The following is a 126,878-nucleotide window of genomic DNA, read 5'->3' as shown; positions in this document are numbered from 1 at the left end:
TATCCGAATCCTCATGCATAAATGACCACGCCTCGGTCTGCTTTGTGGTTTTCTGCTGAGTCACAGTGACTGAAGAGCTGACTTCACCTTGTCGGTTTTCATTCTTGAACTTCTGCAGAGAGGTTTTAGTGTTGGAGTCTTCCTGGGTTTCAAACTTGCAGAGCCTAGTTACTTTAATCTGCCATGGACTGAAGACTGATTGGTCAAACATACCACTCGTTGGGCTGTACTTGGTTTCTGTCTCTGGTTTTCCCACATATCTTTTTCAAAAAGATTTTATACATGACAACACAAAAAGACAAATCTAACAATTATGAATTGTCCATAAGTAATATATTAATATACTTGCAGTGCAAAGTTATCCAGCTAACCTGCCCCCCTCCCCTTCAGACATCTAGACAGTAGAGACATGGAGGTGCTTGGTAGGATAAGTCTAATATAACAGATGTCAAAGAAATAGATATGAGAAAATGTGTTTTTGTGAGATAAGTAAAGTTAAAGACTTTGTCTGTACAATGTCAATAAAAGGTTGCCAAGTCTTGAGAAATGTATCAGTAGAGCCATGAAGAGTGAGCCTAAGCTTTTCTATTTTAAGGTGTTGCATAACATTGTCAATCAACATATTGTATGTAGGGGCCTGTGGTTGCTTCCAGTGTAAAGGAACAAATCTTCGCGCAAAGAGGGTTACAAACCTTATCGCCGTGGAGGCTGCTCCAGTGAATGGTCGGTAATTTCCAATTACCCTGAATAGAGCTGTAATTGGGTCTGGTTCAATAGTCAGAAATATAGATTTCCGGAAATTAGATAAATTAGGACACAACAATCTTGTAAAAAAGGCCAATGTTTTCATTTCACTCTCTCTCTCTCTCTCTCCCTGTCTCTGGCCTTCTGTCCCTCGACCCACCCTTAATTGCGGACAATTAAGGTGTGACCAATCAGTGCTCAGTATTGGTGTATTGTGCACTGGCACTGTGCGTGCTTTGGAACGCAAGTTATAGTTGTAACTAATAGTTGTAAGTAATAACTTAACTAAGTCTGACTGCTTTGCTATTTATGGTAAATCCTATGGCTTGAGTTCACTTTTCTCTGTGGCGTGAGGAATAGGCTATGCTACTATGTGTAGGCAATTTAAGTTGGTTAGAATGTTACATTCATTTCACTCTGACAAGTACCTCTTGCTTGGGTATAATGTTGCAGTGGCGGTGTTCAGTGTGATATTGACTGATGAGTAATTAGTTTGTAGTTATTCAGTCGTAGGTTGATATTTAGACTGTAGACATAGATCCTATGTATAAGCGATCTGTAGACAGCCTGGCGCCAGTCGCGATTGAAGCATGAAGCATGTGGCTAGCTTCAAAGGTGCAGTTCACCAATTTTTCTCCCTAACAGTGAATAGTGGTAACTTTGCAGTTATAAGGGAAATGTACAACTAATATTTAACCCTCTATATCCCATTCATGTTATGTTATGCATATATTACATCCAATTTACGTTAATGATGCCTGTCTTCATCATATAGAGTAATGTAAATATTACGGATAGAAATACTATTGCCCGTAATTGTGTAATTATAATGACATTTAATGTACACTTCTTGTCAATTTGCTTATATTCAGAACCAGACACATAAACATTCAACTTCACCATCAACTGGTCTCTCAATAAATATTCTTAGACTCGAATTGACATCTGATTCAAGTTCTTACTGGACTCCCTGCAGCAGGGAGGAGAGACAGGAGAGAGACAACCCTTCCGGCACATCTCCATGACTATGACCTCAGTGGCCCAGGCAACTGGAGATCGGCGTCATTATAAGCAGAATGTGCTTCACATAAGGAGCAGCACACCTGAAGTTGAAACTGCTCTCAGCTTACTGAGAAACAGTAAAAACTGCATAATCACACATTACAGGTGAGAGAGATTACCAAACCTCATGAGATGGAGGTCGCGCACTATCGCACACACAAACCTTGCGCGGCCACGGTGGCTTTGCAAGGTTTGGTAATGCGGAAGTACATGCAATGGCGATCGACTCGGATTTTCATGAAATAATGGATCAAATTACGTTTTTTTCGACTCATAGAGCGATCGTCAGGCGTCAGAAGACTTTGATTATACTACACAAGCTTTATGGAATAATTTTATGGACATTTATTGCCCTTTTTGAAGCAGAAGATCCGGCTCCCCATTCACTTCCCATTCACTGGAAGAAGCTCCTCCAGCAGCGAGCCTGGAGGCTAGTGACAATGTGCTGAAAAGTGCTGGTCTATAATGTTGATATATATATGATACATTTCATATATGGAAACAAAGATACAGTTGAATCAGGTTGAAATTGAAATAGAACACCTTTATTGAAATATTTACATCCACTTTAGTTTCTTTTTGGCCAAATCATTACTACAGAATGGAAAATAATAGTGTTGTCACTTTTCAGTTTGAGTATGAATAAGACTACCTTCTATTTTTGTAAATATTGGCTATGGTGAGAAGTCTCACTGGATTAGATTTTAATTTTATTTGAGAACTAAGCTCATCCAATGAAAATAAATGTTATGGAGTTGATTATGTTAAAATCTGGATGAAGGAATTTTTTTATTTTCAGGTAAATCAATCTGCCCACCACTGACTCAAATCATAGGGTAGCAGCAAACTTAGAAATGCTGCTTCACTACCTCCCAATTTCCCTGCTTCAAATTGTTTTTTATAAATTAGAATAGAATAAAATAGAATAGAATACTACTTTATTAATCCCCATGGGGAAATTAATCTTCTGCATTTAACCCATCCAAACAGCCCATACACACAACACACAGCCATAAGCTGGAGAGGCCTGAGGGCACAATGGCAGGAGCTTGCTAATTGGGTCCAGAACCTCAATTCCGTGACCATTCTCTGGCTAAGATGTTTTGATGATTGATTTGACTTCTATGGACCTTTTATAAAAAATGTAGCCCCCAGGTCCCTCCCAAAAATCCCGGGAGGGCCAAATCCAAGATGACCGCTGGCGCCATCTTGAAAAATTAACTTTTGAACCAGAGCACCTAGAATCTTGTATGAAGACACTTTTTCGTGTAAGTCGACCACGAGGATTCCAATTCTGACATCAGTTTGACGTTATGACATAATTTTGACCCAGAAATCCAAGATGGCCACCATCCAGTAGAGTGAAAACATAACTTTTGAACGGGAAGGTAAGATGTGGTGTTTGGGGTTTGCCATTTTTACAGTATGTAAGGAAGGAGAATAACAATGGTAAACTATAGCTATTATAATTACGAATCCATGCCTCCAAACATGTATGGTTTAGTAATGGCAATTTATGTTTTTGGGGTCATTTCATAATTATGTTCACTGAAAAGATGTTAATGTCAAAACCCATTTTACCTTGGTACTGCTGTACTTTAAACAAACTACCTCCATAAGGATCTCTTGCAGTAAAATAATTGATGCATGTATGACAAGAGAACTAATTATACTTCAAAATAAGCTCTTTTTAATAGCTGTAACTTGAATAGTTGAATAATGAAACCACTTAAAACATGTCAGATGATCAGTCCGAATCAGAGCATTCTGCCTCACTAGATTATGAATCATCAGATTCTGATGAATCCCCCCTCCTCCTCTGTACATCATCATCTCCCTCCTCCTCATCATCCTCCTCACTCTCATCTTCCTCGCTCTCTTCAGCTGGCCCTGGTGCAGGTAGATGCGTCGGGAGAACAGGTTGCGTGTGGTGGACAGGGCGACAGCGACCACCCACCAGCTCCCAGCCATGTCCGAGTGGCGAGGGGTGGCGCTTCAGGGAGGGGTGCTGCACTAGATACGCCAAGTAGTTGGCGCGGAGGCAGTGTTGGCGTAGGCTATCTGCATCTGGAGGGAGATGGATGAATGATTTGTTCTTCATTCTCTTCCACTTCGCGGCACGGGCCTCAGCCATGGTGCTATTCTTCTTGTAGCCATAGATCACATGTCATGTGAACTCGAAGAGCTCCTCTACCACCTCCTCCTCAAGGTCAAGGCTATCTCCGAGAGAGCTGCCGTCGCGAGAGCTGCCGTCGTGCCACAGGGCTCTTCGCCACCTCGTCATACACCGACGACTTACCCTTGCCATAGAAGCCTGAGTTGGCATCACAGCCTGTAATACAGTGTAGCTGCACAATACAGTCTGCCATCTCCTCAGTCACCAGGCCACGGCAGAAGACTGTCTCCTGCTTTCTCTTGATACAGAGCATACCGGGCAGCTGCTGCGAGATGACCGCTGCCGCGACATAGGCATCGGTATCAGCTGTATCAATGACAACAGGGCCACTGTAGCCTGACTCGCGCAGAACTGCGTAAGCAGAGAAGAGGATGGTGTCAGCCTCAGACTGGTCAAAGCTGTAGTTCTGCATCGGTTGCTGGGTTGACAAGTTGGTGCAGTGGGAGCCAACAGAGTAGACAATTTCTGCATCTACATTCTGTGCAAGGTCGGTCAGGTAGCTGCATATTAGTTTTTGCAGCCGCCCCTTGTTGCTGACGCTACACAGCAGCGTTTTGAACGCTCTGGCAGAGGGGAAGGGGTCGCCCAATTTCATGTAGGTGTTGGGGACATGTGCCTTACCCTGTACCCGCAGGTCTCGCTCATCATCTTTAGTCGAGTATGCTGCGTCGTACGGGTCGTTCACACAGATGATACGGTCAGCATCACCATGGCGGGCAAGGATAATGGATGACACCTTGTGGACGTAGTCCGACCACTTGTATGGGGTGCCATCTTGTGTCTGCCGATCTTCTGCTGATGGAGTTGCCATCCTCCAGATCATGCCCATGCCGACAAGAGCGATGTAGTGTTCTTGCAGATCTACAGATTGGAGAGAGAGCTTCTGGATGAGCTTGCTCTTCTGCGTCTTCCTGTATGTGCCGTTGGAGTTGAATAAGGCCACACACTCCTCGACAACACGATGTTCCAGCAACTCGGGGAGGTTCACAAGTTGACTGACCTCAACCAGGTCGATCACTGCCTTGAGAGCGCTCCGCTCCATCTCAGCAGCTCTTGCCTTGAGTTCCTCCCCGGGCTTCTCCGTGCATGGCCCCTTGGCAAACGTCAAGCGTTTGCTCAGAGGGACGCGTGCATGGAGGGAGGCATTCTTACTGAACACCCGGTCTCGCAAGAAGTAATTTATAGTTTAACTTATAGTGACTATAAGTATTGTTTAATTGACTTGGTGCTTATTTCAACAGAGGCAACTCCCAAAAAGTCTAATTAAATCGTGTACTTTATGTTGATAATGTCATACAATTTGTATATACTATACACAAATGTTTTCTAAAATTAGGTGATTCATGATTAAAGTCATGTTGTGCATTTGTGGCAACCAACCCCGTGATGGGGCTGGTTGAAAATCTTTGGTCGGGGGCAGCCCTAGTAGTATCCATAACTTCCTTTCATATTTATTTAATCATATCCACTATCTAGCCATATCCATATTCTATCTCCAAATAGTACTTATCTTAGGTCTATATCCTCTGGCCTATAGCCATACAATTGACCTTTGACCTCTTATATAACTTAGACCCATGGAACAGTCTAATGCTCTTAATGAATTCAATGTTGATAAAATGTATAATCGACAAATTATCTATTGGTGTGTGTGTTTCTTTCTTTGACCCTCCTTTCTCCCAATCGCTCTGTATTTGTGTATTGAATTGCTTAATTAACATATAGTTCAGCTAATAATTTACACCGCTCCCTATTTCTATAGGTAGAGTGGTGTCTGATTTCTCAGGTCAAATCGAGTGCTTTATTTAACGTTTTCATCTTAATTTAACATTTCCACTTGATTTGTGAGGACTGTTACCTTTTGGTTGATCCCAAGGGGCTTTCTCCTGTGTCTGGTTCTATTACATTCACTTTCTCGGTCTGCCTGTGCGCCTCCATGAATATAGGTTGTCTTCTATTACTATACTGATCATAACCCAATGATTATGATTATTACTATAGACATTGATATACTATAATACACATATATGTGTATATATACAGTATATATAGTTGGGTGCATATATATGTGCTTAGTTCTGTGTATATTTATATACATCGTATTTCACCCATGTTGTTTGTTTTGTTTAAATATCTTTAAGCCATAATTGATGGTATGGCAGTTTAGAGGGAAGCTCCTGTAGGAATTGATCCTCATAGATGTGCATTGTATGGGGGGCACTACCAAATTTGTGTTCTCAGTACTGCTTTTTATGTCAGGGTTGCCTTTTTCTGTATTAGCCATGGAGTCAAAACATGGTAACCCCATGGTTTCTGAGGTTCTTGCACAACCTTCACACAGTACTTTAGTCAAGTCAAGTTTATTTGTATAGCAGAATTCGTACACAGGGCAACTCAAAGTGCTTTACATGATTAAAAGAGAGAGATAAAAACAGAGATGAATAAGATAAAAGGAAATAAATAAAAGTAAGAGAATTAAAAGTAAAAGTTTCTGAACACTGAAAGTTAGATTAAGGGCAACATTATAAAATCAGTAAGAGTGTTACTCATACATGCATGAAGGGAGAAGCGTCACTCCTCCCTTTCTCTGACTCTCCTCCCTTCCTTTCACTGACTCCTCCCTCCCTTTCTCTGACACTCATCCCTTTCTCTGACTCTCCTCCCTTCCTTTCACTGACTCCTCCCTCCCTTTCTCTGACACTCCTCCCTTTCTCTGACTCTCCTCCCTTCCTTTCTCTGACTCCTCCCTCCCTTTCTCTGACACTCCTCCCTTTCTCTGACTCTCCTCCCTTCCTTTCTCTCACTCCTTCCTCCCTTTCTCTGACACTCCTCCCTTTCTCTGACTCTCATCCCTCCCTTTCTCCACTCTCCTCCCTGTGCCTCTCACCTGCTTCACCTGCTCAGGTGTGAAACTGAACACGTCCAGCGGGACTATTTATGCTGCAGACTGCTCCGGCCTATGACGTCAACATTCTAATTCCATTGTGATGTGTTGTAGCTGCAACAGGCTCCCATTGGTGGAGCTGATACAGAGTCCTGGTCCATTATGAGGTCATAATCAGAAGAAACATAGTGTCGAGCTGCGATTCCCCCACTTGAGAGAAAGGGAGGAGAGTCAGAGAAAGGGAGGGAGGAGCGACAAGAAAGGGAGGAGTCAGAGAGTGATTTCTCTGACTCCCCTCCCTTTCTCTGACTCCCCTCCCTTTCTCTGACTCTCCTCCCTTTCTCTGACACTCCACCCTTTCTCTCAAGTGGGGGAATCGTAGCTTGACACTATGTTTCTTCTGATTATGGCCTCATGATGGACCAGGACTCTGTAAAGAAGTTTGGTTAAGGTTTGGTTGTGGTTAAGGTCAGGCAACTAAAACAGCTGGGTTAAGGTTAGAGAAATGGTTTGGCGGTGGTTAAATGAGAAAAGCCTTCATTAAAAGCTCAAACGTCACTGTTGTTACGGTTGAAACGTCCTTTGCAAACGCTGGGAATCGAACCCCGGCCGCCGGCGGGGAAGGCAAAGGCATACACCCTTCCGCCACCCCCGACTGCGATGCCCTCGCTGGCCACATCGTGCTGCCTCAGTGTGACACTAATTCCCGTTTACGGTCGCGTGCCCTTCACGGAACCGCTTCATGCTGGGAAAACGTCAATTCTACACTTTACGTTCCACCAACACATCATTTGCTGTTAACAAGTTGTGTTCATTTCACCTTTTTCTGTGAGCTCAGTCTGCTCTCCTCCCTTTCTCTGACACCTCCCTCCCTTTCTCTGACACTCCTCCCTTTCTCTGACTCTCCAGTCCTCCCTTTCTCTGACACCTCCCTCCCTTTCTCTGACTCTCCTCCCTTCCTTTCTCTGACTCCTCCCTCCCTTTTTCTGACACTCTTCCCTTTCTCTGACTCTCCTCCCTTCCTTTCTCTCATTCCTCCCTCCTGTTCTCTGACACTCCTCCCCTTCTCTGACTCTCATCCCTCCCTTTCTCCACTTTCCTCCCTGTGCCTCTCACCTGCTTCACCTGGTCAGGTGTGAAGCTGAACACGTCCAGCGGTGCTATTTATGCTGCAGACTGCTCCGGCCTATGACGTCAACATTTTAATTCCATTGTGATGTGTTGTAGCTGCAACAGGCTCTGATTGGTGGAGCTCATACAGATTCCTGGTCCATTGTGAGGTCATAATCAGAAGAAACATAGTGTCAAGCTGTGATTCCCCCAGTTGAGAGATAAGGGAGGAGAGTCAGAGAAAGGGAGGGAGGAGCCTCCAGAAAGGGAGGAGTCAGTTCCCGATTATAGGTGTGCAGTTTCTCTTTATGGAACTCGTAGTGAATCTGAAGCCCTGTTTTCCGCCATCTGCGCTCTGTTTTACGGCACTCCCTTTTTTGGGCTGCAGTGACATCAATAACGCTTAAAATTTTTGAATTAAAATTAGCCAGAGGATCATCAGTAGAGGCAGAGGTAAGTGTTGGTTTTAAAGATATAGGTTCCATGAACATTGCACTAGAATTCTCTTTGAAACAACGATTTGATCAAAAAATGAACGAAATGATCAAATAAGGCAACATCAGTTACAGTTACATTTGAAATGTTAAGACCCTTGGTGATAATAAGATCCAGGCACTTTAACATGTCGTGACAGCCCAAAAATGTCTAATATGACAGAAAGTTCTTTGGCATTGTTCTCACTTGAATTATGGATATTAAAATCTCCAGTTATGAGTAGGCAGTCAAATTCTAAAGAAACAATGGAGAGTAGTTCAGCAAGTCATCAAGGAAATTTGCAGGATGTTTTGGTGGCCTGTATATTACTAACTGTAGAATTTGGGGAGAACATTTGAAAATAACAGATAGATATTCGAAGGATGCAAAATCTCCAAATGTTGTCTGTTTTGTTGACCAGTTCTAACAGTATCCAAGAAATTGAAGTTAGGGGTGGCTGATTCAATGAGATTTGTTGCACCAATTGCGTTGTCTAACCATGTTTCAGTCAAAAACATAAAATCAAGTTTATGAGTATCAATAAGATCATTTATTAAAAACGATTTATTGGAAAGGGATCTAACATTGAGTAAGACTAGTTTTAGGTTTGTGGTGACAGTCTTTGGGGCAGTGTGTGGTTGATGTGAGACAGGTATCAGATTTGATAGCTTAGCAGACTGGAATGCGTATTTCTTGTTTGTTCTTGCACGATTGATCAATACAGGAATGCTGAGGCCCAAAGAACCAGGTGCTTTGGTTTCAATGGGAGAGGTTGCAGGTAAACAAACAGACGGTATTGGGATGGGAAGGGCTATAGACAGATTGACAGGAGGAGCAGCTGATTTGTGCAGACCACTGGTATGAGCAGGGGGGGTATTTAGGATGGGGGCCTGTTACATGTCAATCAGACAGATGAAGCGATTCTGAAACATTAGAAACAAATAGTTTCACCCCATTACCAGAGAGATGAATACCATCCATTCTAAAAAAAAAGTGCTAATTTTTCCAAAAGGAATCAAAGTGATCAATAAAACCATAGCCTGTTGCAGTGCAGAAGGTTTGTAGCCAGTGGTGTAGAAGGCGGCTGAAGCGTTCACAGCCCTTCCTCAGGGTCAGGATGGGGCCAGACAGAGTACAACTCTTACCAAGGCTCTTGATGGTTGTGGCTAGCAACTCAAACTCAGACTCAGTCTCATCATGATGCCATTCGCTCCCACGTGCACAATCACCATGTGCACAGAGGGATGTAGATCTAAAATAGTTGGGGCTTGTTCAATAATGTCCACAGCTTTAAAACCAGAAAAGCAATATGTGATACATTTGGGAAGTTTGGCATATCTGACGATGGAGTCCCCTATTAATAAAAACTTGGGCTTGTCATCTGGGCATTCACCATTATAGATGGCAAGTTTGTGCTGATTAGCCAGATGAGGTAAGCTTATTGACAAGGTTGTAAGAACAGTGCAGAAAATTATTGGAACAGATTTGCCATCTGTGAGAGATATTTATGTTAAGAGGTGCCGTGATAGGGCCCAGAAAATAGTTAGGGACCCCAGCCACCCAGGCAGTGGCCTTATCACTCAGCTACCATCACTTTGCTGACAATGCATGTACTGCTGCATATGTTTTATGTTTTATCATCATGCTTTTATTTTGTTTCTTATGTGTCTCTGTCCTTTTTCTATCATGTTTCTCATGTGTTCTTATGTGTTTTGCTGAATGATGCGAGGCTCGTGATCAAGAATTCCAATGCATTTTTATGTAAATGGCAAATAAACTTGAAACTGAGAAATGCTAGCGCGGGGCTATTGGCAGGGCTAACAGAGCTAGTAGCAGCATTGCCGACATTAGCCCTGCTGGCACGCCTTGTTGTAGGCGGAGGACAAGTGGATGGATCAACTGGAGTTGACCGCGAGGAGTTGGACAGTGGGATGCCATCATTCAGAGAAGCCGGAGGAGCATAGGAATTTGACAGCTGAAGGGGATCATCCACCACTGGGTCCACTTAGGCCAATTTACTAAGGCAGATTTGGTCATATTGGCAGAGCATTTGGGCTGGTCAAGGTGTGGGGAAGTACCTAGAAAGGCTGAGTTGAGGGACATTGTTGAGGAGCTAACAATGTGTAGCGAGACACAGGACACAATTTGCAGAAACCCCACAGCCTTTCTGTGGCCCTTTGTGCCAGCACAAATGGCCTCTCACCTGTAGGCTGTAAAGGTGTCGAATTGACACAGTCCACGGCTCAAGGAGTTGAGTCTAGGCCAGCCAGAGATGACTCCACAAGACAACAACAGGATGCGACCACAGCAAAAGAGATTTGGTACTGTCTCACACATTCCAAAGGTAAATTAACAACCGTTATCTACCAGCCCATCAGAGTGAGACGGAATACTCAATGAACCACACACATACACACATGGAAATGGAGAATCTTCCTCCTTTCTTTATCTGGATTGCAAGACTGTTCTAAGGAATTAAAAGGGACAGTCACAACATTAAGAGACTGGAATATACATTGTATCATCACTAGAATCAAGAACTGTTTCTTTACCCTCTCCAGGGCTCTACCTACTTTCCCCCTCTACAACAGGACAGCCATAAAATTTCCCATTCTCCACATTCTTCTTTAACCCTACTTTCAACCTTATACTTCCTAAAATGTCTTTAATGAGTTTATTATGTAGGTTAAGTATATGCTGTATGTATAAGTATAAGTTTGTTAACTATATATGTTGAAGTTGTTTAATCAGTATTAAGTTGTATGTATACACAATGCTGTCTACTGTATCTGAGGAAATAATTGTAATTCTCTCAGTGATTCCCAAGGGAGCACTCTCTCATTTGCATGATACCACACTGCCACCTTGTGGTCATTTATAGCTACAATCTGCCAATATAATATCGACCATGTTTGATTGTATTAAATTGTTTTCTTACATTAGTCACGCAGTTAGGAACATAAGTTAGATATCTGAGCTAAGAATGTAGCTCATAGCCAAAGAGTAGACCATGAAGGTTTTATTTGATGTCCTTATGTTTAATGTTTTATACAATCGATAAATGTATGTTCACAGATTTTATTATATCTATCGATTGACAACAGTAATTGGTGGAATATGTAAAATACTGGTGTACTATCTTAAAAGAAATCCTTATTAGACCACATAGTAACGGACATAAAATAAATAGAGAAATACAATTTCTCCTGCATCTCCCCCCCTCCTTGATTCGGGGCGGAACCCTTTTAAACAAAGAAATTAGTTAGTAAACAAGGCGTAATTGCAAAAAACGTGCAAAGTATCTTTTTACATGGCAAACCACGCCTGAAGATTCAAAGAGCTATAAAACTTATAAAACTTCATGTTCCTGTTTTATTAGTTCAGCGTTCGCTCTCGCCAAGAATCATGGCAAGAAATCCATGCTGAAACCAAGACCAACAATTTTAGCTGCAATTCGACTTTAGCTGAAAACTTAGAGTTTGAACTTGTAGCTGGAGACATCGTTCTCCAAATTGCCTGAACTAAAAATCGCGTGCAAGAAGTTTGAACCTCGCTTCTAATAGTTAAGAAGTTATCAACGCCCGACCAGCGAAGATTATTTTCAAAGCTATTTAAGAACGAGATCATTTAGTTTTAAGTTAGAGAAGTCAGAAGATTCAACTCCTTCCTCGACCAACTGCAGCCGAAACACTCTTGCGCAACATCGCCAAAGTGTTCTACATCCTGAGGCCGTTGTCGCGCTGCCCTACCGTGGAAGAATCATCGGAGACCCAGTTCTGCTCCATCGCCTGCAGTTGCTAGGCAACCCGACCACGCCGAGTTCGTCTCTCCGATCTCGGTGGGATCAGGAAAGCCAGCCCCAACCCGTTAAATAAATATTTCCACTTATTGCAAAGTCGTTGTACTGTGTTTCCTTCTCTGCAGAGAAAAGTAATCCCTGACTGAAAAGACCTCACAATTTTCAGATTGACTGTTTAGAATAGCCAAGTAAAGGTCTGGTTTTCCTTCGTCTATGAAGGTGGTGCCCCACGAGTATAAATTGATATCTTGATCAAAACTTTATATTTCCATACCTTTACTAAATTCTAAATTTGATATTTTCGACTCTACACGCTACAAATGTGACACCTCTCTCTGAATTGGAGAAAGAGAAAGCGAAGATTGAGTGGGAGCAATTCCAGTTTCAATTGGAGCAAGAGAAGATAAGGGCGGATAGGGAGATAGCTCTAGAAAGGGAAAGACCTAAAGAAGGTGCAGTACCATAGTCTGTCACCACAGCATGGAGAGTATCTGTACCTCTACTCCCCAAGGTGAAGGAGGAGCTGAAGAGAATGGGCAAATGCAACGTCATCGAGGAGACCACAGAACCAACAAAAAAAGGTGCTGCTGCTACTGTGGCAGTAGGTGGTAGTGGTTCCAGGTAGTTCTCCTGATCTTGCTACTACTACTACTGCTGCTGTAGTTGCAGTAGTGGCACAAAAAAACAGAAAAAGGTGCTGGAATTGGCAGGAAGCTCCCAATTTGATATGAGCACGATTCCTGGGTGCCAATTCATTGTATTGCAAGTCTCAAGGTATTGTGATTCAGTATTATGTTTTTTTGTTATTTTTGTTAACTTAACACTGGACCCTTAGAAACCATTGAAGTACATTGAAACAAATGAAACCGTTGAGTCATAAATCTAAAAACAGTGCATAAGAGATTAAATAAAGATATTATTATTAAAGATATTATTAAATAAAGATATTAGATATATTATTATAAAGAGTTAGGCTCACTGCTCTACTTAGATTTGCATGCATCCAACACCTGCACTACACACTGATCTACTGACTGTCACTTCTCGTAAGGTTTAGCCTTGGTTCTTTGGGATTATTTAAAATAAATACATTGATTAATTGGCTCTTCTGCTGTCTAGTCTCCCTCATTTGTTGTGACTTGAACGAGTGGTCATAACAGTTTGCATCAACAGCAATGGAAAACATTAAGAGGCAATAGAAATTAGATTAGACATTTTTATTTATTCTTATGTTTTAAATGCCAGCCACATTGATTTTGTCCCAATTCCAAAGCCTCATCCCTGCTGCAAGCAACGTTGCCCATCGGTGTTGTCTCATAATGTGTCATGGCCCTTACAGCAGTGAGACAAGCAAAGCAAGCTACTGTGCATTACTGTGAGATGAGTCCTAAAGCAGTCAGCAGGACAAGAAGCTCACTGAGATGTGTCCTAAAGTGGAATGACTATGTGTACGTGCAGATTGGATTATCATCCCAATCTGACTACAAATTCTAAATTTTGATCCGTTTGGATCCATTCTGGTATTTATTTTAAGTCAGTTCCTTTAGTATGAGGTCTTCATGTGAGTTTAGAAGATGAAAATGTGTACACTGTAGTAAATTACTCCTATTTACCTTATTATTGGGCTGCATACATAGTCAGGGATGTGGAGAACCAATGTGACAACAGCAGTCAGTTTATACAGACTGTACACTGCATATAGACGTGTTACTGTTAACACAGCCTTTATGTCGGATCTGGAGCTCATAGCCATATTACTGAAAATGTATGTCATGACAGGCCTTTGAACAGCATTTACAACACAACACTAGAACTATCCAGAACTCTCCATTGAAACCAATACAAATTCCTTTAGACAAGATGGCAAGGTGCTCCACCCCACCAATTTAAAGTTAGAAACACTGGCGAACAGCAGTGAGCAGTGACATTTTATGGATGAGAGCTTCTTTGGATCATCTCAATGAAAGATCACTTGTATTATGTCATATCTATCCATCTGTATTTTAGGTGATGCTCTTATTCGGAGTGATTTACAATGACAAACTACTACACCAAACCAACAGCCTGGTCACTGTTATGGTCACTTTTCTTTAATGTTTAAAGGTGCTCCGTGTATCATTTTCACCATCAGTATATCATTGTCAAATTAATAAATGATGATATGGTTTGACAATAGCCTCTATCTCACACCAGTGGTGTTATTAGTGCTAGTGTTTCTCCAACTGAAGACTGCATTTCCCATAAGCCCTCCCCAGCCCCCCCTCCTCCCTGAAGAGGACAAAACATGTTGGGAGTGATTTTTCCATCAGCCTTTCTCTCGTTCCACCATCTGCCATTGCCAGAAACTCTGAAAGCTTCAGCTTTATTTATGTTAAAATGATACACATAGCACCTTTATGTGTGTTTTTCCAAATGTGCAATTTTACACCTGCCATGAAAATCACCCTGCAGGGAAAAAACTTACTGAATGACTGATTTTGCAGTGGTTTCAAGAATAGTTTGATAAATGACGCCCACTGTGTGTACTGTTAGTGTTAAGAGGGACATAATGACTAGAAAACTACCGAGTACACTCACTGTACAGTGTCTACCCATACACACAAACACACCAACGCCTGCAGTGGATGAATATGCACACTTACATTTATACACACACGCATACGTACATGCAAAATACACGCGCACGCACGAAAAAATGTGTAAGAATGTGTAAACTGTAAAATGTAATATAGATCGTCGTAACACAGTGTGTGAGACGGATGAGGTGTGTTGGGTGTAGCTGTATGAACCTGAGATCATCTGCTCATTTAAATCCCCAATCCGGAATTTCTTTTTTATATGCATTTTAGTTATATTCAGAGAGATTCTCGAAGGGACGTAGATGGAACATTAGCACTTTATATCTTTCACAGTTTTCCCTCAATGTCTGTCATATACTGCAAAACACAAAGCAAGCAGTAGGGTAACTATGTTTCCATACAGGGAGAATTAATGGTAGGCCATATGCACATCCCGCTAATCAGGTGCTTGGCTGAAGTGCATATCAGAGAGAGAGAGACAAAAATCCCAGGAGAGCAGGGGATGGTGAGGGAAACTTTCTGGATACACATAATTATTACACAAATTACTTTGGATTTCTATATAGCATGTTCTGTCTTATAGGGTTTGACTGAATCCCTATAGTCTGATATCTTTTTATTGGGTTCATTGCGATTTACTGACTGTTGTGTATATAGTCTGACATCCATATGTATACTTTTGTATATGTCTATAAGTATTTGTTCATCTACATGCATTTTCACATTCACAGATGTACTGTAAATATAAATTTTTTTATGTGATAACCAGTTCCCCCTCCCCTTTCCCTGTTTCTGTATCAGGATCTGATAATTACGTTTCCCACCTTGGAGTACGAGGAGGATCCGGGGATCAGGTGTTTCCTAGAAGGTTACATATACTGTAAATAGGTGTGTGCGCTTGGTCTGTTTGACCTGACGAAGATCCACTGGGATTGAAACATTGTCTTTTTTTGCACAATAAAAGTGTGTATGGAGCAATAGAGTGTGCAGGCTTTTTTCTCTCTCTCTGATTAATGCATGTAAACATGATAACTGGGTTAGAATCATCTGGTTAAGCTCATACTCTGATTATGAGAAACCTGGTTAAGATTACTTTAATATGGCTTATTGCCATATTAAACTGGTTACTGTGGCATGGAAACATATTACTGCTTTCACTTTTGGTTTTCACTGTCTGTCTCAGACTCACACAGCATTATGGGTATGTGTCGATGTCAACAAAAACATGGCGGTCAGCAGTACTTACTGTTGCTATTACCATTGGGATCATTTCTGTCTGCTGTATTACTGTAAGTAAACTGCTATAGGGAGCCGAAGCAGAATTCAACCAAGACTGCCTCACTGGTTTACTAGCAACTAGGCTAAAGTGATTTTCCATTGACACGGGGGGCTGGGGGGGTGGGGAGTGGCTAAAATTAACTATGGCTAAAATTTCCACAGTGCAAAATTAGCTACTGGGTTCATGAGCACGTTTTTTTTTTATTATTGCCAAAGGAGTTCTGATGAGCGATTGTCACCGACATGTTAGCTTTGCATGGAAAGTTCCCCACTACTTATTTGGAACATTCCAAACTGGGAAGTTGGGTCGTGTGGAATGGATGCTGGTTAGTGTAGTGTGATAAATGTACATACGTTTAATCATAACTTCTAACGATTGAATTTCAGTGAAATCAGGCCGAGTTATAAATGTTATTTTGGTCTGTAACATATTTCGGTCTGTAACATATTTCAGAATAGGAACTGTACAGTTCGCAGTTTGCGTATATCAAGTAATCTGCAATGTAGTGGAATAGACAGTGAGTGAACCATGATGATGCTGACTTCGGCTCCCTATTGCTCAGTCAAAGAGGGAGTGGTAATATTATGTTAACTGGTTTATTCATGGCAACAGAGACAGAGGTCCAGATTCACTAAGATTGCGTTGTTATGGCAATTTGTGCATTTCTTTTGCACCTTAGTTGCTTGAACTAGGAGTGCTGAGTTTTGTCTTAATTACTGAGAGATTTATGCAAATCAAGTTGTGGCACAAACAGCTCTGAAAAGCAAATAGCCCCTTCATCACCAATTGCAAACACAAATAGCTTCAATTGTAAGACTAATCCACCAAGGCTGGCACCCTGGCTCCCTTTTATAACTGGAGCATTCTCTGATCTGATCAGAGATTCTAGGATGACAACCCTCTCTCATTTGCTTCCTGACTTGCTGGTGACGATGGCAGTCTTTCTGATTGGACAAACTCTTTGTCAAAGAGGCTGACAGGAGCAGAATTAATCAAAATGAAAAACAACACACTCATAGCTCTGATGCAACCAAATTTTTGGACAATAAAGTCTTTATGCCACAATAATTATTTGGCGGGTTGGTATTGTGAAGTGTTAGAGAACTGAGCACAGTCTTGATTTGAATGGCCTTTAGTGCACAAAGCTGTGCAAACCCTAAGTGAATCTGGGCTTCAATCACAGGGTTTCAGAGGTTCATGTAAACACATAAACTGAATAAGACCTTAACCAGAGTATGGACAATGCCCACGTTGCACTGGCATGGAAGCATAACCAGTGTGCAACAGAGATGCCATACTGCAATTATGGATTGGGGCTTTAGGGAACACATGCAGGATTATCTCATTAATGTACCACCTGTAAAATTAGTAACCAGGACAGATTCCAGTGCCGGTGAAAACAAAGAGTATTGCTATGACAATGACCTGTTTCTTGTTCTCATCTGGGTCAACTCAGGGTTTGGAGTCGGCTGGCCTGCAAAATATTAATTTCCAGTTCAACGGCAAATGATAATGCAAATGATGTGCAGACGGGGTGACAGGGTCTGCAGGACCTGATGTTCATTTAGCTGTGTTACACTTAGTGAAAATCCTATATCTAGCATCTGTAACAAGAAAAGCAGGGTGGTGGAGAGGAAACAACATCAAATCCCCACGCGGTTCACATATAGATCACATTAAAAGTTTTGTTTTAACAAGGGAGATTCCACTCCTTTCCCCTGAATAAATCATCAAAATAAAAAAAATCAGCTCGACTGCAGGTACCTCCCATGAAAAAAACAGCAGAACTTCCATTCAAATTCTATTCACATTTACATGTTAGCTAACAATTAATAGCGACGTTGTATTTGTCCATCTGAAACACAGTCTAAGTCTTTGCTGCATCCAAGTGGACACACAATGTATTAAAACAACACTTTCTCAGTTGCCCACAGACACTGACTTGAGGTCAGTGTTGTAAATTACCCACTTAGAGTGAATGTTTGTAAAGGGGTCAGGCAAGCTGATTCCAGGTCTGCTCTCAAAGACGTCACAAAACAACACATTAATATCAACATATTTCTGAGAGTCATATGTCCTAGTCATATGTCCATCGCCATGCCGAGCTGTGATTGGATGTTGGGATGGCATGATTAAGTTCTCTCAGTGTTTCTGATTGGCTGTCAGGTTCTCTTCATTTAGGTACTAAGAATCAACAAAAGTGAGTGAAAAGAAGAAGCGAGACAGTTCCTTGGAGTTTTGACACATTTGATTTTCAGTATTTTCCTTTTGCTCTAGTCTACGAGATAAAAGACGATGAATCAGGGTCCTCTTCTCTTTCTGTTGACACTTTTCTTTCCATCCTCAGTCAGTTTTCATAGTCCAGTGTTTTCTTTATTCAGCTCCTCTCTCTCATTTTCTCTCATTTTCTTTCCTTATATTACCCATCCTCCTACCTACCTCTTTCTCTTCCTCTCTGTTCTCTTTCGCTTCCTCTCTCCTCATTCCTCCCTCTCTCTCTCTCTCTCAGGTCAGAGGTTAGGCTGCAGCCCCATGCCCTCTTCTTGTGGTCCTCAGGTCTTTATAGATGAGAGGAGGTGGAGAAACACAGTTTCAGGGTGTACGGGTTGGACCCGTCTGAAAAAAATCACACACACAAACACACACACACACACACACACACACACACACACACACACACACATACACACATTGAGACAGTGTATTATGGACAATAATTTTGAGATATTACAATAGTTTGCTTGTACTTGCTTGCTATGGTAGTTCTATAAAATATACAACATTTATCATCAAAAACAACTGTAACTATTAAATTACAACGATTCATCATAAAATGCATTGAACATCACAGATTGGTGATATCTAACAGTATAAGAGTTTTCCTTTAACAACAAAGTGTAAATGCAATGTGTCTCCAATTGTAAATGGAAACTCTGGTTTAATATTTAATAAAAATATTATGAGAAGAAGTGATGTACGTGACAATCTGCGTTTTGGCAAGAGAAAGAGACAAAGGTGTGACCAAGTCAACTTTGCTCTCAAGTCTTGAGGCACAAGTCTCAAGTCAAGTCCCAAATCTAAATGTAGATTACCAAGTCAAGTCCCAAGTCAAGTCTATGTCATTAATGTCAAGTCTCAAGTCTAAATGTAGAACAGCAAGTCAAGTCAGAACAATCAAGAGTCCAGTATCAATTTAATATCTTAAAGAAAACTAAATATCTAGGACTTTTCAATGCAATATATATATATATATCTCAAGTCTTCTCTTCATGCATCAAGTCAAGTCTCAAGCAATTACAATTGTGACTTGAGTCTGACTCGAGCCCAAGTCATGTGACTCGAGTCCCCACCTCTGGAAAGAGAAGTCAGATCTAGACACTTCAGATCTGCCTGGAGGAAAGGAGACTTCTTTCAGACAGACTTACTGGGTATCCTGATCTGGTAGTGGTTGAGAACAGTGAGGACCTCCACAGCCTGAGTCTTACTGTCAAACTCTAACAAGCCAGAGATGGTCTTAGAAGAGGCTGGGAGAGAGAGATATAGGATGTTAGAGAAAAACAGAGGAGAGAAGGCAAAAGAAGAGGAAAGAAAGAGAAGGGAGGGAGTGGTATAGAGAGTATAAGAGTAGGTTGCATTATATCACTTTCAAATTCATCAGTTCATACAGTGAAGTGAAAAATCCCTAACCCAACCCTTACAACCTGTAATACATATCATCATATATCATATAAATCCGGATGAATGAGTCAAACACGTATGTTCAACTTACGCTTGGCATCAAACATCTTGAACTTGACGAAGCCGGGCACGTCGTGCTCCGTGCACAGCTGCCAAAAACACACACACATAGCACATAATTAAATGATTAAAGGTGCACTGGGTGAGATTTTTATGGAAAACTCCAACCGTCTTATCAGCCTTAATCAGGAAGTGGGGCTGCAACGGAGAAGAGCGTATTTGATTTTGACATGAATAGATGCTGATAGGACAGCTGCACCGACGCTGAGAACCTGTGGAAATATAGAAAAATGAAAGTTGAGATGTCCCTAGTCGTCCACAGCTGCTACCTGCATTGTTTTGTGAAATCAGGACCTAAATATCTTTCTGATATCAGTTCAAGACATTTTCCAAACTTATTATAAACATATTTGTGGGCCTTTGGGTTGATGTTGAATTTGGCCACCTTCTGCACATCGCAGTCTGTCAAATGCTTGCTGGGCCCTAAATTGAGACGCTGTAGATTCACCAAAATTAAATTGTGGTTAAAAGTTAAAAGTGTCTCGGCAAGTGAGTGCTCTGTCCAGAGAAAGCTGGACTCACCAATGCTGGCTTAACCTCTTCACTACCTCCACCCCACCATACACTAAGAAGAAGAGTTTAATGATGTCATCTTACAGTCAGTCTTACAGTCTTGGCCTAGAACCCAGCAGGGGGGGTTGACATGAAATCTACGCTTCTGCTTCAAAGTAATGAGGTGATGATTCGTTGATGGTAAAATTACACGCATAGCACTTTTGAACTTATTTTAAAATAAATTTAGCAGAAGGAACGTACCCTCAGTAAATGGTCCTGTGAGATGCATGGTGGTACGTTGTAGTAGTGCAGCACCGCAGACGGAGGCTGGATGATGTTCTTGGAGGCCTGTCCAGCGCTGCTGAACCGGTTATTCCTAGTCATGGCGAAGTCCTTATAGCTGCTGCTGCCGTCCTCTAACTCAAACACCTGGCTGGGGATCACTGCATGCTGCTTAGACACACTGGAGGAACACGACACACCATGTGTCATTCAATTGAATTAAAATGCTATTAAAAACCTCAAAATCCCAAATAAGGGAAATTTTGTTCGCAAAATCGGCATAAACACATTAAAAATACATTACAAATTACCACAACGTACTACATGGACAAACATCAGTTAATACAACTATAAAACCGCCAGTCCATAGCTCAGTATAGTGCAATAACAATTCACTCATCAGTACAAAACACAAAGTTTTTATACAGTCATAATATGCAACATCATTCCATGTGCAAATTATGCAGTATAACTGCAGTAGAGATCAATGGCTCTTCAATGGTTCTTTTACTGTTGAGATTTGGAACTCTACAGCGCCACCCAGAGGACATCAGCGCAAACTACCCTCCATGGGGTGACCAGGCCTCTCAAGGATTCCAGTTAGCCATGCCTGATTTGAGATCAGCCAGAGTCTGTGGTAGTCCAGGGTAGTTGCGCTGTTCTAGTTGCAGCTAATGTGCGTCAGAAGAGACTGAAAATCTGCAAATTTCAGTTGTTAAATGCGCGCTGCTCAATCTTTTCATTGTCGCTTATGATTGGAAACATCTTTGAATGTGTCCCCGCCTTAACTGGAACCAGTAATCTTCATCAAGCTCCTCAGTCTGGTTTTATTGCTTCGGCTTAAGCTGTCAAACCAGGCTACAATACAAAAGGTTCAAATAAATTCAGTAAAATTCTGATAAAACAAGGTCATCATTTTACCCAGCACATTAAAATAGAGAAAAACAAACACTGCTGTACCATCTTACAGACTGCATCTGAATTAGACTCAAAGCATAGTTTGTTATCAATTCCCAGATATTTATAGTTGTCCACCAATTCCTTTCCTTTTATTACATTGGGTTTGGGAACAGGTTGTGTAAAATACTCTTCTTATCTCAGGTTAGGAGCTGGTTCTGATTGGTCAAGTATTACAGTGGTTTGAAAACACAGGAGGGATGGAATCCATTTTGCAATTTATTGAAGAAGATTATTCCACATGAAATCACTGCAGATGGCTTTAAGATGTTGTTGTTGTAGTAATTGTTCAATTCAGAGTCCACCTTGGCATCGGTACTCCCCTCTCCTGGTTTAGATCATACCTTTCTGACAGACACCAGTACATAAACATCACCATTTATCTAAGTGGACATAAATAAATGATTCAAATGTGTGTGTGTATTCATGTACTCCTCACCAGACATTGAGTCTCTTGCCAAACACCTTGATGCTGTTGAGGTGTGTGATGGCTCGGTCCACAGCATACTCATCTCCCATCTCAACCAATGCTGTACCGGGAACACTCTTCATAAACTTCACCTAGGACAACACACACACACACACACACACACACACAAAGTCAATAGCTATAACAAACTCCATACTTCAATCCTACATTTAGTGTTGTAGAAGTGTTATCATAAGATAACACTTCAACAATAGTTATTGTTATACATTCTCTAATTACACTAATTTCTACTGACTTCAATTATAGTGAAATTATACTACTCCACATTTGGGTGGAACCCCCTCAAGGACCCCTGGAACCCCAGGATCCCCACTTTGAGAACCACTCACACACTCACACACACATACACACACCTTTTCAATGTTGCCATAGAGGCAGAAGAGGTTGAAGATGCGGGTGCAGTTCATCTTGGATGGGTGGAGGCCGCTCACCATGGCGACAGAGCTGGGGGCATGACCGGAGTAGGAGGAGGATGACTGGGGCAGAGGGTAGGACACCATGTCTGGGACGTCCAATGAGCTGAGTTTGTACCTGCTGTTGCCGGGCAGAGGCAGCAGGGGGCAGGGTGGACCTGGGGAGAAACAGACAGGACGAGTTGAGATGCTCAGATTAGATTTTTATGCTAGCTGAACTGAAATTGCATGCTAGACAAAAATGTTTGTATATGCCCCCAAGCGCAGGATAAGTCATCAAGAGAAATGTACTGTTGACCAGAAAGAGACGGTCTGTTAATTTTTATATAAAATTTCTAGAAAAAATCAACATTTTTTGTTATTTATTTGGCCTGTATTGGTGCATAGGTGTATATTAAGTCCAGCAACATTGGCAAAAAGTTAAAAAAAAAGTTATTTTTCATTTCATGGGGTCTTTAAAATGTTCTCCATTTTGTAAGGTATACATTTTAATATGGTGGCCAGTAGGTGTCACACTTCTGTTTCTCTTGTACTGTAACTGTTTTAGAAGTTTTTTTTAGGGGTCCAAGCACATAGTGCTGGAACTTGGAATTTGTTAGGATTCTTCTTCATCTTCTTCTTTTTCTCAGCCAAAAGTGTCAAAAACCAGAAGTCCAAGAGAAACCATATTTGGCAGGTTGGTTCCTAATATGTCGGCCAGATTGTACATAATTGGTCAACCTATTCCACTCTATTACCCATTTATTTTATTTATTGATTTACTTATTCACTCATTTCTTAATTTATTACCTATTTTCCTATACAAGTCAGCATTTACATCATGAAATATACATCTGTTTGTGTCTTTTGTCATTTCATCACACACTTCTTCTGTGTACCCGGACCTAGACTGGTCCATTTCCTATATAAGTGTCTTACATTAGTATTACAATATGATGTCTGAAATCCTCATACCTTCATTATTAAAGATATGGGCATACAGTAGATCAAAATGTCCAGTTGTAAATGGTCCAGTGCCAAATGACTGTGTCAAATGTTCAACATAGTTTGATCAATTAAGCAATATCACACAAGAGGGAGTGCTGTTGTACTGTACATCAGCACTCATGGAATGCCTCTTGTCCAATCAGATTACTCGACCAGAACTAACTGTTGTATAATCTTCATTAAAGTATAAGAAGAATACATATAAGTATAATAGTACAATAATAAGTACAAGAATAGTATTGTTAGTAGTCTAAAAACGATGCTTGTAAAGCCATGATGAAATGAATTAATGGGGAGCTCTATTAGAAGTGGTATGAGACTGCCTGTAATGAATTTGCTAAAACTTTTATTTTGAATCCAGACTGGACCAGACTTCCCACACCACTGGTTGCTATATGTGTTTGTTTCTGTTTCCTCTTTGTGCCTGGACCCCTACAATCACCACTTGCGGCTATATATATTAAAATGAACAGGGTAAAATGGTAATGTTTTTTGTAATGGTTGTTTAACTATATCCTGTATATATAGAGCACAGTCGTCACATTGCTGTATCTCTTATTTGGTACTGTAAAGCACTTTTTAACCCTGCCTTGTACTGTATTTCTATTATTCTGTATTGTAAAACACTTTGTAACCTTGTTTCGAAAAGCGCTATACAAATAAATTGTATTATTATTATTATTAAACAGAGTAATGTCTCAATGTATCCATTTCCAGTTGAAGCAGAACGTTTTGGCGACAGAACGTGAGGAGTCACTATATGACTAAATATGTGATGGTCTTATTGGTTATAATTTTTATGTACCCCTACTGGCACAATTTCAGCAACCACAAAAAATATGCCATCGTACAGGAAGTAGAAGGAAGTAATAGGGTTTCAATATAAAAATACAAGAGAATAACAATTTTGTATTTTTTTTGGCAGCTCTTGTTAAATAGGTGTACATTATCATATGGAGAATGAGCTAACAAGGTGAAAAAGTCATTTTTCACTTGTCTTTACAGTAATAGAGATGATCTGTGTTTCATATGTTCCTCCACAAGGTGCTGCTATAGACTGAAGAGTCAGAATGCTTTAAACTCCATCCTATAGAAGTGGTTGGGTTTATGCACAGAACTTGAATGGACAAAAAGGACCCTACCTAGTGTATCATGGTAATTTCCTTTGGTACACAACATGGCTTCCATTTTGATAATGTTGTCATATAAGTGAACACTGTTACGTGTTGGCAGAAAGTTGGAATGTTCACCACAACTGCCACTGGAATGTTCATCCAAATGAACAGTTTCATGCGCCAAATTAACACTGATTTCCATGACAACATTATCAAACGTTCTATAGCAGCCATTGTAAGTGTACCAGCCAACTGACCATTCGAGAGTGTAGATTTCAATACTAGATAGATTTCAGGACTACAGCTATTCTGATTCTATTGCCATAACAACCACAGTCATTGGATAATGGGGAGAGATTATGAGTTTTCAATACGTTAATTTTTGAGCAATAATTTAATTTTCCAGCACCAGTGCTGCTGGAAACACTGATGTCTAAAGTACAGAGAAGCAACTAATTCAGTAAATATTCAGTAGGGTACAGTTCCTTGATTCTTTTCGAGGAGTCAGAAAGTGCTCAGCAGGGTATTTGGCCTGACTCCTTACTACCTTCAAAAATGAAAAGCTAATGTTTAGTGTCCTAGTGACATTTCCATGCTTTATAGACTCTAAAATAGTTGAAATAGCTAATATAGACAATAAAACAATATTAAAGAAAAGGCAGTAAGATAAACACAATCAGACATGAATTAATTAGGTTTTAAAAACAAAAGAATAAACAGGCTAATGAAGCAGGAATAAATAGGTCCAGAAACAACCACCAAGAGGCTGTCAGGTTTGTGAAATCTGAGCCCTTCAGAGTGTTGTTCCTATTCATACTGGCTAGAGAGAAGACCGCCATTTCTCCTTCATGGCAGTAATAGAGAGGTCTGTAATTCTATGTTGTGAAGAAAAGTCTAACCCTATGTTCAGAAACAACGCCAAAAAAAACTGTAGGTGTGGTGTGAACACAGGCAAAGTCAATGGAGGGAGATAAAGAGGGCGAGATGGATGCAACTTCCCTCTAGGCAGCACAAAATAGAGTGGATAAATCTTCATAAATTGTCCTGATGCAGTAAAGCGAAAGCCAATCAGCTCTAGTATTCACAGCAGGAAAAATGGCCATTGGGTATCTGTGACCAGTAACACTGAGTAATAACATCTGACCAAAAAGTTTATAAAAGCTAGATTTAAAGAAGATATCAATGGTGCTGCCAAGCCTGGAAAAAAAAGGATTAAAATGTAGCATGATGGAATAAAAATACAATGCTGAAGCACAGAAGCATAACACTACACTCTCATCTAGAAATATGTCAACCAAAACCACTAATCATAATGGCTGGACTATAGAAAGATGTCAACCAAAACCATTAATCATAATGGGACTATAGAAAGATGCCAACCAAAACCGAAATCATAATGACTGGGTCTGTTGTCCTGTGCTTATTTTTAAGGCTCAAATTCATGTAAGACGAGGTGAAATTTCACATCACTTCTTGTCTGATCGTCTGAACATACGGTAAGGACTGTGGTTACAACCTGCTGACAAGTTTCACTGTCAGGAATATGACCACCTGTTGACTGACACACAGCCTCACACTAAGGAGAAGAAAGGAAAGGCATACCTATATCTGTTGGGAATCTGTGTATTTATTTATGTTTGTGTGTGTGTGTGTGTGTGTGTGTGTGTGTTGAGAGACAGCTTACAAACAGAGTGTAGAAAGCAGGGATCAATTTCCAACCATGGGTGAAGGTATACCTACATCTACACCTCTCACCATTACACATGATTGGCAATCTACACCAACCACACACAGGTGCGTGTATGTGTGTGTGTGTGTGTAAAAAAGGTTCAAGTTTCAGCTGTGAAGTATAGGGACTGTAGATTAAGTAGCAGCCTTGTGTTACCAGCTGCAGAACCGTGTGTGTGTGTGTGTCTTACCATAGCCGTTATCACTGTAGGATGATGGGTGTTCTCCCAATATGGCCTGCCTCTGCCTACCCTTTCCACGGTCTGAAACACACACACACACACACACACACACACACACACACACACACACACACACACACACACATTTTGATTGTGTACAGGGTCCAGAGTCACTTCTTCAAAAACACTGGGCTTGTTTCAGACATATGAATTATGCATTTACTACATCAAAATACTGCGATTCCACACTAAAATAGGAAAAAGTTTTTAATCTAGGGTAAGGCTACATCAAAATCTGTGAAACTGCTATTCCCAGACTAGGCAAAGATTAGTTATTTGAGTACACTGGTTTCAGTTTTATACATTGTCCAACAGAGAAGAGGCTTTTGGTACTGAATCTGAATCTGGATTGTTTTGTGTCAAAATTAAATGGAAATCACATTTAACCCTTATAGTTTATTGTTTAGGGACAGCGGAAATTTGTTTTGGAATAAAGTTACCACTGGACCTTGTTATGTTCTTTGTACAACTACTGTAAACATGGACTTATACAACAATATGTTGTACCAGGCAAGTGTTCTCCAAGTACCTTGACGTTAAAGGATAAGTTTGTTGATATTGGACCTACATATAATTTGTCTCTTACATACCTGAACACTTGGACCCGCAGAGAATATTGGCTCCCGAGTCAGCTGTCAGTTGAAAGGGGCAAGCTCCCATTGCTAGCCTCTTGCCACAAGCAAGCAGTCCAAATGGGGCATGTCAAAATATCTCCAAAAAAGCCATCTGTTGGCTTTACAGGGGAGTTATGAGTAAATGGAAAAGTGCACACACTTTCACCAATCAGGAAATCACAAAACTATTTTTCTCTGCTGCAGCACAGACTGGTTTTTTTGGAGTTATTTTGACATAGTCCGTTTGGACTGTTCGTTGGCAGCAAGAGACTAGCAATGGGAGCAACACTTCAACCGACAGCTGACTCGGGAGTCAATATTGTCTGGGGGTCCAAGAATTACAGGTATATGAGAGATACATTATATACAGGTTAAAAATTGCAGAACTTATCCATGAAGTCCATGTTTATGGTAGTTGTACAAAGGACATAACAAGGTCCAGTGGTAACTTTATTCGTCCTCAAACCCAGCACTGTACAGAATAAATCAACATTTTATCAGCGCTCATAAGCACACGATTGCAGAGTGCTGCTGTGTGTACATATGTCAGTAGTGGTGGTAATACAACACAAAGAATCACTAATTTCTATGACAGTGAAAAGGCTCTTAAAAAGAGTAAAGTCTACTTCTTAGAACTTCATTCAGACAAAGGATGAACATCTCACCTTGTAAAGTATTTGTTAATATATCTGTGTCAGATATGTTTTGAACATGTCAATCATTTGCCTCATTTTACATTTTAGGCATGTAGCCAATGCTCTTTTCCAGAGTGATGTACAATGAGTGCAACTATAGAACAAGCTTCAATCCTACTTCATCACCATTAAAAACATAAGGAGTGCAAAGGTGTAAAGTCTCCATTAAATTTTAGGTTTAAACTAGTTAGTTAGACACTAAAGCTGTGTCTTTGTTTTGTTGACACCCCAGAGACTTAAGGTACATCTTAACTACTAAGTGTGAGTGAGTGTAAAGTGAGTGTAAAGGGACCACTAACCAAAACATTGTTACAGTCAGTGGTTCTTCGTCAGTTAAGTGATCTAATTTCATGTTGCTGATGTAAATCAAGCTGTCTTTGTTCCTCCAGCAAGTTTTCCATCTACAAACTGATGTGCCTTGCCAATAGGTATTTTATGATCCATCAATCACTTCCTCAATTGACTGACTCTCCACCTCAAATAACCTGGATGGTCTTACTTTAGCCCCTCTCAGCACAAAGAGCTCCCCCTGTCGGCCTAGTGTGTCTGAGCCTAATGACCCGCTGAGTTTTAATTCGATTTTATATTCAATTCCAGTCAGAATCACTAGTAGGCCTAGTTGCAAGGAAAGAATAACTGATGGCGTCAATTTTAATAACCTTAGGCCTATATCATTACACACACCCCCCCTTGATAATCAGCCCCTAAAGAAGACTTCACCTAGGACCTTGAATATGGCTCTTTTGAATGTCCGATCTCTCTCTAATAAAACATTCCTCATAAACGATCTGATTTCGGACAACAACATTGACTGTATGTTTTTAACTGAAACATGGCTCAATACTGATGGATCAGCTGCCCTTATTGAAGCCTCACCTCCTAATTTTAGTTTCTCACACTCTTTTAGAAGAGGTAAGAGAGGTGGGGGTACAGCAGCCATCTTCTCAGACACACTTGGTTTTAAAGACATTACATTTGAGGAATACACATCTTTTGAATATCATTCTTTCATTTTTAACAGTCTGCACCCTACACTGTATATGACAGTTTATAGGCCAACCAAACGATGCTCTTCTTTTATCACTGATTTCTCAGAAATACTGTCAATTATTCACACTGACAGAATTATTATATTTGGTGATTTAATTTACATGTGGACAATCAATCAGACTCTCTAGCCATGGAATTTTTAAACCTGCTGAACTGTATGAACTTCACCCATCATGTTATTGAATCCATAGTAAAGGCCATACCCTAGAGTAGACCTTGTAATAACATATGGTCTCACTGCCAATATTTCCTCAATTGTTGATGTAGGCATCTCTGATCACTTATGTGTCTTTTTTACTGTCAATAGCTATGTACAGCAGGATATTCCTGAGCGCACTGTGAAGAAACCCTATCTTACCGCTGAAGTGGCTGCAAATTTTATTGAACATTTACCTGACACTCCTGCAAGCATTTTACCTTCCTCTTGTGATTTTATGGTCGATAGTTTTAACAATAATCTAAGGACTGCCCTGGATACAGTGGCCCCACTTAAACTAAAAAAGATATCCATTAACCAGAAACCTCCCAGGAAAAATTTGGAAATTAAACAATTAAAGAGAAAGTCGAGTAGCTGAAAGAAGGTGGAAGAAAAACTAAGTTACTTGTCCACAATCAAATTCTCCGTGAGCAGCTGATTATTTATAATAAGGCAATTAAGCATTCAAGACAATCACATTTTTCTAAACTGATAACCGCAATAATCCAAAAGTGCTCTTTTACACTATTGATCGTTTAATTAACCCTGTTTTTACTATGCCTAGAGATTTATGCTCCACATCAAAATGTGAAGAGTTTGCAGCCCACTTCAGAGATAAAATAGACACCTTTAGATCAGGTTTATACCAAGACAACACTGTCAATTTTAATACCCCAGAGCCATTGATTTTATATGAGGAAACATTGGAGGCATTTGTCCTGGTTGATGCTGAGATGCTGGCTAAACTGAAACTGTCAACCTGCTCTTTAGATGCAATTCCTACATCCTTTTTTAAATCAGTTTTTAGTTCTATGGATGAAGAATTACTTAATATTGTGAACTACTCTCTTCAGATGGGTGTATTCCCCACCGCTCTATAGTTAAACCCCTTCTGAAGAAAAGTAATTTAGACACTTGAGCTCTCAACAGTTACAGACCAGTATCAAGTATTCCATTTATAAGTAAAATTTTAGAGAAACTTGTTTTTAATCAGCTAAATGATTTTATGAATTCACATAACATTCTTGAAAAATACCAATCTGGTTTTCGGGCCAACCATAGTACTGAGACGGCCCTAGTCAAGGTTGTAAATAACCTAAGGTCCAACCTGGACGCTAAAAAACTCTCTGTACTAGTTCTTCTTGATTTAAGCGCAGGCTTTGACACAGTCGATCACCCAATTCTTTTAGAAAGACTTTGCAGCTTGGTTGGCCTCTCTGGTACTGTTTTTAACTGGTTTAGACGTTACCTCACCGACAGAGAATTTCTTGTGACTATCATCATCCAAGAGGTACAAAATGACATGCAGTGTCCCTCAAGGTTCAATTTTATGTCCTTTACTTTTTAATCTTTACATGCTTCCGCTTGGGAGCGTCATCAGAAAACACGGCATACATTTTAACAGCTATGCTGATGACACACAGCTCTACATTGCCGTGTCTCCTGATGACACAGAGCCAATCGATGCTCTTTTTAACTGTATTTTAGATATCAAATTATGGATGGCCCAGAATTTTCTACAGCTCAACCAGGACAAAACTGAATTTTTGGTTATTGGCCACAAAGCTGCAGTCACTGGCATTAAACCCCTGTCATCAGGTAAAAAACTTAGGAGTTATTTTTTGATTCAGACCTAAATTTTGAGCCGCATATTAGAAATGTTTCCAAGACTGCATTTTATCATCTTAAGAACATTGCCTTTTATCACCTCCAGGATCGACTACTGCAGTGCTCTCCTCTCTGGTCTGCCCAAAAAGAAAATTGGTCAGTTACAATTAATACAAAACTCAGCTGCTCGTGTATTGACCAGGACCAGAAGGAGAGCACACATTACACCAGTTTTAAAGTCTCTGCATGGCTGCCTGTTAGTTTCAGAATTGATTTTAAGATCCTTTTACTGGTTTTTAAAGCTCTTAATGGCCTTGCACCCAGCTATCTATCAGACCTTCTCTTAGCTTATGAACCAACCAGAACCCTCAGGTCTTCCGGCAGTGGCCTTTTAATCATTCCGAAAGTCAAAACAAAAACCCACAGTGAGGCATCTTTTAGTTTCTATGGTCCTCGCCTCTGGAACAGCCTCCCAGAAGACTGGGCTGCAGAGGGTGTTGACATTTTTAAAAGCAAACTCAAGACTTACCTTTTTAGTCTAGCTTTTACATCTTAATCAGAACATTTTTTTTTTTTTTAAATGTTTTTACCCGTATCTTGTTTTATTTGTTTTAATCTTGTCTCTGGTGTTTCCTTAGTTTTACTGTGTCCAAGTTCTCATCTGTGAAGTTTCCTTTTTTTATTGTGTCTTATCAAGTTTTAGTCTGTGAAGCACTTTGTGTTACATTTGTTTGTATGAAAAGTGCTATACAAATAAAGTCTGATTGATTGATTGATTGATTATGAGGACTTAGTAGGTAGGTGCAAGTTTTAAGTTGTAACTTGTGTCTACGTTGGAACTATTTCAGTTGGTGCAACCATTACAATTTTAGTAATGCATACTCAAACTTTGTGAAAATTTACATTCAGGCTAGCCTGAATGGTCATCTATAGTGATGTGCTGGGAAAAGAAACATAATAAGAGCTATAGAGATATAGAAGGGAGATGTGAAGAGTCAGTACAAGAGAGGGGAAATCAGTCAGTGGGGAGAAGGTGACCAGAGGTTCTTCTTGAAGAGATGAGTTTTTAGTCTATGGCAAAAGATGTAACAGAGCTGGTCTGACTGGAGTAGGAAAGTAAAATGTCATTCCACCATTGGGAAGGGAGAAGAGTGGAGACCAGGTAGAGAGATGACCAGGCCTGGACCATGATCTGGAGGTATGGCGGTGTAGGACTGGGCCATGGTCTGGAGGTATGGAGGTGTAGGACTGGACCATGGTCTGGAGGCATGGGGGTGTAGGACTGGACCATGGTCTGGAGGTATGGGGGTGTAGGACTGGACCATGGTCTGGAGGTATGGGGGTGTAGGACTGGACCATGGCCTGGAGGTTTGGGGGTGTAGGACTGGACCATGATCTGGAGGTATGGGGTGTAGGACTGGACCACGGTCTGGAGTTATGGGGGTGTAGTACTGGACCATGGCCTGGCCTGGAGGTATGGGGGTGTAGGACTGGACCATGGCCTGGAGGTATGAGGGTATAGGACTGGACCATGGTCTGGAGGTATGGATAATTAAGACTGGAACATGGTCTGGAGGTATGGGGGTGTAGTACTGGATCATGGCCTATCATGTGTCCTTCATCGGGGTGCCATTTATGGGGGTGGGAGCACCATGTTTTGACCTTTTTGACCAAGTAATAATACTACAATCAAAGAAATACAAATTCTATACACCTTATAGTAAATATAGAAGTCAGTAAAAATTTAGTAGTAAGAAATAAACACTTTTAATGTGGTTATATTTAAAAAGAGACAATGGATACAGAGGGAAAGGCATTATAACTGGGAAATGAAAGAGACGGTACCTGTAAAGCGTCAGACAGCAACCTCTCTTTCTTTCTCTCTTTTTTCTCCCTCAGCACGAAAGAACATCAACCTGCATTACATTATCATCATAATCATAAAAATCCAATCCATCACCATTATCACTGTAGTTGCCATTTAAATACAGTCAATGAATATGTGTTTCATCCATAGTACATACAGTTCAAGCATTATATATAGCATGTATATGTATATACTATGTACAGTATACACTAAGGCACAGTGGACAGAGAGAGAGGGCTTTGGAGTAAAACCATTACCATCTATTTTGCATTCAAAGTGGTACATTCCTATTGGTATTGGTATTTCTGTTTTATGATATAGTATTTGTGTAGACACATAAGAAAGATGGAAAAGAGAGGGCCACTAACATGAGAACAATCATGAGGCTTGAGAACAGTTGACTGCTGCGGACTGGCCATATGGTGCTGGTGAGTGAAGGGTTTAGGGTTTTGAACCAGGCTGAAGACTGAACAAACTGGTGCCAGATCAATACTGATATTGCTGGTATTCTGCTGTTTTTCAGTTGTGTTTCAGTTGGAGTTACAGGATCTCTTTTATAAGTGACTGAGTCAGCTGGCAGCAAGAGAGAGGTACGCACACGCACACACACACACAAACACGCACTAGTAAGCAGTTACATGCAGGGAGTGCTGATGCCTTGCTGTGTTGTGTCCTGAACAAACCCATGGCAAGACATGACACACACACACACACACACACACACATACACACACACTCAGAGGCAGGTGGTGAGATGCTACAGCAGTGAAAAATTATAAGGCCTGGAGATAATCCAGAGAGCATGATGGTCATCCACACTGACCTTCACACCACAGATTGGTTGCGCGCACGGTCGACGTGCATGTTTCACTTGCATGTGCTGTGAACGTGCTTGGTCACCAAGGCAACCGTTTTTTTTTCCAGCTGAGCTGCTGGGCATGTTGGCTGCTGTCTCACCAAGAGAAAGCTTCTTCAACTGCTTCTTCTACTGTGACCAACCATTTTCCATTTTTCATTCGTTCAATATACATCGAAAAATGGCCAAGTTATTAACCTATCAATTTTTGTACAAATTTAACACAAAATTTGCAAAAAAAGCCAGTCATCCATGGTGGTATCAACAAAGCAAACAGTCTCAGTTTGTAAACAGTAAACAGTTTGCCTACCAATACAGGTGCACTCACATGGCCATCTTCACTTGATGAAGACCAGACTGTGAATTGTGTTGGATCCCTTACTCAACTATCTGCTTGTATTAACAGCAAGATACAGTGTATTCAGTTGTCTATGAAATAATGACAAGCATGCCATTTTGTCATCAATTTCTAATGCGTGTATCCATGTGATCACTTTTATTTGATTAAGACTGTACATGGCTGTCTTGTCTGGATTAACTTGTATCGATCGTTAAATTTAACATTGCGCATCTAAAGACACTTGATTGTATCCTATATTTTATTTAATTATCTAATTATGCGACAATCACCTTTACCTGACGAAGACCAGTCTTGATCAAAGTGTGGTCATGCCCAAAGCATGTAAGAATAAACAAGTCCAGATCCTGTACAGGCCCACGGTTGAATTCCACTAGCTGCGGCCACACTGATCCGTCGGAAAACGGACAGAATTATTAACGGATAGATTTCTGTCCATTGGGCTGTTTTGGAATGTCAACATTGTGGGAGAGACATAAATACAGTAGCCTAGCTTCGCTCATAACAGTGCTACTTCATAGAAACAAGTTAAATTCACTTGATCAGGGTTCAAAAATCACTCACATTGGGTTGAAAATAGGAAAGAATGTCTAGTTTCTTCTTTCTCAACATTTTCTCAACAAAACCTCTCAGCTCCGCGGCTCAGATTAAACTGTGTGCCTGTCATTTGATTGTGCGCTTGTTTAACGTGGCCTGGCTTCCTGGTTGAGTGGAGTTTTCCGAGCCAGTAGTTTAAGCTCCTAAAACAGGTACAACCACGGGTACTGCTCTGTATTTATTTTTTCTGAACCGGAACGCATATACATCGTCAAATTCACTCCCGGAACGGCGTACCAGTGCCGCCCAATGACCACCTGTTATAGCCGAAACTTGTGACCTCTGTCAAGAGACTCGGGGCTAGTCAAAAAACATTCCTGGCTAAAGCCCCGGAAGCCCGATGCTGATGACGGGAGCAACGCTCGGCTAGCGTGACATGTTTATTGGTTAAATGACTTTATTGGTTAAATGATGAATTTCACCAATGTCACATACCACAGGTAATGACGTGACCTACCGTTAAGGTTTGCAGGACAGAAGAAGATGTAGATGTCAGCGAAGAGTGTGGCTCTGTGTGATATCCAATATGGCATTATCAGTATGGGACTGAATGAGGCGTTTAGCCCATAGGCGAAAGGCCATCTCTTACGTCACGAAGCGACATCTCACTAAGCATTACCTGACTGACTGACTGACTGAGTGACTGACTGAATGCATGACCTGAATTTGCTGCTTGATGCCCTCGGCTGCGTTGTGAGAAAAAGAAATCACGCTTGGGAACACAAAAGCAGTGTGCACTTATTCTCTTCTTTTTTGGAATCAACAAGGTAGCAATGAGTTTGCTGTAGGTAAAATATCAAGGTGAGTCAAAGATGAGTGAAAATTTCTCAGAGATTAGTTATTGTCTGGCTTTTATCATCTGCCCCTTTATATCCATGGAACGGTTACACTGAGTCTCGAATAGACAAACATTTCAATATGATACCTAAAAGTTTTAACATAAAACAATTAACAGAAACTTACAGGTACATCACATCTATGAAAAACACCTACTCTACATGCAGAATTAAATAATCCATTTTCTGGTGAGTTACTCTGGGCTAATAAAGGGTACCGCCTCAAATCTCAGAGCTCACAGGACACCCAGTAGTCTCAGTACTCCTACTACAACAGGAATGACAGGTGGTTAGCTGGCCTCAGTGAGGTCCTCTGTCGTCTCCAAATCATGTTGCCTTTATCAATAAAGTGGGGTGGGCCAAACTCAGCAGGACCTGCTCCTCTCCTCTCCACACACACAGACACATGCACACACAGACTCACAGACCACACAGTCATGGCTTTAACCTGCCTCTATTTTTATCCCTTAAATCCCTCTGAAAAAACAAGAACAAAAAAAAAACCCTGAACCTTTGTGAAAACTCTTAAGCGTTCCACATACCTCACAACACCCTGCTTTGTACAAATGGCTGTGTGTGTGTGACCTTCTCCTTCCCCTAAACAGCCTCTGCATAGAGGACAGAGATATGCGGTCATTTTTGATAAATTACCAACTATTCAGTTACTTAATAACAACATAGTTATTAACAAATATTTAGTTATTCATCAGTATGACACAGGACATTGCACTTTGACTTCATCCACTGAAATAGTAATGTAGTGTTCTAAATCAGGCAGGGATGCAAATGCAATGTCGCAGGGCTGTTAGACTCTTAGTCTTGTTCATAAAATATTAGCTGATTTAAATATTTTAACAATATAAGTAAAAGTCATAATACAAAAAGTGTTTGTATTTATGTCCATATTCAACATGTATTTGTGCTTGAATCTATTAATATTGAATCTATTAGGATTATTAAAGCTGCAATAAGCGTCATTTTCTGACCCCTAGAGGGCGACGGAAACAGCAACACATTTGTAAATGACACACAGCAAAGCCACTGCACTACGGAGTCTTACTAAGCTAACCGTGCCTACGGAGAAGTGTTGCCGGTTACCAGTCTCACTTTGACAGATCTTCCTCCCACTGAAGGTTACATGTCCCACAATGACAAGTGAAGAGGTATGTAGCAAGTTTACGAGTTAAACTTTTTTTACTAAAATTTCACTCGCTTGCTTCATCGATTCCACCATTATGAGATTTTTTTTTAGGAATGGGAGGGTGTGAGGGCCAGTGGCAGGTGCCAAGCAAGTTTTAAAAAAATGAAAACCTACTCAATGGCCCGGGAGAAGCTTCGCTCCGGAGCAGGATTTGACAACAAGCTTTAGAAAGGAGGTGAAAACAGCAGCACAGCTGGATATTGGTTTATATCATTATGTCTCAATGAAATCTCCACATAGCACACATTAGTTTCAGGACTGGTTATAAGGTCTGATATCGCTTATTGCAGGTTTAATGCCACTAGTAAGCCTTACAAGATGTGTACGATATTTGTATGATCAACGGTATACTCAACCGTATACTTGTGTGTGTGTGTGTGTGTTATAAGTATATACATTTTATATACTTTTATTTTTAATCTATTAAGACTTCTCTTGCTGAGAAACAGCACTTTTGTAGCCCAAGACAAATTTCCCCACGGGGACAAAAAAGTATGGGCCGGATCTACTAACATATCGCAATTCCAGGCGCAGCATAAAAGCAATTGCGGGTCCAATTGGTACCGCCAATGGCACACAAATGAGCAGAGGCGCAGATAATTAGAATTGCGACTGTGCAAATATACGGGCCAAACAATGCGCACAATAGCCCATTTTTCTTTAGTAGAATGTAAAACGCATCACTTCCAGTTCACCAGAGGATTTTTCCCAGGAAAGATCCAGAGACCGGGTGTTTAAAACAGCAAATGTAAAAGCTTTCATGAACTGGTTATACAGTAGGTTGAATGACTATTGAGGTATATCAGTGTTAGAGAGTATTATTTATATGAAAATGTTGCCGAATATCACTTTAAGCGCGATCTCAGAGGAGTGCCACCAGCTGGTCCATAAAGCTTACTATCGCAGGCATTTAAGACAAGGACCTAATGAAAATCCTACAGTCAATTAGCAACTCCAATGGACCCAAAGGGATCTAGACTTAGATGTTTTCCCTGCTGGAAGCATGAAACAGTACAGTGTATCTGACTGTGAGAGGATGGTTGGGTTCCTCTCTGTCCTTGGCTGTAACCTCTGGTAAGGCAAGCTAATCTGCAGCAACATGAGCCCTGCCATGCCTGAGAACACACCCACACACACACACACACACACACCCACACACCCACACACACACTCACTCTCGCTCTCTCTTTCTCTTGAAAAGACACACTTACACAGGGTGGATAATGTTGGCTTAATAGCTGATGTCAGTGACATTGGTCAGTGACATTAACATTGGCAGAGGAGAAGGAGAACAGAGGAGAGGAGAGAATTAGAGGAGAGGAGACAAGAGGATGAGGAGGATGACAAGAAATAGAAGAAGAGGAGGGTGAGAAAGAACAGGAAAAGGAGGTAATTTAAGAAGAAAAAGGTACACTGCAAAAAGCGAAATCTAAGTAAGATGAAATATCTTAAATCAAGGCAATATATGCTTGTTTTTTGTCTGACAAGATATTTCTTCTTACCAGGCAGTTTTTATGTTAGAGCATTTCACTTGTTTCAAGCTTTTTTGTCCTTAATTATCTTATTAAGACATTATAACTTGTTACTAGGTGTGTCACGATTCTCCAAATCCACGATTCGATTTGACTTTCGATTTTAGGGTCACGATTCGATTTGATTTTAGATTTAAACATTGGTTTTATGCCCTGACAACTGTCATTTACATTTTTAAAATCTTCTTTAAAATGATGGTATCAAGTGTGATATAACTGCCATATTTTTTTTGTTGTTGAAATGTACCACACTAAGGCCATGTGGTCACATTTTTTCAAAGTTTTTCCATTTAAAAAAACACAACTTTCCCTTTAATTTGGTACCAAATACATGGCGATTCAGGGCGTCTCCTTACTGAAGTGTCATTCACAGTATGACAACAAAACAGATCCTTCCTATCTTGGCTAACGATAAGCTTTCAAAATACATACAAAACCTCCAGCGCTTCAGCCCACACAGTAATAACATCAGACAATAATAGTCGCCAAACAAATATGGAAAAAGTCACCAAACTTATATGGATAAAAGTCGCTGCAACCCGGCCAGTCCTCCTACCGACTCTTCGGCGCACTGCCTCCCGGAAAACAGCATCCGTCTCCGGCGGTGAGAGCAGGTAGGTCCCGCTGTTTAGTGAAGGTGATCTTGTGTCTTGTTTTATCGAGCAAGAACAAGCGATTTCGATCAAAAGACTTCAACTCACAATGTCTTCGTAACTTTCCACTACATACGGCGAGTCAGGTTCTGTCTCACAGCACAATCTGACAACTTCCAGAAGGTTTTAACAGCGTGACGCTTAGCCGGCGAAGCCATTTTTACCGGTGGAGGACGACTAAACCCGGGGAAAATCAAACGTCTCAGTGTCACCAGATATACAGTATTTTCCGGTTCCGGTTCATCGATGACAACATGAAGTATATATAAACAAAGCTGATAACTTGATTTTCAGTTTTTGGTACATTTTCAACGATTTGAAAATGACGGGCGCTCTTGGGCGCTATAGTGAAATATTGAACGGACGCTCTGTAGCAGCTACGTTGTGTCGTCATTGAAATGTTGTTGTTTTTTCTTCAGACGAGTGCAAGTAGGCAGGGGTGGAGAGAAAAAAAATACTGGGAGAATCGCAAACCTGCTTGTGATTTCGAAGGTCAAAATCGAACGCTCATTTCGATCTATTTTCGATTTAGAATCGAAATCGTGACACCCCTACTTGTTACTGAGATTTTATTACTGGTTCTGAGTAACTTAATGCTTGAAACTAGAATTACCAGAATTATAAAGCACTGACAAGTACAAAACTGCTTTGTCGAAGTCAGAATTTCTTATTTCAAGCATCTTATCCTTTTCATCTCTTCACATATTAAGAACAGATATGACCAAATGGAATTCACTGTTTTATTATCAATCTCACACCACAGCACAGCAATTTGTGACTTAAGAAGCGTTTGTAATGTAGACGTCCAGTGGTGGTTTATTGTTGTTAGCTCCACTTAAAATTCTTAACAAGATGGTCTCCACAAATCAACACACTTTTTACTGTAATTGAACCACAAACACCAATAATATAAACAGAAAACTAAACCCATACAGCTTTAAAATGTACAGTTGAGGTACTAACAGACATAACTTCTGTTGCAGAACAAAATATGAAACATTTTTAGGCACAAATACCTAGTTTTATGCCTTCAAACTGTTTCCCTGTTGTTGTTTTTTTGTGTTTGATGTCTTTTCTGTGGAACTTAGAAAGAGCAGCCTCTAACGGGCTGCTGGTAACAGGTTCCAAATAAAGAAATAAAGTTAAACACATAATTTGTCAAAAGAAAGTGCCAGAGGTGGGAGTAAGTCACACATGTGCAAGTCACAAGCAAGTCTCAAGTCACTGTGTTTAGACTCAAGCAAGTCAAGTCGAGTCACTGCTAAACGTCAAGCAAGACAAGTCAAGTCATTGCTCAGGTCAAGCAAGTCACAAGTCAAGTCACCATGAAAGAAGTGCTTAAAACAAGAGAGAAAGGGGTACAATGGCGAGCCATGTCATGAGAAAACTGCACCTTACGTTAGTTAGTTAGTCTCTACAACTAGGTTATATAGATATTTATACAGATATTTTAGCCAAAACAGGAGTCGAACGCGCCAAGTCCGCCTGCAATGCCCTTCCGTGAGCCACGTCATCCAATGTGTTTGTGTGTCGACTCCTGTTTTGGCTAAAATATCTGAAATAAACCAACATCTTTACTTTTTCTTAACATAGATCATCTAGATGCAGTGTAATTACTAGTTCGGCTGTACTAGATATTTGATATATTCAGTAGATATATCTTTTTACAACCCTAGATTTACAACCCTAATTTGCAAACTGGAAGAACTACAACTGTGGGCTGATTTGTATCAAGCTGCATGGCGTGGCTCTAGGGAATTGTAGTTTTTAAAAAATATTAGTGTTTTTCCTAGAATTGGAAGTTGTAAATACTGAATTGAGAGTACACTGAGGAGTTTAAGGGGATGGTAAACACATTTGGGTAATCAGATTTTAAATATCTAATTGTTAAATGGGTGAAAATTAATTTTAACCATATTTTACTCATATTTGACAGCGCCCCCAGTTGTTGACTATACTCACATGATAGCTGAGGTCAAGAGCTCTCTATAACAGTTGGTCCCATGTCTGTAACCCCTTTTGTTGCTGAATTATAAGCCTTCATACATGCACCGAGGTCAAGGTTCAAAGGTCAGTATTTCAAAGCAGGAGCCATGTAGAATCTTCATACTGACATATGTTAATCTCCAGGTCGAGACCTTTCCAACGATGTATTTGGTTTAGCTCTATGACAAAGAAACAAAAAGCTTCATTTTATATATTGGGCCTTCAAAGTGCTCTGTGAAACTAGGCCTGGGACCGCTTGCGTCCCTGAAATGAGAAAATTAAAACTTTGTCGTAACATTTGTAACATTTTCAATATGGCGACAATTTAGCTTTAACGTTGGTTTCATTAGCTTGCACTATCTTTTGGTTTAAAGTAATTAACGTCAATGTTAATGATATACTGGTAGTCTCATTTTGTTAGCTAACGTTAGCTAGCTTGGTAAATCATTCCTGCATTAACTGGAAAGGGCAGACAGTATGCTAATGTCTCATAACCTGTATCAACCTGACAATTTGCGTCTATAAACTATGTATTAGTTGCTAATTATTTAACTATTTACCATGTGGTTAAATGTGTTTTTCAGCTACTGATATAAGCACGGAAATGCTGCCCAGCCTCTCTAAGCAGGATTTACGTGATCTTTTTCCCGGGCCAGAGCACTTCTTCAGAAGGAGAACCATTTGGAGACTTACTCATGGTGAAAATTAGGTAATGTTAGACTTTGACATTTGGGAGACATTTAATCTAACCATGCAGTGTTTCCTGTTATCAAAGAAGCATTTCCTGGCCATCATTACATTTATCTAAAGATGTAGTTTTTGTTGGTGTTTGCTGTTTGGTTGTTGTTACAATGTGGTGTTCTTTGCCTTATAATTACCATTGAATAAATGTATGTCTTATACAGGGTCAAGAATCAGACCTGTGCAGACCAGGCACCTCCTCTGGGACCTGTGATTTCAGCCCCACCCCCACCCCCACCCCCTTTCCCTCCTCCTCCTCCTCCTCCTCCACCCCCCCCCCCCCCCCCTTCAAACCAACATGGTGCCACCAGAACCGTACAGCTTATCAGCCCACAGTATGTCTTATACACTGACACAGAGTTGGAGCAACCAAGAAGCACCTTTTTTGAAAAACAGCGTGATGGACAAGAAGGAGACTATATCCTTTCCAAAGAGCTTCGCTGTCGATTAATCAGGAATACAGTAACAAGCATGATTTCCATATTGAGCGGCAGGGGATGACTTCCAGTATCCATGCAGCCGTGAACTCACTGTAATGGCGAAGCGTCTCATACAGTACTACCCAATGCTGCGGGACAGATCTGCAACCAGTGGAGCTGTGTGGGTAAGTCACTACTCAGGTATTCAACGCGTTTCCAAACGCAGCACTGTTCGATACCTGGCAGCCAAAGTGCAAACATCCAACACTCAAAATAGGAGGGATGTGCTTCATCCAGATCAATCAGGGCAACATGTGTCTGCTTGTATGGCTTCGTTTCTAGATTCGATTTTGTTTAATGTGATTTATAACAAACAATTTGTTGTGTGTCTGTTTCTTGTTAGGAATCTGTGAAGAAGCAGCTTTTGAAAAGGATGCAGAATGTGACAACCCCCAAAAAGAAGCAGGGAGCGACCCCTTCAAGAAAGAGGCCACGAAGCCTTAGCTTTCAGAGCAGCTAGGAGACGTCCACTGATGAGACTGACGAGTCCACCTCCTCAACTTTGATCTTGGAGATATCACCACAATCTAGATGCAGCACCCCAGAGGTTGAACAGTTGGATGGTAAGTACACAAATTGAAATACTGGATAGTGTTTCAGTATAAATGCAACTTCTAATACTACTCTAAACAAGGGACTAGTAACAAAGTGACTATTTAGTCTAACTAAAGCGTCCAACTAAGCATAATGTACATTTCCATCTCTTTAATTTAATAAATTCAACAATATCATCATGCTATTTTCAACACTTTGTTGTTCTGGATTACTCATCTAAAGTGTTATTGTCCTATTTCAGTCACTGTGGGTGTTTGTGTGTTAATGTCCCAGCCAAACTGTACTGTTTTGCAGTAAGGTAAAAGTGCCACAAGATGGCAATACCTACATTTGAAGTACCGTACGGAACTGTGCAAGTAACTTAAAGATTTCACAACATGTTCCTGGGTTCGCGGGTAGAGTAACAACTAGGGATGCACCGATACCGATATCGGTATCGGTGCCGATATCGACAATCGGGACATGACTTCATATAAAAAGGCTATGGCCGAGCGGAAAAAGATCATTACTGACTAGGGTGGCACGATACCATTTATTAATTTCCGGTCCCGATAACAGAACTGTGTGTATCGGCCAATCCGAGAACCTTTAATAAATAGGCAGGGCGTTTGTTGTTTATTATAAGAAGGTTTAAAGCACTGTTACGTTTGTTATCTTGCCATATGTCTTACATTTTCATTTTAACCTTGACCACCAATGGCCTTTATGTTGTTTTTGCATCCTTTGTTCTGCCCATATGTCTTGTTGTTGTCATTATCTTCATTCACATTCTTATTTCTGTTAGTTCAGGGAAAGGGCAGTTACTTCTTTCCCACACTGCAGCCTGAGTCCTCAATAAAGTGAAAAGAAATGTATATTTGCCTGAGATTGATTTCTTTCTTTAAGCAAGCCAATCTCATTTCTAGTAGTAGTACAATTTATCTTAGTCAGGATTACTTATTTTAAGCACAATATGCTATTTTTCTCTGTAAATTCCAGGGTATATAGCCTTATTTCAAGATGATTGCAATAGCATTGGATGCTAAATTTAAGCACATTTTCCTACATATTGAGAAAAAAATTCTTAAATATTTTCTTTGTATCTAGACAAATGTACTTGTTTTTAGTGTAGCTGTACTGGTTTTAAGATATATTTCCTAAACATATAGCCTTATTTCAAGACAATAGCACTAGCATTTGCTAAATTTAAGCACATTTTCCTACATATTGAGAAAAAAAAATCTTAAATCTTTTCTTTGTATCTAGACAAATGTACTTGTTTTTAGTCTGCCCGCACTAGTTTTAAGATATCTGTGGGTTCTTTGAGACTAGATATTTTTACTTGTTTTAAAAAATCTTGTTAAGGGAAATTTTCCTGTTCTGTTGGCAGATAATTTTGCTTATTTTAAGTAATATTTCCCCCATTTTATTGCTTTTTTTTCTTGTTTTTGAGAGCTGAGTTTTTGCAGTGTAGAGAAGCTGTGGAGGGAGAAAGGAGAACAAAAATGAACTGGATGGAGAAAAGAAGTGGAAGGAGGAGGAGGGAAAGGTGGAGGGATGGATACGGTGAGGGAAAAATGAGAAGGAAGAGGCAAGGGGGAAAAAGGAGAGCAAGAGGATTAGGAGGAAAGATGAGGAGGGAACGGGAGAAGACGAGAGGATGAGAAGAGAGGAGTGGCAGGAGGATGAGGGAGGGAAATGGAGAAAAAAGAAAAGAAAAGAAATAATAAATAAATAAAAGAACTAGAAGATGTAAGTAATGTATAATGCATCAAGTTGTGGCTTTAAATTAACCATTATAAGACATGATGTATTCTGCTATTGGACCCCATGTTTCAGTAAAATCTTGTTTACAGAAGCAATTTTTTCCATGTTAATCATATCAATAGCTTCATTAATCCTTTCTTTATAAGTTGGTATTTTTGAGTCAATCCATTTATTCATAATTATCGTTTTTTCTTTTTTTGTAACCATGCATATTGAAAGAACATGTTTTTAGTTTTACATGGCACTTTATTATAATTATGCAAGTCTCCAAGAATGCATGTTTGAGGGTTTAAAAGTATATCTATTTTATTGAATGTCAGGACCTGTTTGGTTACGCCTAACCATAATTCTTTAATTTTCGTACATTCCCATAACAGATGTAATAATGATCCTGTCCTAATGCAGAATTTTATACAATCACCGTTTTCTCGTAATCATCATGGAGAACAGTATAAACGGTTCAAGATTTTAAAGTAAATTTTTTGCTGAATAAATTAGATACTTTGCCTTTTTCCAAATATCAGCTCATGAGATTTCATCTTCTTGCTTATTAAGATCTCTAGTTCATTTCACGGCACAATTTGTAAATAGTTTATCGGCCATTTCATTAAACAGTGCATACACTCTTAGAAATCAGAGTTCTTTACGGAGGCGTAAGGATCTACCTAGAACCATTTGCCTCTAAAGAACCCTTTTTTGTTTAAAAGAATTCTCAAGGGTTCTTTGTTAGACAAATAGTTATATCAAGAACCATTTTCATTTTAAGAATCCTTTTTGGAAGAAATAGTTCTTCTGGGATCCTTTAGAGCATTCGGCACTCAGCAGTCCATGTGCCATGGAGGCCGAGAGTCTGCAGGTTTTCACTCCAACCAAAGACTACACCAGTTGATTTCACTGATTTGTTTTTCCTCCCAAGTAGGAGTTGTGCTAATCAGTGAAATTAACTGGTGTCAGTATTTTAAATGCCCCATATACAGTAGGTTAACTAATTATTATTAATTATTGTTAAGTATTTAATATTGTTATTAACATATTGACCTTTAGCAGGTTTTGAACTCTGACCCTTAATGATGGGAATGCTGTGCTCTTGCCAACTGAGCCACACTGACCAGCTGAAGGTAACATAGTGTGTGCAGTGTTTTAGACATTTTAACTTCAGCAGGGCTAGGGGCAGCACATAAACCAACCAAAGGTTCCCTAAATTGGAAATCACTCACTTTATTTACTCACTATATTTGTCTTAGACATAATTAGCAGCATTACATGTTTCCTTTTAAAGTAACAAACACATATTTATTTAAATTTCATCCAGGATTCAACTCTAAATAGCTATAAGAGAAGCCCTAATAGGATTCATCACGCCAGAGGGATCAGGAACAGTGTAGCTCACGTGGAGTTTGAACCTGCATCTCAAAACACACAGCGCATGACAGTTTGGGAAACATGTGGTTTAACCACTACACTATCAGCCTGCCTGATGTTCTCACGCATGTAGCAACACATTTCCTCTTTCACCAAGGAGGTGTGAGATGTAACCAATCAGAGGCAGATTTTCATCAGCTGTGTTTGTGCACCATGTGGCCAGAAACTATTTTCAAAAGGACGAAGTCAAAGAAACAAGGTGACCTCCATCTAACATCCCAATTCAAACTTGAGTCTAGCAAAAGTGTTGTGTGTTGAAAGAGAACTATTCATTTATATAAACTGTAATTTTTTGCTTCTTGTGTTTTTTTTGTTGGAGACTTTAATGTGCAGCCATTAACCATCTTTTTCTCTCCCTTTTCTGCACTGCAGGCGACTATATGAAGTCCCCAGATGAGGAGAGCTTGTGTGGACAGTTATCTTGCTGCTCCTGAGCTTATTCACAATATAATGAAGAGTGTCAGAAGTTTCCAAAATATCTACAGAGCCACTCTCATCCAGTTGGCTCATTTTCAGAGTCTCCACCTTCTTTGTCATTACTTAAGAGTTCATAATAAACAGATGTCTCAATAAAAGTGATTTTGACTGTATAATTGCTAATTGCTGTGTACATTATTTAAAAACTATAAAATATGAAAGGGATCTTGAGAGAACCCAATATAAAGGTTCAGAGAGGAACCTGTAAAAAAATAAAAGGATTTAGGTAGAACCCCCTGGAAGGGTACCAAGTGGAACCCTAGTAGAATGAACAGAGGTTCTGTGCAGAACCACCTGGATAGATTGTAAGTATAACCCCACCCAGGGTTCTGTAATGAACCCTGAGGAATGGTTCTTGTTAAAACCTCAGGGTTCTTTACTGAACACTTCTTAGCGGGTTCCAGATGTAACTACTTACTGTGAGTTCTAAGTAGAACCATTTAGTAAGGGTTCTAGATGAATCCCACTGAGAGGGTTCTAAGTCTAACCTGCAAAAAGGGTTCCACCTAGAGCCAAAAAGGGTTCTCCTATGAGGACAAGTCAAAGAACCCTATATGGTTCTAGTTAGCCCTTCTATTTCTAAGAGTGTAGAACGATGTTCCTGATTTGTTTGTGCTTGAATTAGAACCAGAGAATACACATTCTAATTTATGGACATTGACATTCACTTTGTGCATAGGTACATTTTTGTTAATAGCATAATTTAGTTTAATATACCAGAGAGAGGGGATGACATGCAGCAAAGGGCATGGGCTGGATTCGAACCCGTGCTGCTGCTAAGGACTTAACCTTAACGGTGTGTTCTCTACCGGTTGAGCCACCGGGGTGTCCCTGTGTAGTGTAATTTAAATATTCAGATTGTGGTATACCCTTCTCTGTAATAAGATCATTAAAAGTCTTAAAACAGCTATTGGTTAGGAGGTGATGGACTTGTGCGATCCCTTTTTCTTTCCATTTACTCCAGTTTATTATTTTTATTTTTATTTACTGTTATATTAGGATAATTCCATAATTGTTGGTTTCCTGAAGAATTTGGGTTAATGTCCAAAGTTTTTTTAAATTTTTTTTTTACATAACTTCAACATTTCAAAAGATGTTTCTATAAGACTATGCACAATTTCTTTCGGACATAATTACACAATATATACGTTTTTTAATCCTATATTCAAGTTCTCCATGATAGTCCTTTCTATTTGTACCCAATCTTTATTTGTACCGATGGATTAAACCAATAGTGTATTAGTTTGTTTATCATTACTACTTGGCAACCAAATGCCAAGTAGTAATGATAAAAGCTGGGTAATTGGACTCCACCTTTTCGAGTGGAGCTAGACAGTCTTGAGTATGAACATCTTGCTTTCTTTCCATGCCATATAAACCTAGAAATAAGTACTGTCATTATAAACTGAAAATGAAATATAGACAGGTTACAACTGATAATGCCAGATAATATTCTAACTTAACAAAATGCAATAAAATAGCCCTCTAAATGGGTTGAACATGCAATAAAACCTGTTAATGTACAAAATTCCTGGATAATGTAATAGCGTCACATTATTACATGAACTGGTGATTGTTGCTTCATAAGAGGTGTAACATTTTTAACTCATGTATGAAGTAATAATAATATTACTATAACTTGTAAGAATAAAAATAATGTAATATCTCAAGTTATTATATTATTAGTCAAGGTTATTTTTATTTTATTTTTTTCATTATTAGGTTAATGCAATAATGTTTTTACTGTGCATTATTTAGCAACTTATTACATTCAAAGGTTATATTACATTTTTGCCCCCCCATTTAAAGGGATATTTTATTACATTTTTACAAGTTATTACATTATGTGGCAGTTAGTAAATTATACTATTAGTTAGTACCTTACACTGCGGGAACTTGGGAAGTCTTTGACAACATAATACACCCAAATCAGAGGTGTCTTGTCAAAAACCATAAGCTCTTGAAGCCACAAATTTCACAAAAATAAATTTGGGGACACATTGGAATACTATTGCAGCTGGTCTTTGAAAAAGACTTAAGGCTGAAGAAGTCTTACTGGGACATCCCGGTGGCTCAGCTGGCTCCGTATACCTGTAATGCCCTGGGTTCAAATCTGTGTGAGGACCTTTGTTGCATGTAATCCCCCTCTCTCTCTTCCATCCTTCCTGTCTCTGTCTATAGTCAACTAAAGGCAAAAATGCTTCAAAATATATATATATATATATATATATATATATATATATATATATATATATATATATATATATATTTTTTTTTTTTTTTTTTTTTTTTAAATTGACTGGAACCCCCCCTGTAATTCCCAATGCATTTTTGAGAGAAGAAGAATGTTCAGTTAGATGGTGAGTGGGACTAGACTTGTCCTTCTCTCTGTGTCCTTGCAATGTGCCTCAATTGAAAACATGTAAACACATTCAATAAACATATTTATTTAGCAAATATTGCATCTATAACAGTGTTGGGTTCAGTTCACTTTGCAAACATTCATGAAGAATTGCAAAATAGAAAAACAAACAGGACCTTCGTTATTAATCAGGTTTCAACAGATTGACTTTAAGTCAGATGTCAGAAGTTTAGCAATTTATTAAATTAAATATAATTTCCTGAATTGGTTGAATTAAGAATGAACTGACTCCAACCCTGATCTCATCACATAACAGCTGAAGATTTTTCACATAAAATAACAATAATGTGACATTTCAGTAGTCTGGTGTACAAAGGAGCGTGCACAGATATTTAGGCATTTCCACATCTACATTAATTTGAGGTGAGTGACTTTTTTGATTGATCTGCCTTATTTTAAGTGAAGGTAATGAGAAACTTCAACAAATCTTTGTGCCAAAAATGTACCAATCAACACATTCTAAGAGGGCATTATGTGAAATGCAGATCTGTGCATGTGCCTAATTGTACAGCCATCGTTATCAGGTAAAATCAGATGGAGAGAAGTGTAGAATAGGCCAAAGAGTCAGAGAGCAGAGAGCAGGCCAGTCTCTAGCACTGTGGTCCTCCAGACAGAGGTGGATATTTAAAAAGATAGGACAAGATGGAATAGACCTATAGGTAGAAGGTAGAGTTACTGAGGTCCTCCAGACAGAGGTGGCGCTGTGGCCTCCTGGGCATGTTGAAGCAGCGGCTGCATGGTGGTCAGGAGGAGTGCGATCCCTTTCTCTTTCTCCATCTCTTTTTCTCCCTTTCTCTCTCTGGGTTGGAGAAGGTGAAGATGGAAGAAAGTTGCCGTGCAGAGTCAGCCTGACGTCCATCCCTCTTTCTCTTTCTCTCTTTTCTTTCTCTCTCCCTCTATTTTCTCTCTCTCTCCCCAGGGTGGCGGAGGTGCAGGCTTGTGAGAGGCCGGTGATTGGCGGGTGTGAGAGTGTGTTGATTGGAGAAGGAAAGACAGTGGGAGGAATCTTGGTGTGATGGAGGTCTGCGGTCCAGACTGTTTAGGACTATAGCCTTAATCCACAGCTGAAAAACTGACCCATAACGGCTAGATCTGGACATGGTTTCGCAAAAGACTCTGAAAACTAAGATCATCTTCATCCACTTGTGTAAAATGAATCAAAGATGGCCTTAGTGAGAAACTGACCCTTCTCGATTAGAGTGAAAGCAGAGTCCTACCTTCCAAGAAAAGGGTCCCCAGAAGCAATACTATAAGTCAGTGCAAAAGAAGCAGGGTTCACCCCAAACAGTCTAACAGTACTGTATATCTGATTTTAGCATGAGTATCATTGGCTATCAACAGACCTTATTCATACGGCGGCCATTTTGAACACTCAGGGTGGGAAATTCTACCTGGAAGACCGACATAAATCTAGCATTACTTCAACATAAGTGAGGACTTTAGATAGACAAACAGTTACCAGATTAGCTAGCAACATCGACAACAACTGCCTGAATGTAGCAGGAAGTTAGCTAGTTAGCTTACTAGTTAGTTAGCTACTAGCTAGCTGCCTAGACTAGACTCTGGTAGGTAGGCTAGAGATAATGGGCCAAATACATTCAAATGTGAACCGATGTCCCTCTGATTCTTGAGATACATTTGTTTCTGATATGTTTCTCAGTGTGAATCTGTGAAAATACTAAGTGTAGAGCAGCTGGACCTGCTCTTCCAGGTAGAGTTTCCCACCCTGAGTGTTCAAAATGGCCACCGTGTGAATAAGGTCAGTTGATTCATGTCAACTACTCATTGTCGTGTCACGACAATCCAGAGAGAAGGTGACATCAGAGAACAAGTACATCAGAGAACATGAATCATTTGAGTGCTAAGTCACCATTGGGAAACCTAGCGATGGGAGCAGTCTGGGTGAAGCGCAGAGAGAGAGAGAGAGAGAGAGAGAGAGAGAGAGAGAGAGAGAGAGAGAGAGAGAATGTTAGAGAGAGAGTGTGTCTTACCTCTTCGGACCAGGTAAGGTTTAGTGTAGTCCCAGCTCTCATTGTCATTCCTAATCACGTTCAGTCGGGTAGGCTGTTAGAGAGACGTAAAGAGTTATAGAGGATACAGTCACAATAGCACTTACCGTAAAACTTCAAATAAATGCCGAGTCCCAATTAGACGCCGGTCCCTTTTACTGGCCGGGTGTGACTACACGTTTTGACAAATAAAGGCCGGTCTCAATTAGAAGCCGGTTGCCAGTTTATTTTTTTTTACTTGCATTCAAACGTCAGTCACAGGCACAGCTGTGCGTTATGTGTTATTTAACGTTAGCTGAAATTGTAACATTTAACCCATGTTGCGGTTAAACCCTATGTTCAACATGGATTTGGGCTCAATAAAGAACATAACATCTACTCATAAAGGAGTTGTGTATTGCACTAGGCTTCATTTTAAATGACCAAATAGCAAAGTAATTTAAATCAGCAAAAAAATCTGCAAGGAATTTCCACTGGCAATGGATTCAGTCCATCACCAACCCCAGATGTATTCGTCCAATCACCCAACTCTACATTACAGTCATTTAAACACACACTGCTTTTAATACGGGTCGGTGTGAAGGTTGATGTGAGGAGGCTTCTTACTATTATTCAATACATTTATACCATGAACTGCATGCTGAGCTAGGTCTGGTGTTTTCTCAATGCAGATAGGGTATTTGAGTGGTCTAACCTTCTCCACACTGCAGAGGTGGAAAATAACTAAGTACATTTACTCAAGTACTGTATTTACGTCCAACTTATGAGGTACTGGCACTTTACTTGAGTATTTCCATTTTGTGAGACTGGCACTTTACTTGAGTATTACCATTTTGTGAGACTTTATACTTACTTACTCTACTACATTTCAGAGGGAAATATTGTACTTTTTACTCCACTACATTTATCTGACGGCTGGAGTTACTAGTTACTGCAGAATAAGGTTTTACATGCAAAACATACGAGCTCATAAAATATGTTGCATTGTTAAAGTTTAAACTAGCCAACAGTATATGGAGTAGTTAGACCTACGACATTAAAATACTTCTTACAGGTTAATGCATCAATAATTTAACACTGAAACAACTTGGTTATGTTGCCAAGTGTATCATCCTTGGGCAAGGCTAACTTTGGAACCCAACAGAAAGTCTGATTGTTGCTGTTTCTGAACACAGATAACATGTGGGGTCTTCACCTAATTACTGGTTGAGGTTTAGAGGTGATGGTAGCACATCATCGGTTTCTCCAATAATTAATCTAATCCTTGATGTCTCCATAGTCCAAGCAAGATTCTTTCTCTCTACACCTTTCCAGTGCATCCATTGTCAAGTCTTGTGCTGTGTTCCACCCCTGCTCCACAGACTCAAGGGGTATTCTTTCTTCTTTAGTACGTGTAACCTACTTGCTGATCCAGCCTTGGATACTGCTGCCATTGGTGGCTAGCCCACGACGGCCTGATGGGATCTATTCCCTCCTCTCAGCTGTCTTTCCAGGCTGTCACATGGTGTTTTCCGTAGTTGTCAGCTGCTCTAGTCACAGCAGCTACAAGACAAATCTATTTTTCCTATATTCCTATCGTGTCACAAAACACCAAGGCTAAAAGAGGATCAAGTTAAATATGCCCTTATACGCAAAATTTAATTTTATAGAATTTATAGCTCTGTATATCATTATCATGCAAAACAATCTATCACCTACAGCATGGGACAAGGGGCACAACACACAGGAATAAGCGAGTGAAACAGGCATGTTAATACAGTAGCTCTATGTATCCCTATAAACAACTACCATTTAGTCTCCTGGTAATTTCCAATCAGCCACAGTAAGAGTAAAATCACATTCTTGTCTACATAGCCAACAAAGAGGACAACATATGAACACTATAAATGCATGGACCTAAGGTCTGTCAAATATATTCCCCATATGTTCTCTTTTTTGCACTACAGCAAACCTCAATTAAAAAAAACATAAAAATTAGACATTTGTATATCATAGCCACTAAATTCTTTCAGAACCAGATTAACAGCTGCTAGGGGTTAAGCGTTAGGATAAAGAAATATAAAGATAAGATAAGATTAGATAAGATAATACTTTATTGTCTGTTCTCACAGAAATTTGTCTTGCAACACATGCTCCAAATGTGAAAATTATACTACTGTAAAATTATACAACATTTGTTTCCAGCAACACATTATGATTGGACAAGACGCTCCATGAGTGCTTATAACCACATTATGGGAACTTGTACCATTCCTTTTCCTATAAATGGAATAAATCAAGCAAGGATGTTCATTGCATAGCAGTAGAAAACTATTTTTTTGTTAGTGGGGGACCAAAAACAAAAAAAAAAAGTTTGATACCATTGTAATAATTTTGCAAATGTAAAAAGCAATAACACTGGAGGTCATACTACTATATTGTGGTTATTGGCCTTGTTCCTACAATTACAGCACACCAGTGCCAATAACCACAATGTAGTAAGACCTTGAGCTTGTTATTGCTTAACATACACACACACACACATAGAGTGTGAGTGTGTGTGTGCGTGTGTGTGTGTGTGTGTGTGCGTGTGTGTGTATGTGTGTGTGTGTGCATTTTTCTCTTACCCTTGCATACTCAATCTTAAGTGTGCAGCAGCCAGCATAGATGTCCGCTCCATTCAGAGCAGCTTTGGCCTTCTGGGCACACTGGACCGACTCAAACCTGGAGAGCTGGGGTTAAGGAGAGGACACAACACACATTTACAAAGAAACACACACACACACATACACACACACAGTAAGGATACTCCACCATGGCCTGGATTCCATTGCGTTTGAAGATGACAATCCTCAGCACACTGCCCATGGGGTTACACACTGTGTATAGCACATCCTAGAGATAAAAAAACAAAAAAAAAACACAAAAGAAATCAAACATGCAATTTAATCCAGAACACTCACAAGCTACGATGTGCCCTAAAAAACACCAGAGGGACAAAAACAACAGAACAACACTTTGTTCAACTCCCATTTGCTATTATGTTATACTATTTTCTGTTCTCTTGATTAGTGTTTGGTTTAATAAAATCACAGATGCCCGGAGTGAAACCAACCAATACTTAAAAGAGATTCACCTGAGGAAGAAACACATTTGCCACTTCTCTTTGGGAAGTTTGATAGTCTCAGTTTTGTGGTGTACTGTTCATGAACTTTTTTATAACTTCCTCCTTGAGGTTCAGCAAAGCACAGCCATAGCCACGTACACAAATACACAGAAATGAACAGGCCGGCACGCAGACAGAATGACACTGAACTGAACAGGCTCTGACGTTGCAGAAGAGCTCGCGGCATAGAAGTTAGTCACGTCTGTTATGACTCTGGTCATTTGTGTTTGTGTGGGTTAACAGCTCTCTTCTCTCCTCAATGTGTGCATTCCAGTGTGTGTGATGAGATTCAGGTGTTGGTGTTCTCCTGGATTGGCTTAGGGGACGTGATTGCTGCTGGCTGATTGGCTATCATGGAGGATTTAAACCAGCTGAGGCCAACCTTCCTCCCCTCTCTCTCTCGCTCAATCCCATTTCCAACAATGGAGGCCGCCCTGCTGAATCATTGAGCTGTGTGTGTCTTTAGCTGGTAGCATTGTGAGTAGGCCTAGGTTGTGGGTTCTGATGTAGACCCCGCTAGAATGTGTTAGACACTTTTGTAAAACTGTTGGATCTGTTTTACTATGCTGTAAATATTCTTTACCAAAAGTAGCAGTAAGTAGGAGTGAGAAGCCCTTTCTTTTGTCATCATTTTTCTCCTGTTTTGTTTGAGTAGAAGTTATGTTAGAGCTTTGTCTTTTGTTTTAACTTTATTTCTTTTGTTAGGGAAGGTTAGGGATTTTTGAATTAGGATTGTTTTGTTTGTTGTTTTGGGCTTGGCTCAGCTCTGAAGTTAAAGAAAATAAAAACTGCTACATTTTGAACGTTGGTTGTGGTGCGGCTGACCATTCTTGGGAGTGGGAAGAGGGCGGGGGGGGGCACCAAACGTGTTGGGTCCTGGTTTTCCCTTAGACCAGGGGCGTAACATGTCTCAAAACACATTTTTATGGTTTGGCTTTTAACTGATTGTACTTTTGTCTTTCTGTCTGTTTTTATTTGTAAACTCTGTTTTTTTAAAGGTACTATATAAATAACTTTATGTTTTTATTCTGTTGTCCACACAGGTGTGGCTTTCACTGCTTTAGTCAGTTTTATCCTCTGTAAACTGTAGGGTTTCAAATTATATATTTTTTTCAAATGTTAGTCAGTCCTGTAGCATTTAGAGCAGTTGGGTCTATCGGGATGCTCTGTGAACCAAAGCCACACTTCCAAAGATAATCTGGGTACTGTTTGTCAATCTTGCTTACTTGGATATCTTATGGGTAACTTCAAGCCCTGTGTATTGAAGGAATGGACACTTGCATCAAGATACAATAAGCTGCGGTGGAAGCTTTCCCTGTAATTAATTTTTTACATTCAACTTTTTTACATTTAACAGCTGAGCTTTTTATATAAGATTCTGATTACAGGGCTACGTTATAAAAGAGTGATCTCCAACAATATGCATATGATATACCCACTTTTCTCAATCAGTCATAAACTAGATTTTTCAGTGAGACAAACTGCAGGGAGGGAAGCTGTAAAGAAGGAAAACAAAAGGCCAGTTTGAGTCAAGACTCAAAATACAGCTGCAATTTGACTGCATGGAAATTTCCTATGAAAATAGTTATGTTACCCAATCTAACCTACCTCACCTAATCTTACCCAATTTTCTCCTATTCACATCATAATTTTTGTATTTTTCGGTTTTGTTTATTTTATCTTGTTCTTGTTTTTATGTCTTCTTCTGTAAAGGACTTTGCACTGCATCCTTGCAGGAAATGTGCTATATAAATAAAGTTTGATTTGATTTGATCTGAAAAGGTCAGTAGATAATAAGATGTTGCAGACGTCTTCCTCTTACATATGACAACACAGTATGTCTGAACACATCTCAACTTTGTTCCTCACAACACACACACAACAGTATTTGTGTGCCGTTTGAAGCATAGCTCAGTGCATCTCATCAGCTAAATTCTGCTTCAATGCTTCAATCAATAATCAACACTTCAATCCACTACCTGGTGTGGGTGTGTATATGTGTGTGTGTGTGTAGATGGGGGTGGGGGGGTGGGGCTGTCTGAGTAGGCTGGTAGACTGGTATACAGTACATCCAAGAGGGAGGGGGAGGAAACATAAGCATGGTTTCCTATGAAAACATTCAACAAACGTTGTCAGTACATTAATAAATATATGGAATAGGATATATTGCAAACAAATAATGCATCCAGCCAGAATTATGATAAATCTAAGCAGCTCTGCAGCATGTTGACTGTAATACGCGTACAGAACACCTACAGTATGTGGTCTGTGTGGCAGGTAAAAAGTTGTGCAACACTGCACATGGCTGCTCAAACCAAACACTTGCAGTGTGTTTCTGGCGTAACTCTCTGTTGTGGTTGTATGACCATTAGTTGGTACAATAGAATATCACCAAGCATGATACATGACCAACATTACCACTGAAGAACATGATATACGACCAACTCAGATGATGGAAACACATCTAATATCTAATAAATCTAGCCTGTCTGTGAGAGAGAGAGAGAGAGAGAGAGAGAGAGAGAGAGAGAGAGAGAGAGAGAGAGAGAGAGAGAGAGAGAGAGAGAGAGAGAGAGAGACTGACAAATAAATGAAATATTCCTTGGTACATACTGAATATTAAATGCTAGTAGAATAAGAATTGCCTCAATGTACAGAGTCTGTAAGAGAAATAAGACTTCATAACTTATATACATATATACTTACTTAAGATCATATTAGTTAATTGGACAGGATCCCTGAATCATACATGGATATGTTATAGTAACTGTACAATGATTTGTTAAAGGATAACGCTGGTGCTTTTTAATGCATTTCTTACCGTCAACAAATCCTATGAAAATAACAAAATCAACAATGCGTTTGCTCTACTCCCATTACTTTCCGACTTCCCATGTTCCCTTTTTAGCCTTCAACCCGGAAGACGTTGGCTCCAATTGTATGCTAAAAACCTTTAAATACAGCTCACAAAGACATAGTTTCTATTTTAAAAATCGCTAACTGCTACCATGAAAATCAGGCTATTGTAGTTATTACCAAATCAAATTCAAATGGGAACAAATTCTTCATTACACCGGGGACTATTTTCAGTGCTACAGAACTACTTTCCTGAGATGGAAAACGTGTTTACGGTCGGCTTATTAAGTTGTTTGAGGAAAAAGTCGGCCAGCCCGGTGCATCGTGATGATGAAATATGCTGCCCAGGGCAGCAGCATGGCTCTGTGACGGGTTTTTAATTGTTTTTTTTAATACAGTGGAGTTCTATGGCTGCTGGGACATGGCTGTATTGGACATCGGCTACATGGACGAGACTTGTTAGCAAAACAAATAAATTGCTGATTTTATTATCTTCATAGGATTTGTTGATGGTAAGAAATGCATTAAAAAACACCAGCCTTATCCTTTAAGACTATGTGGGCAAAAGTTTCAAAAGCCTGTATTGGGACAGTGATGTGGATAAAGGTGGATTTAGTAAAAAAATTTTTGGCTAACAACTCCTTGGGCAAAGTTACCCTTCATTGTTGCCAGAACAACAGTCATTAAAATAAACACCACACACAGTCCATAAAAAATCGTGGTAACACTTTAGATTAGGGAACACATATTAACTATTAATAAGTTGCTTATTAACATGCATATTAGTAGTGTTTTGGTCCATTTAGGCTTACTGTGTGTTGGCAGTTTCTGAAATGGCCATGGCTAATGCATGCTGCCTTAGGGAATTATCAAATATATATTTCACTGTGGCATACAACATAATGTTGCAGTGGCATTTACAATGGGTTTTAGAGAGCAATCTACATAGAGTGTAAAATCTTACTGTATTGACTAGAAATTGCGTGTCCCCGTGCATGCGGATGGTTGTGTGTGTGTGTATTTTTACCGTAGTTATAGGGTAGAGAGGGTTCTGTATGGACAGCAGGAGGACCTTGTTGCCACTGTTGGGGTTGTCAGCGTTGGTCGGCCTGGTGATTCGCTTGGATGTGGAGTAGTTAAAATAGGCCTGCTGCCCTGATAGATGGATGGATGAATGGATACAGATAGATAGATGTAAATCTTACCCATTTAATCAATGCTAGCAAAATGAATCAATGAAAACAAATCAATCAATCAATCCTCTTCACAATGAAAAACCTGTAATCAAACCTGCAATGTATACAGGCTCATTGGCTCCGCAGGATACACAGCGGTCAGCGCTCTCCACCGCTGAGAACTCCACCAGGGCCTGACGCTTGAACGGCATCATCATCACATAGCTGAAAGACACACACACACATAAACACAGAAGAAACACATACATTTCAATACGCCGGGAAACTCGAAATGTCACGTCCAGTGGAAAGTCATGACATGAATTAGCATCCAGATGTAGTGAGACAGGTGTAGCATTTAGCTAAGTTCCAGTTCCATGTCAGGAATGTGCAGGTAGAACTACATATTTGCATTTAATGATAAGTTTGCGTTTGTTTTCTTTTCATTTTTTTTTTTCAAAAATCTCAGCAAACTGAAAAGACCTAGGGACATATAGTATGTATGTCCCTCAGTCAAATGTGCCCACTGCCAGTCATGTCACGCTTATTTCGTACTGTTACACACAGTGTAACAGTAATAGTAGTGGAGGCACAGCAACACACACACACACACACACACACACACACACACAATAATAAATAGGAGGGGATGGAATTATTTTTCTGTTACTTAATTGTTTTTTATTATTTATTTATTTATTTATTTTTGTTATTTAATAATTTAATTGATGATTAATCTCTTGATACATGCTTTGGCAATATTGTTTGTTTGTGAACTGTCATGCCAATAAAGCACCTTGAATTGAATTGAATTGAATTGTAACAGTATGAAATGAGCCTACTATACTTTTGGAACATTGCTTAGTTGCAGTAACAGATTACGTCACTGTACTGAGATAGAGTTACAGCAACAGGTATTGAGTTCTACTCCCAGTCTGTCTTCCGACCAGTAGCTTTAAAGGCCCTGACACACCAAACCGACATCAAAGAACCAGCGGCGACGAAGGCCTACTGTTGCGTCGCCTCACGTCGCCTGTGTCTGGTCCAAAAAGTTGCACTTGAACACACCGCAAAGACTACAGCCAACGGCCAACTAGCATAACTCTCCATACCAGCAGGTGGCGGTAGTCTGTATTCGTCATTCAAAAAGGGAAACCGGAAGACCTAGGACTGCGGATATACAAACCGTAAACAAAGCAGCGTTTGCTTACCATTTTCACACCACTCTCGCTCATCACAGACGGTTTCGCTACTTCTAATCGAGAATATGTCTGATAAGAAGTTGCAAATGGCACTGGCGTTGTCAGCCCTTGGTCTTTTGGTCGTTTGCTTGCTTTCGTCACTTCCGTTTCTCTTCTCGTGCCAATCAGAGTGATCTCTCTCACCGACGGGCTCCGCCGCCGATTCAACATGCTCAATCGGCTGAAAAGCCGCCGACAGGGGTCCGACTAGTACCAACGGTGCGGGACACTCCGCAAAAACTAGGGACACAGACGCTTACCGACGGCCCGACATTGGGCGTGGGTGTGTCAGGGCCTTAAGTCTCTTCAGTAACGACTTGGTACATGTTACAGGACTTTCACACCAAACGTGCAAGCACGGCATTGCGCCGAGCAAGGCCGTTGTTTTCAATGGGGGACACGGCTGCGCTCTTCTAAACAGCTGCGCAACCGAAAGCAGCGCAAACCACCTTGATATTTCTCCAGGTTTTTGCGCCCAAAGTTCAACTTCATTGAACTTTGACCTCCAAATACGCTGACCTCTACGAGCCTTGTAGGCATTCCGGCATTTACAGGAGGCGAAAGTTTTGTAGGCGTCACATTTCACTACAAAGAAGAATGGAGTAGAAGTTAATTCTCTGTGTGTCGCTCTACCTCGTGCAAACTATGTGCACATATGCGCACTATTGACACATCTGGTGTCAAAGGCCGGTTACACTTTATTAATCTACACATGTATGTTTAGAGAATATAGTGCCGTGGAGACAAAGGCCTTGTATGGTTGACAAGTATAAAGCGGTACATGTGAAAATCCCAATCATGATGTCGTCTGGCTCTGTCAAGCTATCCAGGAGCATTTTACTAAAGGTAATATATGCTAAGACACGACCAAACGCATCACAAGTGGCGCCTGAACATCGGTCTTTGGACTTTTTCCTTCAACAAGCAAACTACGGATTTGGAGTTGGACCTAAGTGGCTACCGACTCATGCATTAGCGGCGGATACACTATGGTTCGGATCCAGCTAACTGCTAACATTAGCTTAAGTTTGTACACAGCTTCACGTCCCAGCGTGCCAGCGTGGATTCTGAACTGAACTGCACCGCCATGTCAATAAAAACAAGATTGTGAAAAAACGAAAACTATCTTGTCTATGTAAATTATTGAATCTCCATTTGTGAATAAAATTAAATACATTTGTAATGTGGTTAAATTCAGCCACGCGAATCGAATGAATTCTAATTCCACTACATTCACGCATTCATATAACGCATGTATCTACTCTGATGTTTATCAAACAACACAGACCTCCGCTAAGGCCCCGGGGTCCTGACCCCTAAGTTAAGACTTGACTACGAGCACACCTCTGCAGAGAGGCAATGGCTGAGGACCCAAACCAACTTTGGCAGTTTTTATGAGCCTGGCAGCGAACTTTTTTTTTCAAATTGTCACTAATGCTTTTAAAGTATTGCCTTAGGCAGTTGTGGATAAAATGTAGGATGTCTTACTTGCTCGAGTTTACATGCCTCCAGTTTCTTTGCTCTCAATTTTTTTTGCCACTGTCAGCATACAATACAGTGTGTTTCCATTCCAGAAGGAAGTTAACACCAAGAGTCAGCAGATCACTAAAGACTTCACAGGATTAGGATTCCATTCAGAGAAGTTACAGACGACAGCAAGTTAATAGCCAAGTTTAATCAGTCACAATTATGTTTATTTCTGAGCCTCAAATCTATCTAGTAATGGCATGAGCTTGCTAAAATGTAAACAATTTGAAAATGTCATCATAATTTGGATGAAGAGCTTGTGAAATTGTGATGGCCAAGCCGTTTCATTACTACAGCAGAATAAAATGGAGCTATTATCACAATTCATTTTTCTGACCCACAATACGTATTGTAACATTTTTGTATTATTTCCCATCCCTAATTTCTATTTATGTTGGCTGCACAATGGAGGGTGGTTAGCGAACAAGTAGCAAACTTCTTAAAGTTGAGATTTTATTTAAATGCTGCTTGGTGGAGGCCTTTAAGTCATGTACTACCAGGTATGTGCTTTTGCTGATAGGCCACGTTACAGTAAATTGCTAGATTTTTGAATAGGGTTTGGCGCCACGTTACTAAACTCAATTCAAAGTATGACACATTGTTCTGACTAGTAAATAAAATAAATCAAAGACTTTAATACTGTTTTCAATGTATTTTGAAATAAAATAATTGTTAATTTATGGTGATAGGCATACAAAACTAACATAACTGTAACCTCATATATATTGGGTGATGAGGTTTGAGTTGGTGTGAGAACACGCAGCAGACATGGATCGTGCCACTTGCCATCATGCCCATGTAAGGCAGTGCCTTACATGGGCATACAAATTGGGAGCCCGAGGAGAACACCATAAACTGTTCAGATGGCTGTATAAACAAACACATCTATCACAATCAAGCATGTGAAAAAAATGGCAATGATAGACAGAAAAATGGCCACCACTGCTAATCGGTAATGGCTCCAAGTCTAAAAATATCCAGGGCATCAAACTGTACATGTAGACCAATTTACAGTACTATTTCTGGCCTATTTGGCCTGGACAATACAGCACTCACATTCCATCTTCAGCGATTAATGGGAATCACGCACGGCAAATTTAAGGGAAATCACAATTGAATTAAAGATTGCAATGTCAAATATTTCTCAAAATTAAAGTTGATTCACCCACATATACACACACAACCATACACACTTTGTTACGTTTAAATGATTTCCAGACAAATCCATTGGGTAACTTCCTAAATGAAAAGAGACAGCAAACAGCGTAAAAAGAATATTTGCATTATTTCTCCTCCACTGCGTTTTTGTTCCTTTTGGTATGTGTTGTTTGTCACAAACTGGCTCAGGGAATGTGACAAGGAGGGAGTCAACACAAGAGGCTTACTTAAAACAATTTATTAAAACTAAGGTTAACACAAATTAACAATGGAGTGTATAGATCAGCAATGCAAGCAGTGCATGGATGTGTGGTTGATGTGCTGTGGTGGTATTGAAGGCGCAAACCAAAAGGGAAGTGCTGCCGAGTGGATATCAGCTGTAGGAAGGGAGAGACAAAGTGAACACATGGGCCAGTTTATATCGTCCAAGGGCCCAGGTGAGCTTAATCAGCTGACGACCCTCCACTGTCAATCAATTGTCTGCTGAGGTTGGCCAGGACAGCCTCCAAGACAGTGGGAGGGGTGTCACAGTGTGTGTGTGTGTGTGTGTGTGTGTGTGTGGGCACGAAGCATGCCTATCTGTGTTTATATATCTGTGTGTGTGTGTGTGTGCGCGTGCATGTTTGTGTGTGTGTATCACAGTATGCTGTTTCTTGCAGCTCTCTTCAGGTGGATGAGATGTTAATGAATATTGCAACATCCAAGCAGCCTGAGTGTGTGTGTGTCTCTATGTTGATGAATACTGCACCACCCAAAGTGTGTAAATAATAGAGAGGAACAGGTTTACAGTGGAAACACAAGATGTTTCCTTAAATGACTTAACTACGTAACTGTAGTTATCTTTACACTAAATGACTTAGTATCTAACTATCTTTACATCAAATGACAGTATCTGTAGTTATCTTTACACTAAATGACTTAGTATCTAACTATCTTTACATCAAATGACAGTATCTGTAGTTATCTTTACACTAAATGACTTAGTATCTGTAACTTGACTGTGACTCTTGTGTGGCCGTTAAATCATTGCAAAAACCAGAGAAAAAAAAAACTATTTCACAAACCACCCGCAGTGGGTGGAAAGCGCACTTAATTGCGCTGTCAAGGAAATACCAACACAGTGTGCCGATGCTGTTCATGCATATTAAAATTAAGTTAGCCATATGCATTTCAGTGCAAAAACAGACCTGTCTATGCAAATTAGGCTAATTACACTGAGCTTCCAATTCACAAAGATCATCGCTTCTGAAAGCTGGTGGTAAATGGACATTTAGAAAGGATGGACATTTAAAAGGGATGTGATGCGCACACTTTCCAATCACTATGGCAGCTGATTGTAGCCAGATGAAGGCATCGCCAACATCCCAAGCATGCTAGAGAGAGGATATTTCAAAAGAGAATAACACTGCTTCAGTTAACCGAGACCGAAATTATTTGCCGTTTTAGGTTGCAAAATCATACAGTTATTGACTTACTTGATGAGGTCAAGGACGAGATTGAGCCTGCCACTCAAAGATCCAGTGTGATACCTACCATTGTTAAACTGCTGTCAACACTTCGGGTTCTTGCATCTGGCTCCTTCCAGACACTTGTTCCCTGTGCCTCCGGGGTATTGCAGCCATCCATCAAGCCATTGTCAAGGCGCATTTCTGTGGCTCGGTTCAAAGACGTTATCTATTTGTTTGGCTCATCGCTAAATGTGATCAGCACTAATTGTGTGGCCGTCTGCACAATTACTTGATTTGTGCAGTTTCTTTAGTCTTTAACTTTTTCTTGATAAAAATAATATTTGTAGTAACAAAAAACAAAAAAGCGTATCACAAAAAACTTCACAAAAAAATCAAAATGGCGGAAAATCTATCCAGACAGACTTAAGTGGTTCTGAGACAAATTTGTAGAATAAAGATAGCTGGATATGTGTAGCAAGTTTTGTGTAAATTAGACTTACGTTGCAGGAGTTACAGCCTTTCAAATTTGGACATTTTGACAATTAATTATAATGCCCCATCAGGCCCATACAACTGCACACAACTTTATATAATTGGGAAATATTTCACATCTGTATCACTTATCATCTCACAGGAATTTGCTGCTAGCGGCAATGGCGGGGTTCATGCCAATACAGCAGCCAGAGCTGAAACGTGCATCCAATTTTCTATCAAGATTACTGTCAGTTTTGCCAGATTAGGCTGTTAAGCCATTAGGTGAGGAGAAACTAACTAAAGGGAGATGTATTATGATACTGCAGCCATTAATGAATAAATCAGTGCTAAATCAGACGGGATAGAAAATTGCTGCTGCACTGTCTATGGGTTGAAACTTAAAAGCATGTTTTGCACTTCTGGCCACACAACAATCAGTGATGTCAAATCAGGTATTTTGCCTTTGACAGCTGATGCCATCACTGGATGGGGTGTGGCCAGACCTGCAACATGCTTTACAGTTTCAACCCATAGACAGTTGAGAGTGTTTTCTGCACTATGTGGTAGTGTTGATTTACTCTTTTAATAAAACTGCAAAATGTATTATCATATACATTATTCTGATAGCAATGACTGTTTTCTGTTTCTTGGATATTCATGATATTCAGTACTTGTCAATTTATCAAATTTGCAGCTAGACATTTTGATCTACTGTACGCTCAGTTTTCAATATATCATTACACTTTTTTGTCTGTTTACTAATTAAGGTATGACGATTTAAAAAATCATGTTGTTTTTCCCACGGCACAGCCGAGGGCATCACAAGGCAAATTCAGGTCAGGCAGTCAGTTAGTCATCTGTCGCTTCATGAGATGATGCGCTTCGTGAGATGGCCTCTAGAGGGCATCTTTGACTGTGAAATGCAATATTTCCCATACAGAGGCACAAAATCAAAAGTTGGTCTATGTGTAGAAATTGATCTGAATCGATCTCTAATGCGCCTGATGCGCACATCACGTCATGTTTGTCATGTGGAGATGCACAGACCAACAGACCAGCAGCATTGTATTCAATCCACAGACTCAGAGTCTCCTGGTGTGAAAACAAAAGTGAAACTTTTGTAACAGGATTTGTAACAGTAACAGGATTTGTAAACGGTAACTTGCTAACTCGTCTTCTGCTGCCCTGCTGCCCTACAAACTTTAACGGTACCTTGTGGTATTTAAGTAACGTTAGTGGGATTTGGCAATTAAACCGATAACCGTGTGGCAATGCTTCAATGCATAGATTTGAATTTACTTGAATTGAATTGAATTGAGTTGAATTGAACACACGCGCCGTGGGTCTGTACAGGATCTGTGCTTGTTTTTCTATAACACAGGAGGACAACACTGTGGGATCACAGTCAGTTTTTGCTATAAACAGAGGGGGGCGACTTAGTAGTAGGTACCAGTGTATGAAAGATTTATCTCACAGCTGATGTCCCAAATATTTAAATTCTCTAGGACCGGGCTCTTCAACTGGCGGCCCGTGGGCCGGATACGGCCCGCAATTGATTTTTTACTGGCCCTTTGATTAATTCCCATGAACTCAGAGAAAAACTTTTCATCCATTATATTTCATCTGTATGCACTATTGGACTTTTCCTGCAAATGCCCATTTGTCCCGCCCTACAGCCAATAGGAGCAGCTACAGTGACTAAACGTCGATAGTGCGCAGGGTCAGAGAAAAAACTACCTGCCTGCTGTCTCCTGCTGCACAGCGGGCTAGCTCGCTAGCAACACAATCGTCAACAAAATGTCACTTTCTACATTAAAAAAGAGGAACGTTGACACAGAAATTCGGCAGTTTAACAGTGAGTGGACTGACAAGGACTTGTTTGTGCCAGTTGGTATGAAGCCTGTGTGCTTACTGTGCAGTGAAACTGGTTTGTGATTAAGGAATACAACTTAAGGGTCGGTTCACACGGTAATATGGTGCATTCCATTGGAAGTCGGAGGTTGGTAGTTCCGACTTAGTACCGACCGATCTAAATGAGTTCCAGTGCGTCTTCTCAGGAAAACATGGACGCAACAGCCTTTACCCATGAACGTTAACGGCAGCTATCTGACAGCTCTAGTTACGTTAGCAGGCGAGTCCATACAGCAAAGACTTCTATCTAGTAACAAAGCACAAGTCAACTGAATTACGTTACAAATGGAAACTACAAAGTTGTAACAGGTTTTCATAACACAAAAACTACATATCAAGTAAAATCAGCCTACAGATTGATGCTGTGACATCAGCTGTGTTCAGGGCTTGAAATTAACTTTTTTGATCACCAGCCAATATGGCTACTAGATTTTAAAGTTACCAGCCAATCGGAATTTCTACTAGCCAAAATGTTTTTCTTGAAATAAATCAGATTATGAGTGCCACTGGGTTAATTTAAGCATAAGTATTAGTAAAAATAAAATATACAGCATAATAAATCTATAAATTACAGTATTTCACTGATATTCATAAATTGCGTTGATTTCAAATTGTGTGGATTTCATCGATACACGGCTCTTAACGGCAACACTGTCCTCCAAAACACCTGTCTTGGCCTGCTTGATTGTCAAGCTCTGGAGGTCGCTCTTCGCAGTTTTCGTGGTCTTTGACACTCACGACCCGATCGCCATTTGGCATTAAATGTCCTCATTTTCGCCTTCTCCCCTCCTTTGTTTACATTTTTATCCCAACTCTTTTCCAAGGAAAGTAGCTATTGGCTGCTCAGAAAGTCGCTAGAAGTCGCCAGATGACGTCATACGATAATTTGCATATCAATATATAATGCTGCACTTGTTATGCACGCCGCGGCTTAGCCCGTTTTAATGTAAGTGCTGACTCCGCCCACCCGGGCCAATTTCGGTGTACACCGGTAGAAATTACAAGTGGACCCTATCCTACAGTCCCTGCTCTCAGCGGAGGGAGGGAACTACGCTGTGTGTGGGAAGCGCTGTGATCGTCAGACCTCTCTGGATTAGACAAGCAAGTAGAGAAAACCGGCATCAGCCGTACCAATTTACTGCCAAATGCTTTGGGATTCAACACTTTAACATTGCTTCCCATGGTCAGAAAAAGTCGCCAGATTTGTCGCTAGTTGCTTTTGAGAAATATAGTCGCCAGGGGGGTCTGAAAAGTCGCCAAGTTGGCAACACTGCTTTGTATACTCGCAGTCTCACGCAATCGATTCTACCACACAGCCTGCTTCAAATATTTAGAGCTTGGTTCATCACCAGCCAAATTGGCTAGTAACTTTACAATGTTACCCACCACAGTAAATTTTTACCCGCATTTGGCGGGTGTTAATTTCAAGCCCTGGCTGTGTTTATGTCGGACAACTCAGGCGGAAATAATTTTGTCCGAGTTTCCGACTGGGAATTCCGACTTGAACGACCGTTCTGTTGCATTTTTCCGTGTTGGAAGTCGTTTTTCTCCAAGTTCCGAGTACAATGGAATGCAGCATTAAAGATAGAGAAATCGAAAATCTATGGCCCCTCAACTGGTAACATTTTAATTATCCGGCCCCAATTCCAAACTAGTTGAATACCCCTGCTCTAAGACATATGGCTGATTTTTTACGAATTTTAGATTTTTGAGATTTGGTAATTATTTAATAATCAATCACAACCAAATTTCATAGATCGACTTGGACATGCTCCTAGAGCATGTAACCAAAATGTCATACAAATCTATGCGGTCAATTATGAGATATAAACTTCTGCATTTATGGCGCCCACCAGGGGTAGATTTCAAAATGCTTTTGTGGGAATGCTCAAGCAACACAAAATATATCTTGATTGATTTATTTTAGAATAAAAAATATGCAGCTTGGCAAACTGAAAAGAGGATTACATGCAACATTACACATGGTATATCTTTTATTATGCCCTTGTGGTCATGTGGGAAAACGTTCAGATTAAAAGTTAGAGTCAGTGATCATAAGAGTGCAATTAGACGTGGTGATTCTACTCTTGATATACAATGAGGTGTACCTCTTTTGCATTTCACATTGCCCCCCTCGTTTCCTATACACACAAACGCCACCCAGATGTATCTGCATCCATGCATGTACAATCTCTGTATGGAAGGCTCTTTTATCAACTATTCCCTAAAATGCAATTAAAACGACCCCCTAGTGTTTATTTTTTGCTCACTAGTCACTACAAATTAATCACCAGTACTTATTTTTTGCTCACTAGTCACTATTCTGCGAGTTACTAGTTGCTATTGTCATTATACTAGTTTCAATATATGAGTTTACTAGCCACTGTTAACTGATGACCAAAGTGAGCAAAAAAGAAGTATACTGTACATTTTTAGTCACACTGCATTTTAAGGAATAATTGATAAAAGAACATGCCATAATGCATAGTGCAGATCTCACCAATGCACACAGACACAGTTGTACATGCGCGTGCGCACACACACACACACACACACACACACACACACACACACACAGTGGTTGTTGCTCACCATATGGGTCCAAACTTCTCCAGGGCATCCACCAGGTCAGCCTCCACCACAGCCTCACACAGACCCCTGACATGGACCACAGGACTGGGAGAGATACGATGGGAGTCTTCCCCATTATCCTGCAACACACACACACATCAACTATTCAGTTACGTCCACCAGTGGCAGAAAAAACTTATTTACATCAACAAACAACATTTACATCATGTGACACTAAAGGCTCATTCACATTCCACAGTCCACTACTGTCTGCATTTCTGACTGATCTGAATGGCACACTATCCAGATGCGTCCAAAGACATGCAGGTCAGGTGAATTGGAGACTTTAAATTGCACATAGGCCTGAATGTGAGTGTGAGTGTGTTTGATATAACATGGTATCTGGTGTAGTATGTGTATGTATATGATGTAATATGGTATATGGTATATAGTGATATAGTAGTATGGTATATGATGTGTATATGACATGGCATGTAAAGCCCTTTGAGACATACTGGTGATAAAGGGCTATATAAATACATGTGACTTGACCTGTCCATTAAAATGTATATTTCTAGTAACTATAAAGACACAAAACCAATACCGTCAGCCTATTTTCAATTCCCAACTAATGCTAAAAGCATGGCAGGTATGGCTTGTGCATCTCAGACAGACAAAGAAACCCTCATATTACAATAAACTAAAACCAGACACATACTGTATATGCACTCATCACTGAGAGACTGACCACAAGATGAAAAAAATAAGTCAGGTCAAGTTTATTTGTATAGCCCTTAATCAATTTTACACTCTCAAAGGGCATCACGACGCCCACATTACGAAAACAATAAATGACAATGACACCCCCCAATCTTAGCCCTCACTAAATGATAAAAATGAGGTTAATGAGGTTAATGGGGGTTTTACAGCTTCAATAGTGGTACTTTGAAAAGACAAGCGGAGAAAGTGCTCTTCAATTAATGCAGAAATGTATTGTCTATTAAATAAGATCTAATGGAGGGAAAGGGGAATTGGAACAATAGTACCATGATATAGTCTTTTGATTGTTCTTTTTGCTGCTTGGATGACTTGGATGGCGTGTTGGCCTAGTCTGGCCTACTTGTAGGTGATGTGAGCAGGTGATTTTGCTCTGCCATCCGGTGAGAGTCCAAATCGAGATCTGAATCTCCCGCTGTGTGCGCGCATCACCCAGTTGAAGCGCTCGCTTGAGTTGGGTGCGTGGCGTCATTCACCTTTTTTGGGCTTGGTACTTTGGGATTCCCTTGAGGGCAATCGACCAAGCAATCGCAGCATTAGAACTTTTTATTTTGTGTTTATTAATTTCAAATCAGCCAAGGCGCTTTCGAGACAGACTGCCTGATTTAAATATCATCCAGGCTCTTGCCTTGCAAAGTGGATGAGGGGTAAGCTTGTCATGTATTTCCTTTCTTTTTCTTTTTTTTTTGCCTATACCATAATGAATTTGCAATAGTATAAAGTCCAAAAAAATGTTTAGCACAGATGGCTTACCTTGGAAAATTCATTTTCTATTTTAGATGCATAATGACCAGTTTTGAAGATAATATTATAGCACATATTGATTCAATAAATCTTGAAGCCTCCTGCAAGCTGCATATGACCTACACTTCATTACAATATGCTACATTAAGCCTAGGCTACATTACATTACTTTATTACAGGCCTTCTTGCATTCTTCAACAGTTAATATCATGTTTCTTTGTTCATTTAGGCAAACCACCTGACCCACTATGCTAGATTGAACATCAATGTCCCAGTCCTGAGGCTGGATGCCAAGAGCAGCATTCAATGGTCCACTAAACATTCTACAATTGGAGAGGGATCATGACTGGGGACATCATCTGGAGGTCCATATTTTTGTTTATTGGCTGGCACAGGGGGTGTCCTATCGTGTCACTGCACAGGCTTTTGATGTGCCCAAATCAACTGTTTTTAGGGTGGTGCACAAAAGGTCAAGGTAATTTTTTTCCCCTCCTCCAAAGACCCTAGATGAAGTTGGCAGAGGATTTGGAAGACTGGCACAACATGAGGCATTTAACAAGGCTATGAGGGCCATAGATGGCTGTCACATCAGAATCAAACCACCCGAACACAACCAGGCAGATTATTTCAATTACAAGCAATTTCATTCCATTCAACTCCAAGCCGTCTGTGACTCCACTGGAAAATTCCTGGACATTTTTGTTGGGTTCTGTTCATGACATCCATATTTAAAAAAAACAGCCCGGTTTATGTTGATGCCTTGTACCCCCCACCTAGTTATTTTATATTGGGTGATGGAGGCTACCCATGCCTTGAACAGCCTATAGTCCTTATTACCCCATATAAGTTGCCTTTGTGGAGGAAGGATGGAGGAGCGCTTCAACCAAAGGCATGCCAGAGCCCGTTCTATTATTGAGCGCACATTTGGGGTCATGAAAGCACGGTGGAGGGCAACCCTCCACAGGGCACTACAGGTGAAGCCCAAGTTCTGCCCCGAGGTTGCCCTCGCCTGTGCTTTCCTCCACGTCTGCCTGAACCATGGCGATGTAATGGAGGAACTAGAGCCCCAACCTGAAATGCCCTGGTCCCCCTGCTCAACTTGGGGGCTCAAATGAGGGACAGATGCACTGTGGTTCGGAAGAATTTTCATGTGTATGAAACTAAGCCTGCGGGGGTGAAAAACACGGCTGAAAAGATCTCGGGTTCAGGCTCAAGTAATGGGCTCAAGTATGAAAACGCCCTCAGACTCTCCAAGAAATTACATTCATTTATCTAGGATTTTTATGGCCAAATTAATTCTGTACTGGGGCTTTAAGCTGCTTAAAATGAAGGCTTGGTGTCAAGTGAGTTGTTCTGAGTTTCTTCTAAAAGCAGTCATTCAGCAGTGAAACAGAGTGGGAGTGGAGAGAAGGAAACAGGGGGTGGAGGAGAGAAGTGTAAATTTGAATAATTTAGCTTTCTTCAGCTAATGGCTTGCTAACAGACGTCTAAGCTTCCACGGTACAACACCGCTCCAGACTGCCATTACACCAGAACCAAAGAAAGAAAAGGAAATCAGGCTGTGGGACGCTGACTGGACTCTTTCCATATTTAGCATGCAATGGAAGTCATTTGAATACAACACAGTTCCTATAGGCTGAAATTACAGAGGAACAGAAACAAAAGAAAGGTTTTATGTTACCATGTTTAGCCTGCAAAGAAATACATCAGATTTGGGTAATATTAGGAGTTATCATCACTCAATATAGGATTCAATTGCTTCTTGCCACCATAGCTCAACAATAGAATTACTGAATTATTTAACTGCACAACACCGACTTTGTGTTTACCTCTGTCCTGCTTTGAAGCCACAATTAGTAATTTATTTGGGTATATAAATTATGGATATGAAACTCTTTCCTACACAAGTTTTAGCTTCTTTGATGAGTCTAGCCAGAAGAAAGCTCTAAGGTTTCGTACAAACTTACAGGCTTAAAAGGGTTTAATCTTAGAAATGCATTAGTTGAGTGGTTTTCCACTTAACAGGATTTACTTGCTGAGATTAAAACTTTGTACGTTTCCCAAAATATAGCAAAGACATTTAATAGTGCAAAGCTTAATAGACTAAGGCCACCAAAGACCTGTGAAAAAAGCGCTGGCACTGTTTTTTCATTATTCCCTATGGAAAGGTTGCGCTTTCAGCGCTTACGACCCAAAACAGGTACCTCACCTCTTTTTAGTGCTTAGCGCCATGAGGCTGGAGCTGTTCTCAAGTTGAAACAATTGCAACTTTGCCTTAAGCGCACCGCTCATCAATGTCACTTCAGAGTTCTACCAACCAATGAGGATGAAGCAGGGGCGGGACCAAGTGCCTGGCATTCTGTCGTTTTGTAGCTAATGTTAGCTAGGCTAACGTTTATCATAGCAACAACACCCGGAGACGTCTTCTCAGCTCCCCGCTCCAGCACTCACCTGATGCAGCCAAAGCGCTCAGCACCAGCGCTTCAAGCGCTCAAGAGGTCACTTGGTGGACACACCCCCTTAATATAAACAATAAAAATTCATGACGCATGAATTCAGTCACCAGAAATTTCAAGTTCAAGTTCATGGCAGACACTCTAAGTCCCAAGTCTAAGTCCCTATCGGAGTATTATAGGAATATTATAGGACTATAGTGATTTGTCGTGAGGGCACTGTCACAGAAATAAAAAAAGAAATGGCTTGACATGAAATTAGATGCAAAAAGCAAGGCGATCCATGACTGCAACAGGAGGGGGTGAAGAGGAAGTCTCCACACAGACTGATGAAAATGTTCAGCGGAGGATGTCGCCCTGGACAGCAACTTGCATAAGAACCTCAACCTGCTGCAGCATGTGATAATAGGCCTGCATGACTCTAGTAAGACCTAAAACCATTTCTCTTTTTAAAATTTAGATTCACTTGCACTTACCCACATTAACGTTATCAACTGGAGTAAAATAGCCTAGAAATCTGATTTATCTCCCTCTATAATGTATTTTCCCCAATACAATCTAACCATGCCTTTGTCTCACCTGAGTGTTTGTCAAGTAACCTGGGACATCAGAGGAATTGCTGTCTCCGCCACTTTCTTATTGGCTTCAAAATTCACCTGTGGTTTTGGCCACTTGGGCAGTACTGTCAAAGCGATCAAGGACCAACAGAAATGTACTTTTTTTTCTTTTGGAATCTGAGTGAGTTAACCCTTTGTGGAGCGGATTCAATTAGTTTGCAGGAACACATATTGAATTTATATCAAATTGGTAATAGGGATGATTTTAGGTCATCAGCAAAGTGGTCAGGACACGTCCCCATGTGAATTTATGCCCATGGGTTATTAATTAATTAATCATCCCTGTCAATTGTCAGTACCGTTGTACTAATCAAATCAAACAGGCAGGTAGTAGCAAAGTCCATAAGTGGCACTGTACTCATGTTCACCTAATACTGACTGCTGGGCAACTTATACATATATCTGACAACTAAAAAATGTCAAAATGTTAAAACCAAATCAGTTGTTTAAGCGCCCAAAATGTTGTACAACAACCAGTACTGCTCTGCACTGATTTTTTGAAAGACTGAAGAAAAAAATTTAACCATAACACCGTTTTCAAATTCACTTCCGGGACGCTGTTCCGGTGCGTTCCGGCCCAATGACACCCCTGCCTACACCCACACCCACAACCTAACCCAACCATCTTTTTTAGGTATCTAACTTTTCTAGTTTGGTTGTTACATATTTAGACATTATGTGAGCATAGCCAATTCTTCAATGGACCACGAAGATGGCGCCAGACATAGTTGCTGGGAGATTTCTGACAGAACTGAAAACCACAATTTTTCCAGGTCACCAATCCAATTTGAAAGGCATAATAGTTGTAGCTAATGTCACCAGGCAGCCACTACACTTGCAGCCAGTCTGCAGAATTTTGTTACTTGGCAACTAGGGATGCACCGATACCGATACTGGTATCGGTATCGGTGCCGATACCAGGCTAAAATGGAATATCGGTATCGTAGATTTTACCCAAGACTAAAATCTGATACCGAAAGCCATGAGTAACATGTGAGAAATAAAAGCAAACTGTCTTGATTTTATGCATTTGTGGCACATAGAAGCCTGTATTTCTCAAACAGTGGGAAAAACAAGGATTTTATCTCAATAATTTTGTCCATTGACCCCAAACTAAGGAAGTAAGCCTGCACTGTTCAGTAAAAGTAATGGATCGGATCGGTACTCAGTATCGGCCGATACTTAAACTTTCATACTCGTAATCGGTATCGGCATTGAAAAAGTGGCATCGGTGCATCCCTATTGGCAACACAATTTACTTCCATGGAGGTTTTAGATAGTTCCAGGCCCCTCAGTGTTACAGCTTTTATAGAAAAAATACATTGATCACCAGTAGGAAGTTACTGTTGATTGAAGACCAAAGGGGTTGGCAAAAGCCCTTATTGTAACACAGTAGCGCTTTTTACTAAATCACTTATGAATATAGATCATTCAAAATGAGAGAAAAATAGGAAAAGAGAGAGACAGACAGAGGTGAAAAGGAGAAAATGAGAAAGACAGATGGATATGGAGAGAGATTGGACTCAATCTTATTGACAAATGTGTGTATAATGATCCACAAATAAGAGACACATCACAAATGTGTTTTACTATCCACAAACATGCATACTCAAATTAAGTCAAAGAAGGTTGTAAGGTATGAGACAAGCATCCTCATCTTTTTTTAATCTCACTTTTGGCAGGTCAAGTGAGGTGGTTTTATATTGATTTTAGATCACTTTTTGTTGTTTGTGATCCTTTCTGATGATAAATGCCATTTATCTAAACAGGACCTTGGCACATATATTGGAAGTAAGCATGTTCAGTTATTTATCTGTTACAATAACACCTAAAGTACTCAAATTACTTTTCTCCATCTTACTTTGGTTATTACATTTTACCATCGTTAATTAGGCTACATGTTTTCCAGTCACAAATATCAATATTGTTACTAACAGTGTTTTTAATTCTACAAGCCAGTCTTACAGAATAGACGCTGAATTTTTTGAATGTCTCTTCCTTGTGAGTACTTTATGACAACACTGACTAAAGCCACACATCTAGACCACATAGTCCAAGTTAATGAACATGCTGTTGCCTCAGTGCAGAGATAGTATTGCTTGTAGCCATTATTATGATGCTGCATGTATGTATTTAATCTATGGGACTGAACTACACTGGAGTGTAAAGGTGAGTCACCTCACAACATTTGGCCATGACATAAATATTACAGCTCTCTGATCAAATACAGTCCTATGTAAACAGTGTATGATGATAGGTTTGCATTATGCAAAGTTTTGCTAGTGAAAAAAACTTTTATCATTGGGAAGATTGTTATTTTTTGTGTCACAGCAACACCAAGGTTTACTTGAGTTTGCAAGTAGTTATTAGTATCTAGACTCTGTCATAGCAACATTTCTGTATGCTTGATCTCCCTAAACAGGCCCAGAAACACACCTGGTTGGAAATAGAATCAATGCCATTTACATAGATAATAGACATGATCAGTAACTCAAGCAGGTTAACTCAAATTGGACAAAAGATACTAAAGGACTAAAGATTCATTTTTAGTAAAAGAAATTAGAACAACCATCAAAACCAAAATATATTCATAACTTTAGTACAGTTCATAGGCAGTAAGTACATAAGCATAGTCTGTAAACTGAGAATTTCGAGATGTAAATATACAACAGTAAGGTGCATATGTAGCTAGTTAACTACAGCAATGTTAGCTTGCTTGCAAGCGACCTATTTAATTAGCAAAATACACAAAAAATAGAAACCATCCGTTAATGTTCTGAAGTCTTGCCTGTTAAAACTAAGTGTCGGCGGACTTGTAGGTTGAGTTTCATGTGATCTTAGTTTGTTGGATACTGCTAAAAGCCTCCGCTAACAGCAAATGCAGATTCAACACTTCACAAGCCAATGTTACATTTCAGACTGCTTACTGCAAAAAATACATATGGAAATTGGAAACATACATATTTCGTTTCCCTATATAAAGTATGAGATATTTGTCGATCTATTGTATCCATTTGTACAAATCATTGCACACTCATTTAAATAAAATTTTACAAGACACAAATAGAGAGATATTTGTTTGTGGATAGTAAAACCCATTTGTGATGTGTGTCTTATTTGTGGATCATTATACACACATTTGTCAATAATATTGAGTCCAATCTCTCTCCATGGAGACATGGAAGCAATGCACAAGACACACACATACAGTGCCAACAAGCCTATATCTGTCAGAATGAGGTCCATTAGAGACAGCACAGTCTCTATTAACTGTATATAATGTCATCCATAATAGATCTTACATCAGCACTCTATTAAACATCATAGTAAATAATCGTGCTCTTCTCTCTGCCCACCATGATGGTTTATTACCACACACACTCACACACTCTTCATTGTTTCAAGTGTGATATGCTTCCATTGTGTGTGGGTGTGGGTGTGTGTGTGTGTCAAAGAGACGATGAGCGTGTGTAAGAAGAGAAGAGAGTGTATGCGACAGTGAGTTCCTCTCATTTTTTTGTTGTCAAATCTCCACACTTCTTCCAATTATTCTTCTTTTGGTCATTTCCCATATAGATATCCTATCTCTTTTTCACTTTCTTCTCTTCCTTTCCTGTCTCAATATCTCATTCTCTCTTTCTGTTATTCATCCCTCCCCCATCTTCCTTCTTTTTGTCCTCTTCTCTCACATTGACATTCCTTTTAGTCTATTTATAGAGGCAGATGGTTCATCTGGGTATTTGGAGGGGAAAACCAGGGCAGGAAACTAACTTTTCCCTCTACTGACCAGACTGGTGGATTTCTCTGTATTGCATTCATTGTCACCATTTCTGTACATATGGTATCTCCAATATGCAGTTTTCAAAAAGGTGAACAACTAGTAATGCACATTTGCGAATGTGCATGTTGTGTTCATGTTATCTACAGCTTAAAATTGAATATATTGATAACGTTTAGAGTTTTTTCTGGGGCGAGTCCCCATTTTTAGAGGATCACTCCATGATCATTCTGCGGTCATTCTGTTACTGACTGACTGTGCTTACATGTATGATTTGAGTTGTGATGGTTGGGAAGTCTTGTTGTTAAAAACTGCCACAGAGAACAGTGACTTTCATGACAAACTTGCCAGGTGACATGATATCGGCAGATTGTGGTTTGGATATTAAGGAGAGTGTGTGAATGATGTGCTGAGGTGAAGATCCCTGCATTCATAAAAGGATGTTAAGGCAGACAGAATTATTGAAGGATAGATTTCTGTCTGTTCGGCTGTTTTGGAATGTCAATATGGTGGGAGAGGCAGAAACACAGCTTTGCTCATAACGGTATTACAAGAAAAAAGAAGAAACAGACTATACAGTATAAATTAAATAAGAAACTGGCCTGGAAAAACCTACAATCATCCCAACGTTATACCAGGCTTTCTCCGTTTTATCTTTGATTTGGTCGTACCGTTGTTTCTGTGTTCGCTGATATTTTCTCCAAAACAAACGTAGGAATGACTCTGATTGGCTGAACGGATGGTGACCAATCCGTCCGTCTAGAAAAAGGTCAACTGGGTTGAACAGAAAGTCTGTCAAAACGGATGGAATAGGGACACGTCATCAGCCCTGTCCAGCTCTCACTCAAAATGAATTGAAATGAACGGAGATGGACAGACACAACGGATCAACGTGGCCGCAGCCTAACAGTTGGCTGCAAAGGATGTGGAGCATGAGCGATAGCACACCTCAGAATCCATGTAGACAGAGTGATCGGCAACATGTGCAACAAATGCACAATATTAACTGGAAGAGTCCAAGGCCTAGCAGATTCAGATTCAGCACCCTGTCACCCCATGATACCCCACCCAATGAACCGGTCTGACTGAAGGAGGAGGTGAGCAGCATCGTGCAGCAAAGGTAACTTTTAATATAGTTCCCCAAATTAGCAACTCTAAACCAAACCCAAAACACAGAAGTGCGCCAGAAGAACTAGAAGTAGTTCTCCCATTGTGTGATGTAAACAAAAATCGTTTGCATATGAGAAGAGGATTATGGTGGTTGTGTGAAAAATGACAGCTGAGGTAAGATTTATAGCAGTACTGCCACCTCTCTGTATTTCTCTGCCTCATACAGTACAACTAGAACAAGTGAAAACTAGCCAAGTGCTAGTTACATGCTTGTCTTGATGTGTTTTTCTATGACCAGATTCCCCAACTTTTAACAAATGAAAACTTGGGACACTTAATTAAATTGTTATAGTTTGACTTAAGTGGGAGCCAATGAATTTTGAATATAATAATTAATATTATCCATATTGTCTACAATGGTCAAATCAATATATGTGAAGATAAACAACACTCTCTCTGAAAGCCAACAACCAGAGAACTATGACTTGAAGCTGGGATGTCATTAACATGTCAAATCTGAACTGAGAACTGAGAACAATTCTGAAAATGTTCAGGGCATTGAGCTGTACATGTATAGTTTTTTTTACTGTACTAAGTGAACGTGGATACCACCCAGGATATCGTGTTTAAATGGTACGCGCCTTAGACCACTGAGTCACCAGGACGCCACAGCCTGCTGCGTTTTTTGTGTTTTGCTAGGCAACCACAGAATCAGCAGACAATCAGCTTTTTATTTTATTGTGCTAGCTAGATTAAGGTCAGTTAGCTAAATTCTACAATTAGGCCCCGTGCCCACCAAAGACCTGTGAAAAAAGCGCTGGCACTGTTTTTGTACTATTTCCTATGGAAAAGTTGCACTTTCAGCACTTACGACCTAAAAAAGGTACCTCACCTCTCTTTAGCACTGAGCGCTGGACCTGTTCTCAAGTTGAAACAATTTCAACTTTGCCTGAAGAGCACCGCTCATCAATGTCACTTCAGAGTTCTACCAACCAATGAGGATGAAGCAGGGGCGGGACCAAGAGCTGGCATCCTGCCGTTTTGTAGCTAACGTTAGCTAGGCTAACATTTATCATAGCAACAACACCTGGAGACGTCTTCTCAGCTCCCCGCTCCAGCACTCACATGACGCTGCCAAAGCGCTCAGCACCAGTGCTTCAAGCGCTCAAGAGGTTGCTTGGTGGACACGCCCCCTTAATATAAACAATACAAATTCATGACGCATGAATTCAGTCACCAGAAATTTCAAGTTCAAGTTCAAGTTGCGCTTTATTATCTCAGCTGCATAAATCTACATATATACATCTAGATATACAGAAACTGTACACAGTGACACAAAATATTGTTTCTCTGGGCTCAAGGTGCTGTGTACTGCAGATGTAGTGCAAAACAACAAGACAATTTAAAATAGTAATAAAGATGTAATGCTCAGACATAGTAATAAATATAGTGCAAAGTATGCAACAGTGATGGAAGCCACAAATGGCATCATGATCATGATAGCAGCCACAGGTTTCTACAGACCTCTACATTACAGTCCTTAAAAGTGTGTAGGGCCTCACTTCTGGTTCTGGTTAGTGGCAGGGTTCAACCTCTTTTTGGGGGAGCCCAGGGAGGTTAAGAGCCTAACAGCCTGGGGGAAGAAGCTCTTGCTCAGCCAGGCTGTTCTGGCTTGGAGGCTGCGGAACCTCCTTCCCGACGGCAGCGGGACAAAGAGGCTGCAGGAAGGGTGGGAGGGGTCTTTGACAATCCCGGAGGCTTTCCGGATGCAACTACTGTGGAAAATGTCCTGAATCGAGGGGAGAGCGGTTCCAATGATTTTTTCCGCTGTCCTCACTATTCGCTGGAGGGACTTATGGTCTAGATTGTTACAGGTCCCATACCACACAGTGATACAGTGAATCAGTACGCTCTCAGTGGTGCCCCTGTAGAATGAAGTCAGGATGAGGCGTGGGAGTCTTGTCCTCCTCAGTCGCCGCAGGAAGTGGACACACTGCTGGTCTTTCTTCACTAGGGAGGTGGAATTATGGGTCCAGGTAAGGTCGTCTGTGAGATGCACACCAAGAAACTTTTTTGACCCTTTCCACGATGGAACCGCTGATATGCAGTGGGGTGTGGTCAGGACGGTCCTTCCTGAAGTCCATGATCATCTCTTTCGTTTTGCTCACATTAAGAGATAAGTTGTTTTCCTTGCACCAGTCCACTAGCTGCTCCACCTCTACTCTGTATGCTGTTTCATCATCATCACTATTGAGGCCCACTACGGTGGTGTCGTCCGCAAACTTAGGGTGCTTTCACACCGCAAAGTCCGCTTAAAGTCCAAACCAGAGTTCGCTAGGTTGTTACATTGTATTGGTCCGGTTCGTTTCACACCGACTATAATATCAAGCGGACCTATTGGACAGATATCTTGGTGGGAGTGAAAACAAGTACAGATCCTGTACAGGCCCACGGCGCGTGTGTTGAATTCAAGCCCACAGGAACAGGGGCACCAGCTGCGACCACACTGATCCGTCGGAAAACGGACAGAATTACTGACGGATAGACGGCAGAAATACAGCAGCAGCTTCGCTCATAATGGAGTTACTTCATAGAAACAAGTTAAATTCACTTGAACACATTGTTTTATCACATTGGGTTGAAAATAGGAAAGAATGTCTAGTTTCTTCTTTCGCTACATTTTCACAACACAGCCTATCAGCTCCAGCTCAGGTTAAACTGTCTGACATTTGATTGTGCGTTTGTTTAATGACGCTCAGCATCCCGGTTGAGCGGAGTTTTCTGTTTTTAAGCACTGTGATTGGCCCGAAGGTCCAAACACCGCCCAGTCGGAAAACTTTGGTTATAAAACGAACCGAGCCAGTACTTCAAGCTCCTAAAACAGATCCAACCACCGGTACTGCTGCTGTATTTATTTTTTTGCGTAATTTCCTTTGTTTGGTTCGGACTTTATCAAAGTTGCTTTCACACCAAAATGATCCGCACCACGGTCCGAATGGAAGAGGACTGAGACCGGCGATTTTTGGCGAACCTTTTGCAAGATTTTGGTCCGCACCCAAGTACACACGGCGCGTTCACACCAGTCAAAATGATCCGAACTTAGCAAAAAGGTCCTAAAGTCCGGACCAAACGATGCTGCTGTGAAAGCCACCTTAATGATGTGATTTGAACTGGATCTGGCTGTACAGTCATACGTCAGCAGTGTAAACAGCAATAGACTGAACACACAGCCCTGGGGGATGCCAGTGCTCAGTTTGATGGTGCTGGAGATGTTTTTGCCGACCCTGACTGCCTGTGGTCTCTCAGTCAAAAAGTCCACTCTCCAGTTGCACAGTGAGGTGTTGAGGCCCAGCCAGGACAGCTTCCCTGTCAGCTTCGGTGGAATAACTGTGTTGAAAGCTGAACTGAAATCCATGAACAGCATCCTAACGTACTGTAGGTGCTGTTAAAAACACATCGGGTCCTTACTGAAGTTTAAATTTAATACAAGTTTAATACAGGTTTACTTGTCATAATTTGATGGTATAGTCACTGCACTGTTCATGTGTGTATGTATGTGTGCAGTACGTAAGCAGCATCCTGTGAAGTGGGTGATTCAAATGGGCATACACTGCAAGCATGGCACTGTGTGTGTGTGTGTGTGTGTGTGTGTGTGTGCGTGTGTGTGTGTGCGTGCATGTTATTTATAGCCCATGCTGACAGTAAGAATGCAGTGGGGATGTAGAATGTAGGCCAGACTCAACAGAGTTGTGACTGCAGTACTTTTTCAGCAAACTAATTGACCAGGCTTTCTGTGTGTGTGTGTGTGTGTGTGTGTGTGTGTGTGTGTGAAGAGAGAGAGAGACAGACAGCAGTGTTTCCTAAAGGTTGGCAGTTTACTTCAGCATTTAAAGGACTATACCAGTGTTTTGCATGTTTGAGTCCATTTCCTACACTGCATTACTACTAACCATTTCCCAGAGCTTTGCATTTTAGAATATCTACTTGATTTCCCTAATTTTTTAAAAAGTAACAATATGCAAATAAACTTGTGTGTTTTGCATGTGTGTGTGCAGAGATGGGCAGTATTTAAATTTCATCTATTTGAAATACATAGTTTCATTACTTTTGAGTATTTTGTAATTGGTATTTGACCTGAGTGAAAAAAACAAAATGTAACTTACTGACTTTTGGGCATGGAATTCTTGTATTTAAAATACATAAATTACTTTTTTAGAATATGTAAGACTGATGAAATAGGGAGTTCCAATATTTACATTTCCATAAATTTTGAAATGTAGCCCTGTTTTGTGTCCTGTGTCACATGACTTGCTTGATGCATGTGCTAGCTAGAGTGACTGCATGCATCAAAATTAGCTGTACTCAAAAGCAACTATAAAGATAGAGATTCTATATATGGGTTTTGCTGCATTATGTAGTGCAAAAACTCTTGTCCCTGTGTGAGTGTGTCCATCCATTGGTATGTGTGTGCATGCGTGTGCATGCGTGAGACTTGACAGGGTGAAGGGTTTTTGTTTGCACCGGGCTGTTCTTGTGCGTACTACCAGATAGAATCCTGCAGGTGCCACTGATTCCAGCTACCACAGTAAGCCGGGCCTTAAGACGTCAATAAGTAATCTGAACATCAAACTTTCAACAGCACAACCTGAAGCCTGACCGATCAGATGTCTAGCACACACACACACACACACACACACACATACTCGCACACATGCACACATACTTAAATTAAATGCAGTATCGGCAGGGGAGAACACACTCAGACAGGCTCTCTTTCTGTATGTCTCTCACAGTGGATGTAGTGTGGTCTGTACAGATTTGAAGTTAAAGTTAACCAGGGCTCAGGCAAAAATGTTCATAAAAGTTCTTAAAATGACAATTGCATTTCACCCACTGAGCTGTCAAATATTTATGTGTGAATGTCCTACTAATGACCCCCATGGGCCACCGTAGGTGAAAAAAATTGAGTGGTTTGGATCAGAAAACAAGCCAGTATGCAGCCTGAAGCAGTAGAAAATGTTGGCACCACACAGCCAACAGTAGACAAAAATGCCGACCAATACAAACCACTGCAGCAATAAAAAACATAAAACAGACAATATGATAAAAAAAACAACTAAAAACTCAACAACAGAGGGGTGGTGGAAGATGGTCTGGTTAGGGACAGAGTCTGAAATGGAACAAAATGCCTATAAAAATCAGATCATGGTGGGGGGGAAATGCCCTCTGAAATGTGTTTTCTTATCCTGTCTCATAAACACACACACACACTTTCCCTCTCACTCTAGATTCAGTTTGCAGAACACACAAACACACTCACATACACTTGTGATGTTAGATTGATGACTTCACTCTGTGGGCAGCAGAGATCCACAGTGTAGCTGTTCTACATGTGACAGGACATGGAAGCCCACATATCTCCATCTATGGCTCTGTATCTAGGCTAGAGTTGGACATTATTATTAGACAAATACATTGCTGGTGGAAATTCCCTTGCTGATTTTTTTGCTGATTTAAATTACCTTGATCTTTTGTACGTTAAAATAAAGCCAAGTGCAAGACACTCATACCCTATTTACACCTGGCATTAAAATGCATCTTGAGTGATCGGATAGCAATCCACTCGCACTTACCCACATAAAAATCCAGGTGTGAATGCACCCAAGATACATTACAAACCGAAAAGATTTTTGGGAGCAAATCTGGGGACGTGTCATTCACATGCACTATTTCTTCCTTTTATTGCTTAATTTAAATGCTATTAGTGTTTTTATCTGCTATTTTTCCTTTTCCCTTTTGCTGAATCCTATTACTACTTTTGCTGCTGCAACAACCTAATATCCCCATGGGGGTGAATTTTTGATCTAACCAATCTAAAGTGATGCTGCTCTACCCACCAGCAGGTATATGGTCCTTGTAATAGCAAGTCGACAATTACAGTAGGTAGGTAGTTTCTGATGGAATTTTTACCAGGATAGCTGGAAAAAATTACTGACAATTAATATTGTAGGTAGTAGGTCTGGTAACATAGTTTTTACCAGAGTGAATCAGTGATTTCAGTCCAGTGCAGATCAACTTTGATTTGAACCTAGCAAACTTGATTTGGTAATAACTACAACAGCCTGACTTTTCGTGGTAACAGTTAGTTAAAATTGAAACTATGTCTTTGTGAGCTGTATTTCAAGGTTTTTAGCTTACAATTGGAGCCAATGACTTCCAGGTTGACGGCTAAAAACGGTACGTGGGAAGTCAGAAAGTAACGGGAGTAGAGCAAACGCATTGTTGATTTTGTTGTTTTCATAGGATTTGTTGACAGTAAGCAATGCATTAAAAAACACCAGCCTTATCCTTTAAGACAAATTTGCTAACCCAATGAATACACAAATAGAGGGCAGTTAGGAGGTTAGTCCATATATTGATGTCAATATCCTGCTACAATTCAACTGTTGAGTTGAGGCAGGACAATACATAGCACAGTCATGAGATGAATTCAAAGCCACAATGTCACAAGCACATGGCAAGCATCCTCAGGAATTTCAATTCAGCGTTAATTTGGGCCCCTTGATTTCCATTAGGAGGTCATTACCATCACTGTGCTCTACTGCTCTGATAGCTACACCTGTGCCATATTATGTAGACACACACACACACACACACACACACACAGAGAGAGAGAGTGTTGTCTGAAGAGTGGCATTAATGTTTAATGCAGATTTGCTATTATCTGCTGGAAGGCTTTGCTGTCCTTGCTCCCACATTTAGCTTGTGTCTGACACACACACACACACACACACACCAGAGTTTCCGTTATATACATTTTGCAGTGGTGGCCCGCCGCTGCAAAATTATTGCCGCCACTGCTTCAGAATTTTATGAAATGTCATGAAGTCGCAATTACACGAGAAAAAGAAAGAGAAGAGAGAGAAAGGTAGATTAAGGCTGCGTTCACACATAGCATTTTTTGATGTGGAAAAAGCGCTGCCTGGAGCGCTTTTTGTGAGGAGAAATAAAAAGCGGATCACGGCAACGTCACCTGACGTTAGCTGAGCAGCTGCTAGCTCACTAACCATTTATGATCACTGTTGCGGTAACGGAAATTCACTTATTACAACGTCCGATTTCTCCACCGGCACCTTCACTTTCTCAATAGTTGTTGTTGCTATGGTAAACGGCCAACGTCTCGCGATTGGTCGGCTGGGAAAAAGCGGCTCACGTCACCCGGCGCTTTTCTGAAAAGTTGAACTTTTCTCAACTTTTGAAAGCGCTCCGCGAAAAAAACGCCGGCTGCAGCGCTTTTCGGGAGCGGCTGCCTTTTGTGTGTGCTTCCCGTTGCTTTTAATCAGAAAAAGGCGCTGGCAGTTGGGGAAAAAACGCTATATGCGAACGCAGCCATAAACGTTGGTAAAATAATTGCCAATGATGTTTATATAAGCTATGTATTAACATATTCCTGATTGCATTTTCAGATGAATTTGTTAAAATATTTCTCCAAGAAGAGAAAGATGCCTGATGTCGATGAGGAAGATAGTCAGGTAACGTTACTTTAGCTAGGGAGGGGCTCAAGGTTCTTAGCTATGCCCCGAAGTTTTGAAGGGAAAGAAATGCCTTCTGGTTCTAAAATATGTAACGTTAGTGGTGGCTACTACAATATTTTAATGTTCCACTGGTTGCGTGATCAAATATTTGTGATGTGAGAGAATTATCTAACGTTACTCATTCTCAAATGTAACCTTATTAGACAAGTAGACAGGCAGGAGAAGTGGAGGTGAGTGGAGCAGGAGAGCAGAGTGAAGCAGGAGAGAGGGCAGAAATTGAGGAGAGTGGAGAGTGGAGTATGTTCTAAAGTTTGTTTTGCAGTCAAGTGTCACTTTATTTCATATTTTTTAATTACTTATTGATATTCACTCCGACCGCCGGCGTACAACGCGCGCGCACCACCTAGGTACAACAAAACCCTTTCCCCCGCTGCTAAAAAACATCCTAGAGGAAACACTGCACACACACACACACACACACACACACACACATACACACCATAAATAATCACACAAAGAAGAGTCCTGTCTCTATTCAATAGTCCATCTTTCTGTCAGTTTCAGAGCAACATATCTGATCTGAGCCACTGCAAACTGTAGCATGACATCACATGACCATCATCTAGATACACACACACACACACAAACTACATTTTCTACTACATGTTTTTTCTGTTTAAAAAAGAATCAATGTTGATCTTCACATTCTTCTTCAGACCAACTGACAGACTCTCTCTTTCTCTCAATTCAATTCAATGACGCTTTATTCTTATTAGAAATTAGCAAAAAGCAAAAGAAACTCAACATTAACAATGCGTGAGATAAAGAGTGAGAGCTATAAAAGGAAAGTGAACAAGGTGATGAGATAAATGACAAGATACCAGTAGAGAACAGGAACTCTCTCTCTCTCTCTCTCTGTCACTCTCTCTCTCTCTCTCTCTTTAGAAATATAAAAACTAAACAATTGTTTTTCTAGTCTAGTTGGTTGCTATTCTGCAATCTGTACAAATACCCTTTGGTTTCCCAAGCCTGTCTAAATGAACTGTGATTGATTTGCGTGCTGTTCTCACCATCTGTAAGCAGCTGTTTTACAACCCTAACCCATCAGGAAGATAATTTATACTGAAGTGTCATTCAACAGTTTAACACTGCTGTGTCTTCATGGAGGACAGTCAGGTAGGTTATTTGCTACTTTTGCCCTCAAAATTGGCTAATATATTTCTTTTATCAACTGCTCAAGTGAAATAATTTTTTAACCTCTTCCTCCCAACTGCCCCCGCCACTGGGTCCATCATTACAAACGCAGGTTGCACGGCCAAGCTTCGTTCAAACCCACAGAACTTTATTTAAAATTCTAGTCAAGATAACACATTTTCCGAAGACACCAAATATGTCATGCTGAATTACAGGGACATGTGTATATAATGATGCACACACATTTTTCCATTTGATGTAATGGTGCAGCCATAAAAACATCGCGTCTTGTATTTTAATATTTCATTCAATATAAGCAGCTAGAGCTTCAAGAAAGTGTTGGAACAGCAGATACAGAATATGGATGTGACATTTGTTGTACAGTTAGGAATTTTTTTTTTTTATAACTTTGAAGCTACTTACTAGAACTACTACGTAAAGTCAGCTAAAGTCAGGGAACCCCTTGTACCTTGACTTTAGCTGACTTTACCCTTAAAGCTTCAAAGTTATAAAAAAATTCCTAACTGTACAACAAATAACCGAAGCTACAGAAACAAGAATATGGTTGCTCTGGCTGTTTGTTCGATCAATCAATCAAGCTGTTTGTTAGTAGCATGGTTGCTGGTATATTTATTCTTTAGAGTGTTGATATGTTCAAGACAGTTCGCTTTCTGATCTGCTGAGCGGGCTGCCAGCAGAATCAGCTGTCCCTTTAGCCTATAATTGGCGATACAATTCGGTCTCTGAACTGCTTAGCGGGATGTTCCAAGCCAGCAGTGTCAGCCGTTCCTTTAGCCTGTTAGTAGCATGAATGTAATGTTGAGAACAGGGGTAGTAGTATAGTAATTTTGGGAACCATGGATAAGGCTAAGTGTTGGTACAGGGTAGTGGAACTTTAGCTGTATTTGGTGTCGAGAGCGGGTGTCGAGGGGGGTGGTTCAACCAAATTCAACCAAACATCTGTGATGGGAGAGACCACTTGATAACTTGCATTCACACACTCAACCCTGTAACATTTAGATTAGGTGGCTAGTGAATGGTGCTGCTGTCTGATGGTCCAGCAGAGCCTGGTGTCCTCTATAGTCACCATTTGTGGACTGGTACATTATTCTTTTGACATCTGAATTGGGTTTATGTATGAATGCTCACCTTGGATTATGGCACAAAGGATTGCAACATCAAATTCAAGACCACTGCATCAATGAATCACAAAGCAAAGCTGGCCATCTGGCTAGGGACTATAGTTTAAAACTATCCCTTTTGGCTAATTTATAGTTCATTATGGTAATGTTGATTTATTAATGCGCATTGTGTCTGTGAAATAAAACAACACCAGACGTCACTTTATAAACATCATTCAGATCATTTCAATTATGGATTATTATGCAGTGAGTTTACTGCTTTGGAATATGTGTTAAAGTCACAATGAAACCGCATTTTGAGAGCACCTTGTTTCCTTGATGTGATGTATTTCCTGTTGAAACAGGATATTGGGCCGGGACATAAAGCAGGGAGGGATCATTCAAAAGTGTAAACCCATAACATATCAATTAGGGAGAGATGTTTTATTTGCTGGGAAGGACAGAAGGGTGGGATTGTTCAAAAACCTGTGATGGTTTTATTGGTTTGAATTTTTATGTATGCCTCCTGGTATATGATGAAGTCACTGCTAAAGATTTTTATGTTATTCTGGAAGTACAAGTAATGAGATTTTCATATAAAAATACTTTTTTTTGGCATACAGTGTCAAATAGCTTTATGGTATGATAAAATGAGTTAAAAAGGCAAAAATCTTTTTCATTTCAGTGTAACTTTAAATCCTGTGTGGATTAAAATTCCATCAGTAGATGCCATGTTCAAATCTTTCACACTTATGTACATTGATGCTGTTTGTGTGTCCGTGTGTGTGCGTCTCCTTTCTTCTCTCATCCTTCTGTGTGTCTTCATGTTCAAAGCCAGTAGTGTGATCTATAAATATCGTCTATCTGTGCTGCAGGCTGCAGAACACCCGCTGAACCTCCACCATCTTCTTAGTGGTCTGAGCCTGACATGTAGTCATGCTCTTAGTCATCATCCAGCTCTCATGATTACACAAATAGCAAATGCTTTCATTTCCCTGGTTAGTCCTGCTGAAAAAACTCCCTCCCAGGTTTATACTTTTTCTTTTTTTACCTGAGAGAGAACCAAGAGCCTCCAGTCTGGTTTATACTGGTTTATACCTGAGGTTAGAGAGAGCCCAGAGCCTGCAGTCTAGTTTAAATTGGTTTATACCTGAGGTTAGAGATAAGCCCAGAATGTCTAGTCTGGTTTTCTCAGCAATAACAGACCCGGAGGCAGTGAGTTGTTATGCAGTATTTGGTGTTGTTAAGGCTGGCAACACCAAATTACAATATTGCACCATAAAGCACTGCCTCAAGGTCATAATTTCATTTAGAAAGGGTATTTTTTATCAGAAAGCTTTAGCTAAACAGAAGTTTCAATCACAATCACAAAAAACGACATTAACTAGCGTATGGTTAAGTAGTCCATTTGTATCCCTGGTGTTCAGGGTAACATGCTAGTCAATAGTTGGTGGGTTTACACAACATCACTATTGGGGCATTTTTGCTGTTAGTAGATAGTTTAAAGTTTGTTTTTAGTGATTAAAAATGAGTTAGTCATATTTGGCTTGGTTTACATGCACACAATAATGCCACTATTAGTTAATTAGTCTGGTACAGACCATAGACTGTAAAAAAAGATTGACGTAGTGAGTGTGATGTCACCCATAGGTTTCTGAAGGGTCGTTTTGAAGCCAAAAGTTGGGGTGTACGAGCGCCGCCATGTTGACAGTTTTTGGAGCTGGCGCAGCCAGAGCGAAGCCGGGGGTTTCCCGCAGCACCGTATTGCCGCCTGGTATTGGTCCGTAATCGGCGACCTGTTGATCACTGGACACGCGACCTGTCAATCACTCTGAAAACTACCCCGTTTTATAACCGTTATATCCCGTTAATTAATCCCGCAATTATTTTGAAAATCGCCATACGGACAGATATTAGAAGAAGTAAAAGTAGCTACTGAGACCATAATCTCTTGTTGAAAAAATGTATTGACTTTATATTTTGAGTGAGAAGTTGGCTTGGTCCCATTGACTTGAATGGAGTTGGTCGAGATTTAGAGTCTTTCATGAGCCGACCCTAGCAGACATTATTTATCCTTTATTTATACAGGGAAAGCCCAACTGAGACCTCATATAGAAGACAGTGAGGCGTTCGAAACTCATCACCTGTAATAAAACGCAAGGCTGAATGATAACTACATCAAGTGGTCTTAAAGTAGAAGAGGTTGCATGCATGTATATCACATCCTCATAGTTCAATACTAACAAGAACACTGACTGAACAATTGTTTTCCTAGTATTGAATGAGAAGCATGATCTGTTTCTATAAAGGAAACCGACTTTAATTCTCAGCTTCTTTGCAAGTTCATCAATGTGTTTCTTAAATGACAACCTGTCGTCAATCCAAATACCCAAATATTTATAAGATGAAACTCTTTCAATTGGTTTGTTATCTAAGGTACTGTATATATATTTAAGTCAGAGACATAGACGTTGGAAGTAGGGGTGCGGGGGGTGCAACAGCACCCCCTATTGACAGCTTCCCCTTACTGCACCTAACTTTTTTTAAAATACAAAATTGGTGCTTAAACTTTCATTTCTTTCTTCGACATTTCCTTACAATGAATATGTTTCCATAGCATTATGTGCATGATCCTATATAGCCTCTCTGCATAAACTGTAAGAAATGATAAGCCTTTCTCCTGCTCAAAGCACTTCACATGTCTAGACTACGTTTACAGGCGCACAATAATGCAACTATTGCCAATACTGCGATTAAGTCAATAGTCTGATTAAGCCATTTACATGATTGCATAAACTGACAACTCCCCAGAATAATCCCGTTTAGGTACATGACTGAAACACTTAGTTTGATTATCCAGAGAGAATTGTAGAAATGGGATATACTGTATATATTTTTTGATAAAAATAACTTGTTTCCTGTCTCGCCACTTTCAAATTTAATCAAAACCACAGCCATAATTCTGCTCTACCACGTCATGTTGTTTGTCACAGCCTTATGCCTATCTCTATTACAATTACAAAATGGCATGCTTCAGACTCTACTATTGGGAAACCTGTTCGAAGGAAGGAGATGACGCATGCAGCTGTTGCGGTGTGTTCGGATGGAGCTGTGAGCCGCTGTGTCCAGCGCGTCTCCAGTGTCACCGTCCGTCTCCTATATTCCTGATGATTTGTACTGTAGAAACTTGGAAGCTGTGTGGAATAGCCTACCGGGTGGATATAGCGATTTCATCAACAGAAATATATCCTACAAACTGTTGTGGATGACAGATATTGGTCAGAATAACCCCCTAATGTAGCCCAGTACAGACTACAATTACGTTTTACCTTCACATGGTGAGCTGGACTCACATGCGCTACTTGATTACAGTTCAAGAAATGCGACTAAGGTGTATACAGAGAAGGTCAATTTTTGGCAATGTATGAGACTAGAATAACTATAAAGGTGCCCCCCCCCCCCCCCCCCCCCGGAAAAAAAAGACACATACACATACAGCACCCCCTCTCAGAAAATAGTTCCAACGTGCCTGGTTCCATTCTGTGAGTACGAGAAAATAACATATATTTAGTTTCATCTGAGTTCAGGACCAATTTAAGACCCACTAGCGATTGTTGCAGATTGCAGGTTAGACATAGCTCTGTCCACAGAGGAGGCACAGGAATAGGGATGGGAATTGATAATTATTTTATTGATACCAATGCCATTATCAATTCTGCTTATCGGTCCGGTTCTTTATCGATTCCCTTATCGATTCAATTTTCTGTGTGGAAAAAAAAGTAGGCCTACACAGGTTTTCAGCATCAACGCAGCTGTTTTATTATCTCTTGAGTCTGAACACAGTGTAGAATGTCTGCCTAATAACATTTGAACATGTTAAAATAAATTACAATGCTCCTTTTCTTAAAATTATATAACTTGGAAAACAAATAAGATGGTTAGATGGTTACCCTAAGATGTTTCAACATATTGCTGGTGTTTCCACCCTTAAGGCTGCGTTCACACATAGCGTTTTTTCCCCAACCGCCAGCGCCCTTTTCTCATTAAAAGCAATGGGAAGCGGCCGCAAGGCGCACGCTCCCGAAAAGCGCTGCAGCCGGAGTTTTTTTTGTCAGAGCGGAGCGCTTTCAAAAGTTGAGAAATGTCCAACTTTTCAGAAAAGCGCCAGGTGACGTGAACCGCTTTTTCCCAGCCGACCAATCGCGATGACAGAGACGCTGGCCGTTTCCCATAGCAACAACAAATATGGAGAAAGTGAAAGTGCCGGTGGAGAAATGGGGTGAAGTGAATTTCCGTTACCGCAACAGCAATCATAAAGGCAGTATGGATTATACTGGACATGTATTGGAAATATCTGGTAAGCCTTTGCTTGTTGCACAACACTGTTCTGTCTGCTAGAAGTGCTAACCAGCTGGTTAGTGAGCTAGCAGCTGCTCAGCTAACGTCAGGTGACGTTGCCGTGATCCGCTTTTTATTTCTCCTCACAAAAAGCGCTCCAGATAGCGCTTTTTCCACATCAAAAAACGTTATGTGTGAACACAGAAATGATAATTTTACAGACGTTACAAGTAGCACTGTTGTCATCTTTCTTCGTGAAATGAAGCCACGCTTTGGACCGTTTCTTCCTCTCCGCCATGACTCCTTCTTGTTGCAAGTTTCCAGCAGCGTGGATGCAGAGTTTGACGTCATGACGCATGAGTTTTTGCAATGCGCATGCGCAACTGTTAGAAAAACATGCTGGCATCGATAAAAGGAATTGATAACCTCGGAGGCATACGATTCCGATGGATCAGACAATTTGGAACCGGTTCTCAACTGGAACCGGTTCTCGATTCCCATCCCTACACAGGAATAGAGAACAGTATCATCAGCATAGAAATGCACCTTACAGTCTTGTATTGATGATCCAATATCATTTATATACAGTGTAAAGAGTATAGGAATTGAGCCCTGAGGTACACCCTTTGAGATCTCTAAGAAACAAGATTGGATATTGTCTGCAACAACACACTGAGTTCTGTCTGTGAAATAATTCTGGAACCAATTTTGGGCACTTTGATCTACTCCTATAGCAGACAGCCTACTCAGCAACAGTGAATGGTCCACCGTATCGAACGCTTTAGAGAGGTCAATATATAAGGCAGCACAATGTTGTTTTTTATCCAAAGCGCACAAAATATAATTTACCACAAGGGATGCTGCTGTTATGGTACTATGTAGTGGTTGAAAAACCAGACTGAAGTGTATTCAAAATGCTATTTCTGGTCAAGAACAAACGAAGCTAGGAGTAGATCAGTGATTCTAAAATTTTGGCTAGACAGGAAAGCTTAGAAATACAGTAGGTCTGTAATTATTTAAGTCAGTGGTATCACCACCCTTATGTAATGGTACAACATGTGCCGCTTTCCACACAAAAGTCCCGGTAGTAAGTGTTAGGTTGAAGATATGAGCTAGGGGAGTGGCAATGGAGGGTGCCACTATTTTGAGAAGAGCAGGATCTAATAGATCTGCTCCAGTGGATTTCCTGGGATCAATATTATATAAAGCTTCCAGCACCTCCTCACATGAGAAATGTCTAATAGAGAAAATAGGATTTCCTTTGCTATTGACTGGCCGGTCAACAGTTTTTTGCTGCTCTAATCCACTTAGTGTGAGTCCACTTGAAGAACATAGCGTATCAAAAAGATGTCCTGCTGAGACAAAGTGACCGTTAAAAGCACCACTAATTTTTTGGTATTGATGGGGCCCGCATTAGATATAATTTGTTGAGGTACAGAGGAGATGGAACTATGATGTAGAGATTTTATGGTCTTCCACCACAATTAGTTAGAGATTCTTGGTAGTATGCTGATTTGATCTTTCCTAATCATGGCTACACAACTATTTCTTAAATGTCTGAAAGACTTTCTCGTCATTTCTCATCAACTCATTTGTAAACCAAGGATTATGCCTGTCCTTAATCCTAATTTTTTTATAGGGGGCATACCTATCACATACAGTATTAAAAACATTAGTGAGATAAGAAAGAGCTAGGACTGGGTCAGATACAAAAGAAACATATTCATAGGAGTACATGTCATCCAAAAAATCTTGATCAAAAAAGTGTATATAGTTCCTTTTTGATATATGGCCTTAACTTTTGCAGACTCACATCTCTGATGCAAGCTATAGCACAGTGGTCACTAATGTCTTGGGCAAACACACCGCTTACTGTATACTTATGAGGTCTATTAGTAAGTATGATGTCACAGTATTTCCTCTAGGAATTTTTTTAGCAGCGGGGGGAAAGGGTTTTGTTGTACCTGGGTGGTGCGCGCGCGGTCAGAGTGAATATCAATAGGTAATTAAAAAATATGAAATAAATTGACACTTGACTGCAAAACAAACTTTAGAACATACTCCACTCTCCTCACTTTCTGCCCTCTCTCCTGCTTCACTCTGCTCTCCTGCTCCACTCGCCTCCACTACTCCTGCCTGTCTACTTATCTAATAAGGTTACATTTGAGAATGAGTAACGTTAGATAATTCTCTCACATCACAAATATTTGATCATGCAACTAGTGGAACAAATATTGTAGTAGCCACCACTAACGTTACATATTTTAGAACCAGAAGGCATTTCTTTCCCTTCAAAACTTCAGGGCATAACTAAGAACCTTGAGCCCCTCCCTAGCTAAAGTAAAGTTACCTGACTATCTTCCTCATCGACATCAGGCATCTTTCTCTTCTTGGAGAAATATTTTAACAGACTCATCTGACAATGCAATCAGGAATATTTTAATACATTGCTTATATAAACATCGTTGGCAATTATTTTACCGACGTTTATTGAAGTAAGGCTGCGTTCACACAGCGTTTTTTCCCCAACTGCCAGCGCCCTTTTCTCATTAAAAGTAATGGGAAGCGGCCGCAAGGCGCACAAAAGGCGGCCGCTCCCGAAAAGCGCTGCAGCATTTTTTTCATCAGAATGGAGCGCTTTCAAAAGTTGAGAAACGGTTTTTTTTTAGTTGAGAAATGTTCAACTTTTCAGAAAAGCGCCGGGTGACGTGAACTGCTTTTTCCCAGCCGACCAATCGCGATGACAGAGATGCTGGCCGTTTCCCATAGCAACAACAAATATGGAGAAAGTGAAAGTGCCGGTGGAGAAATTGGATGTTGTAATAAGTGAATTTCCATTACCGCAACAGCGATCTTAAAGGCAGTATGGATTATACTGGACATGTATTGGAAATATCTGGTAAGCCTTTGCTTGTTGCACAACACTGTTCTGTCTGCTATAGCTAAGTGCTAACCAGCTGGTTAGTGAGCTAGCAGCTGCTGAGCTAACGTCAGGTGACGTTGCCGTGATCCGCTTTTTATTTCTCCTCACAAAAAGCGCTGTGTGTGAACGCAGCCTTTTAATCTACCTTTCTCTCTCTTCTCTTTCTTTTTCTCTTCTTTCTCTCTCTCCCTCTCGCCTCGGCCGGGTGTCGCCACTTCTGTATCCGTCGTTTCAAATTAAAAGCCCTCTGCAGAGTCGTGTAATTACGACTTCATGACATTTCATAAAATTCTGAAGCAGCGGCGGCAATAATTTTGCAGTGGCGGGCCGCCGCTACAAAATGTATATAACGGAAACTCTGTGTCAATTAAGGTAGCTTTTGTTGGATCCTTTAAATTGGGTCTTGTTGGTTTGGAGATCAACTGTGCCAAGTTCAACTCAATACATTTTTCCTTGAGCTTATCAGAAACAACTTTCAACCAGTCAAGGTTAAAATCACCCATAACCAGCATTTCTGATGCAGCATGGATAGAAATCAGATCAGACAGTTTATCAAGAGCACAAAGGGGCACAGAGCGAGGACGATAGACCCCTATAACTACCATATGTTGGTCATTCCCTAGATTTACTTTAAGGGCTAAATATTCAAACTGTTTTGGCACAGAGAATGAGTAAAGAACAGTTACAGAGAAACAGTTCCTGATATAAACAGCTACACCACCCCCTTTTTTAACTCTGTCTGCTCTATAAATGTTAAAACCACTTAAAAACACATGTGAATTAGTAATAGATTTCTTTAGCCAAGACTCAGTGATAATAAAGATGTCTGGGTTTGTCATTTGTGACCAAACACGTATAAGATTATAGATTGATTATAGATAGACATTAGGCTCCTTGCATTGATGTGCAGTAATCCCAGCCCCCTTTTGCGAGATTTAATTTATTTGCGATGACTGGAATGGCATAAGACTTAGGGCTATTACCAGGTCTGTTCTTTGACAGAGGGAGATTGAGGGGAGGGAGAGCTCCAGGCCAACAGGGGGAGGGCATGAGCTTAACATTGGATGAGAGTGGTAGAGAAGTGGCCGGTTTTGAGGAGTGAATTAGTCACGCACGTGGGGCTACGTTGTCTGATAGCACGCGAACCTTGCGTGCTGGGGTGGATGCCGTCCCTTTTCATTAGAGGAACTGCTGCTTTCAGCCACTTCCTTATTGGCTTCACAATTCACCCGTGGATTTGGCCGCTTGGTACAGACTCTGCCTTACGCGCATTATTGCCTTAATCACATTAAAATCGCATTTTTGATGTGCGTGTAAACTTGTTCACTGATTGAAGAATTTGTATCAAAGTGAAACAGGCAAGCATAACATACATGAAAGGGGTGTGATTTTGCAGAGGTCTATGTGGATGCGCCTTTGCCAACTAAAGCCACAAAAATAGCACAGAACGTGTAATTCTAGAAATGCTAGAACGTGGTTGTGAGATGCACCATTCCGCCAAGTTTCATCAGAACCTGATCTGTGATTCTGTTTTTGCAGTTAAAAGCCTCCACTTTATTGCAAAGTAGGTACATTTACACATACTAGGAATCTGTTGGTATACTGTGCACACATGAAACAAGATTATGTTGACACAGTGTGTCCCTGTATAGATGCATTTTACCCAAAACTGCATCAAATTCCTATCTGGGTTATGACTCACCAGAGAGAGAGAGAGAGAGAGAGCATCTAGTCCAATATTAGAAATTAAAAATCAATGTCAATTTTTTTAAATATCGCACTCACTGTTTGTGGTTATCCCACTCCTATTACAGGACACAGAGAGAGGGAGAGAGAGAGAAAGAGAGAGATGATAGATAGATAGACAGACAGACAGACAGACAGATAAAGACAGAAAGAGGCTGGATGAGAGGGAAAGATGAGAGAGAGAGAGAGAGAGAGAGAGAGAGAGAGACGTGCTATACTGCTGTTGTAAGCAGAACTAATACAACGTATGTTAATGCGGTAAAACCATCTAAATCAACTTAATTTCAACTAGGGTCATTTAGGATTAAGTTAATCTCCATCTCTGCAAATACATTCCTGGCTCTGGGAAGGTGTTGGGGATGCCAACACAAAAGCAAACTTAATGAATAAAATCTGCGTACAATGAACTATTTCAGTTTACTGTATATTTGTGTGCTTTTACCATTATGTGTTGAATAGTATTATGTGATGTTCATTTTAAATAGTTCATTTAATTTATGCCAAAGCAGGGAAACCTAAATACAACCGATACAACCACGATACAATGTAATAAGTAAAAGTTCAATGACAACAAAGTATGAGTGTGCAGAATTATATTTGTTACTAGGACACAAATCTCTCTAGCGATGGCATTGGCTCGCTATAATGTAAATAACAATTTAAAAATCCCATTACAAAGTGTAATTAATATAATTTGGATGGAGAGCTTGTGTAATTGTGACGGGCAAGCCATCTCATTTGTGATTACTATAGCAGAATAAAATGGAGATAATATTGCGATTCATTTTTCTGCCTCACGATACATATCGTCACATTTTTGAATTGCAATATATTGAATTTCGATATATCGTCCCATCCCTAGTTTTTAACTACAAGATGTTCTCTCAGAAGAAGAAAGTTCTTGCTTGTTGACTACTTTATCTTGGTTGGAAGATGAGACAAGAAAATAACGTAATAAACGTACATACATTCATCCATTTCACTAGCCTTTTCAACATTCAGTTTGTCTTGATTGATCTTCTTTGAGGATAAAAGTCGGGGCCTTGAATCATGATAAAAGCTATTGCAGCCAAAACATATTGTCAATATTAAAGTTTCGTCAATATATCTCCAAGAGTAGCTGAATTCTTTTCATTTCTAAGATGGAAGTCGGGAAAATTAAAAAATTCATCTTTCCACCAGTTTACCATCATTCTCCTACTGAAAACAATGAACATCCAGTTTGCCGCCTACTGCATACCAACACAATATGAATACAGCATAACTCTCATTACACAACTGTTATCCCATCATCTACTGTTACTGCCCCCAAAAACACATGAACAATACAGTTATAATATTCAGAGTACAGGTATCCATATATGAACGTACTTTGTCCTTCATTTGCCTGATTAGACTTCCCAGTCTGCTGCTTCACCATCGCATCACCTTACAGTGTTCACATTCACTACACACTCTATTCGCTAATCACAGTCATGCTAGAGCGCCTGTGTGTGTGTGTGTGTGTGTGTGTGTGTGTGTGTGTGTGTACATTCGTAAGTAGACCATCCATCTCCTTAATCACTCGCATAATGATCAGATGACGGCTCTGTGTGTATGTGCATGCCAATCTGAGTGTGTAGAAAGCAGACTTACATGTATGTAACAGTGATTACACAGGAAAGCGGTATCACCTTCACTAAGGACTGTGTGTGTGTGTGTTACTGTAGAACCCCTGCGTCCTGTAATGGTGAGACAGTGAGAAAGGAAACAGACTAAACTAATAGAGCATGGGTGACAGAGATAGCTACACATATAGATTACATCAAATAACTCCTCACCACTATCTGTATCTATGCAACTCACATACACAACACACATGCAGGCCCCCCAAATAGACACATGGACCCCCATTTAAAACATTTTGCCTGAGGGACAGATACAGAGGTGAAATGGTGTAGACTATAGCTTGTATTTTTACAATGCGTGTTGATAAATTGTATAGGTTTTGTACAACGCACACTGACAAGGTGCATATTTTTTTCAATGCATATTGACAAGAGGTATATTTTAGTTTTTACAATGCATGTTGACACGGTGTACCGTTTTTTACGATGCACGTTGACAATGTGTATTGTTTTTTACACTGCACTTTGACAAGGTGTTTAGTTTTTCTTTTACAATGCACATTGATACGGTGGATATTTATAAAATGCACGTTGACAAGGTGTAAATTTTTTTAAACAATGCATATTGACAAGGTGTATAGTTTTTTACAATGCACGTTGACAAGGTGTATAGTTTTTTTACAATGCTCCTTGACAAGGTGTATTGTTTTTTACAATGCACTTTGACAAGGTGTTTTGTTTTTAAAATGCATGTTGACAAGGTGTGTAGCTTTTAAAATGCATGTTGACAAGGTGTGTAGCTTTTAAAATGCATGTTGACAAGGTGTGTCGTTTTTAAAATTCATGTTTACAAGGTGTATATTGTATCACAAGCCAAATTCAGGTCAGGCAGTCAGTCAGTCAGTCAGATAACGCTTAGTGAGATGTTGCTTCGTGACATGGCCTCTAGAGGGCGTCTTTGACTAAGAGATGGCCTTTCTCCTATGGGCTAAACGCCTCATTCAGTCCCATACTGATAATGCCATATTGGCTCTCACACAGAGCCACACTCTTCGCCGTCAATTTCCAGACATCCACATCTTCTTCTGTCCTGCAAACCTTAACGGTAGGTCACGTTATTGTGAAGTTGGTGGAATAGGTAATTTAACCAATAAACGTGTCGCGCTAGCCGAGCATAACTCCCGTCATCAGCATCGGGCTTCCGGGGCTTTAGCCGGGAATGTTTTTTGACTAGCCCTGAGTCTCTTGACAGAGGTCACAAATCTAGGCTATAACAGGGGGTCACTGGGCTGGAAAGCACCGGTACGCCATTCTGTGAGAATCTGATGACGTAACGTGCGTTCCGGTTCTGAAAAAATAAATACAGAGCCGTACCGGTGGTTGTACCTGTTTTAGGAGCTTAAACTACTGGCTCGGTTCGTTTTATGACCAAAGACATAAATCTATCCGTCAATAATTTTTGCGACGGATCAGTGTGGCCGCAGCTAGTGGAATTCAACACACACTGTGGGCCTGTACAGGATCTGGACTTGTTTAGACAATGCACGTTGACAAGGTGTGTCGTTTTTTACAATACACCATGACACTTTCTGTACATACGTATGGCCTTGACTGTTGAATGTGAATACAACACGCATTTGCACATCACATATATTGCTGTAAATCTATTTTCTTCATATTCCTATATCCCTTTCATTGTATTACATACTCCACATATACTGATACTTTTTTTTTATACTGCATACATGTTTTCTTTTCCTCAAGTGGTCCTACTGCTGTTATTCTGCACACTCCACCCTAATGATGCTATAATCCATATATTTCCCATAGTTCACATTCATACATTCTACTATATAATTCTATTCTATATTTATGTTCATATTCCACTTCCACTGTAATGTTTTTCTTTGCTGTATCCTTTATCCTTTGCTGTTGCAACAAGCAAATTTTCTAAAGTTCCATCTAATCTTATTTTATCTTAAGTGGACAGTATGGAGTGGGAAACCAATGATCAGAATAAACATTCTTTTATGATTCTCTCACTGTTGTAATTTCAAATGCATGAAATGATACTGACATTTAAGTATTCACCATTTTGTTTCTCTGGACCCCAGTTTGGGAACCACTGCACAAAACTACTATGGCTGAAATAGTGCTGATAAATAAACTGGACTGGACTGGACTGGACTGGAATGGAAATGACAGCGTGTGTATTGGTGATTATGTACTATTGTATAGTCCATGCTGTCACACCAAATAACTAATGGTTATTATACATAATCGTATTTTCACACCAAATAAGTTATTGTAGATACTGACGGTTGTGTACTATTGTATACTTGTTAATGTTTTCACATCAAATAATTAGAGATATTGATATTGATTGATTTTGTACTACTGTATAATACATGTTGTCAAACCAAATAATTCATAGTTACAATAGATATTGGTGATACAGGTTTCCAAACTAAATTGGTAGTTCTTATAGATATTGGTGATTGTGTACTATTGCATACATATTTTCACACCAAATAACCAATAGTTATTACTGAAATATGTGATTATTTACTGAAGTATACTAAATGCTTTCATATCAATAATCATCTCAGTATGGTTTGAAAGTAGGTCTATGAACTGTTGTATGTCGGTTATTGAAAATGTACATTTTGTTACCTGCTTTGGCCATATTGTTTCTGATGAACTGTCACAGCAATAAAGTAACGTTAACTGAACTAAATATGTGTGACAGGTTAGAGATGGTCAGAGAATGACAGAATGGCAAAATGACAACAGTGGCAAACCACACACACACGCACGCACGAACGCGCGCGCGCGCACACACACACGCACACACGCACGCTCCTGTGATGCTCTGCTGCAGGGTGGGTGATATTTTCCCTTCTTACCCTCCGTGCTGCTCCGTACTGGCTGGCGCTCCACCGGGCCCGGTTGTCCGCCGCTGCCTCACCGTTACCGGGCAGCGACCCGGAGTCGGAGTCTTCCCCCTCCTCCAACTCCTCCTCTCCCTCCTCTCTCTCCTCCGCCTTCTCTCTCTCCCTCTCCTCCGTTTTCAGCCGCTTTGCCGCCCTTCCGTACTCCCCTTCCTCGCGTTCGCCGGTTCCTTCTACCGTCGACATGGTAACGGCTCCGGCGGACCTGTTAGAGAGCAGGACGGTGTCTCGAGCTGGTCAAACGGACAGCTGTGAAGGCGTGCGCCTCTTACAGCTCCATGTCAACTGTTATCCCCTCGCGCCTCCGGTGTGATCTCTGACGTCCTCGGTAACGGCTTCCTCTGTCTATGCCTCTCTCCCTCTCTGTATATCCCTGTCTATTTCTCTTCCCCCCTCTCTCTCTATGTCTCTCTATCTCGCTCTCCAACACCAGTGATTTTCTATGTGGAGGTGTGAGTGGACAGAGCCCGCCCCATGCTGTTCTCTGATTGGTCAGTATCTTCCTGCTGCTTGGAGATACGCCGTGTGATTGGTCCGTGTTGGTGCGTCAACAGACAGTGTTGCACGCTCTGCAGAGGAGTGCGCAGACAGAAAGAGAGAAGAGGGGGGGTATGAAATAAAGAGAAAGAGACAGATAGAGGACCGCAGAGAGAGCGAGAAAGAAGGACAAATATCACCTTTCTCTGCTGCAGCAGTAAAGGACTATTGCTCATTCTCATAGCCTACATAATTCTGTCCAAAGGCATTATTTCTCACAGGCCTCTTGTTACCATGCATCACACACCAACCCGTAGGCCTTGTCTACTGCTCCTGAAATCTATTTGAACATTGTTTTATCCAAAATGTGACCATATTAAAGTAATATCACCCTGGCTGCACAGTCAGTTCTCAACAATGAGTCCAATCAGTATGTCAAAATATCTCCAAAAAAGCCAGTCTGTGAATACGATATGGTGACCAACCAATGTATTTATTTCACAGCCCGGAAACCAGCAGCACCACACCATTTCCACTAGGTGGATAGTCTTCTACCAAACTCTATCTGCAATTGTTTACAATCTGACCTGACTGTCCACAAAACTAGATCATGCCACCGGTAATGCACTTTCATCCCACAGCAGTCTGTGCTGCAGCACAGAAAAACAGTGACCCTCAGCACTTTTATTGCATCCATTATTGTCAAAATCAAAATTAAAACAGTCTCCCTCTGGCCATGGTGACCTCTGCTTGGTACCGGGTTTGTCCTTGGGCCTCCAGGATTTTGATGGTAATCTGAAAAACAGTTAGCAAATGATCCAATCTTTCCTTGTGCTGTCCTAGATAGTGCACTTTTTTCCAGAGGGGTAAAAGATTGACCACACCAACCCTATAATAACAAAAGTTTCCTGGACAGCGATTAAGCCAGGTCCTACACTACAGATGGTTAGTTGTGGTAATAGGCTAACGTCAACTGCGTGCTACACTGCAAGCTCTAGGCATTAGCCAGACTGAGCATCGGAGCAGCTAACCCATTAGCAAGCTAATGTAACGTGATTCAAACAGTTTGTACTCAACAGTACAGTATCCATTTTAAACTCAAAAAACACAACGGAGCCTGAGAATGTCAGGATTCATTTACACAAATATTTTATATTTTACATTTTCATTTACACAAATTGCTAACGTTAAATGCTTGGAGTCATTTGCCATTTTCAAATTTATTTTCACCATATCAGTAGGCCTATACCTACGCTCACTGGATTCTTATATATATATAAGAGATATATTAAAGTTTGATAGACAACATTGAATAAAACCTTAGAAAAACCAAGACTTTTTAAAAAAAAATTAAAATTAACTTTTTAATAGACTAAAGTAAAGTCCTCCCGCTTTTTCTGCTTTTTCCGCTGTTGAGGTCAGGTGATTTCCTGTCAACTGTGGAGGTGCCTCTTGCGGAGGTCCAAGATGTCTGCCTCCAGGTCCGCCATCTTGTCTGGTAAAACATTCACTTTTAATTGCTGTTAGCGTTGGAGTTGGCCTTTCCGAGCTCCAATGAAACCATCAACGTAACACGAGACACTCAGGAACATCCAATTCTGAGCGGCAGCAGTGTACTGGATAGTACACTGGAGGGAAATACTAGTGTCACACAGGAAGTGATGCATTTTACGTAACATCCGGGTACGTTGACACTAGACATTAACGCTAATGCTAACTACCGCGTTAGCCGCGTTAGCATCGCAGCGTGAGTACTATTCTACAACACCAGGCACATTGTTTTGTCCCAAACATCTTACAGTACTGTGAGTGTTCATGTGTACACTGTTATCCCAAGCAGCCTACAGTGTCATGAGTGAGTAAGTACACACTTGTTTGTTGTCTGACGTCATTAAAAGTGCGACGGCAGTAAAATCAACAGAGTGCAGTTGCGAATTCTGACCAGAGTAGCCGCTGACGTGCTGAAGTTATCACATAGAGCTTTAAAGGTGCTACGCGTATCATTTTAAGATCAATAAATCATTACCACATTCATCTTGAGACATTAGTATAATTGCTGTAAATAAACAAGACTATCGCTGAGAAAATTGGCAGCACAAAGCAAGAAGAGGGTGCTGTTTTTCCAGTGCAAACGGAACTAAAGCTGAAGAGTTTCTGCACAACATTGTGTGTGCATGATATGAAAAAAACGTGCACTGACGTTGCATAAACAATGTGTGAATAGATATAAAATGTGTGCATGTAATAAGTTAATATCTAGAGCCCATGTCTGAGTCAAGGTTAGGGGGGTGTAATTGGTGGGGGGGGTCAGAAAAAAATAGTAATTTAAAACAAATTTCCTGCATCACCTAACCTCTTGGATTAAGTTAAGAAACAGCAAGAAACAGCAGGGAGAGACGCAGAAGAGCCGCGGACTGAGATTACTCTGAGCACCATGCATGGGAATAAATTACAATATAATAGATTTGTGTATATTTCTCGCTATTCAGATGGTCTGAATAACTCTCTGCTGCACGGTGCTGCTCTGTCTCGTCTCGTGCGCTGTCAGTGTCAGTGTAATCGAAGGTGCCGGAATGCCGTTCCGGATCGTTCCGGCCCACTTTAACCCCTGGATATGGCTACCAAACAATGTATTTATTTCACAGCCCGGAAAGCAGCAGCACCACACCATCTCCCCTAGGTGGATAGTCTTCTACCAAACTCTATCTGCAATCTATCTGCAACCGTCCACAAAACTAGATCATGCCACCGGTACAGCTTACTCGAGAGTCAATATTCTCTTCGGGCCTAAGTACAACATGTAAGAGACAAATGATACATAGGTCTAAAATCACTGAACTTATCCTTTAAATAAATAAACTTAACAAATCAATGCAACTTATTATGGCAAGTGGGTGAAATCGAATTAAATTAAATCGAGCACAAGCTTTAAAAACATACACATTTCATTAAATTGTGGGCACGTTAATTGGTGAAGTGAAGGATATGTATCTTGTTTTGAACTGATCAACATGAAAGAACAATATCTATCTCAATTCACTGATAATTTTTGAGTCTGTAGTTTTGTGGTGTTCAGCAACTATCCTGTTAAGTGTCCGTCTATCCCTGTCAATGAGCTTGCCACCGCTATTCCTCTTTACCAATGCAATTTGCCATGTTTGGCATATGTTCTGATTTTTGTCTTCTTTGTAACTCTGTTAGTTCCTTCATGTTGCTCTGAAAACTCATAAAAGTAGTGCTTGTCAAAGCTCTTTCAAAGGTGACACACTGTTAATTGACATTCAACTTAATATGACTGGCCTGTGTAGCTGTCATTAGAATTGTGATTTAATTACTTGACGGTTAAAGTCAATTTTTCATGTGCTGTTATTTTGTCTACCCCTTGTATATTTTAGCTGCACATATCAGTGGTCTTGCATATGATTGTAAGATGACAGTCCTGATATGTAGCAGTGATGTTCACTGACGTGTTAGAAGCTTACAGATTTCAGATTAAAAAAAAAAAAAAGGACTAATCTCTGCAGTAATAAGCAGCCTGGCCATTTAGTCAAGACATAGCTTTTTATATCCTTATATTTCCTTAAGCCATGCTGAACCTCTGCAATATTTTAATGTGTTTTAATTGTAAATGTTGTAATAATTGAAGTTAGTGGTTCAACTAAAGCATTTAAATTGTGTTTGGCTGAGAGTATCACAAGGCTTTAGCCTCTCAACCAGCCTGTTTGAGCAATTTGTTTGTATGCATGTCTGTGCATGTTTTCATATGAGCAAGTGTGTGTGTGTGTGTGTGTGTGTGTGTGTGTGCGTGTGTGTGTGTAGTTGGACTGGGCGGAACAGGAAATGGCCCTGCTATATTGCATTATTCTGTTTGTGCCCTCACTCTCAGGCTACAACCACACACACACACACACACACACACACACACACACACACACACACACACACACATACTTACTCTTTCTCTCTCTGTCTTTCCCACATACCCTGCTTTCACACTCAGTGATGTGAGTGCAGTGATTCAGATCAGCTTGCAGGCAGCTCAGCTTGTTGGCAAGACTGCAGAGCTGAAAGCTGAGACTGTGATGAAGAAAATGATCCTTCCACTTAATACTCTCCACACACACACACACACACACACACACACACACACGCAGACACACACACACACACACACACACACACACACACACACACACACACACAGTATTCATGGGTGTCTATCACAGATAGACAAACACTCCCATTCATACCTATGGGCAATTTAGAGTCTCCAACTCCACACAGAAAGGACCGGAAAGTTAACCTGGAATTTTCTTTTTGTGAGGACACAGTGCTATCCACTGAGCAAACGTGATGCCCCAAATCGAAATAGTACCATGAAAAATATGACGCCCACTGCAACTAAAATGGACAAGAAATTGATCGCAGCTATCCAAAGCTTACCAGTGCTTTATAATATTTATTTGAAACAGAAAATATATGGAAAACTATTAGGGTTGAGGATTTTTAATGAATTTTAGTGAGTTTGTGTTCACTGGCAGGATAGCCAGCAAGGTAATGTTACATTTAATCAGGACTACTCTAGTGGAGACCACTTGAAATTGTAGCTTTCTGCTGGCAGTTGAGGATTAGACAGACTTGGAAGGCCCCTGGAACGCCCCTGGAAGGAAGGCCCCTAATTATAATCCATGCCACTGGATCGCATCCATTTTGCAACAGTCGCGCGTCTCAGTACCATTGCCTCTTATGGTACATCTCACTAATGCAGAGTTTAGGTGACTGTTTAGGCTATTGTTTTACCAGGAACTAGCCAAAATGAATGCAGCTGTTAAGCTGTACACACAATTTACATAATTATACCAGAGAGCTGATATTACTCACAGACACACAAATCCCTCACAAAAAGCAAAATACTAGAGATGCACCGATATGAAATTTCAGGGCCGATAACAATAACCGATAATTATCTGTTATATAGATAGATAGATAGATAGATAGATAGATAGATAGATAGATAGATAGATGCATGGTAGAAAGATAAATATCTAAAATAGTAAATTGTAAAACAAGGTAAAAGTAAATAAGTGGAAAACTGTGGTGTAGCTGTAACTATACAAAATGTGCACTGTAAATATACTGCATCTATTTACATATATACATTATATTATCGTAGCCATAAATAAAACAGTACACAGAATAAAACAGATCTACACACATATCAACAAAATATGACTTACGATCAATTACCTGCACTCTTGTTGGACTGTTCTGCTGTGCCTGTGCCACAGTGTTGTTCTCCATAAAAATCTCATCGTACATATCCAGCAAGGAATTATTATTCCGATCTTTCCTGGTCTTCTTTTCTGGTGGCTGCTCTTCTCTGTCACCTGCCGAGTGATTGCCATGATCGGCTGTCTTTTCCACCTGTTGCCGCAACATTTCTACTGGTTCCTCTGTTGTGCCTGGGTCAAAGTAGCAGTCTTTGTATCTCGGATCAAGGATAGTAGCAAAACAATACAGGGGCTCTGTATTAATATGACATAATCGCCAGTTAACGGCCTCTAGTAGAGTGTCCTTCGATGTTTTGACACCGTGGTCAGATTGAGCTTTCTTTTTTAACAGCCGTTTTAAAGCTTCTACAGAGGGGATCACATCAGCTGTTGTGGCTGTAGATGTGCACATATCTCCGGTCAATTGTTCGAATGGCTCCAGAAGTGTCACCATGTTTTCTATTAGTGTCCATTGATTCAGGGTCAGAGATGCGGGTAACCCGTGATCAACTCCATATGCTGCTGCTTTGGCTAAATACACCCTCGTTCACAATCAGCTGTAAAGTATGAGCCATGCAGCCCAAGCTTGCAACCCCACACTCCTGCATAGCCTTCGCTACATTACGTGCATTATCCCTAACCACGTGCACGTTCTCCTTGGTCAATTTCCACTGTCCAAGCATGTTTTCAAATGCAACCTAGATCGCTGCTGCCATGTGGGATCCGGGAAATTCCTGTGCATGTAGAATAGTTTCAACTCAAACTCTTCATCCAGCCACTGAGCAGTCAAGCTTACCATACTGGTTGGGCTAACTCCATATGTCGGTTGTAAAGCTAATGTCTCTCGTGTTCATTGTGACCATGCTGTGAATATTTGTGGTGATGACATCATATAGAGCTGGGAGACAAACATCTGTAGCAGCGGCTTGGGAGAGTATAGCGGGGTTCCAAATGTTCAAGGAGTTGGCGGAATCCTCGGCCCTCCACTACCTAAAAGGGCTGATCATCAAGTGCCATGAACTCCATTATCTTGTCATTGATTACTTTAGCTTTAAGACTGTCCTTGGTACATTTTCTGCCCTTCTCAAATGCCTCCTTGATAGGCACGGCTGCACTTGCTACTGGGTTAGGGTTAGGGTTAGGGTTATGCTAATGCTAGCGGCTTCAATATTCTTTAAATACATCGCTGCCGTGACGTGTTTTTAAATGACTTATTTGATTAGTAGTATTGTAACTCTTTACATTATTTCCTCCTCGTGGTACATTCATTGCAAATTGCATTTCTCTTGTCCTCTCCTGAACTGTGAAAAACATCCTCTGCCGACATTTTCACTCTGCTCTGGGTCGCACTTGCTCCCCCTCCCCTCACCACCTTGGCGCACCCCGAATGAGGGACGTGCATGACGCACCTTACGCCATGCACGTTCCTCACGTAAGGCTCCGCATTATCGGACGTATTTATCGGCTTAAATTCCATTATCAGAACAATACAAATTGTATACAAATACAATTTTCTCATTTATCGGAGGATAATATATCGGCTACCGATATATCGTGCATCCCTACAATATACAACAGCAAGAATCACAAGTTTTACACTCTGCTAGTGTGTACGTAATGTGCTCATGTACAGTGCTTGCAACCAAAAGACACATCAGTGAACTAAAGGAGAATGACAACCAAATTATAATAATGAACTTAACCCAATCAGGGCCACCTTCAGATATATGGCATACAGTTGCTCACAAAGAGAGGCTATGCATCTGAGGGTGGTAGGAGATGACTGACATCTGCTGCATCTGCAGGAAGTTTTGCAAGGATAATCAACCTGGCAGGTTGTCTGGTATAGACTTTGTCCTTAATCCTTATGTCAGTAGATCTGATGTGATCATTGGAGCTGGGATGGACCCTTATAATGCGCCCAATGGGCCAGAGCGCCCTGGGCAACTATGGATCCACCATCATCACCATGGATCCTTCACTCGGGTCAGCTGGCAGAGACAGCCACTTCTAGCAGGCATGCAGACTGGGCAGATAATTCCTGATGAAACTTGACCAGAAGTGATCAGCCAAGACTTGGGAGTGCCTCCTGCACAGTTGCTCAGTCTGGGTATACAATCTGGGGTAGAGATCATAGACTGTAAAAAAAGATGGACGTAGTGAGTGTGACGTCACTCATAGGTTTCTGAAGGGCTGTTTTGAAGCCAAAAGTTGTGGTCTACGAGCACCGCCATGTTGGCAGTTTTTGGAGCCGGAGCAGCTAGCGTGAGACCGATGGTTTCCCATAGAGCCACAGCTCCACCTGCTATTGGTTCGTGATCGCCGAGCTGTGTGATCACTGGACAGGCGACCTGTCAATCACTCGGTAAACTACCCCGTTTTATAACCGTTATATCCCGTTAATGACGCAGTTATTTTGAAAATCGCCATATGGACACATATTAGAAGAAGTGAAATTAGCTACTGAGACCATAATCTCGTGTGGAAAAAAGTTATTGACTTTATATTTTGAGTGAGAAGTTGAGCTGTGGTCCCATAGACATGAATGGAGTTGGGCGGGATTTAGAGTCTTTTTGGAGCCGACCCTAGCGGACGTTAGAGGAACTGCAGCTTTCAGACACTTCCTTATTGGCTTCAAAATTCACCCGTGGTTTTGGTCGCTTGGTAGAGATCCATCAGGCTGCCCCATCAGAAGAATATTGGGGGTCACAGGGTCAAGGTCACTTGAGGAAACAATGTTCTAGTGGCTTCGAGTTGAGGATCCCTTCCACTCCTATGAGCAGGGTCAGGAGAACCTCCTCAAGTTGATAGTTACTGGTGCAGGTCAACCCACAATGCAGCAGTGTTCCATCTCTCACCTATGAAAGTTTGTTCCCTGGTCCAAGAACAACTCAGTGGGCTTACCTCTATGGCTGAGAAATCACTGAAGGTCCAAGTGCATAACCCTGGTGGTAAAGCACTTTAAATTATACAGATTATACCCCACTTTTTTTTGGTATGCCAACCCACTTTGACCTCAAATGGCCCAAAGCAGTCCATCCTCGTAGAGTGGAAGGCGCAGACGTGCTGGTGGGTGGTGTGTCATCTTGGAGACAGCCGGTCTGTCCTTCCAATGCTGGTAGTCAGTGCAGGTGTGCTGGTATCAGTAGACAGCTGCAAGCCCTTGCAGGATCCAGAAGCTGTGCTATATCTCTGCAATAACTCTCTCCAGGCCAGAATGGCATAGATGGCTATCAAAATCCTGGATAGAGTCCTGGTAGATGGATGACTGGGATCTAAGATGATCAGGTGCATGGTATTCTGCTCCAGATTTTCTGATTAGCTGAGTCCTCCACCTATGTGGATGAGACCATCAGATTACCTGAACTGAGGAGACGGGGGAATCAGCTGCTAGAAGGGACAGGCTTACCAGCTCTCAAGAGCAGTAGGGCTTTCTATCGGAGACAAATTTGATAACACAGTGCCATCTTGTGCACAAATGCTGCGTGCACAATGGGGGGTCAGATGTGTTGAAAGTTTTCAACTTCTCCGTCGTCCCCACTCCATCAAGGTCTGTCAAAAGTTGTGTTTCATGGGATAAATGAATGTTACTGTAATATATATTTTTTTATTATGTATTTTATTTATGTATTTGAACATATTCATTTTCATTCTTAAAGGTGTTATTTACTTTAGTAGTACTTTAGATATATATATTGATATATATTTTTTCAATTATTTAGAATTGGATTACATGAGAGTAGAATTATTTTGCTTTTTTAACTAAAGGGTACCAAAGGAGCAGGATTGGAAAGCTATTGCCAAGGAGTTCTGGGAGAGGTGGAACTTTCTGAATTGCCTAGGCAATATTGATGGCGATCACACTGTCATCCAAGCTCCACCTGCCACAGTAGTTTCCAGTACTTCAATTACAAGGGGACCTTCTCCATTGTTCTGCTTGTTGTAGTTGATGTCACCTACCTCTTCCATGTCGTTGATGTTGGTGGCTCTGGCAAGCCATCATAGCCCAAAAAGAGCAAATTAAGTGGCATGACTCCATATTCCTGTCTCAGGTCTATCTCCTCTAGATGTACACTCAAAACATGCATCCTCCCCCCCCATAAATTCAATTCTTTGCTTAATTCAGTAATAGAGTTGACCTGGCCTAATCATCATAAATGTGTTAATCAGTTTCCCATCTAAATAAATGAAACTCTTGAGAATATTTTTTAAATGAAAATAAAAATGATAGTGTGTTCAGGCTGACACATGGGGATAAAACACATTCATTTCAGAATTGATTTTAAGAATCAAGAATCAATCGGTCTGTATCCATCGTATATTTGTGAACAATTGACCCCCGACAAAGCTGCAAGGTCGCTTAGGTCTTAAGACTAAAGGCTTTTGTCTGTCCTCTGGTTCAGTCTTGTCTTAATCAAGAGGGCACTGTGCATTTGCCGTGGTGGCTATGGAACAGCCTCCCTGAAGAGCTGCTGACACAGTTGAGTGTTTTAAATAGCGTTTCACTAGCAGGGCCCACGCCACAACAATATGTCATTTAAAGGTTTAATGGAAATTCAGAGGTATTGGATGTTGAGGACAAGTGAATGGATGTAAGGGGAGGAGTGAAGGTGGAAGGAGGATGTCGTCTGTTAGGCTGGTCTGGGAGGACGTACTGGAGACCGGGCGGAGGAAGACTCAGTGTGGGGGTTCCATCTCAGGCGTGTTCCCACCAGAGCTGATAACAGGCCCCCAGACAGTACCTAGAATGACACGTGGGAGAGGTATGCACGGATTGAGTAAGAAGGGATGAGGGGAGGAGGGAAGAGAGGATGAAGGGATGAGGGTAGGGATGAGCGGAGGGAGGGATGGGGTAGGGATGAGGTAGGAAGGTGGATGGATGAAGGGAAGGGAAAGGGAGGGTGGGTCGAGAGATCTGAGACAAACGAGGCAGGATGGGTTGACCAGGTATAAGTAGGCTAGGCAGGTGATTAGAGGTGTGGTTGAGGCGTGGCCCTGCTCCCGAACCTAAGTTAACTAATTAACTTCATCTCAAAATTAATCTGTTCATGTTCGCTTTCCTGTGAAAATAACGTTTCTCCACCATGAACTGTAATCATAATTTCAAAAGTGAGGGAGACAGATTGTTCAGGAGTAAGACGATTTTTATTGAATGATTTATTGAAAGATCCTCTCCCATTCGATTTTCACAAACATAAATCAACAGATTTCAAATAACTCAAGGCCTATTCATCATAACATAGTATATACACAAACTAAAGTCTACAGCCTGTCTTATTTGTTGAGCATAATATTCATGGCCATGATCTAGCCTAAGTGAAGCACCCAAACGTGTTTCTGCGCCTCTCCTTAGCCGCAATGAATTGCTGAGCAATCAGTCTCCTATTTAGGTTGACCAGTTTATCTTTAAGTGTTTAAGTGTTGGTGGCAGAGAAAACCCCAAAGAGCTGCAGAGAGGACATGTTTTACCCGCACGAAAACAGTCACTCTGGAACAACATAAAGTGAATACAGTTGGGCACCACAAGCGCGATTTAGTGGAGGTAAAAAGCGCTGGTGTGAGGAGGTGAACCAAAATGCTGACCACAAATAAAGTCAAAGAGGAGCCTTAACTCCCTTGGAGGAGCAAGTGCAGGAGCCTGACTGAGACGCAGGTGCCAGTGTGGGAGGGATGGAGACCTGGTGAAGGTATGGTTACATATAGCTGGAGAAGCCGCGCACACACCTGTCCACTGTCGTGACAGTTATTACGCACACATGTTTTAGCTGCATTGTTTTCATCAAGGCAATGTCGTGGAGACATTGGCTCATAATAAGTGTCAGCAAAGAGAAAGTTGCACGCTCCAGAGAAGAGCGTGCAACTTTTCTTTTTTTTATATTTAGGTAAGTCTGAATACTGAGTGCGTATTCTGCTACTCTGCCAATGAGGCTTAAATTGTACATTTTTAAGTCGTTTAAACCCTGCGATCTAATGACTGCATGTTATGCTGTGTAGATGACTGTCACTTTGATCTTAGACCAGTTCCAGAGACAGTTCCAGCAGAGCTATCCTATGCACAAAATGATAAGACATGCTTGTCCTAGGTCTTAAATTCCGTGCGCAATCAGCAGGTGTTAACGGCCACCGCCTCTTGATAAATCACGTCCACTACCAATTTCCATAAATCCCTCCCTTTATTTTGTGCCTCAGCCTTGGTACACCCACAAATGCATATGCAATTAGACATGCACACCGCAAAAAACGGCCGTCTTAGTAGATCAGAAAACAAGGTTTTAGCACCCGCAATGCGATTTGCACTGGCGCAAACCTTTAGTAGATCTGGGCCAAAAGCAGTATAGTATAGATGCCTTCAAAGCAGAGTGCTGTTCGGATTTCAAAGTAATTGGTACTTTTAATTGATTTAGAACAGCCTCGACAGCAGTGTCTACCTTGTCTACAGCGGTCGCCATTGTTGTTATTACTCCTCCTTGGTTCCGGCGCACAGCTTGACAAGCTTGACAACAGCTTGACAACGGCGTTAGTCCCGCCCGTGGCGCTGATTGGCTAATCGTTAGTCCCCCCCGGCGCTCATTGGACCGATCATTTTTCAATCGAGAGAAACCGCTGTTTCATGTCACGATGCCACACCAGAAGCAGTCAACTCAGTGGAGTGGGCGGATTCAAAGGTCTGGACCCAGGCAAGCAAACCGCTATCATACAAGTATTATTGTTTCCCTTAAGAATTCTATGAGAGAGAGAGAGAGAGAGAGAGAGAGAGAGATGATGCCGTGGGAATGTGCCTACCGCCACCGTGTTGTCACAAAATTAGCGCTGAATTTTGGAATAAAGTGCGGGGGACAGAGGGGACAGATACGGGAACTGCGTGGGACGCGTACCCCGTATGCGCTACGCCCTTGACTATAATACATTCCCCCACCACCTACTGAAATGCATTCCTCCGCCACAAATTGAAATATGTTCCTCTGCCACAAATTAAACTACATTCCGAAGGTTGGCTAATTGTTACGTTTACAGAAGTAGAACCACTCCTTACATAAAAGCTAGGCTAAAAAGGTGAGTTTTAAGATTCCTTTTAAAAGTGTCAACTGATGGTGCATACCTCAGATCTTGTGGCAGGCTATTCCAGAGACAGGGACCATAAACGCTGAAAGCTGCCTCCCCATAGGTCTTGGTCCTCGTCCTTGGAACAACAAGAAGGCCGGAACCAGAGGATCTGAGTGACCTACTGGGTACATATCTTAAAAGCAAATCCGATAAATATTTAGGGCCAAGGCCATTAAGAGATTTAAACATCAATAAAATAATCTTAAAATCCATTCTAAAACGGACAGGGAGCCAGTGGAGAGATTTTAAAACGGGGGTAATGTGTACTCTCCTGCTGGTCCTAGTCAATAGCCATGCAGGGGCATTTTGCACCAGCTGTAGTCTACCTAGTGCACACTTAGGTAGACCAGACAGGAGAGCATTACAATAGTCAAGACGACTGGAGATAAAAGCATGAATAAGTTTTTCAGTGTCTCCCAGCGTTGAACCTTGGCAATGTTTCTAAGATGATAAAACACTGTTTTGGTGATGTTATTAATATGAATTTCAAAGTTAAGATGTGGGTCTAAACGCACTCCAAGGTTTTTAGCCATAGGTTTGGTATTTTGTGCCAGAATCCCTAAATGTGGAAGTAGCTTATCTCGCTTGTCCTTAGGGCTGAAAACCATGACTTCTGTTTTTTCCTTGTTGAGTTGTAAAAGTGCTGGGACATCCACAGTTGATGTGTTCGATAAAGCAGATCAATCTAAGTCAGGTAAAAGAGAGACATACAGCTACGTGTCATCAGCATAACAGTGGAAGTCAAGGTTGTAATCTCTAATAATATTTCCTAAAGGAAGCATGTAGAGGCTAAATAATACACACATGTAACCTCATATTTAGCTGAGGAGTGGTCACCGAGGGAGACAAAATAATCTTGACCAGATAAATAAGATGAAAACCAATTTAGTACACAGCCAGAAAGGCCAACCCATTTTTCTAATCTATTGTGGAGGAAATTACACTATTATACTATTCTATATGTCTTTAATATCTGTACTGTACTCTCTTTGTATTATTATGAGAGCTCATGTCACAGCATCCGAGGGTAACGATGCCTTGAACGGGTAGAAGTGGTGAAGAGGTGGTTTTCAAAACGCACTCCCGAAACCTTGTCGAAACTTTGAATAATTTATTGCACCAAAAAAGGGGTTACAAACGTTAACCAAAACGGTTTCATAATTCCTGCTAAACTCAAAAGATAACGAAAACAACTAAAGGTTATAGCTAATAGCGAGAGTGGTCAAAATTGGCATTGAACCACAGCCTCAACCCGTTCGACACTGCTGGACTGACGCACCAGCAGTCATGACTAGCTGAGTATACGTAGCCATTCAGTCACCTGACTAAACAATTACGCCCCTCCCGGTAGTAGGCAATCAAAGGCAATTAATATAACAATTCTATACAAAAGAATATATACAACAATTCATAGGCTACACGATTACATTTATTTTAAACTAAAAAATGGCTATAACATTCCGGCCCCTAATTATTGTTAAGCAACTAATTACAAAACTAAAAATATAGCCATAACACACAATGCAATTCTATCATGAATATCAAAAATATACTACGCCTTAAGCATCATACATTTTCAATCAGATACAACTTCCTTTTTCTTTTCTTTTTTTTTTACATTCCATGAAGTGTCTCTTTATCAGTCCATAAGCCTTGAAAAGGCAAAAATAAAATCTTCACCTGTAGGATCCAAAAACTCAAAAAAGACAAAAATGTATGCATGGGTATGTGCGTATAAATGTAGTGAATGCAAGCATAATGGAGTGTGTTTGTCAGTGTACATGTAGAGCCAGAGATTCCAGACTCCAACTGCAGGCACAGCAGGCACAGCATGCATTTCTAAAGCTACACCCCCTCCAATAGAAGGCATAGCTTGGTGATGGGTCGTTCCAGCTCAGTTGCTTGTGTCCTGACACGAACGCGCCGAACGAATCCCTTGGAGTCTGCGATGGTTTCCTTGACCCGTCCCAATGGCCATGAATTCCTGGGTGCTGAACCATCCATGACAAGCATAAGGTCTCCAACTGCAAAGCTTTTTCTTGCTCTGTTCCACTTTTGATGTGCTTGCATTAATGGGAGATATTCTTTCACCCACCTCTTCCAGAACAGGTCTGCGATGTATTGAACCTGCCTCCACCATCTGCAAGTGTATTGGTCCTCTTTCCTAAACAAGCCAGGTGGTAGAAGTGGTTTTGCTTTGAGCTGCAAGAGATGATTTGGGGTTAGCGCTTCAAGGTCATTAGGATCTTCAGTAGATGGCGTAATAGGACGGTCATTCAAAATAGCTTCTACTTCACATAAAGCAGTATGTAGGGCCTCGTCGTCCAGCACTTGTTGCCTTACCACCGTGCAAAGCACTTTCTTGACCTGCTGCACCAATCGCTCCCAAACTCCTCCTTGATGAGCTCCATGCAGGGGGTTGAAGGCCCATTTGATTCCATCCTGCATAAGAGAACTTTGCATCTTGTTTAGGTTAAACTCTCTGACAGCTTGCTTCAACTCACGATTAGAACTGACAAAGTTTGTTCCATTATCAGACCTTATCTCTCTGACTTGACCTCTACGACAGACGAATCTTCTGATGGCATTTATGCATGAATCCGTGTCTAGCGTATGTGCCACTTCTAGATGGACTGCACGAGATGTTAAGCATGTGAATATGACACCATACCTTTTCACAGTGTTCCTACCTCTTCTCACCTCCATTGGGCCGAAGTAGTCTATTCCAACATCTGTGAATGGCGGGAGGTCTGCGGTGATTCTGTCAGCAGGGAGATCTGCGTTGTCGTTGGCACATCATACACTCTCTGATGTCTGTTCTGGCAGCGGAGTTAGCATGCGATATCCAGTAGCAGCGTCGAAGAGTCGACAGCATGTGATTTCTGCCGCCATGACCAACCTTTTGATGGATGTGACGCAGAATGAGCGTTGAGATATGGCTGTTCTTTGGCAGAATCATTGGGTGCTTTGTCTCTTCAGGAAGAGCAGACCTGCTCAACCTACCACCAACTCTCAGAATTCCATCCACCATCACAGGGTCAAGCTTGAACAGATGGCTTGCTTTCTTCAGAGTGCCTTTCTGTAAAGCCGCGATTTCCGCTGGATAAGACTGCCTCTGCACATAACAGACAATGGCCTTTTTAGCGCTATCCAAATCATTCACAGACAGTCTTGGCATGCTCATTTTTACTCGCTGTTTTGGTTTGTGTTCGTGCTTGACATGACCCTGGTGTTCAGGGAGTGTGTTCTTTCTTTGTTCTTTCCGTTGAAGTAGCAGTTCTTTGAACTTCAGGATCCAGGCCACAGCTCTTATGAGGTCTGTCCACTTGGAGAAGTAGTTCAGGAGCTTACTTGTGGGACATTCCTTCTGTTCCAGCATTACAGCACAGGCAGAGATCTCACCTTTCACCTCCGGGTCATCATCAGGAACTCCATCCATTTCCATTGCCCCTGGCCAGTGTGACTGAGGTTTGGAGAGAAAGCATGGGCCGTTGATCCACGATTTAGACTGAAGGAAAACATCCGCCCGCACACCACGTGATGCTACATCCGCTGGATTCAGTTTGGAACTGATGTGCTGCCATTGTGCCACTCTTGACAGTTCTCGGATGATGGAGACTTGATTCGCCACACGTTTTGAATCTCTTCGTGTTGTTGGCGATGTATTGAAGAACCGTCATGCTGTCTGACCAGAAGACAGACTCTTCCATGTTGATTTCCAGTTCCGTTTTCAGCATCTTGCTCATGCGTACAGCTAAGACTGCCGCTGCAAGTTCCAGCCTGGGTATGGTTGTTTGCTTCAGCGGCGCCACTCTCGCCTTTCCCATGACGAAGGCAACACTTACCTCTCTCCTGTGGTTTGATAGCCGGAGGTAAGATACCACGCCATACCCAACTTCGCTGGCATCACAGAAATGATGCAACTGTGCTGCTGATATCTCTCCAAAGTCTTTGGGTGCAAAGCTTCTGTTGATGTTGAATGTATCCAGTAGAACTAACTCATCCAGCCATCTCTGCCACACTTGAGCTGTTTCTTGTGGGATTTGGTCATCCCACCCCAGCTTTGTCTTACACAAGCCTTGCAGGATTTGTTATTCAGGGAGAACAACTGGTGCCAGGAATCCTAGAGGGTCATACATTGAACTAACAATGGACAGAATGCCACGTCTGGTTACCGAGTGGGGTTTTACCTCCATGCTGAAAGTAAAAGCATCCTGCTCCACATTTCATTGAGCTCCAAGTGCCCTCTCCATGGGAAGCTGGTCTCTGTCAAGGTCCAGTGTTTTTACGCCTTTAGCCCTCTGATCTTCAGGGATGGCGGCCAGGACAGAGCGATGGTTGCTCACCCATTTGTTGAGTCGAATTCCCCTTTGGCACACAGGCTTGTGAGGTGTTGGTACAGAGATGTTGCCTGCTCCACAGTATTGACAGATTTTAAACAGTCATCAACATAGAAATTCTGTCGGATGGTGTTTACAACCTCACTTGGGTATTCATTCTGGTTGTCATCAGCTGTTTTCAACAGGGCAAATGCAGCACAGCTTGGGGAAGATACAGCTCCAAAGATATGGACTGTCATTCTGTGCTCCACCAGGTCTTGTGTGACGTCCCCATCAGGCCACCAGAGAAAGCGCAGAAAGTTGACATCTTCTTTTGCCACCCTCACCTGGTGGAACATTCCCTCAACGCCGGTCATGAAAGCTATGGGGCCCTGGCGGAAACGAAGCAACACACCCAACAGTGTATTCGTCAAGTCAGGACCTTGCAGAAGTTCTTTGTTCAGGGAAGTGCCACCATATGCTGACGCACAATCAAACACCACACGTATGGTCTTCTTACATGGGTGATAGACTCCATGATGTGGTATAAACCACACTTTTCCACTTGCATGTTCCAATTGGTCTTGAGGTACAACTTCTGCATATCCCTTTGCAATGACATCCTTCATGAAATCTTTGTACTCACCAAAGAATTTCTGATCTTTCTTGAACCTTTTTAGGAGGTGTTGTCCTCTTTGCTGAGCTACAGCTTTGTTGAAGAAAGGCAACTTCAAGCTGTAATGGCCATTCTCCAGCACAGCTGAGCTTGACACTATGTCCATAAACTGTTGGTCTTCAACAGACATCTCTTTCCTGTCATCATAGTGCTGCTCAACAAAGTCTTGATTATACAGATAACAAATCTTCTATGGATATTCGATTAACACTAGCACTTCCATCACCATTCATGCTGAGTGGACCGTTGATGACCCACCCAAGTAGAGTCTTCACAGCGTAGGGCCCACTACCCTCGCTGTTAATCACTCTCAATGGTTCCATGGCCTTTGGGGCATTGACACCTATAAGCAGCCCAATGCTGGCATCGATGGGTGTCAAGTCAACATCCTCAAGATAAGGCCATTTTTTGATGTCCTCCTCTTTAGGAATGTTTTCTTTGGTGACTGGGATGGATCTGTGCATATAGACATCAGGCAGTTTAAGGAATGCATTACCTTTCAAAGCAGCAACTTCCAATCCAGAGATTTTATAGCTATACACTGGCTTCTCTTGACCCATGGTTTTCAGCAATATGTCCAGCTTCTTTCCATTTGCATTTAGTTGATGCATCAATGCCTCTGTGCGGAATGTTGCCGTGCTTCCTCCATCAAGGAATGCATATGTCTGAACAGTTTTGGTTCCCTTGTCCAATTTCACCTTCACTGGGACTATTGCGAGTGCACACTCTTTTGTGCCAGCCCCAGTGTGGTCACCAGCGTTCAAGGAGACCAAAGCACTGGACATGGATGCTTCTGTGAGTTGTATTTTAGCTGTTCTCTTTGATTTTCTTTTGTTTCTATGTGCAAGATGGTTGGATGACTCTTGTGGCCGATTTGACATGACATGCACTTTTTACAGGCCTTGCTCATATGCCCCTTTTCCAGGCATCAATCCATTGGCTTTCATAAATTCCACCTTTTCTTTGTTGGGCTTGTGCTTAAGCACTCCACACATTTCCATTGTGTGGTCCTTGCCACAAAACATGCATGGCCTTTTAAATGCATTGTTTAATCTTTGTTTGTGCTCCACTTCCACTTTGTTCTTAGTCTGCTCAGAGATGGTGGTGACAGTGGTGGCGAAACTGCTCCCCCTGCTGGTCTTTTGCTGTGCTTTGAGTTTGGCTTTATCATCCACTGCCACTGGCATATTAATTTCACCAAAGGTGGGATCAAGTACAGCACGAGTTTTCTTCTCAATGAAGTGAAGGAGATCTTTAAACTTTGCTCTTCTGCCCTGAATTTCCTGAATGTCACAGATGATCGTTCTCCAGTTATCGCGCAGCTTAAAAGGGAAACTTTGACACAATTATCCTCAAATTTGCTGCATTTTCCAGTTCATCCACAAAGTCAATCTTAGACATGGTGTTGTAGCAGCTTCGGAGAAAAAGTGAATATGATCTTAATGCAGCGCCATCTTCTGCCTTTATAGCTGACCAATTTAACGCCTTATTCATGAATGCTGACATGATTTTCATCTTGTTTCCAAAATGCCACTCAAGCTGCTCCATTGTCTCGTTATATCCCCTGCTCGGTTCCATATGCAGACAGCTGTGTACAAGTTGTCTGGGTTGCCCCATTGTGTACTGCTCCAGATAGTAAAGCTTGTCTTGCATATTATCTGTTTTGCTTTCTATGCCTTGCTCAAATGCTCTGATGAAGGAACGAAATTGAAGCGGGTTACCATTAAAGATGGGGATCTCTCTGATAGGAAGGAGAGAGGCTCTCTGTTGTTTAACTAACATTTCAGTTATGTAATTTTGCCTTCTCATCACATCTGCAAGAACATTGATGTTGCTTATTGGGACACTTGTTTCTGCATGAGTATGGCTGTTAGTTGGGGCAGCAATTGGTTCCGTTTTTAATGAATGCTGCTTACTTTTGCCAGGTGCTTTTAAGGATAGTTGAGCCTTTTTTGGTACTGGTGTTTTTTGCATTTCAGCAGAGGAGGGTTTAGATGAGGCTGAGTGCTGACTGCTTATGTCTGACTTCCTGCACACTGAGCGTGTTTCAGATTGTCTCAATACTTTTGCTTTGGCTTCTGCTGCTAATGAAAGCTTTTCTTGCTTGGCCTTTAGCTGGGCATCCTCCATATCCAAAGCATGCTTCTGTACCAATGTTTGAACCTTTGCGCTTAGAGCAGCACGCTCTGCCTCAGCACGCTCCGCCTCAGCCTCTAAGCAGGCAGCTGATATTGATCTAGAGCCCTCACTGGTGTGTGATGCATTAGTAACCGGCTTCGACACTTGAGATGCACTAGGGCCATTCTCACTGTCTTCTTTTTCTTCATCATCATCATCATCATCTTCTTCTTCACCATCTTCTTTATCCTCATCACCATCATCATCCTCACGCATCCATGATTCAGCAGTGTTAAGGAATTCTCTGAAGTCAATTAACTTTGGCTCATACCAGTAAGCATGGTCAGCTTCTCTCTCGTCTGAATCTAACAGGGATTGCACTGCCAATTGCAGCTCCATAAAGTTAGACAACAGTTCATTAAACGAGTCCACATGTTTCCTTACGGTTCCTTTGTCTTCATTTGTTTTAATCATATGAATTACTTCATTCTTTTTTCTTGTCAATGCGCTGAGCTTTCCTCGTCGCGTTTTAATCGCTTGCAACAATCTCCTTTCTTCCACGATAGCTTGATCAGAAAAGCTTTCCATTTTCCAACGCAAAATACTCTTCTTAACCTTTATACAAATGTTCTTATAACAAAACCCAGTGAGCAGGGTCCATTCAAACAAGAGGTTCAGCAAACAAAAGCCAGCATGCGAGCGCGGCGGCCCGCATTTTACTCACGGCGCTTCTCACAAACATTGTTCATTCATCAAACAAAAGTCCATCCAGTCAGGCCAGTATCGAAGCAATTTTGACTTAATGTCACGGCATCCGAGGGTAACGATGCCTTGAACGGGTAGCAGTCCGTGGTGGTTTTCAAAACGCACTCCCGAAAACTTGTAGAAACTTTGAATAATTTATTGCACCAAAAAAGGGGTTACAAACGTTAACCAAAACGGTTTCATAATTCCTTCTAAACTCATAAGATAACGAAAACAACTAAAGGTTATAGCTAATAGCGAGAGTGGTCAAAATTGGCATTGAACCACAGCCTCAACCCGTTCGACACTGCTGGACTGACGCACCAGCAGTCATGACTAGGTGAGTATACGTAGCCATTCAGTCACCTGAGTAAACAATTACGCCCCTCCCGGTAGTAGGCAATCAAAGGCAATTAATATAACAATTCTATACAAAAGAATATATACAATAATTCATAGGCTACACGATTACATTTATTTTAAACTAAAAAATGGCTATAACAGCTCATTTCTGTGTGGAAATTTACAAACTGCTGTTCAGCACATCTCTCATGCCTTTGACCTGACCTGAGACAGATAAGACAGTGGCTTTGCACTGGAAATCTTTTATCTCCGGAACCTGGCCATTCTATTATCATGTATCAAGCATGATACCATTTCTCAGTTGAATGCTGTCTCTGTCTTCAATAATTTTCCATTCTCCACCAGTTTGAGATAAACAAAGGTTCTGACCAGAGAAGACCTTGAGTGTCTGGTTGGAACTGGATTTTGTCTTGCACAGATGCACCCTAATCGTAGAATGTTTCAAGTATAAGATTGTGCCGGACTTCTCATGACTCAGCTGTTCTACTACATGATTATAAGAAGGGTGGACAAAGCTCATTGTTTCGCTCTTTGTCTCACACACTCGTTGGGTGGGCATTGCGCCTTGCTTGCAAGCAATAAAGACGACAGAAAGAAAACTTCTCATCTCCAAGTCTCTTTATTACAGAAAACATTCACCACATCTATCAAGGAGAATACAGTGGTCAACAGTGTCGAAAGCTGCACTTATGTCAAGGAGGACTAGCACAGAGAGTTTGTTGCAATCAGTATTAATTCTTAGGGTAACACACGGTGCTGAAAGAACAGGGTAGCTGTCGGATATTGCAAGATGAATACGAGTACCGTCAATAGAACTTGCAGAACTTACCTGGTGGTTAGTGCGCATTAGTCGGAGTTAGACAGTAGTTACAGTTACATCTCCCAGGAGGTATCATCCAGTTTATTTTATTATTATCAGTACTGACCTTATAATTATCAACAGCTACCCGGTCCTTACAGGACAGTTGGATAATTTCCCAGTGAAGAACCTCAGAGGTAATCAGAGTTATAGCTATGCCTAACAGAAGTTATTATGTAGTTATCAGTACCTACCCAGTCCTTACAGGAGATTAATGAGTTTTAAGAGAAGAAGCCATGTGGCTCTTTTTCAAACGTCAAATCATTTTCAGTTATTTCACTGTAACTACATGGTAGTTACAGTGAAATAACTTCACCAGGTGAGCACTGTATACTAAAGCAAACCATTCCCAGTAGTTTCACAGTACTTACCCAGTCCTTACAGGATATTAATGAGTTTTACGAGAAGAATCCATGTGTGACCAATCCCAGTAGTTTCATAGTATCTACGTCCTTACAGTAGCCTACCTATCCAGTCCTTACATGACATTGAGTTTTATGAGAAGAATCCATGTGGCTCTTTTTCAAAATGTCAAATCATTTTCTGTTATTTCACTGCAGCTACCATGTAAGTTCACCAGGTGAGCACCGTATACTAAAGCAAACCTTCCCCAGTAGTTTCACAGTAACGTCATGCCTATAACCGATAACTTAGACATCAGAAAATAGGAAGAGAGAAAATCTGCACTTTTGGTATTATTCTTTTTATCCATAAGTTGTCTAACTTCATTGACTTGTAGCAAGTTGCGTGACAGTTTGAGTTGCCCATAGTACCAATCGCTTGTTAGCAGAGAATGATCCCTAGCTAGCTAGCTACCAGCCACAGCCCAAGTGCTTGCAAATGCTTATTTTTTTATCAGTTGAAACTCAGTATCATAAACTATGAACCCTCAATGTCAGAGGTATGTCCTCACTATTGTTTCATGTTCTAGGTAAGAAAGTAATGTTTTTCCTTGGAAAATTTCACATTGTGCACGTTACTTGACTGTGACTATTTTTCATTTTATGGTTTATTATCATTTTACCTTCAGCTATTTTGTTAGAATATGAATCCTGTGTCCTCACTATTTTTTTCATGTTTTAAGTAAAAAATAAAAGAACTGAACCTAACACTGTGTGCAAACATGACCATTATTCCATGTTTATTCATTTAAACTTAAGCGTTGAAAATGTGTGGGTTAGACGTTGTTTTAACTCGGAAATATGCCGAACGACTTCACTTCAGTATACGGTGCTCAAAGGCCGAAATTACTGTACAATGGGCCTCATGCAGCAACATTCTCTTAAATTTCTCTTATATTTTCTCTTAATTTTCTGTTAAGAGAAAAAATAAGAGAAGTCAACTCCAGATGCACCAAACGTTCTTGTTATTAGCATAGACAACGCCCCCTAAACACCATATAAGGGCAGGTGTTGTGCCGTGTGCAAATACTCTGGCACATGGCCAAGAATTGGAGAGGTGCTCTTGGCAATCTGAAATGGCTCAGCAGCCATTCATCCGTCTCATCAAATAGATCTGTGCGATCTCTAAAAACGCGTTCTCTGCGTAAGGCCTGGATGGCCAGAGCATCTAAGAGCAGTATGTAAGCCATTCAGAAGCTGAATGCACGCAATATCATCCAAGGGTTTTTATAGTCTTAATTGGGATCAATGGACCAATAGTAGCCTATTTCTTTAGCCCACAAATTTAATAATCCAATCATTATAATTACTCTAAAACATATAATAATCTAAATTTGATTATATGATATTCATGCGTTTTTTTATGTTCCTCAAATTTAAAACTTATGTTTCCTTGCGTTGGACAAACAATTTGTGGACTGTGAAAACAAGATGTTTTTTTCTTATCTTGGTAAGAGTGCTCTCGACCACTCGTAAAATTTTCTCTTACCTAAGAGAAGAGCAAAAATAAGAAAACATTGGTGAATCCCAGAAATCAATGGGTACTAACAAAATAAGAACAAATCGTGGTTACGAACAAAAAAAAAAAAAAAATGTGTTCGTATATCGCTTCCTGCATGAGGTCCAATATTGTCTGGTAAACTGCTTGCAATAGTCACCACAACGTGGATCCTACGCGGGGGCTTTTTCCACAGGACATGGTAAGTTATCGGTTATAGGCATGACGTTACTGTGAAACTACTGGGGAAGGTTTGCTTTAGTATACAGTGCTCACCTAGTGAAGTTACATGGTAGTTACAGTGAAATAACTGAAAATGATTTGATGTTTGAAAAACCATATGTTAAAGTTGTACCATTCTTAGGTCATTGACTACTTTAACAAGGGCTGTCTCTGTGCTAAGGTGCAAAATTAGCTGATTAAAAACAAATTTCTCTAAGATTTTGCCTAAAAACGGGAGGTTTGAGATTGGGCTGAAGTTATTAAGATTCAAAGGATCCAAGTTTTGTTTTTTTAAGAGTGGTTTGACAATTGCAGTTTTCAGAGCTGAGGGGAAAACACTAATAAATAAGGAGTGGTTCACAATGGCTAAGATTTCTTCTTCCATACAATAAAACACTGTTTTAAAAAAGGCGGTAGGGAGAGGGTCAAGCGGGCAAATAAGCTTAAGGTGCTTTTCCTCTGCCCTGAACATCTCATAGTCAATTAAAGCAAAGGTGTTCATTATGGATTCGGGCGGTAGCAGGGGACGTTGCACATTGGGCATACGTGGATCAATGGAACAATGATTGCTTATACCTAGTCTGATGGATGTTATCTTGTCTCTGAAGTAATTAGCAAACTCCTGACATTTTTGATGAGTTCGGAGTGATTTTTAGGGGCTGGATTTATGAGACTGTCAATAGTAGAAAAAAGAGTTCTAGGGTTATTTTGATTTTGAGCAATTAACTGAGAGAAATGAGCCCGTCTAGAATTTCTAATTGCTTTGTTAAGAATTATGCTGTCTGTAAGTGTCATAGTGGACACGTGACTTAGTCTTTCTCCAGATCCTTTCAGCTTTTCTACATTGTCTTTTGTAACATAAAATATACTCATTTTTCCAAGGTGGTTTGCGTTTTGATTTAACCTGTTCTTGGCTGGCGCTACGGCATCAACGGATGTTACAAGTTTGTTGTACAGATTATCCACCAGGTCATCACAGGAGGAGGGTAATGTAGGTACAAGCAAATTATTAAAATGGTTCACAAACTTCATAACTACTTCATAGGTAAGATAACGCTTTGTGACAAATTGCTCAGTTGTGCAGTGTGCTTTAGACCACAATCACAGATCACAATCACAGAGCAGAAACCACAGAAGTTATCAGAGAGCGCTAAATCAGCAACAGAGCAGACTCCAATTGACAGGCGCCTTAGTAATGACTAAGTGAAGTGTATGGCCACAATTGTGAGTAGGGCTTTTATTTTGAGCATTATTTTGAGTATTTTGAGCGACAATTTCTCGATTTGAAGAAAGGAATGCAAAAGATCCATACCTCAAAAGGACGGACATGAAAGGTACCTCTCCAGCTCTCCTGTTTGTGAGTTTCCTGACTTCATGGATGCAAAATAAGTCCTCTTCGTCAGAGTGGGCATCGTCATCCATTGTTAGGTGATTTTTGATGTAGTCAAGCCCTGTGGCAAAATAGTTTTCAAATAATTGTCATTACTGTACACTGAGGTTGCAAGGTTTCTATCATAGTCTTGAATGATGGTACCTCAACCAGAGAAAATAGTTGGTTGCCTTCACATATGAAATTGAGCAAAAGCTTGTCAAGCGTTGTCTGCGTTACCCGTGGAGCAGCGAGGGAAAATGCGTTTGTGATCTTCGTATTCTTCACAGTAGGTTCATCAGAAGAGGAGGACTTTCTGTTTCTGTTGGACTAGATTAAGTCAGTATACATTTTGAGTTTGTTGGGGTGAACCCTCTGTTGAAAGGAAAAAAATATCAATGAGTTTACAGGGGATTATGCATTAAAATAGACTCATCATCCCAACAAAGTCAAGCCTGCTCAAATTCAAACAGCACAAACTTCCTATGTGGCTAACCTAATGCTTTGTAGCTGCATTATTACACCTTATGATGCACTTATGCAC

At 40.8% G+C, this 126,878-nt stretch overlaps 1 protein-coding gene across 2 annotated transcripts; it reads right to left on the bottom strand.

Moving 5' to 3' along the window:
• Positions 1-13,451: 13,451 nt before the first annotated feature.
• LOC139908597 (heterogeneous nuclear ribonucleoprotein L-like) lies at positions 13,452-101,306 on the bottom strand. Of its 2 annotated transcripts, XR_013507222.1 has the most exons (15): positions 100,870-101,306; positions 68,042-68,160; positions 57,806-57,915; positions 57,543-57,670; positions 53,303-53,388; positions 53,121-53,217; positions 50,497-50,569; positions 26,564-26,635; positions 22,483-22,700; positions 22,079-22,200; positions 20,662-20,863; positions 19,877-19,934; positions 19,533-19,631; positions 15,506-18,723; positions 13,452-15,470 (listed from the first exon to the last, which is right to left on the bottom strand). XR_013507222.1 is itself a non-coding variant. In XM_071895353.2 (14 exons), the coding sequence occupies exons 1-14, from the start codon at positions 101,098-101,100 to the stop codon at positions 18,668-18,670; spliced, it is 1,671 nt and encodes a 556-aa protein (XP_071751454.1). In that variant the 5' UTR covers positions 101,101-101,306; the 3' UTR covers positions 13,452-18,667. The 2 variants fall into 2 exon arrangements, 1 of the variants encoding a protein (XP_071751454.1); XM_071895353.2 differs by having other exon boundaries at positions 13,452-18,723.
• Positions 101,307-126,878: the final 25,572 nt, after the last annotated feature.

The sequence above is a fragment of the Centroberyx gerrardi genome, chromosome 15, assembly GCF_048128805.1.
Source record: "Centroberyx gerrardi isolate f3 chromosome 15, fCenGer3.hap1.cur.20231027, whole genome shotgun sequence".
Lineage (NCBI taxonomy): Eukaryota > Metazoa > Chordata > Actinopteri > Beryciformes > Berycidae > Centroberyx > Centroberyx gerrardi.
Note: the sequence above shows the minus strand (reverse complement) of the source record. Positions and strands in the feature narration are given on the sequence as shown.

Bases quoted from the DNA above. Each gene is read 5' to 3' on its own strand.
- LOC139908597 (XM_071895353.2), bottom strand. From the start codon at position 101,100: ATGTCGACGGTAGAAGGAACCGGCGAACGCGAGGAAGGGGAGTACGGA. The intron at 68,161-100,869 runs GTAAGAAGGGAA...TGTGTGTTGCAG, and splicing joins AGTACGGAGCAGCACGGAGG to GATAATGGGGAAGACTCCCA. The intron at 26,636-50,496 runs GTAAGACACACT...TGTGTGTTTCAG, and splicing joins ACCTTACCTGGTCCGAAGAG to ACCGTGGAAAGGGTAGGCAG.